Below are 144,179 nucleotides of genomic sequence, written 5' to 3'. Positions count from 1 at the left end.
AGAGTCAACACTCAATAGGAGAGGAGGGTAGTTCAACATCAATGCGAAGGAAAAATTATTGGTGTAGAATTTGTATCCGTACAGGTAATTTATAAGTAGAACTAGGAAACCGGATCTTCTACTTTTCTCAAAGAAATGCGAGTCTGTACCTGTCACGTCCCGACGACTGGATGGCAACCCGCCGCATTTATTAGCATAAGGCGATTTATGAATCAAATATACCATAAATATACATACATTACTAATGACAAAGATAACACAATAAATGAAGGAAGTTTCTTTTTAAGTTTGATAAATGTAATAAACCAATCGAAGAATAAACCTATTACGGTGTAATAATATACATACATTGGATTTTGCACTCAAAATTTGAATTCCTGTAGACGAAACGAATTTGGTTTATCCCGATTGTTTCGGATGATCTCAGAAATTTGAATAATATTATTATTGAGAACTATTTTTTAATTCAATTCAGGCATCGATCCTATATATATTTCATAATGTTAATGTTCAAGTACAAAACAAGTTTTCCTTTTTCCTTATTTTTTTTAATATTGAAGTTACTTTCTGTAATATTTGGTCACTGAATAATATTCTCATTTGTCAATTAATTAATTACTACACACATAAAATAAAATAAATAAGAAGTGAATAATAGGCTGGTTTTTAGTTTGATTTTTTTTTTTATATATTTATCTATATATGCTAATAATAGAAGTCATTTTAATAGTCATATTATACGTTAAATCCTCACCTCATTTTATATATTATGTAAGGTTGGAATCTTAAAAGTATTTTAAAATAGCGTCAAAAAAATATATATTTATAATGGAAAACAACTTTGTCATTTTGTCTATTGATTAATTGTGTACGTGTACCAAATTTAATACAATAGTAAAATTTGCAAAAATAAATAAATTATATTTTACAAGTACATGATACAAATATATGAAACTGCAAAACTATGAAATTATACATTAGCAATTCAAACGACCTATATGAAACTTTTATTTTTATTCATGGTCAATTACCGATTCTGCTTCAAATGAAAATTATTTAATAATATTTTAATAAATAGTTTAATAATTTATTTTGTTAATTTATCCCGGTGAAAAGTCGCCACTACCAACACTCAGCAAAAAAAGTGATAACATTTATATTGTGAAACTGTATTCCAATGCAAAGCAATATATAATTGATGAAAGAGACTTGGTATCAATGGACATACATGAGATTGTGAAAACTGAAAAGGCCATTGTTACTACTGTTCAGTAAAAATGATATGCCCCATGTGACTCATGTGAGTTGCACAGACACCATGCTTAAATTAACTGTTTAATTATCATGATGTTATGATGGGTCGACCCTTCATGCATGGGAAGCGGGCTATCAGAAACATTACTTGAATCTGGTTACGCGTCTGAGTAATTTTTTTCTTCAAAAATCGTTTGAGTTGAATTGGCCGATTCAACCAAACCTTTTTTTTATCCAAGTTTAGATCGATTCTTAATTTTGGACAGATTTCAAAAGAGTTGATCAATTCTATGTATTTCTTTATTTCTAAATTTGAAAGGTCATTATTGTGGTTTAAGTAGTAGAAAAAAATCATTAATACATTTTCGGACATCGATTTTTTTAATTTCTAAAAACAAAATGACAGTTTACAGTGATTTGTTTTGTTTGTTCTTGATTATTTGACTAAAATAAAGGATACATCATGTATGTGACTTTACCAGTACCTTTAAGAATTTTGAGTAGATTAATTTGCCGAGATTTTTATTTTTACCCAAAAAATAAATAATTTTATTATAAATAACCACGTTTTTTGAAAAAAATTATTTATACCCAAACCGCATATATTCTGTGCAGCTCGAATTAAAAATTCGGACAGTAGAAAATATATGCGGCCCAAATTTTTTTTTTTTTTGGATTTAAAATTTCGGACCGCTTAGAATATTTGCGGTCTGAATTTTTTTTTTTATTTTGCTTTTTTCAAATGGCCGAGGCAATTTTTGAGTGATGATATCTCACGATCTGTTTAGAGATTTTCGATGTAACTTCACAGTCTTGTTCTACGATATCAAGATTTCATGTCGGTCAATTTTCATAAATTTTGAAGATGTTTTCCTATGTTAACCAGAGATGCAAAGTTGGACTCAGAAGCACTCCTTTAGCAGTTCGGGCAATTTTTGAGAGATGATATCTCACGATATTTTTAAATAAAACTTCACAACTGCTAAAAGAGTGCTTCTAAATTGCTCGAACTGCTAAAGGAGTGCTTCTGAGTCTAACTTTGCATCTCTGGTTAACATAGAAAAATATCTTCAAAATTCATGAAAATTGACCGACATGTAGTCTTGACATCGTAGAACAAAACTGTGAAGTTTCATCAAAAATCTCTAAACAGATCGTGAGATATTATCACTCAAAAATTGCCAAAACTGTTAAAGGAGTGCTTTTGAGTCCAACTTTGCATCTCTGGTTAACATAGAAAAACATCTTCAAAATTCATGAAATTGACCGACATGAAGTCTTGACATCGTAGAACAAAACTGTGAAGTTTCATCCAAAATCTCTAAACAGATCATGAGATATCATCACTCAAAAATTGCCTCGGCCATTGAAAAAAAAAAAAAAAAATTCGGACCGCAAATATTCTATGCGGTCCGAAATTTTAAATCCAAAAAAAAAAAAAAAATCAGGCCGCATATATTCTATACGGTTCGAATTTTAAATTCGGGCCGCACAGAATATATGCAGTTTGGGTAGAAATAAAATTTTTCGAAAAACGTGGTTATTTATAATAAAATTATTTATTTTTTGGGTAAAAATAAAAATCTCGGGCTTTCAACTCAGCACTCAACAGAGTTGTGTAGCAAAGTTTACACTCTTGAAACTAGCTTAGATAAAGTTCATAGATTACTTTTTAGATTTAATTTACAGACTTGAAATTAACACTTTACAGAGTTAGAATTGAAATCACCACCTTACTTAGCATGGTTTACCGACTTAAAATTTTGAATTTAAATAATTAAATACAGCAGCTAGCGTCAAATCTAAAAAGATACATCCAGGGCTTTTTGCTGTTAGAGTTTACGTACAATCATAAATTTTGCATCGGTTTAATTTATTCTGAAGAGCAATAAAGACCAGTAAAGTCTCTATAAGTAGATTAGTACGGAAGTAGCTAGACATTAATTAGAGAGCAACCCAGATCTAGATCCAGATCCGAATACGTGTCGTACTTTATCCAAGTTGTTTACACCAAAGTGTTTCCCCGATTTGTAGTATGTATACCAAACCATTAACCACTATATATAGTGATTGTCGTGTTGACATCCACAAGCTTAATTAAACCATAATATTTTCCAACGACGATAAATTCACCGTTATAACACCAAAGACAAACGAATTCCACATTAAGAGCTCTTGATTGAAATGAACGCCTCTGAGAGTTCATTGCTAGATGAAATTCAGAAAAAACTCCGGGACTTACCCGGAACTCCAATGGAGAAAGAGATGTTCACCATGTTCCGGGTGCCTGAGAATATCCGACAGAAGCACAAGGAACTATACGAGCCAAAGATGGTTTCGATTGGCCCATACTACAACGGCCATGATGCTCTGCAATATATGGAGAAGCACAAATGTCGTTTTCTTCGAGACTACCTCTCTCGAAATCCTGGGAACACCCTTGAGCACTGCGTTAGTGAATTAAGGGGACTAGAATCCCAGGCACGCAGATGTTATTTTGAAGAAGTGAAGCTTCCTCCAAGCAATCAATTTCTCATGATGATGCTTTTTGATGGATGCTTCATAATCGAATTGATACTAAAGCTATGTTTTGGTGTTTCGGGTTGGATATGTGATGTGAGTTGGGCTTTTCCAATAATACGAATCGACCTTCTCCTGTTGGAAAATCAGATTCCTTTTTTTGTGCTTCAGAAATTGTTTGACCTCCTCACCAACTCTGATCCTGTTTCGACAGTACCTCTTGTTGGATTGCTTTCAATGTTCATATCAGGAGGGAAAGAGCAACAGCATCCAATCCCTGAATGTGTCAGTATTAAACACATTTTACACCTATATCACCTCTTTTACGTGCCCACACCGACATCTAACGAACCCTCTGCAAGGAGAACCATGCCGAAAAATAGAAGGTTTCCTCTAAAACTTCCATCTGCTACTGAGCTCAAAGAATCTGGCATAATCTTTATAGGCAAGAATACAAAACAATTTTTGGATATCAAGTTCCAAAATGGTATTCTCGAGATTCCCATTATCCCAGTAGATGATCATTGGAAAATCCTCCTTTTGAACCTTGTGACCTTTGAGCAGTGCAATGGAGAACTCAACAAAAATCTGACGAGCTATGCGTGCTTCATGAGCAGCATACTTAGAGCACCAAGAGATGTCACCCTGCTTCGAAAGGAGGGAATTGTAGAAAATCTACAGGCAACATATGAAGAACTGGTTTTGTTTTTCAATTGTTTAATCGAGTGCTCCGGTTTGAATTACGATACACACTACCTCAAGGAACTATTTACAGATGTAAACATATATTATTTCTCTGATTGGCATAGGTGGAGGGCAACACTCAAGATAAATTATTTCAGTAACCCATGGTCGATTATATCATTGATAGCTGCATTTGCTCTTTTGGTACTCACTATCTTACAGACTACCTATACTATCATTCCTTACTACCAAAACTAGTTCTTGCGTGTATTATGTTGGAGTTTACTATATTTTATTTGTAATCTTTGTTTTCTTTTGTTGCTTTTGTGAAGAAAAGAATTGTAGAACCATTCAGTGTGCTATGTATGTGTAAATTGTCTCAAACATAGTGGTTTCTTTTGTGTGTGTGTGTGTGTGTGTGAGTATTCTGCGGCTGTAAATGACAAAACCCAAAAGCCAGACTTGTGGGACGAGATGATACAGCGTGGCTGGTTTGATGGTAGATGTGGCCCGGCGTGTTGGTCTAGAGGATATAATTAATTCAACTCCTGGAATGTTGAAAGAATAGACCATTAATTGTTGGTGAGTGTTTTCATTCCTTTTTGTTGCTTTTTTTTTTAGATGTTGTGATTTTTATAATTTGTGGGACGAACTGTGATTGATTGTAATTTTAATGGGCAGTTTTAAGATTGATTTCCTGTAGTGTGCTTGATTTGTGTAGTATCGATAATTGATATGAAGTTTGTAGTTAGTTTTTATGTCTTGTGACTTTTTCGTATTTAATTTGCAATAAGAAAATTGATACAATTTAGCCAAATGAGATTGTAGCGAGAAAGTTTCACATTTGTAAATCAAGCAATGCCACTATTCGTACTGTATATAACTAAACTGGATACACTACTACAAAAACGCTAACAAAACACAGAAAATCATACATGGATGCGAGAAATTTTCAACAAAACAGTCTGCAAAGAGAGAGGTGCACATAGAAATGAGCTCAACCATACACACACGGTCGATAAGAACATCACCCGTGTACAATAGGTACCTGTATCTGTACATGGTTGTTTATTAATTAAGAAATCTTTATTATTCAAACCTTCATACAAGGTTAAACTTAACAACCGTGTACGATTCTGCCTACTCTCCAAACATGGTTTTATCTAATGAAACCGTGTACATTATACATAACAAATTTATGTATGTTTATGGCTAGCAAACATGGACAATATTAATTATGTATATATGTAATTTTTGTGTAAATTTGTTTAAACACTAGATAAATTAAATAAGCAACATAAGCAACATAAATTAATCAGAAAAATCAGTTTGTGGGCTAAACAGGCAATGTCATAAATTAAATAAACAACATAAATTATATAGCATGCAACATAAATAGTCACATTAACAAGAAACAAACAACATAAATTATTCTCTAGCAGTATCACTTTTCTTCTGGAGCCTAATGCTTCACCTAGAACCAATTACCGGTGGCTTGTTTCTCTTCTTACAACATCTGTTTTCTTTTGGTTGGCAGGATTTTTCAGTCAAGGGACTCCTGGAGGCTTGATTCTATCAGCTTCAGTAAATCCTAGAGGGATGTCGTTGTGGATGATGTCCTCTAGGTTACAACCCACCTCTGGTGTTTCAGATTTAATTGGTGTGTCACAGCTCGAACGACTTCATCACTTTGAGCAGCTAGAGCTTTACCTCAAATTGGAACAAAATATATGTGAATTAATGCCTCAATGACAAAAATGAATGTTTTTTCTAAACTTGCAACAAATACAAATGATTATCTTTACCATTAGTTACAGATAAAGATGCAGCCCCAGTTTTGCCTTCACCATCAGATGAACCAGGTAGCTCTTTGAAACGCCTAAACATCCTTGTTCTCAGGGGCGGATCTACTGTAGCATAGGGGGGGTCAGTCACCCCCTCCTGAATTTCGAGTTTTAGTGGTGATTTATTGGTACCGATCGACTCTGGTCCTCCCTGGAAATTTTTTTGCCCCCCGTTGGGTGTTTGAGTTGTAATCCGGGTTAAATTTAGTGTTAAAATCAAAATAAATTTATTGAATTATGATTGGTAATATTAATTATAAGTTATAGGATCAGAAATTATAAGTTACGGTGTTGAAAAAATAAGTCAAAACATTATTTTTTTTATCGAGTACTCAATTAGTTAGTGGGTTTAAATCCGATAAGTTATTTAAATCCAATTCGATATTTTTTTGCCCCTCCCTGGCGAAAATCCTGGGTCCGCCCCTGCTTGTTCTTGGCTCTAAGTACCAATATAATTCCCAGTGAAGTGTACACAAGTTGGTCGTCGGATGCCATTACCCTAAAACCTAAAACCAATAAAATGAGTAAAAGCCTAAAATGAATAAAAACCTAAAACGAATATAACAGTGAGAACTAATAGCAATACTCAAAATTAATTCTTGAAGGGACGCACCTTGGTATGCTTGTGCGTCTCTTGAAATCCTCGTAATTTCCTCCAATTTTTCATTTAAGTACAGCATGACCCATGTAAATTGTACAGGGTTGTTAATAAATAAACCATGTACTTTCAAAGGGTAACATATACAGTTTATAAAATAAAATAGTGTGTGATTAATGTGTATTTTACATGGTTTTTTATTGTTGGGACTGTGTATGAATAGTTCTTGGGATTGTTCAATTTTTTCGTGCCTCTTCCCGGCCTTGTCTTTAATTCTCACCTACCTCCCATCTAATCAAATAACATTATATCCTCTTTCTCACTTCAATATGAGTCATGTCTCTCCAAATTCCTTAGAACACTTCCTTGCGAGGTAAGAGGAGGCTACTTCTGGTTACCTGCCTGGTACCGTGCGGCCTTTGCCAAGCCGATGTTGGAAGCAAGTTCCGGTAATTTTTTAATTTCTATGTTATTTCTATAAAATGCCTTGTGAGGGCATAGGAGCTGAGCTCCTTGATGATTTGAAATGAGAACTACTAACTTTTAATATTTATAAACCCTAATTTAACTTACAATCATATCACAAGCGTATAATCATACAGTGTAGTATAGATTGGGGCGTCAATCTGCATGAATAGTTTTGTGTACAAAGGTATAACAATTTACTATTTTAGGTTGATTCGATGTTTTAGTTTAGTTGTGGTGTTCAAACAAACAATTCATGACAGGTAAACGGTAAGGTTGAGGCCCCTAAGGTTCATGTTTCCTATCATTTCTAATCAGTAAAATTGATACAAGTTAAAAAGCCTTGCTCTTCTCTCTTCACCTCTCTTCTCTTCCCCCTCCTCCTATAACTACCACTCATCCTCTCCCAGCCTGAAACACTAATCCCCTAGTTCGTCACACATTCCTGCTTCAATAATCTCCCTCCCTCTACTATCAACTGACAACCACCACCTCTCTTTTTATGTCGCCATTAAACCATATAACACAAAAATGCCTTCACCTTATATCCCTATAAATAAGATACATACCCAACATTGTTTCCTCTCCTCCGGCACAGAGCATGAGAAGCTAGTGGTAGACCTAAACAACAAATGGCTCCCAGTTACTGTATCAGCTTGTCCTCCAATATGGTGGCTCTACCAATAACTGGAAGATTCAAGTTATCAGACATGGGTTTATGGTATCACCTCAACCAATAAATAGTCCCAAAACTATCAATTATTATTTGTTTATAAGGATCAGAACCATAATTATTTAATACAGAAATGGTATTTCACAGGTATCCAAGTGCCAATCACAGACCTATATATAAAGACTAAACCATAGCTGCTCATACAAAGAAATTAAACTAGCAACTTATATTGGAATAAAAAATGGTGGGGAAAATGGTTGAGAGAGAAAAATCAAGGCAAAGAGAGATTTTAAAACTACAATGCATGAAGGTGAAAGAAGACAAATTCAAGACGAGCAGTTTTGCTGCTGAGGCCGATTCTACCACATCTGCCATTTTTATTTTGGCTTGTATTTTTTGTTCTCCTTCAAGTTAATTTTTAATTTCTATGTAGCTATAAATTTTAGTATGATTACACTATGTCTCTCTCTACATGTTCTAAAGAAATTAATTTTTTTTTGACGCAATTTTTGGGTCGCCATACTTGATATTATGAAAACAAATCTCTTGCGTATAACATCAGATTAATATGGACGAGTCAAAAATAAGATATTGGAGGAAATTGAATCCAAAATTTCCCCAATTTCACATAGATTAAGTTTCCTCCAATTCTCATATTTGAATTCCATAAACACTGATGGCAACACAACTACCTGAAATTTAAGAAGGCTTTTGAATGAGCAAGTGAAGGTAAGATATTGGAGAAAACCAAACCATCAGCAACTAAGAAAACAGAGAAATGTATTGGTTTGATTTTCTGCAATTCTCACTTCAATACCCCATGTGTAAAACAGAGAACCTCCACAGTGACGTGATTCCCGTCTCTCTACTGTGAGACGTGTAATTCGTTCTATTAAAAAAATTTAAAAGATATTGGAGTGTATAAGGGTTCTTTAACCAAAAAAAAAAGAAAAAAAAGAAAAAAAAATTAAAAAAAAGGAAGTTAGGAGGATCCAAATGTAGCAGGCTGACCTTGGAGGATTTATCTGTTCATGGAATCAAGAACAGTGAGGATGGTTTTGGATATCTCTATCAAAACCATAACACATGCATCATGAAAATAGATATCAATCCCAGAGAAGTTTCCTCAAAAAAAAAAAAATAAGTATCAGTCGGCCCAAGATTTTTACCATATCTAATTAAATTAAAGATCTCCAGAAGTAATATTTTTATTTTAAAAAAAGAGTAAGAACATTATTCATAAGAAACACTTTGGAGTCAACAAGATAAATTAATTGTATACAATTGATAACGCCAAAACAGATAGCGAAAATTACTACTTTTTAGTAGGAAAAATGACGGAAATGCGTATGCAAAGTATCAATTTTTCCGAATTATTCACCGCAAACGTGTTTTTAGGCTATTTTGGCAGATTTTGAAGAAAGTTGCGAATTTAGGCCGAAAACAGAGCAAATATGTCATATTTAGGCCACTTCTGAAGGGAGCGTCAAAATAAGGTAACACATGGAGTATGCAAACAACTCACACGAAGTGCACAACATGCAACATGGCAAAATTCACTAAAATTCAGCTAAATACAGTGCCCTGCGGCCTCAGCTATACCGCATGCGGCATAAATGCCTATGCCGCAGGGGCACACAGATTGAATTCGTGGACTGTTTAGTTTGGATTTAATCTCAGCCGTTGGAAAGCAACCTTCCAGAAGGACAAATTTCCAGATGTGGCAGTCCTTGCTACGCTTTGAAATCTATTTTTACAACTCTATTTTGGGAGGAATCCATGTTTAGATCCTCTAAATATGGCATGCGTGCTATATTTGGTGCCCATGTTCCCCCATGATCTTCGTGACTCAACACGCATTAGGAAGGCTATATAAACCCCCCTTGTAATAGGAATTAGTGTGCATGTTTTAGTTGTGTAAGTCAATAGTTTAGAGTAGAATACTATGTGTAATTTCTGGAGTCGGGAGAAGACGAGGCGCTCGAAGTCGAGTCGGGAGAAGGAGTCTTCTAAGGAAGATGTGTTCTACGTTATAGGTTATGTCTTTCTTTTATTACTTCTTTTATTTTGTCATGGCTTTGAGTAGTTAAGTTCCTCCTCTCTAGGGATGGATGTAATGAATTCTAATTGCTCTTTACTATAATATTTATTTTTCTTTTATGTCTATTTGAGATTTCATTATACTTAGAATGTTGTCGAAATATATCCTTACATACATAGTTCTGTCTACAAATGGTCCAGTGTCCTCCACATACCAATAGGTGTTAAGTCATTGTACCTCGGTGTGAGAGAGGATACAAGTAAGTACTACAAACACTTCGGCTAACAAGACCTGGCATTTACATCCCTAATACAACACTCCAATCGAAGGTGTTTGGAGCACTCTAGTAGTGTCTCCATATGACAACATAATAGAGCATTTACATCCCTAATACAACACTCCAATTCAATGTGTTTGGAGCACCCTAGTAGGGTCCCCAAATGGCAACATAATATAGCATTGAATGTGTTTGGAAAACCCTAGTAGGGTCCCCAAATGGCAACATAATATAGTATTTACAACCCTAATACAGCACTCCAATTGAAGGAGCATTGAATGTGTTTGGAGTACTCTTGTAGTACCTCTATCTAGCTGTATAATATGACATTTACAACTCTAATACAACACTCCAATTGAAGGTGTTTGTATCTCTCTAGTATTGAGTCTATATGGCAAGATAATAATGCATTTACAACCTTAATACAACACTCCAATTGATAGTGTTTGGAGCACTCTAGCAGTTTCTCCATATGACAAGATAATATGGCATTTACAACCCTAATACAGCACTCCAATTAAAGGTGTTTGGAGCACTCTAATAGTGTCTCCAGATAGCAAGATGATATAGCATTTACAACCCTAATACAACACTCCAATTGAATGTGTTTGGAGCACTCAATTAGAGTGTCTCCAGATGGCAAGATAATAAGGCATTTACAACGCTAGTACAAAAACTCCAATTGAAAGTGTTTGGTGCACTCTAGTTGTGTGTCCATATCACAAGAAAATTGGGCATTTACAACCCCAATACAACACTTCAATTGATCGTGTTTGGTGCAGTCCAGTAGTTTCTCCAGATTGCAAGATAATAGGACATTTACAATCCTTATACAATACCCCAATACAACACTTCAATTGAAGGTGTTTGGAGCACTCAATTAGAGTGTCTCCAGAAGGCAAGATAAGACGCCATTTACAATTCTAATACAACACCTCAATTGAAGGTGTTTGGAGCCCTCTAGTAGTGACTCTATATAGCAAAATAATATGGCATTTACAACTTTAGTACAACACTCCAATTGAAAGTGTTTGGAGCTCTCTAGTAGTGACTCTATATGGTAAGATAATAGAGCACATCCCTAATACAACACTCCAATTGAAGGTGTTTGAAACACTTTAGAGTAGTATCTACATATGGCATGATAATAGGGCATTTACAATGCTAATACAACACTCCACTTGAAGGTGTTCCGAGCGCTCTAGTAGTGACTCTATATAGCAAGATAATAGGGCACTTACAATCCTAATACAACACTCCAATTGAAATTGTTCGGAGCACTCTAGTAGCTATATAGGAAGATAATATTGCATTTAAAACCCTAACGCAACACTCAAATTGAAGACGTTTTGAGCTCTCTAGTAATGTCTCCAGATGGCAAGATAATACGGTATTTACAACCCAAATACAACACTCTAATTGAAGGTGTTTGGAGCACGCTGGTAGTAACTATATATGGCAAGATAATAGGGCAATTACAACCATTATACAACAATCTAATTAAAACTGTTTGGAGCACACTAGTAGTGACTCTATATTGCAAGATAAAATGGCACTTACAACCCTCATTCAACACTCCAATTGAAGGTGTTTGGAGCTCTATAGTAATGTCTACAGATGGCAAGATAATACGGCATTTACAACCCTGATATAACAGTCCTATTGAAGGTGTTTGGAGCAGTCTAGCAGTGACTCTATACCTCAAGATAATATGACATTTACAACCCTAATACAACACTCCAGTTAAAGGTGTCTGGAGCACTCTAGTAGTATCTTCATATGACAACATAATAGAGCATTTACATCCCTAATACAACATTCCAATTGAAGGTGTTTGGACCACCCTAGTAGTGTCCCCAGATGGCAACATAATATAGCATTTACAACCCTAATACAGCACTCCAATTGAAGGAGCTTGGACCACTCTAGTAGTGTCTCTATATGGCAAGATAATATGGCATTTACCACCTTTATACAACACTCCAATTGAATGTGCTTGGAGTACTCTCGTAGTACCTCTATCTAGCTGTATAATATGACATTTACAACCCTAATACAACACTTCAATTGAAGGTGTTTGGAGCTCTCTAGTAGTGACTCTATATGGCAAGATAATAGGGCATTTACAACCGTAATACAACACTCCAATTGATGGTGTTTGGAACACTCTAGTAGTTCCTCCATTTGACAAGATAATATGGCATTTACAACCCTAATACAACAATCCAATTGAAAGTGTTTGGTGCACTCTAGTAGTGTCTCCAAATGGCAACATATTATAGTATTTACGACCCTGATACAATAAGCCAACTGATGGTGTTTGGACAACTCTAGTAGTGTCTCTATTAGGTAAGATAATTGGACAAATAATAGCGCATTTACAACACTTCAATTGAATTTGTCTGGAGCGCTCTAGTAGTGTCCCTATATGGCCAAATAATAGCGCATTTACAACCCTAATACAACACTCCAATTCAAGGTGTTTGGAGCTCTCTAAGAGTGACTCTATATGGTAAGATAGTAGAGCATTTACATCCCTAATACAACACACTAATTGAAGGTGTTTGAAAAACTTTAGTAGTGTCTCCATATGGCAAGATAATACAGCCTTAGTCCTGTCTCTATATGGAGAGATAATAGGGCATTTATAACCCTAAACCAACACTCCAATTGAAGGTGTTTGGAGCACGCTAGTAGTGACTCTATATGGCAAGATAATAGTGCAATTACAACCTTTATACAACACTATAATTGAAGGTGTTTGGAGCACTCTAGTAGTGACTCTATATAGCATGATAATATGACATTTACAACCCTAATACAACATTCGAATTGAATCTGTTTGTATCTCTCTAGTATTGACCCTATATGGCAAGATAATAAGGCATTTACAACCCTAATACAACACTCCAATTGATTGTGTTTGGAGCGCTCTAGTAGTTTCTAAATATGACAAGATAATAGGGCATTTACAACCCTTATACAACACTCCAATTAAAGGTGTTTGGAGCACTCTAGTAGTGTCTCCAGATGGCAAGATGATATAGCCATTTCAACCCTAATACAACACTCCAATTGAAGGTCTTTGGAGCACTCAATTAGAATTCTCCAGATGGCAAGATAATATGGCATTTACAACGCTAATACAAACACTCCAATTGAAGGTGTTTGGCGCACTCTAGTTGTGTCTCCATATCACAATATAATTGGGTATTTACAACCCCAATACAACACTCCAATTGATTGTGTTTGGTACACTCCAGTAGTTTCTCCAGATTGCAAGATAATATGACATTTACAAACCTAACACAACACTCCAATTGATGATGTTGGAGCACTCTAGTAGTGTCTATATGGCAAGATAATAGGGCATTAGTTGTGTCTGTATATGGCAAGATAATAGGGCATTCACAACCCTAATACAATAGTTTAATAAAAGGTGTCTGGTGCACTCTAGTAGTGATTCTATATTGCAAGATAACATGACATTTACAACCCTAATACAATACTCCAATTGAAGGTGTTTGGAGCTCTCTAGTAATGTCTACAGATGGCTAGATAATACGGAATTTACAACACTAATACAACAGTCCAATTGAAGGTGTTTGGAGCACTCTAGTAGTGTCTCTTTATGACAAGATAATAGCGCATTTACAACCCTAATACAGCACTCCAATTGAAGGTATTTGGAGCAGTCTGGTAGTGTCTCTAGATGGCAAGATTATAGGGCATTTACAACCCTAGCACAATTGAAGGTGTTTGAAGCACTTTAGTAGTGTGTCTAGATGGCAAGATAATAGGGTATTTACAACCTTATTACCACACTCCAATTGAAGGTGTTTGGAGCGCTCTAGTATTGTCTCGAGATGGAAAGATAATAGGGCATTTACAACCCTAATACAACACTCCAATTGAAGGTGTTTGGAGAACTCTAGTAGTGTCTCTATATGACAAGATAATAGGGCATTTACAAACCTAATACAACACTCCACTTGAAGGTATTTCGAGCACTCTAGTTGTGACTCTATCGGGAGACACTACTAGAGTGCTCCCACACCTTCAATTGGAGTGTTGCACTTGTGTTCTAAATGATCTATTGTCTTGCCATCTAGAGACACTACTAGAGTGCTCCAAAATACCTTCGATTGGAGCGTTGTATTAGAGTTGTAAATGCCCTATTATACTGCTATATAGAGACACTACCACAGTGTTCCACACACCTTCCATTGGAGTGTTTTATTCGGGTTTTAAATGCCCTATTTTCTTGCCATATAGGGACACTGCTAGAGTGCTCGAAACACCTTTAATTAGAGTGTTCTAGTAGGGGAGTAAATGCCCTATTACCTTGCCATCGGGAAACACTACTAGAGTGCTTCAAACACCTTCAATTGGAGTGTTGTATTAGGGTTGTAAATTATTGTCTTGCCATATATAAACTCTACTAGAGCACTCCAAACACCTTCAATTGGAATGTTGTATTAGGGTTGTAAATACCCTATAATCTTGCCATTTAGGGACACTACTAGAGTGCTCCAAACACCTTTAATTTGAGTGTTGTATGATGGTTATAAATGCGCAATTATCTTGCCATATAGGGACACTGCTAGAGTACTCCAAAGCACCTTGAATTGGAGTGTTATCTTAGAGTTTAGGGTTTAGGGTTTAGGGTTTAGGGTTTAGGGTATAGGGAGACACCACTAGAGCGCTCCAAACACCTTCAATAGGAGTATTGTATTAGGCCTGTAAATACCCTATAATCTTGCCATTTAGGGACACTACTAGAGTGCTCCAAACACCTTTAATTTGAGTGTTGTATGATGGTTATAAATGCGCAATTATCTTGCCATATAGGGACACTGCTAGAGTACTCCAAAGCACCTTGAATTGGAGTGTTATCTTAGATTTGTAAATGCCCTATTATACTGCCATATAAAGACACTACTAGAGCGCTCGAGACTCCTACAATTGGAGTGTTGTATTAGGGTTATTAGTGCCCTATTATCTTGCCATATAGAGACACTACTAGAGCGCGCCAAACACCTTCTATTGGAGTGTTGTATTAGGGTTATTTATGCCCTATTATCTTGCCATATAGAGACACTGCTAGAGCGGTCCGAACACCTTCTATTGGAGTGTTGTATTAGGCCCTATTATCATGCCATCGGGAGACACTACTAGAGTGCTCCAAACACCTTCAATTGGAGTGTTGTATTCGGCTTGTAAATGGCTTATTATCTTGCTATATAGAATCAATACTAGAGAGATACAAACAGCTTCAATTGGAATGTTGTATTAGGGTTGTAAATGTCATATTATCTTGCTATATAGAGTCAGTACTAGAGTGCTCCAAACACCTTTAATCGGAGTGTTATCTTAGAGTTGTAAATGCCCTATTATACTGCCACATAAAGACACTACTAGAGCGCTTGAGACTCCTTCAATTGGAGTGCTGTATTAGGGTTATTAGTGACCTATTATCTTGCCATATAGAGACACTACTAGAGAGCTCCAAACACCTTCTATTGGAGTGTTGTATTAGGGTTATTTATGCCCTATTATCTTGCCATATAGAGACACTGCTAGAGCTGTCCAAACACCTTCTATTGGAGTGTTGTATTAGGCCCTATTATCATGCCATCGGGAGACACTACTAGAGTGCTCCAAACACCTTCAATTGGAGTGTTGTCTTAGGGTTGTAAATGCCCTATTATCTTGCCATCTCGAGTACTCCAAAGCACCTTCAACCGGAGTGTTGTCTTAGAATTGTAAATGCCCTATTATACTGCCATATAAAGACACTACTAGAGCGCTCGAGACTCCTTCAATTGGAGTGCTGTATTAGGGTTATTAGTGTCCTATTATCTTGCCATATAGAGACACTACTAGAGCGCTCCAAACACCTTCTATTGGTGTGTTGTATTAGGGTTATTTATGCCCTATTATCTTGCCATATAGAGACACTGCTAGAGCTCCAAAACACCATCAATTGGAGTGTTGTATTAGGGTTGTAAATGCCCTATTATCTTGCCATATAGGGACACTACTATAGTGCACCATAACACCTTCAATTGGAGCATTGCATTAGGCTTGTAAATGCCCTATTATCTTGCCATCGGAAGACACTACTAGAGTGCTCCAAACAGCTTCTTTTGGAGTGTTGTATTAGGGTGGTAAATGCCCTATTATCTTGCAATATAGAGACGCAACTAGAGCGCTCCTGATACCTTCAATTGGAGTATTGTATTAGGGTTGTAAATACCCTATTATCTTGCCATATAGTGACACTACTAGAGTGCACCAAAACACCTTCAATTGGAGCATTGTATTAGGCCTGTCAATACCCGATTATCTTGCCATCGGGAGACACTACTAAAGGGCTCCAAACATATTTAATTAGAGTGTTGTAATAGGGCTGTAAAAACCCTTTTACCTTGCCATATAGGGACACTACTAGGGTGCACCAAAACACTTTCAATTGGAGCATTGCATTAGGCCTGTAAATACCCGATTATCTTGCAATCGGGAGACACTACTAAAGGGCTCCAAACATCTTCAATTGGAGTATTGTATTAGGGTTGTAAATACCCTATTATCTTCCCATATAGGGACACTACTAGAGTGCACCAAAACACCTTCAATTGGAGCATTGTATTAGGCCTGTAAATGTCCTATTATCTTGTCGTCGACAGACACTACTAGAGTGCTCCACACACCTTCAATTGGAGTGTTGTTTTAGGGTTGTAAATGACCTATTATCTTGCCAAATAGAGACACTACTAGAGCGGTCCAAACACCTTCAATTGGAGTGTTGTATTAGGCCTGTAAATGCCATATTATCTTGTCATCTGGAGACACTACTAGAGTGCTCCAAACACCTTCAATTGGAGTGTTGTATAAGGTTGTAAATACCCTATTATCTTGCCATCTAGACACACTACTAAAGTGCTTCAAACACCTTCAGTTGTGCTAGGGTTGTAAATGCCCTATAATCTTGCCATCTAGAGACACTACCAGACTGCTCCAAATACCTTCAATTGGAGTGCTGTATTAGGGTTGTAAATGCCCTATTATCTTGTCATAAAGAGACACTACTAGAGTGCTCCAAACACCTTCAATTGAAGACACTACTAGAGTGCTCCAAACACCTTCAATTGGAGTGTTGTATTAGGGTTGTAAATGCCTTGTTATATTGCAATATAGAGACACTATTAGAGGGCTCCGAACATCTTTAATTAGAGTGTTGTATTAGGGTTGTAAATACCCTATTATCTTGCCATATAGGGACACTACTAGAGTGCGCCAGAACACCTTCAATTGGAGCATTGTATTAGGCATGTAAATACCCGATTATCTTACCATCGGGAGACATTGCTAAAGGGCTCCAAACACCTTTAATTCAAGTGTTGCATTAGAGTTATAAATGCCCTATTATATTGTCATATTGGGACACTACTAGAGTGCACCAAAACAGTTTCAATTGGAGCATTGTATTAGGCCTATAAATACCCGATTATCTTGCTATCCGGAGACACTACTAAAGGGCTCCAAACATCTTTAATTAGAGAGTTGTATTAGGGCTGTAAATATCATATTATCTTGCCATATAGGGACACTACTTGAGTGCACCAAAACACCTTCAATTGGAGCATTGTATTAGGCCTGTAAATACCCGATTATCTTGCCATCGGAAGACACTACTAAAGGGCTCCAAACATCTTGAATTAGAGTGTTATATTAGGATTGTAAATACCCTATTATCTTGTCATATAGGGACACTACTAGAGTGCACCATAACACCTTCAATTGGAGCATTGCATTAGGCCTGTAAATACCCTATAATCTTGCCATCGGAAGACACTACTAGAGTGCTCCAAACACCTTCAATTGGAGTGTTGTATTAGGGTTGTAAATGACCTATTATCTTGCAATATAGAGACACAACTAGAGCGCTCCTGACACCTTCAATTGGAGTCTTGTATTAGGGTTGTAAATGCCCTATTATCTTGATATATAGGGACACTACTATAGTTCACCAAGACACCATCAATTGGAGCATTGTATTAGGCCTGTAAATACCCGATTATCTTACCATCGGGAGACACTACTAAAGGGCTCCAAACACCTTTATTAGAGTGTTGTATTAGGGCTGTAAATACCCTATTATCTTGCCATATAGGGACATTACTAGAGTCCTCCAAAACGCCTTCAATTGGAGCATTGTATTAGGCCTGTAAATACCCGATTATCTTACCATTGGGAGACACTATTAGAGGGCTCCAAACAACTTTAATTAGAGTGTTGTATTTGGGTTGTAAATACCCTATTATCTTGCCATATAGGGACACTACTAGAGTGCGCCAGAACACCTTCAATTGCAGCATTGTATTAGGCATGTAAATACCCGATTATCTTACCATCGGGAGACACTACTAAAGGGCTCCAAACACGTTTAATTCAAGTGTTGCATTGGGGTTATAAATGCCCTATTATATTGTCATATTGGGATACTACTAGAGTGCACCAAAACACCTTCAATTGGAGCACTGTATTAGGCCTTTAAATAACCGTTTATCTTGCCATCTGGAGACACTACCAAAGGGCACCAAACACCTTCAATTAGAGTGTTGTATTAGGGTTGTAAATGCTCTATTATCTTGCTATATAAAGACACTACGAGAGCGCTCCTAACATCTTTAATTAGAGTGTTGTATTAGGATTGTAAATACCCTATTATCTTGCCATCGGGAGACACTGCTGGAGTGCTCCAAATATCTTCAATTGTAGTGTTGCATTTGGGTTGTAAATGTCATATTATCTTGCTATAGGGAGACACTACTACAGCGCTCCAAACGCCTTTAATTGGAGTGTTGTAATAGGGCTGTAAAAACCCTTTTACCTTGCCATATAGGGACACTACTAGAGCACTCCTGACACCTTCAATTAGAGTATTTTATTAGGGCTGAAAATACCCTATTATCTTGTCATCGGAAGACCCTACTAGAGTGCTCCAAACACCTTCAATTGGAGTGTTGTTTTAGGGTTGTAAATGCCCTATTATCTTGCCATATAGAGAGACAACTATGGCGCTCCTGACACCTTCAATTGGAGTATTGTATTAGGGTTGTAAAGACCCTATTATCTTGCCAGATTGGGACACTACTAGAGTGCTCCAAACACCTTCATTGGAGTGTTGTATTATGGTTCTAAATGCCCTTTTATCTTGTCATATAGGGACACTACTAAAGTGCTCCAAAACACCTATTGGAGTGTGGTCTTAGGGTTGTAAATGCTCTATTATATTGCCATATAAAGACACTACTAGAGTGTGCTCCAAACACCTTCCTTTGAAGTGTTGCATTAGGATTGTAAATGACCTATTTTCTTGCCATCTAGGGACACAACTGGAGAGCTCCAGAACACCATCAATTAGAGTGTTGCACTTGTGTTCCAAATGACCTATTGTCTTGCCATCCGAAAATACTTCAAATGTGCTCCAAAAATCTTCAATTAGATTGTTGTATAAGGGTTGTAAATTTCCTATTTTGTTACCATATAGAGACACTAACTAGAGTTGTACAAATACCTTCAATTGGAGTATTGTATTAGGGTTGTAAATGCCCTATTATCTTGCCATATAGGGACACTACTAGAGTACTCCAAACAACTTCGATTGGAGTGTTGTATTATGGTTATAAGTGCCCTATTATCTTTCCTTATTAGGGCACTACTATAGTGCTCCAAAACACCTTCGATTGGAGTGTTTTATTAGGGTTGTAAATACCCTATTATACTGCACTACTTGAGTACTACAAACACCTTCAATTGGAGTATTGTATTAGGGTTGTAAAAATCCTATTATCTTGCCATCTCGAGACACAACATGAGCACTCAAAAAACCTTCAATTGGATTGTTGTATTAGGGCTGTAAATGCCATATTATCTTGCCATCTCGAGACACTATTAGAGTGCCCCTGAGATCTTCAACTGGAGTGTTGTATTAGGGTTGTAAATGCCCTATTATCTGGCCATATAGGGACACTACTAAAGTGTTCCAAATTCCTTTGATTGTGTTGTATTAAGGTTGTAAATACCCTATTATACTGCCATATAGGAACACTAGTAAAGTGCTTCAAACACTATGAATTAGAGTGTTGTATTAGGCCTGTAAATGCCCTATTATCTTGCCATCTGGAGACACTACTGGAGTGCTCCAAACACCTTCAATTGTAGTGTTGCATTTGGGTTGTAAATGTCCCATTATCTTGCTATAGGGAGACACTACTACAGCGCTCCAAACGCCTTCAATTGGAGTGTTGTATTAGGGTTGTAAATATCCTATTATCTTGTCATATAGAGATACTACTAGAGTGCTCCAAGCACCTTCTGTTTGAGTGTTGCATTAGGGTTGTAAATGCTCTATTATCTTGCCATCTGGAGACCCTACTAGAGTGTTCCAAACACCTTCAATTGGAGTGTTATATTAGGGTTGTAAATACCCTCTTATCTTGTCATATAGAGACACTACTAGTATGTTCCTAACACCTTCAATTGGAGTTTTTCTTTAGGATTGTAAATGCCCTATTATCTTGTCATCTGGAGACACTACTAGGGTGTTCGAAACACCTTCAATTAGAGTGTTGTTTTAGGTTGAAAATGCCCTATTATATTGTCATATAGGGACACTACTAGGGTGCTCCAAAAACCTTCAATTGGAGTGTTGTATGAGGACTATAAATGCCCTATTATCTTGCCATGTGGAGACACTACTAGAGTGCTCGAAATGCCTTCAATTGGAGTGTTGTATTAGGGCTGCAAATGCCCTATTATCTTGCCATGTAGAGACACTACTAGAGTGCTCGAAACACCTTCAATTGGAGTGTTGTATTAGTGTTATAAATACCCTATTATCTTGCTACATAGAGATACTACTAGTGTGCTCCATATACCTTCAATTGGAGTGTTATATTAGGGTTGTAAATGCCCTATTATCTTGCCATCTGGAGACACTACTGGAGTGCTCCAAACACCTTCAATTGGACCTCCAAGGTTGTTATGGCTCTTCTCTACCGTACACGACTATCATTCTTACTCTATTATATCTCTATGCTTGTTATAGCACTTCTCCTCATTGCAGACCTCTCCTTCTTATGATATTGGACCTCTGGAGTTGTTCTAGCTGTCCTCCTTATTCCACGACTCTCAGTCTTACTATGTTCTATCTTCATTCTTGTTATGACTCTTCTCCACATTCGACACTCTCATTCTTACACCGTTTTATCTCTAGGCTTATTATGGCTCTTCTCCTTAGTCCAAAAGTTTCTTTATTACTTTGTTCAATCGACAGGGTTGTTCTGGATCTCCTCAGCTTTTCACGACTCTCCTTCTTACTCCATTGTATCTCCAGGCTTGTTATAGCTTTTCTCTGAATTCCAAAATTCTCCTTCTTACTTTATTGGACCTCCAGCATTGTTCTAGCTCTCATCTACCTTCCACGACTCTCATTCTTACTTTATTCTATCTCTAGGCTTGTTATAGCTCTTCTCCTCATTCCAAATCTTTCCTTCTTACTTCATAGGACCTCATGGCTTGTTTTGGCTCTCCTACTCGTTCCACAACTCTCATTCTTACTATATTCAATCTCTAGGATTGTTATGGCTATTTTTCTCAATCCAATACTCTCATTTTTACTCTGTTGAATCTTATGGCTGTTTATGGCTCTTCATCTCATTCCAAAATTCGATTTCTTACTTCGTTCGACCTCTAGGGTTATTTTGCCTCTCCTCCACCTTCCACCATTCTCCTTCTTACTCTGTTGTATGTCCAAGCTTGTTATTGTTCTCCCCATTCCAAAACTCTCCTTTTTATTTCATTAGACCTCCAGGGTTGTTCTGGCTGTCATTCTACCTTCCACGATTCTTATTCTTATTATGTTCTATCTGCGGCCTTGTTATGGCTCTTCTCCTCATTTTAAACCTCTACTTCTTACTTCATTGGACCTCTAAGGTTGTTCTAGGTCTCTTGCTTGTTCGATGATTCTCCTTCTTAATATGTTTTATCTCTAGGCTTGTTATGGCTCTTCTTCTCTTTTTAAAACTCTTATTCTTACTCTGTTGAATCTTCAGACTTTTTATGGCTCTCCTCATTCCAAAACTATCTTTCTTACTTCGTTCGACCTCTAGTGTTGTTTTGGCTCTCCTCCACCTTCTACTACTCTCCTTTTTTTTTTTTTCTTTTGCTCTGTCCTTTAGGTTCGGAATAGAGAAAGTGTCTTCTGTTTGTTCAAAGTTGTGGATTCTGATTTTAAAGGAATTATTATTTATTAATTAATGGATTTATGTTTACAACGAAGTATTGAACCTTGAATTCAATCTTTGAATTTTATGAAAAGAAAAATAATTTTATATAATTCATTTATGAAATTTTGTTCTCCTTTTGTTTCATTAAAACAATAAACATGCAATATTATATTTGTTTTGTGGTGAAGACTCGGTGATGGAATTATAAATGAGGAGGGATCAAGTTACAACATTTTTTGAGTTACAACAAGTTACAACAAGCATTATTTACATTTTTAAAGTCCAAATCGTCGATCCAAACCGTTAGATGTGATATTTACAATAAAATGTGCTTGGAGACCAAATTTTACATTTTTTGGATTTTTTTTACTATTTATTAAGATGGGTACAAAATTCAATGGTATGAATTTGACTAGTTTTTGTACCCACCTTAATAAATAGTAAAAAAATTTCAAAAAAATATAAAATTTGGTCTCCAAGCACATTTTATTGTAGAAATCACATCTAACGGTTTGGATCGACGATTTGGACTTTGAAAATGTAAATAATGCTTGTTGTAACTCAAAAAATGTTGTAACTTGATCCCTCCTCATTATAAATATAGGAACAAAGATCTGGGAAAAAAAAATGTTAGCCCGATAAAATGTACTACAAGAATTTTTGTCAAGGGATTGGTTGGCAGCCCCTTATGCTTTCACTAAATTATGAAATTGTGATCGGTATAAACGACCAAATTTTTTTAGTTAATATATTAAAATTCTGACCATACCATGGCTTTTGTGGAAATTCAAAAAGTACCATAAGCTCAATATATTTGTACTTTGTTAATAGAGATATTGATTTATAAGCACAGACTATTTTGCGCTTTGCAAAGTACCATAGCCTCACTTTTTATATTAATTTATGTCTTGTTTTATTACCAAATGAGCCCAAGATGTGCTCTCGAGTTTTGGTAAAGGAAGTGAATCTCTCTTTCTTTGTGCAAATGTATACATGCATACATAAAGTAGAACCAGGGTGTTCTTAAGTTCACCACGCCCATTTGTGAACCCAACTATAAAATCTATTGGATTGATTTTAACCAACAAATTCAAACCGTTGAAACTCATCTATCTTATGAGTGATGTATCTATATGCAAAATTTTAAATTTGGGAGAATTTCATAGGTCATAGCCTCACTCCATATATAAATTTGGGAGAATTTCATGTATACCCTGCAAAAACTTGAAGATTACGTATTTTCCCCTCTAAAATTCATAATATCATACATGAAATTGTCAGTCTTCTAATTGGTCGGTTTTTTAGAGCAAACATGTCTTTCTCTATTTCTAACACTTACATATGCATATATCCAAATGTCACTGTGTTGGAGTCCACATCAGCTGCCACAAAAGTGATAATAGTTTGCTACCACAGCTGCAAAGTGAACCATGTGCATGTTTATATGGGCCCCAGGAGACATGGAGAACATGAAGATCATGGGAGAACATGAAGATCATGGGAGATCATGGGTGCCAAATATAACATTTTATGCTATATTTGGAGTGTTAAATTTAGACTTCAATGCGAGGCAAGGCCTGCCATATCTAGAGATTCGTCCTTCTAGAAGGTTGTTGTTCAACGGTTGAGATTTAATCCAAACTAGACAATCTACGGATTCAATCCGTGTGCCCCTACGGCATAGGCACTTATACCGTACGCAACATAGCTGAGGTCGCAGGGCACTGTACTTAGTCGAATTTCAGTGAATTTCACCATGTTGCATGTTGTGCACTTCGTGAGAGGTGTTTGACGCCTTCTTCAAAATTGGCCTAAATATGACATTTTTGCTCCGTTTTTGGCCTAAATTTGCAACTTTCTCCAAAACCTGCCAAAATAGCCTAAAAACACGTTTGCAGTTAATAATTCAGAAAAATGGGTACTTTGCATACGCTTTTCCACCATTTTTCGTACTAAAAAGTAGTGATTTTCGCTATATGTTTTGGCGTTATCTCCTCTTCACAGCCTGTTGTATTTTGGGGTTACATATTTGTATTTTTGTCTGACGGTCCTAGCCGCATCATTGATGTTCATCGATGGGTCCTCCTTAATGTCTTGCTCAATTGCATCTGCAATTAGTGATGTCGTTAGCTGTGAATGGTCTTCCTTATGGACGCAGACTTGCAAGTATGAGGTGATTCACACTTCTTAATTATCCAAGCTTCTCCCACACCCGTAAGGGTTGCAAAAAGGCAGAACTCGCAACGCGGGTTAGTTTTACATAACACAACTAACCTTGTTCGGTCCATTTTGTGTATTTTACTTTCCCAGTTGCCATGAACATGAGTCTCATTGATTTTCTTTATAAGTTCATCTATGTTGGTATAAAGTTGCCCTGGGGCAAGTTCGTGATTGTATACAACACGAGGACCAAAAAAACTAATGTCTGCCTCTTTGAAAGCTGTGGTATCGTTGAATGTGGCGACCGGATGCTTATTTCTCTGACCTCTAATCGAGAATTTTTCTTTCCTGGATAAACCTGGTACATTTGCATCACCATTTGATAAGTCATCAGATTCCCAAATCCCTTGGTATTCATCCCCCGTTTCCATTTTCCTATCTGGTATAACATCAATAGCATCAACATCAATATCAATATCATTTCGATTAATGGGTACCGGTCCTGACTTTGGCATAGATGAAAATTTAGGGATTATGGGTGCCTGTCTGGGTGATGGTGGTGGTGGTAACTCTTCAGTAAACTCAGGGGAGTTGTGGTACCCCGGGTTGTCATAACCGGGGCTGTGGTACCTTCGGTTGTCATAAGGGGAGTGGTGGTACCCCTGGTTGTCATAACCTGAATTGTCATAACTTGAAGGTCCAACCAAAGGAACACTAGAAGGTCCAGTCCCAGTCTAGGAAACCCTCTTCGAATATAAGTCTATTACCGGGACCCTAGCCGACTCAAATTGTTGGTACACAGCTCTTAAGAAGTCCTCATCTGTTATAGGATACCTCACAAAGTAAGGTTTACCCCCCCAACCCTTTTGTGTGTCAATCCCTGTAGCTAATTCTATGTCATACTGGTTGGGGTTTATACCAGTCTTTTTGTATACTAATTGCTTAAGTTTCAAAAATGTGGTACTTTCATTAACTTGGAAGCTAAATGCGGCATCTTTCGAGTAAAACATGCCATCTACACCCTTAGTTAACTTACTGCCCACATATAGTGCAACTAACATTTTTTCCATGAAATTAAAAAAAATTAGAAAGTAATTAAAAAAATTAAATTAAAAAAAAAACCTGTAGCAGTCGCGTGAAATTCGCCTGAAATCGCCAAAAAAAATCGCTCTTTCTTCTCTCTACCTTTGAAGTGGGTAGTAAAAATGAGTTTGGAGTGGACAGGAGAGAAAAAACAGAATTTATAGGAATTCATACCGAACCGCCCAGGGGGGGGCGGTCTGCTTGGAGACTGGACCGCCCAGGGGGGGAGGTCTGCTAGAGGTCTGGCCTACCCATGTAGGGAGCGGTTTGCTGGAAGTTTTTGGCCGTCCGTGGGCCTGGCGATCGGGACATTTAAAAAAAAAAACAAACATGAAGGTAGTTTTAAAAATTCTTTGTTTTAGGGTATTAATAAAAATGGCCGCATTCTGTCTTTGCTGGTAAATTTTTCAATGGCTGTTTTTTTTCTTAAAATTTTTAGTTAATTTCCATTAATAGTGGTTTTTTTCAATTACTGATTTGAGAAGAGCTGCTGCGGCGGCGCTTCTGAAGCAGAGCGCCAATAAACTCATGGGATTAATGGCAGAGGCTGAGCGACCGATCGACACCATTGTCGGCGAGAAGCTCTGCTTGATGGCGTGTGCGCGTAGTAGACCCAAATTGAAAACCTCGCAGAACCCTTTTGGCAAATGGCAATGAAGAAAGTAAGTTTGGTTATTTGAATTGGGCCTAAATTTGGGCTGGGAAGCCATTAGGCCTTTTACATGTTTTGTGTTTGGTTAATAGCCTGTTGGGCTTTTCTTTTCTTTTTTAATTTTATCTTTTTGCTTTTGATCATGCAATAATCGGAAAGTAAACATGTGCACTGCTAGCTTTATGTATGCATACATGGATTTAGAGATTAGCAGAAAAGGTGAGCACTTGTTTTCGCACAGAATGAGAGGTAGAAAATCCCACACAAATCCTCTTGAATTGCATTGCATGGAGTTCGCATCATCTGCATTAACTCAAAAGAGCATCTTTCGAATTAACGCATCCCACCGTTTGATTTTAAATGAAGTCAATCCGGTCACAGTTTATAGTTCAAGGGTCTTTTAATATTAGTGTAGATCTAATCCATACGAATTTTAAAGCAGATCGGACGATCTAGATGTGTTAACTCAAAAGATTCTTTTTTGAGTTAATGCAGAGGATATAAATTCTCTGCATTGTGTGCATTAACTCAACAGAGCATCTTTTGAGTTTACACATCTTGACTGTCTGATTTTAAACGGAGTCAGTCAATCCGACCACAACTTTTAATTAATGGGCTCTTTAATATTAGTGTAAATCTAGTCTGCACGATTCTTAAAGCAGATCCGACCGAATACAAATTGGAAATAAAAACTTTAGAAAAAGAATGTTGTTACAGCACTACATCTCCAAAGATTGAAATTAATATATGCGTTTTTATATTAAGGAAAAATATGAACATTATTTTTTAGCCGATATTTCAACAAATGTTAAAAAGACAAAATATATACATACCATATCTACCCTGAATTAATCAAGAAATCATTTTATATATAATCATATATAATGAGGGCATCTAATAAGGACCAATTAAACAAAAATGTCAACTTAGATTTGTGGCAAACAAAACCTTTACCAAGAAAAACATAAAATAAAATCTGATACATTGAACTTGAAAAATGAATCTAGCATCCAACATAAAATAATAGACATAAAAAATGTCACATGCCTTGGCACATGTTAGGATCTTGCATAAAGGCACATAGGCTTTTGTCCATTTTATTCCAGACAATTTGCCCATACTTGAAATAAATAGCAATTCAAATTAAACATATATTAATCACATTTCATATACCTATACTTATTTCATTTTATTGCTATTTTTATATTATTTCTACCCAATAATCCTGTTTACCAACAATTAGTGAAATTTGATTCCACCCCCATCAAACTCGATCCATGAGTACAAGTTGATTTGAATTTGAACAACTATAAATTGAAATAAGAGTAAACAAAAACAAAAGGGGGGGGGGGGGGGGGGGGGGGGGTAGATTATATGGACGAAAAAATAAATAGCAATTCAAATTAAACATATATTAATTATTCACATTCTATATCCCTGTGCTTATTTCATTTTATAGCAATTCAATAATCCGATTTACCACCGATTGGTGAAATTTAATTCCACCCCATCAAACTTAATTCATGAATTCTAGTTGATTTGATTGAACAAATGTAAATTGACATAAGAACAAACAAAGAGCAGATCATATGGAGAGAAAAAAGAAAAAGAAATATCCTTACCTTTGCATGTGCATGCATGTGATATGTTCTGTGCATCACCACAACCGACAAATTGTGCCAAAACTATAAATTTTTTTTTTTTTATAAGGATCAAAACCACAAGTATTTAATACAAAAATGCAGTTTTAGAGGTATCCAAGTGTCAATCATAGACCTATATATAAAGACCAAAGTATAGCTGCCCATACAAAGAAATTGACCTAGCAACTTAATTATATGTGAAAACAATGGTGTGGAAAATGGTTGAGAGAGAAAAATCAAAGCCAAGAGAGATTTTAAAGCTACAATGCATGAAGGAGAAAATAAACAAATTCAAGAGGAGCATTTTTGCTGCTGAGGCTGATTCTACCTTCTCTGCAATTTTTATTTTGGCTTGTATTTTTTGTTTCCCTTCAAATTAATTCTTATTTCATATGTAGCTATAATTTTTAGTATAATTACACTCTCTCTTTTTCTACAAGTACTAAAGAAATTAATTACTTTTTGAGGCAATTTTTGGGTCACAATACCTGAAATTATGAAAAAAATCTCTTGTGTAAAACATCAGGTAGATATCAAATGGACGAGTCAAAAGTAAGATATTGGAGGAAATTGAATCCAATTTTTCTCAATTTTACATGGATTAAATTTCCTCCAATTCTCATATTTGAATCCCATAAACACACCGATGGCAACACAGCAACCCTAAATTTAAGAAGGCTTTTGAATGAGCAAGTGAAGGTAAGATATTGGAGAAAACCAAACCAGCAGCAAGTCAAGAGAAATGTATTGGTTTGATTTCCTGCAATTCTCACATTCAATGTCTCATAAACCCATAATATAATTTCATATTTCTTTCTTGCAAGATTAAAACTGAATATGAAAACCTATATGTTTCTACTGAAACAGGTGGTAATCCACTTTTTTCAAAAAAAAAAAAACTGAATATGAAATGTTCTAGAAAACTGAACTGATAATTTACCGATTTTTTTAAAAATACCCAAAAAAATAATTATTTTATTAAAAATAACCAAGTTTTGGATGAAATTTTAAAAATACCCAGGCCGCAGATTTTTTCTGCGCTCCGGAATTTTTATTCCGGGCCGCAGAAAAAATTTGCGCCCCGAAAATTTTTTTTTTTTTTTTTTTTTGAATTTTTTATTCCGAGCGCAGATTTTTTCTGCACTCCGGATTTTTTTTTTTTTAAGAGTTTGGAGAAAAAAAAAATCCATTATGTATGTATATGTATATGTATATGTATCTATATGTATATGTATATGTATATCTATATGTATATGTATATATATGTATATGTATATATGTGTATATAATATATGTACAACTCATTTTTTTTTATAATATATGTATAATATATGTATATGTATATAATATTTATGTTTATGTATATGTATATGTAGATGTATATGTATATTTTTTTTAATTTTTTTTTTAGAGTTTGGAGAAAGAAAATATCCATGGTCTGATTTTTTTTAATAATATATGTTTATGTATACATAATATAATATGTGTATAATATATGTATATGTATATATGTGTATATAATATATGTATATGTATATATGTGTATATATGTGTATACATATACATAAACATAAATATTATATACATATACATATATTATACATATATTATAAAAAAAAATGAGTTATACATATATTATATACACATATATACATATACACATATATACATATACATATATATATATACATATACATATATATACATATACATATATATATACATATACATATATATACATATACATATATATACATATACATATATATACATATACATATATATATACATATACATATATATACATATACATATACATATACATACATATACATACATATACATACACATACACATACATACACATATACATAATGGATTTTTTTTTTCTCCAAACTCTAAAAAAAAAAAAAAAAAAAAAAAAAAAAAAAAAAAAAAAAAAAAAAAAAAATTTCGGGGCGCAAATTTTTTCTGCGGCCCGGAATAAAAATTCCGGAGCGCAGAAAAAATCTGCGGCCTGGGTATTTTTAAAATTCCATCCAAAACTTGGTTATTTTTAATAAAATAATTATTTTTTTGGGTATTTTAAAAAAAATCGGGATAATTTAATTCACCAATTATTTGAGAGTAAAATCAAAGTTCGGAGGTATCAAAATTGATTCATGCTGAAACTAGAATTGTGGATTAATTTATAGAAAGCAAAAGTGAGAAAGAAAAAAAGGCAAAGGCATGTATGGTGTGATTTCTCTTTTTCTGGTTCCATGTCATGGATATGGCATGAGGTTTTACCAAGTGAACCAGTGATAATTTTTCTTTTTTCTTTTTTCTTTTCACTTTTCAAAGACAGCCTTCTATGCCTTCCTGTTACTTGTGTTGTAACGTCCCTTTTTTATTGCAAAATCACAACAGAATATTGTGTATGTTTGTGTATATGAGAGAGAGAGAGAGAGAAACTTTGGGAAATTCTTCTATGGTCCTGATCACTAAGTGTGTGTGTTTATTGACGAGTTTGGATCCTCTGAAGTAATACACAATTTGAATTTGGATCCAAATCATCTGAATAATTTTGGCATGAATACTAATAGGGCACCGTAAATTTCAACTTAGACCGAATTGAAACACTGTTACTTACAGGAGATCCACACCCTCTGTTGACATGATAAGAAATAATAACTTGGCACACTGGTAGTTTTAAAAGCTAGCTCATGAGATAATATCTGTGTAAATTGTATATTTTCTCAAAACATATGGAGGAGAAATCCAAGCTTTGGAGTCATAGAATAAGCGTCCAATTAATGAAATCAAGATTAGTGGGGATGGTTTTGTAATAAACTGTAAATGGACTCCTCCATTACAGTCTTTAAATTGACATAATATTATTTAGGAAGATATTTAGGAAGATTATAATCTCAGAGAGATTACCGTTTTATTCTTTCTGTTTTTAACTTTTATCACAGCTCATACATTTCTGTAATCGCCTATATAGGCTGTAATCTTCTCTGTTGGAATTTAATACAAAAACTTAGAGCAAATACCAAAATTATTTCTATTCCATTTATTTTCATGGTATCAGAGCTGTACCACTTAGATTGGTACCATGGCTGACGCCGATAACACACCTCAAACACCTCTAGTAATTTCCCCTATACCAGATCCGATTATTCCTTTAAATTTTCCAATAGCCACGAAATTGACAGAGAGCAATTTTCTCACATGGAAATCGCAAATACAGCCTATAGTTCATGGTTTCAATCTCAACAAATACCTGGAGGAACCTCCACCCGAGAAGAAGATACCAGATGCTAACGGTCAACTTCATGACAACCCTATCTTTTCACACTGGGAACGCCAGGATCAACTCCTCTTGGGTTGGATCCGGTCATCTCTGACAGAGATCATGCAATCTCAAGTTTCTTCCTGTGCCACCTCCTACGACCTCTGGAACAACCTCAAGCAATCATATTCTGCTACTTCTCGTGCACGTATCACCGACCTCCGCCGGCAAATCCAAACCACCACCAAGGGTTCAGCTTCGTGCATAGATTACCTTCGAAGGATGCGACGTGTCGCCGATGAGCTCGCATTCATAGGTTCCCCTGTGACTGACGATGACCTAGTCATGTATGTGCTCAATGGATTGGGACCGGAATTCAACTCTTTTGTTGTCTCCGTCACCACCTCCAGCCGGCATCAACCTTACAAGTATCCTGAACTCCATGCATCTCTAATGAGTTATGAGAATCTCTTACAAGGTCAGAACCTCTCTAATGGTTTGCTTCCTTCTCAAAATAATCCAACAACTTTAATTGCTCAAAACCGACCCGGTCAAAACAAATCCAATTATATTGTTCAAAACAAACCCAATTACAACAATCACAACAGGTCTAACCAAAACCACAACCAAAACCGACCCAATTACAATGCTCAAAACCGACCTAATAACCCACCTCAACTTAAACCCCCATACCCTGGCTTCAACTCCAATTCACGCTATGGACCACCCACTCCCCAATCCAACAGCCCCAAACCACCACCTTCTAACTCAAACAAACCACAGTGCCAAATATGTTCCAAATTTGGTCATGTCGCTAAAGCTTGCTATTGGCGGTATGAGACCGATCCCTCCTACCCGTGTGTCCCCTCCACCTTCCAAGCATATGTTGCAAACCCCTCTAGCTCGACCAATCCACCAACCGAATGGGTATTGGACTCAGGTGCTACCAATCATGTCACCAATGACATAAATAATCTCTCCTCCTTCAATTATGGTGGTCAAGACACCCTCCAAATTGGCAATGGTGCGGGACTACCGATTCTTCATATCGGTTCTTCTAACCTCTTTCTCTCTTCTCATTCAATTTCTCTCAAAAATGTCTTACATGTCCCTAATTTCACCAAAAATCTGCTTAGTGTCTCTCAACTTTTACAAGACAACCCTCATCTAACCCTTGAATTTTCTTCTTTCTCTTGCTCTTTCAAGGACCACCTCACCAAGAATACGATCCTTCAAGTTCCATGCACTAATGGCCTCTTCTTCTTCACTCCACCTTGTCATTCACCACCACTAGCTCTCCTAGGTGTTCGTGCTTCGGCCGACTTGTGGCATGCTCGCCTAGGCCACCCTTCTTCTTCTACCACTTTAAATTTACTAAAAACATCCAATTTACCTTGTAATTCAAATAAATTGAGCACTTGTCATGATTGTTTATTGGCTAAGTCTCACAAGTTACCTTTTCCCCCCTCTCATTCTACTTCTACTTTACCTCTAGAACTTGTGCATTCGAATGTTTGGGGCCCTTGCCCTGTTGCCTCGTTTAATGATTTTTGATTTTATGTTATTTTTGTTGATGATTTTTCACGATTCACTTGGATTTATTTTCTAAAAAATAAAAGTGAAGTGCCTCACATTTTCTCTTGCTTCAAAGCTCAAGCCGAAAACTTACTTTCTCACAACATCAAAACATTACGAACCGATGGAGGCACCGAATATCTTCCCATCACAAAACAATTCCCTCATATCATCCACCAAACCACTTGCCCATATACTCCCGAACAAAATGGTCTTGCCGAGCGAAAACATAGACACATTGTAGAACTAGCCTTAGCCATTATGTCACATGCCTCGCTTCCATCAATTTATTGGGATGAAATCTTTTCAAGTGTTGTCTATCTCATAAATCGTTTACCTTCACCTTCAAATTCGGGAAAAATCCCCTACACCGAACTCTTCCATAAACAACCCGACTACTCGTTACTTCGTGTACTAGGTTGTCAATGCTTCCCATATACCCGCCCATATAACTCAAATAAACTTGAAAACCATGCCTTACCTTGCCTTTTTCTCGGTTATTCTACAACACAAAAAGGATACCGTTGCCTTTATTTACCAACCAACAAAATATACATCTCCAGACACGTGCAATTTGATGAACATTTTTTCCCTTTTAAAAACACTACTACCTCTGTCGAACCTGATGCCTCTCAGCCGAATCCCCATTTATTCCAAAATACAAATCAGCTTCTACCTAACCAACATACTATTTCAGCCCAGCTATCTCCTAGCCCACATTTAAATCAAATAACACAAAATACAAATCAGCTATCTCCTAGCCCAAATTTAAATCAAATAACACAAAATACAAATCACCTATCTCTCGGCCCAAGTAATCTCACCTTATCAAGTCCAAATTTAAATACCATACAACCTCTCTCTTCAAATTTCTCCCAACCCGTGGCACCCCTATTTTTACCTACACGGCCTACTACACAACCTTCTACTTCCCAGCCTACTACCCTCCCACCCGTTACCACCTCCTCTCCCCCATCCGATCCAATACCATCTATTCCAACAGATCAAACCGAACAGCACCCTCCTCCTACAGCGCCATCCCCCCTTCCGCCTGCCACTCTATCCACTCACTCAATGGTTACTCGAACTCGTGATCACACTCGTCGGGTTCGTACCTTTCCCGATCATGTTGCATTCACCGCCACCATTGAAACTGAACCTACATCTTTTCTTCAAGCAAATTCTAAACCTGAATGGCGATATGCTATGGCCAGTGAGATGAATGCTCTTGCCCAAAATAATACATGGACATTGGTGCCTCCTCAACCGAATCAACAAATTATCGGCTGCAAATGGGTCTATAAAATCAAGCGACGAGCCGATGGTACAATTGATCGTTACAAGGCACGCTTAGTAGCCAAAGGATTCAATCAAATTGAAGGTATTGACTATTTTGATACCTTTAGTCCTGTTGTTAGGCCTACAACTATCCGACTTGTTCTCTCAATTGCGGTTTCTTCCAATTGGCCAATTCGACAATTGGATGTTCATAATGCATTCCTTAATGGTGACCTCACCGAACACGTACTTATGTCCCAACCACCCGGTTTCATTGATCCCGACCATCCTAACCATGTATGCCTTCTTTCTAAGGCTCTTTATAGACTTAAACAATCTTCACGGGCTTGGTTCAACAAACTTAGCTCGGTTCTACTTGCACATGGTTTTAATGCTTCTTGCTATGACCCTTCACTGTTCATTTCACACTCACATGATCACACCACCATGCTCTTGGTTTATGTCGATGACATTTTGATCACCGGCAGCAACACCAATCATATCAATCAATGCATATCTCACCTACAACAAGCCTTCTCTCTCAAAGACCTTGGCCCCCTTAGCTATTTTTTGGGTATTGAAGTACATTCATCGCCTATTGGATTACTTCTTTCCCAAACAAAATACCTCACTGAGATTCTCAACCGAACCCACATGCAAGATGCTAAACCGAGCCCCACCCCTATGGCATCTGATTCCACCCTTTTTAACAAGGATAGTGCTCCTTTTGAAGATCCACATCTCTACCGAAGCATTGTTGGCGCTCTCCAATACGCCACTATCACTCGACCGGATCTTTCCTTCGCTGTCAATAAGGTCTCACAATTCATGCAAGCTCCTACTATCAACCATTGGAGTGCCGTCAAGCGCATTTTGCGTTACATTCGCGGTTCACTTACTCATGGAATCACCATCTACAAGGATTCAACCAAATCAATTCATGCCTATAGTGATGCCGATTGGGCCGGCTCTATTGATGATCGTCGCTCGACTTCTGGTTTTTGCATCTTCTTAGGCCGCAATCTCATTTCATGGAGTGCCAAAAAGCAACCCACTGTATCCCGCTCTAGCACCGAAGCCGAATACCGTAGCCTTGCCATAACTTGTGCCGAAATCCTATGGCTCCAATACCTTCTTCAAGAACTTCATATTCGACTTGATTCGCCACCAACCCTTTGGTGTGATAATCTTGGTGCTACCTTCCTTGCTGCCAATCCAATGTTTCATGCTCGTACAAAGCATGTTGAAATCGACTACCACTTTGTCCGTGAGCGTGTTGTATCCAAAGACCTTTTTGTGCGTTTTTTGTGTTCTAAAGATCAATTGGCAGATGTCCTGACAAAACCACTCCCTACTTCAAGATTTCAATTTCTTCGGTCCAAGCTAGCCGTGACAGACGTCACTTCTGCTTGAGAGGGGCATAATAAACTGTAAATGGACTCCTCCATTACAGTCTTTAAATTGACATAATATTATTTAGGAAGATATTTAGGAAGATTATAATCTCAGAGAGATTACCGTTTTATTCTTTCTGTTTTTAACTTTTATCACAGCTCATACATTTCTGTAATCGCCTATATAGGCTGTAATCTTCTCTGTTGGAATTTAATACAAAAACTTAGAGCAAATACCAAAATTATTTCTATTCCATTTATTTTCATTTTGGATATCTCTATCAAAACCATAACCCATGCATCATGAAAGTAGCTAGATATTGATCGATCCCAGAGAAATTTCCTAAAAAAAAAAAATTAAATATCGGTCGGCACAAGATTTTTCCATTGTCTAACTAAATTAAAGATCTCCGGAAGTAATTTATTTTTAGAAAGAAAAAGAGTAAGAATATTATTCATCAGACACACTTTTGTGCCAACAAGATAAATTAATGGTATATAATAAACCATTAATTTTATACTTACACAAATATAGACATTATATGTCTTTAACAATCACATAATATTAATATTAATACTGAAGATGAATTCCATAGCTCATGAACTTCAATTTGTTTCTTTTAATCTTTCTCATCTCAGCAGCTTCACTCGAGCCCTATTCAACTCCTTGACAACTTCTTCGATCCTAATGCGCTCCTTTGGAGACAACTTGGAGCACAAGAGGCCACATCGAATCACTGTAACCAAGCAATCATGAACATCCTCTGTTACATTTGCATTGTCTCCTCCGACATTGACTAAGAACAGTTTATGGTCGATAATCTCAGCAACACGATCGGAAAAAGCCATCTCAACATACATGTGGAGGTTCAACCCGTCTCTGAATCTTTCGTCAGTGGGGCTTACACCAGTAAACATCTCAAGCACTAGAATGCCATAGCTGTATGCATCTCCTTCAACTGATGCTTGACCTCCCATGCCATATTCTAAAACAAATTAGAAATTACATTCATATCCTTCTACAAATTATTCACCAAGATCAGTAACATAGTGTTGTTTTTTCTTCTCAATTCAAACATACGAGCCCTTTTTTCATTATGTATGTTGCCAATGTTAATTAGATGCACTGATTTTAATTTGGCCTTCTGAAAGCTTGTGCTAATATATTCACATACAAATTTGACAGCTATGAGCTAACTAGGTTGGTACCATCTATTAAGATAATTAAAAGAACATATGAGACAATACAGATTATGTGAAAGCTATTATTTTTGTACTGTGATAGGGTAAAACAAAGCTAAAATAAATAGTAAACACACCCACTATAATATAAGCTGGTCCGTAATTGCCTATGCCTATATAAATAATAAAACTCAAAATTAATTTCTCATAAGAATAAGCTTGTACCTGGGGGAATATAACCGATGGAACCTCTAAGTCCAGCCGTACTTCCTGACAATAGAGAAGACATAGAATCAGGTTGAACTAGAAATCTGGCAAGCCCGAAATCACCCACATGTGCAGTCATGTCTTCATCCAAAAGCACATTACTAGGTTTAAGATCACAATGTACGATTGGAGCGGGGCCATGGTTATGAAGATAGTCCAATGCTGTTGCAACATCGATTGTGATATTCAGCCTCTGGATGAGGCTGAGACTCCTAAATGGCCTATTTGTACAAGCACTGGGATGCAACCATGTTTCTAAGCTGCCATTTGGCATGAACTCAAAAATCAAAGCTTTAAAATCATTACCATGGTGGTCAATGCTAGAGCACGAACTTAAAACTTTGATAAGGTTTCTGTGTCGAACTTTTCTTAATACCTCACATTCAGAGAAGAAACTTTTAGAAGCACCACGTTGATTCAGATTCAGTACCTTCACAGCAACAGTTGTCACGTTCTCAATATTCATCGGAGCTTTGTAAACAGCCCCAAAGGTACCTTTTCCAATTAGATTCTCCGATGAAAAATGATCTGTAGCCCTGAGAATGTCATTGTATGACACTTTTTGATACTCTGAATTTTTAGCCACAAATGGTAGGGAATAATTCTGAGATCCCTTTTTCCAACAAAAACGGGCTATCAAAAACATGGTTATACAGAAGCATATAATACCGCCTATGCAACAAATAATTACAATGATAATTCGGGAAAAGTGCTTCTTCTTTTGATTATCTAAAACACATTTGGGTAGATGCATTTCAGGTACTCCGCCACAAAGTTTTGAATTTCCTCTTATGTCTACTGCACTAGAATTCCTGAAAACCCCATATTTCGGCAATTCCCCATCAAAATTGTTGAAAGAAATATTCAAATGCTTAAGTTTCATCTGACCAACAAATTTAGGTACTGGACCAGATAAATCATTGTTGGAGATATCAAACACTAGCAACCCTATCATGTTGCTCAAGGAGAAGGGAATAGACCCATTCAACTGGTTTCCATCAAGATAAAATACTTGAAGTAGTTGGCACCCATCGATTGTGCTAGGAATTGGACCAGATAATTTGTTATTTGATAGGTAAACTTCTACTACATTTTTTAATTGACCAATTTCTGGGGGCAATGATCCATTCAAATAGTTATTTGACAAGTTGAGGATAACAGAAAGTGAATTAAGACTGAAGAGTTCCTTTGGGATTGAGCCAATAAATTTATTATTTGAAAGATATAAGGTATTTAGCAATTGCATATTGCTTAATTCATGTGGGATACTCCCAGTGAATGCATTGTTCTCGAGATGTAGTGCATTCATCTTGGTGAGATTGCCAAAAGTTGATGGGATTTCACCTGATAACATGTTTCCGTTTAGGTATAACCCTCCCAAATTCTCAAGATTTCCGATTTCTTTTGGGATAGTGCCTTCAATAAATGTTTGACTTAGTCCTAAGGTAGTAAGGCCAGTTAGTTTTCCTACCTCGGTAGGAATCTTTCCTGAAATTGGATTCTTGCTAAGTCCAAAATAATAAAGATTAGTTGAGAGATTTGCTATAGAACGAGGTAGGATGCCTTGGAGTAGGTTGTATTCAATACTCAATACTTCTAGAAATGTGCAGTTGATTAAAGAATCAAAGAATCTCCAATCGTCACTGGTGGCCTTAATTTGGTTGTTAGATAGAATAAAAAAAGAAAGGTATTGTAAGGTTCCTATACTATTTGGTATTGTGCCTATGAAATTGTTTGAGCTTATATCAAACCTCCTCATGGCTGTACAATTGGATATGGATATTGGAATCTGCCCATTAAGTTGATTTTCATACAAAATTAGATACTGTAGGTTTTGAAATATATCACAAAAGTTTGAAGGAAGATTTCCATCAAGCTGATTTCGACATAAAGTCAAGTCAATCATTGCTGAGAGGTTGTAAATGGAATGTGGTATCTTGCCTGACAAATAGTTTTGACGGAGGGAAAGGTACTTGAGAGCCTTTAATTGGCCGAGTGAAGGAGGGATGGAACCAACTAAATTATTTTCAAAAACATAAAGAACTGATAGATGCGTAAGGTTACCTAAGGTGCTTGGGATAGATTCTGTAAGATTATTACTACCTAGGTGCAATATTTCCAGTTGTTCTAAGAAACCAAATTGTGGAGGTATACCTCCAACGAGAAAGTTACTTCTCAAATAGATGGTTCTCAAGTTTTTACATTGCATTAGATTGGAAGGGATGGTCCCTTGGAGATTATTGTGCGCCAGAAAAAGAAATTTTAAATTGGAACAATTACCAAGAGTTGATGGAATATTTCCATCAAGGTTATTCACACTCAAACTGAGAATTTGCAATCTACTCAAATGACCAAGCTCTGCTGGAATGTTTCCCTCAAGGTGATTCACACTCAAATTGAGACTTTGCAATCTACTCAAATGACCAAGCTCTGCTGGGATGTTACCAGTAAGCTGGTTATCTGAAAGATTCAATCTTTTGAGAAATGTGAGATTTGCCAAAGAGGGGGGTATATGGCCTGACAAACTTAATGAACCCAGAGAGAGATCAGTTACTCTGTCAGGATGGCGGTTTCCGCACCTTACGCCTTGCCATAGACAATAGTGGAGTGAATCATTCCATGATGATAATGCCTCGAACGAGTCATTAGACATGAGAGACTTGAAGGAGAGAAGTGCAAACTTGTCAGATTCATTTGTGGCAAAGTTGTTTGATGGAAGATGAAAGGAGAATAAGCATATCAGAAGTAAGAGGTGTAAATCTCGCATTTTTTTTTTGGGTTGTCAAGTGTTCTAAGAGGATATCTCTAATTAATGGCTATCTTCTATGAACCTATTTATTATTAAAAAAAGTTGGTGGAAGAAGACTACCAGAGTTGACCACAGTTGGCATTTCCTATTGCGAGTCCTTGTCTTGTTACATAGACAAAAATATATATTCTGAGTATATACATTTCCATGATGATCCATATCTACTGTTGTTCATGTATGAGTTAAAGCGGAAAATTACGGGTATGGATATTTTTCAATATGCAATTCTCAAATTAAAACTGGAAACGAGACTTGAGAAAATCCATTGGCATGGTGTCGCCTTGTTTTTTATGAGCTAGAGGGTGCCATCACCAGAGAAATAAATATTTTACATAACTAAAATGTAATAATGTGTATTTCGTATAGGCAATTAGTATGTATACTGTTGTAACAAGTTAATGCATAGTTAACGCATCATTACCAGTTAATGATATAATTGACCTTTAAAGTTATCCACCTACCAATGGTGACGTGATCCCTATTTTTCTTCAAAATAAAAAAAAAAAGTTATCCACCTACCTTAATTAAAGGTTGTCCACCTGCCTTTCTTTATTAAAAGAGTCAATTAAAGGTTGTCCATTAGTTTATCTTTATTAAAGGTTGTCCAGACCTACATATATAACATTTATGTTCCCGTGCATTGAATTATCGAACAAGAAAATACATTGAAGGAAAGAGCCTTGCTCATGAAATTAAGGGTATGGATTTCATCAATGATTTATCTCCTCTCACATTGTATGAATTTCATTGAAATGTTCTTGCAAAATATGAGCTATTTATTTTAGATGGAAAGATAAGACTGGGATGAATTTGTCGTGTACCGAATGACAGAGGAATTTGATGTATGTTTATTTATATGGATCACCTACCTTATCTCTAATTAAGAATTCAAATATTTTTATAATTAAGGTCAATTGTTTCTTTGTTCAAATTGTTGGCTGCCTGCGAGATTGGGAAGACGAATCAGCCCCACAACAAGTATCCGCATTTCTTAGGATCGGTTGAGCATAGGCACATCACATGGAAACTAGCAAGATAGAAGCTCTCAAACAAGACCAATGAATGCTTTTATCCCGAGACATACGTACCGGTCATCAACAAAATTGTGAGGATTTAGATTTTCATTCATTGAAATTAAACTTTAATTTATTATGTTATAACATGTTGTCATTTCAGGAAGAACAAGAAGTGGCTTTGAAACAGGGCTTGTTGGCCGTTGAACGATACAACGATGTTATGAGAAAATCTCTGCCAAATTCGGAACATCCTGGGAGGGTGAGAGGAGTGGGAGGTCTAATTCCAATCAAAAAAATATACGGGAAGAGCTCAATAAAGAAGAGACACTTTCTCGAGGTCCGAAGCAGAATTTGAAGCGAGAGTGGATAGAAAAGTGGAGGAGAAAGTAAAAGGAATAGAGGAGACATTACAGAGAGAAATGGAGGACAAATTTGCAATGTTGCTTCAGCAGATAATGGGCCAACAAGAAAGGACGTATAGCCCAATAGTCATTCAGAGCAGCTGCCAGTCAGTCAAACTATATGCAAATCTTTCCGATTTTATTGAGGTAATGCAAAACTAAGATGCAAACTCCAGATTTTAATTTATTCGAGTAAATACATATATTTGTACAGGAGGCAGAACTAAGATGCAAACTCCAGATGGTTCTCAATGGGAAAACTGTTGTAGTGGCCTTTGTGACAATTCATGTTCCAGTTGTACAAGGTGGAACAATTCACACTAGGCATATGCCGCCCGACCATGCAAGAGTAATGGTGGATGGCATTTGCGATGTGGACTATCTAGACACCCCATTACCTGTACCAATTGGCGAGCTGAAAACCCTAAAGGATGTCCTCTGCAGTTTCACTGCATGGCTGATGTCTATGATATTGATAGGTTCAGATGAGGTATATTATTATTAAGTTCTTATCCTTCTTAATTTGTATCTATATGATAGAGTTATAGTTGATTTTGGATTTTATTTCAATTTATTATGAAATTTTGCAGGAACCAGGCAAAGAGTTACAAGTTCCTAGTGGTGGGAACGCAACGAGTCACTCCAAGGTGTTTGATGGTATCAATTTTGACAAGCTGGGACGAACATTCAAGCAGCTGCGTGATTGGTTTTCGAAGCTAGATGGCAGTGCATTCAAAATCGATCTGCCACTTGATATTTTATGTTCAACGGACTCCATATACATTTATGCAGATAATTATGCGGCCTTGCTTATACCACGGAAGTAGCTCACTATACCAGTTATTCAGATCTGGATGTTGTGACTTAATATTCGTAATAATTGCAGAATTTAGTACTTTTAATTCAAATTTCACAAAATTGAGATCACCTGTATGCCTTTTTTTGCAAGTATTGGCACAAATTCATCAAGGAGGAATTTCCCGATGAGCAAGTTGGTTTCATGGACCCCATCGAACGAATGCCACCCTGTCGAATGATGAACGAGGTGCTACACTTCAATACATAGGGAAAGCACTCAAAGAAAATCGGGACAAGAGATTGATATTCATACCTTACCATCAGATGTTAGTGTTATATATATATATTCTAATTTTTTTATATTTCTTTCAATTCATATAAATTATAGAATATGACATGCTAGAAACCTAACATGCAGAAATCATTGGATATTGGCCTTGCTTATGCCAAGAGAAAGCGCATTGTACGTGTATGATTCTGATAAGAAGAGTAAAAAAAATGCTAATGATCACTGTTTCGGTTGAGGAGTAAGTGTCTTCCTAAATTTTATGTTTGTTTAGAATGCTAATGATTTTTTTTATTGTTTTATCATTTTAAATATCTCTCGTAAGTACTGATTGTTCAATGCGTTCATATTTCAACAGTGTCATCATGAGGGAAATAGGTACTTCTTTAATGGTTCATAACGATTGCAAGGTAATACTTTATATTAAGATATGATTATAGGGACCTAGATGCAAAAATTTGTGAATATGTAGACATATAAGCCATTTGTATGCTCATTAACATACATTTCAATATTTTCAAACTTGTTATATAGTGCCCACAACAACCAGCTGGCTGGCAATGTTCATATTATGTCATGTTGCTCATGCAAGACATAATAAAGGAATTCCTCGAGGATTTTATGAAGTTAAAGGTATATATGCATTTATATATTTTCCAAAAGTAAGTATTATTGCCTCAAATATAATAAAATACACAATTAATTGTGCATGCTCTTCTATCTTTTAAAAAATACAGGATATTCCTGCTAAACATACTGTACAACGCTTGGGCGACCTTCGCCTAATGTGGGTTCAAATTTTACTAAATGAGATAAAGCTGAAAAGAAGTATAACAATTTAGGATGTGTAAACTTAATTTGCATGAATATGAATTTTTTGTAATAATTTAGGATTTGTGTATGATATTTAATTTAGGATGTGTTTGATATTTAATTACTGCTTCTTACTGTCCAAAATATATACTAACCAGCAAAATATAAATGGGAAACTGGCCAAATAAATGAAAATATTTTTTTAGATTCAATAAAAAACCAGGATCGGTTATTTGTAAAAACCGATCTAGATACACATAGATAGGATCGGTTTATGGTTTAATCAATTAACCGATCCAGATTCTGATTTTTATAAAAAAAAATGTTCAAATAACCATTAGGATCGGTTGTTTAAAAAAAACCAATCCTAGTAAGTATTCATCTGGATCAGTTATTTAAACAACTGATCCTAATGGATATATAAAAAAAATGAAAAATAACTATTTGGATCGGTTCGTCTAAACAACCGATCCTAATAGTGGTTGATCTGAATCGGTTGTATAAAAGAACCGATCCAAATAGTTTTCTTTAGGATCGGTTCTTTTATACAACCAATCCAAATAAACTCATATTAGGATCGGTTTTTTAAAAGAACCGATCCTAATAGTTCTAATCTGGATCGGTTGTAGAGAAGAACCAATCCTAATGCAAACTATTTGGATCGGTTATTTAATCGATCCAAATTATTGTAGTATCAGTATCGTCTTGATCAGGATCGGTTTTATTCCGATACTAATATGCGTATATAACCGATTCTGATTCCATATTTTCCACTAGTGTATAATCTTCCAAATAAAAAAAAAACAGCAGGTTAACACGGTACTAATTATAGACAACTAAATCAATATTATTTTTTGTTTGAAAATGTATTGCCTCCCTCTGCACCACAAACTGAACACTCATGTGATTCTCTCTCAAACCTCTGGTCAAGCAGTTAAACTCCCTCGATCCAAAGAAGATAAACAGGCCACCGATGACTGAGACACGCTACTACATTAGGCTTCAGATGAAAAGAGATGGGCAGGACGAACACCTTTGATATAATATTAATTATAAAGTTAGGAGCGGGAACATTTTAATAATTGAATGATTTTAAATGGATTGAGAATTCAATTAAAATGACTGGTGTTCTCAATAGAAAAAAGATAGATAATTTATGTTATGATGTTTTGATTTTTTTTTAATTGAAAAATAATATATAGTTTATGCCATGCTGGTTACCTTATTTTGAATAAAAAAATGTAGATAGTTTATGATATTATTAGAGATTTTTTAAATAGCAAGTTCGACTTTGTACGGGTTCAATATGAATATTTTAATTTCTTAATAAATTTTGTGTTACTTATTGCTCTATGAGATTTTAGATAATGTTAATTGTTAGTAGAAATATAAAATATAATTTTTTAAACAAAAAATGCTATGTAGGATAGCTTTCGTTTATAGCTACGCTATTCGTGGAATCGTGGTAGCTTTTTTTTTAGCCTTTCCGTGATGACGCGATAATCGCTATCTAGAACCTTGAAAATGACTAATTAATATGTATTAAATTTGTTATAAAAAGCATTGATAAATCATTTGTTTGCATAATCACTAATGATTTTTTCGGAAATTGTTCTAATAATTATTATTCAATTATTAGATAATATCTGAGTTATAACAGTTAAATTTGATAATGTTGAAACTTTCATGAAAAATGATAGTTTTCGATTTATGATACTCATAATGCTCACAAAGATCTACTATCATACGTATATATTAATTGGGAAAATATACATGCGACATGATGTTCCACCTTATGTCTCAGGGTGTTACACATGGTCAAATTGTTTGAATTTTATTATTATACTCTCTATATATCCAATAACACACTTAGAAATTTGTCTTTTATTTTTAATTTTATTTGAATTAACTTGATAAAATATATTCCATGTAATCATTGTTCAGTAATCCAATCATTTTTTTTAAATGTGAGAATATCATTTTTAATACAAAATTAATCAATCTAAAATTTGATCCAATCACTACTACAAATTGGGCTCTACTAACGGACAAAAAAGACTTCTAATAACGGTTTTCTCACTGTTAGTGGTCAACACGATAGAATTTGGGGGGGTGGGGGGTGTGGGGAGGGGGGGCGGGGTACTAAAACCGCTAGAAAAGAGTAGTTTTTCTACCACTTGAAACTAATAGAATGGTTGCTCTATGCATAAAAAAAGAGTAGTTTTTCTAGCGGTTTTAGTTAAAACCGCTAGAAAAGAGTAGTTTTTGTACGGGTTATGTACTTGAAATCGATAGAAGGGTTGCTCTTTGCATTAAAGAAATCCCTTCAGAAAGAGGGTAATAGCTTTGACCAAAAGTTGATCGGTTCTCGTAGGAAACTCCGTTTTCAGCGTTCGACTACTTTTCAGAAAGCTCGTGATGATGAGATATTGATTTTGATGTAATTAATGATTTACATTCAAGGGATGGTCGGCGCAGTTGGAATTGTAGAAAAAAATGTTTAGAGCCTCAAAACTGCAATTGAAATTATTGATTGATAACAGTAAGTAATAAAACTGATTTCAAATGCAAAAAGTACCTTCATTATGCCAACGAGCAACAATGCCACACTATTTCAAAAGACAAAGGTGATGAGACAGATAATCCTTGTACGTTATAAAATCAGCACTCAAATCGGCCAACAAATTATAGAACATATATAGAATTACCTTCATTATTCTAACGAGCAACAATCCCCCACTTTTCAAAAGAACAAACTAATTAGACAAATAATCCTTCTATGTTATGAACCCACCGCTCAAATCAACCTACTTTTACCAAGCGGCTAGGGTTTGAGAGAATCAGATATGGGAGAAGAGAGGATCCGAGATAGGGTTGGACATTGAGATGGAGAAGAGAGGATGTGAGAAATGGAAGAAGAGACGACCCAGACGATGAAGAAGGAGAGTGTTTGTGAGGAGCGGGAACTTAGTAAAAATGGTAGAAATTTCAGTTTTAAGTTAGAATTCAAGATGGTCTTCTTCTATCAATTCCATGTGTAGAACTAATAATAGAAGTTGACAAAAAATATTCTACCGGTTTTACAGTAAAAAAAGATAGAAAAAAAGATATTTTTCTTTCGGTTCAAGTGTAGAACCGATAGAAGAAATGTGATACTTATTATATTGGTTCTACAGTAATAAACCAATAGAATAAGGTAATCTTCTTCTATCGGTTCTAAGTCTAGGACTAATAGAATTAATGTGACACTTCTTCCATCGGTTCTAAAGAACAAACTGATAGAAATAGTTTAACTTCTAACGGTTCACTGTTTCTAAAGAACAAACCGATATTTTCTATCGGGTTTTATTGTAAAACAGATAAAAAAAAAAAGATTGAATTAATTTCCAAACTTACCACAATACCTATGTACTTTCGGTTTTGACCGAAAATGCTTCGAACCATTAGAAATCAGGCATGAGAATCCCATTTTTGTAGTAGTAGAGAATCCTATTATTCATTATTGCCCATATATGTTCCATTATGTCAATCTCATATTACAACTGTAAACAAGACTTGAGAAAATCCATTGACATGCTGTCGCCTTGTTTTATTATATGAGCTAGAGGGTGTATGTCTTTACCAGAAATAAACAATATTCATTTACCTGCTTGACAGCCTAGAATGATTGCATTTTTGATACTCTTTCTGAATTTATTTTCAAGCCTAATATCTGTTCAGAACCTGCTAAAGCTCATAGTTAGCTAGAATCAGCATAGTATCGATCATCTGCATAGTTAAGTTTCATTGGAATAATAGATGCAAGAAATTAAATTTTCCTAGGTAGGCCTTGCTAAATTTAATTGGAATTTGCGTGGAAATTTGATAACAGCTATATCGGATGATATATAGGAACAGAAGTACGTAGGATCTGAATTTCGTGGAAAAATTATTGCGGGCCCCACAGGTAGAAAATTGGGGTATGACTTGAAAATTGTTACATAGTTTGATCCTGTGGACGTTTGATGGAATGGCTATCATCTAGTCTCCAACTTTTGGTAACCTCTTATTGAAAAGGCCGGAAGGTGTCAAAACTGACTAGATTATCAATACGTGACGACAAGCCAACTAACTTTCAAAAAAGAAAAAATAATAAAAGAACGTATGGCAGGTTAACACGGTACTAATAGACCACTGAATCAATATTCTTTCTTTGTTTGGCAATGACCACTGCATTCCTCTGTATCCAAGGGTGGATTTAGAATTTCAGTCAGGGGTAGACACAAAATGCACACACTTTTTGAAATTTGTACATGAAAAAAAATAGTACTATACGAAACTTGCATAGAAAAATTACCCGTAATCATTTCTATTTAGGTTCAAAAACATGAGTAGAACTAGGGTGTTCTTAAGCTCACCAAAGTGTTTGGTGAGCTTAACTCCAAAACCCATCAAATCGGTTTCAAATAACGAATTTGAACCGTTGAAATCCGCCTACCTTACGAGTGATGTGTCTACATATGAAAATTTTAAACATTCGAATTAATTTAGTATAAAGTCAAGCAGTCAAAAAACGTTCAAAAAATGAATGCACTAAAATTAATTTATTAACCTTCTAATTTTGACCGATTGACTTTATACTAAATTAATTCAAATATTTAAAATTTTCACATGTAGACGCATCACTCGTAAGGTAAGCGGGTTCCAACGGTTCGGATTCGTCATTTGAAACCGATTTGATGGGTTTTGAAGTTAAGCTTACCAAACACTTTGGTGAGCTTAAGAACACCCTAGTTCTACTCCAAAAACATAACCTAGTATGATTGTTTATGCTGAAATTTTATTTGTAAAATCTAGAGTTCAATTTTATATTTTTTTTTTCTTTTAACACACTAGATATTATACAGACTTTGTATATTAAACAATGAAAATAATCTAACAGAAATTATTTGGAACCTCTGCTTTCATTTAATTTGATTAGGATACAAATTTGAGATAAAACTTTCATTTAATTTTAGGAATTATGAAGTTATTTTTAAAGTTTTTTAAAATCATCAACTAATCTGGTGTCAATAGATCTTCATCCTTTAGTAGAATATATATTGAAATAACTCACAAATTAAAATTGGTGAATTCTCGAGACAAAAATAGGTTAAAGTTGTTTAAGAAATAATTGCCAAGTTGTTTTTATAGAAGTAGAGAGTATGTTTTGAAATTGTGTAAGAGTACGTTTGAATTCCAAATTGATATAGTAAATGTAAACAATGTTTCATTCAAAAAAATATAAAGTTAATTTATAAAATATATTTCAATTATAAGGATGTAAAATCGAAAAAAATATAAATAGAAAATATTGCTATTTATATTGAATATCAGTATTGAAATTAATTATATGATAGTTTTTAAAATTATTAATGTGCGAACAAATCATTTTCTACAACTATAATTAATTGTCAAAATAAAAAAGTTACTAAAGATGAGCTACAAATTAAACCTATATATAGCACCCTAAATATATGATCCAGACCATTCACAAATTTTGTTCGTAAATCATAGATGAAGAGCAGAAGCTCGGAAACTCTCCAGTCCCTTGCGCATTTAATCATCTTATAATTCAAATTCTTTGTATTTTGTTTCTCTGACAGTTTCGTACAGCGAGTCATTATAGTAATTCCAAATATAGTACATAAAATCACTATAGGCTTCACCCCCCATAATCCACCCACAGAATACATCAGTCTCTCTCTAATAAATCAACTATGTGGGCCGTGCTTTTCAAAGAATTATGGGCCAGGGGTGGGCATTTCAACTATGTGGGCCGTGCTTTCATTGAATTCTGGGCTTTTATGGATTCGCCTTTGTCTGCACCACAACCGAACACTCATGTCATTCTCTCACAAACCAGTGGTCACGCAGTCAAACTCCCTCCCAAGAAGATGAACAGGCCACCGGTGACTAAGCCATGCCACTGCATTAGGCTCCAGATGAAAAGAGATGATGGCATGACGAACAACTTTTGTATAACATTAGTTATGAAGTTTCTTTTTGGTACATTTAAGTTTAACTGGTTAATAGAATTAGTTACGTTTGATTGTTAGTTAGTATTCTATTAATTGTACTTAGTGAAGTTTTTAAGAGAATGTTAGAAATATTATTAGAGTTGTTAAGAGACTGTTAGTGGTAGAATTGTAATTAGACAAGACTCTATATAGAGTACCTATTGTAATTAATCAACACAATTAACGAAATACAATTTCATTTCTATTTATCTCTAAAATCCTTTATGGTATCAGAGCTTCGATAAAGTGAAATTAGGGTTAATTACGTCTATTCCAGGATTTATATCTATTCCAGTTTATAATGAAAATCCATTATTCCAAAATTAAGCATAAATATTCTAGTACAGTCTAAACCTCTCTATTCTTCCCTATACCCAGAATAACTCCATATTCTTCAGATTTTCCCTTTATTATCCTTTCCAAATCTCTCTCAACAGATCTACCTCCCTATTCCCTCTATTCTCCACTAATTTCTAATCCCTTCCTATTCTATGACTAACAGCCTCTTCACAACTATAACAAGATTTCTAACATCCTCTTGACAAACGTAACAGGACACCAGTTGTAATCGACCCATTTATTGAAATAACCACTACAGCAGAAAAGACTATCAGCGACCGGAAAACCAGTCGCTGATAGTCATGACGCCGGTCTCTGATAGTAATCCCGGTCACAGATATCCGATTCCGGTCGCTGATAGTCCGGTCGCTGAAAGCATTGTCGCAGATACTCTTCTGATGACGTCACCGGTCGCTGATTGATGTCATCCGGTCTCTGATAAGTTTTCTGCGACTAATTTTTTTTGTCGCTGTTGTTTTTTGCTGACGTCAAAAAAAAGTATCAGAGACCGGTTTTCCGGTCGCTGATGATTCTACCAACATTTTTTTTTGTTTGTTTTATTATTTACATTTCTCCATAATATTTGATAACAAACATACAACATTACATCAATACACATAAATAAGACAACAAATATCAAACATACAAGTGCCAAAAAAACATAACAAATTAAACATACCAAAAATCAAACATAAATGCCAATCATATCTCAAATAATATCTAAACAAAACATTTAAACTACATAAGTCATTGTACCATACCAAATAACATCTAAACTACACAAACCTATATCTAACTTGTCAATACCAGTACCGTTCTAATTTGGTACCACCCGGATACAATTATTTAAATACATGATAATTAAGTACCGTTCTCTGGCTGCGATCAAGGTAGCTTCTGAACTCAAACTCTGCTGGCCCTCTTCCTAATTGCTTCTTCAATTCTTTTAGCAGTCTCCTCTTCCAATAGCTAGATTAATATCAAATTAACGAAAAAAAAAATTAATCCAGAATCTCACTAAGAAAAATCGAACAAGGGAAAAGAGAGAAGATACCAGTGTCGCCTCTGCTGGTTCACCGAGCCTCTGCTGGTCCACTCAAGCTCCTTCTAACCACGAATTGAAAAAAATACGAATTGAATAGAAAATCGAATTGAGCAGAAATTTGAGAAGAGATTCGAGGTTCTAACCTGTTGAGCAGAGATTTGAGCACAAAATCGCAGCAAATCACCAAAAATCACTGAAATTTGATTTGGGCGCGGGGGAAAATTGAAAAAACTAGGGTTCTGTCTGGCGTGGGGGAGAAGGCTGACGCCTTTTTTTTTTACCCAATACTTTCAGCGACCGGTAATGGCGCCGGTCGCTGATATGGTCGCAGATGCCAGTGGTCGCCTGATGAATGGAATTTATTTTATTTTTTTTCGAGAAATTGAATTTCTGCGACCGGCGTCATCCCCGGTCGCTAATGCCGGTCGCAGAAATTCCATTTTGCTGTAGTGAACTAACTCCATTTCGAAAACTAGCATTTGCTCTTGTAGCATAGGCAATACTCTATAAAAGTACAAAGAAGCTGCCAAAGATAAAACTAATTATATATATTTTTTCTAAAACTAGGCAGAAGCTGCCAAGTGTAAAAGTAATTATATTTAACCAAAGCAATTTCAATATATTGGGCCGAGGAATGAGGCTTTTGTTAGTTAAAAGGTAATTAGTCTTAACTAATTCAAGAGACCCCTCCTCTTCTTTTACATGCTTTTGTCTTGGGCTCATAGCCTGTTGGGCCTTTTTTATTTTTGTTTTTTAGCTTTAGATTATTCAATAATCGGAAAGTAAACATGTGGCCATTGCAGCACTAGAGATTGATGGCACAAAAGAAGGTGGAGCACAGGTTTCCGCACAGAAAGAGATGTAGACAATCCGGCAGATATCCCTCTTGTATTGCTTTCCACGTGGCATTGTAGCACTCGACTAGGCAGCTTGTGCCGCCCCCTCACATGTCTCTCACGTGTAGCGACTGCTGCTGCAGTGCATCAGTAACTGGATGCGTCCAGTGCCTATAAATTTAATATTTTTTCGATTTAAATAAATTGTTTTTTTCAAAATTATATGAGCCAACTGAAATTGCCGAATCAGATGGATAATATATAGAATTTATCTCACCTAAGTAACAGAATATTTATGTTTATATTTGAACCGTCGGATCAAAATCCTCACAAATATTAAAGAGACTCGTACAATTCACCTAAGAATTTGCATTGAAATCGGGGTTACTTTGGCCTTTTTTATTAATTATTTTTTTATTTTATTTATTTCTTTAAATAAGGAGTTAAAATATATGATAAGAATATATGAGAAATATTGGATGTAGTAAGATTTGAAATATGTAAATTATTTAGTATTATTTAAAAAAGATGAAAGAATCAGGAATAAAAAACTTTAAAAAAAGATATCTGTTGTTATAAATTAAACTACATTCCAAATATAGAAATCTAATATATGTGTTGTTATTTAGCCGATATTTCAACTATATATATATATGAAAAAAGGCAAAATATATACATACCATATACTTACCCTGAATCAATCAATAAATAATTCTAATCACATAATTGCAATATAATCTAATATATGGGATATCTGACTGGTTTTGCAATTTTCTATAAATAATCATTTTAATTGAGGACTTGTAATAATAAGGAGATGTTCAGCAAGTTGTGAAAATTAATTTCAACCAGAATCCAAGACAAACCACTATTTTCTTACAATACTAAATTATTTAAACATTGTAATTACATCTAAAGACATTGAAAAAAAAAAGTTGAACTAAATATACTTTGGTTGAAAGCAAAAAAATTAGAGGAATATATGAGAAAATTTTGGATGTAGTAAGATCTGAAATATGTAAATTACTTAGTATTATTTACAAAAATGTTAGAATAGGGAATAAAAATCTTTTGAAAAAAAGATATTTGTTGTTATATATAAAACTACATCTCCAAATATAGAAATTTAATACGTGTTTGTATATTAAAATATTGTCTAAACATTATTCTTTAGCCGATAATTCAACTATATATATAATATGAAAAAGGCAAAATATATACATACCATATCTACCCTGAATCAATCAATAAATAATTCTAATCACATAATTGTAATATATCCTATATATGGGCATGTAATAAGGAGAGATGTTTAGCTAAGTTATCAAAATTGATTTCAACAATAATCCAAAGAAATTAAAAAAAATATATTGAACTCAATATACTTTGGTTGAAAGCAGAATTTGATCTTGAGAAATGAAGCCGGACAGTACTTTTGTTAGACCATTAGCATCACAAATTAAACAAAAAATAACTTAGCTTTGTGGCAAACAAAACCTTTACCAAGGAAAAAAAAGAATAACATAGAATCAGATGCATTGAACTTGAAAACTGAGTGTAGCATATATATGACAAAAAATAATAGAGAAAAACAATGTCACATGCCTTGGCACATGTTAGGATCATGCATCAAGGCACATGGTTTTGTCCATTTTATTCCAGACAATTTGTCCATACTTAGATAAATATCACTTCAAATTTAACATTTGTTAATCACATTTCATATACCTATGCTTATTTCATTTTATTGCTATTTTATATTGTATGTACCCAATAATCTGATTTACCAACAATTAGTGCAATTTCATTCTCCCCTATCAAATTTGATCACTGGGTACACATTCATTTAAATTGAAAAAAAAAACAAATAAAAACAACAATCAATAAAAAAAGAAGCATATCATATGGAGAAAAAGAAAAAGAAATATTCTTACCTTTGCATGTGCATGTGATATGTTATGTGCATCACAAAAACCAACAAATTCTCCCAAAACTATAAATTATTATTTTTTATAAGGATCAGAAACACAAATTTTTAATGCAAAAATGCAGTTTACAGTTATCCAAGTGCCAATCATAGACCTATATATAAAGACCAAAGCATAGCTGCTGATACAGAGAAATTAACCTAGCAACTTAATTATATTGGAAAAAAAAAATGGTGGGGAAAATAATTGAGAGAGAAAAATCAAAGCAAAGAGAGATTTTAAAGCTACAATGCATGAAGGAGAAAGAAAGCAAATTCAAGAGGAGCATTTTTGCTGCTGAGGCTGGTTCTACCACCTCTGCAATTTTTATTTTGGCTTGTATTTTTTTGTTCCCCTTCAAATTAATTCTTAGTTTGTATGTAGCTATAATTTTTAGTATGATCACACAATCTCTTTCTCTACATGTTCTAGCTACAGGAATTAATTTATTTTTGATGTAATTTTTGGGTCACAATACCTTATATTATGAAAAAAAAAAAAATCTTGTCTGAAACATCTGGTTGATATCCAACGGACAAATAAAAAATAAGATATTGGAGGAAATTGAATCCAAAATTTCCTCAATGGCACATGGATTAAATTTCCTCCAATTCTCATATTTGAATCCCATAAACACCAATAAGAGTCGTGAGAGTGTGAGAGTGTGAGTGTGTGTGTGTGTGTGTGTATCGACATGGCAACACAGCTACCTTACATTTAAGAAGGCTTTTGAATGAGCAAGTGAAGGTAATTATATTGGAGAAAACCAAACCAACATCAACTCAAGGAAACAGAGAAATGTATTGGTTTGATTTCCTGCAATCTCACATTCAATTACCCATATATGATTTCATATTTTCTTTCTTGTAAGATTAAAGTTGAATACGAGATGTTGGAGAAAACTGAACTCATTTAATTCGCCAATTATTTGAAGTAAAAAGTTCAATTCCTCCCAACTCTCATTTTCAGAACAACCATTAATTCATTCTCAAACTAGAATAATTGTGGGGTAATTTATAGAAACATAATCTGAGAAAAAGAAAGGCAAAGGCATGTATGGTTTGATTTTACCTTTTCTTCCATGTCATGGATATGGAATTGCGTGTGTATGAGAGAGAAACTTTGAAATATTCATCTATGCTTGTTCTCATTAAGTGTGTGTGTTTGTTGACGAGTTCGAATCCTCTAAAGTAATCTAAAATTTGAGATTGGTTCCAAATCATCCGATTAGTTTTGGCATGAATATTAAAAGGACTCCTTAAATTTCAACTTAGACTGAATTAGACCGGGTTCTGATTAAACTGTATAAATTCAAATTCACAATTTGGGTTACTTCAGGAGATACAAGCCCTCTGTTGACATGCACATTGTATATTTGTGCAAATTGTATATTTTCTCATGTTAGTTTTAAAAGCGCTCATGAGACAATATTTGTGCAAATGGTATATTTTCTCAAAAGATACGGAGGAGAATCCAAGCTTTGGAGAATAGCGGACTTAGCGCAATGGCGCGAGCCCTGTCTCTCAACGGAGAAAAAAGAGTAAGAACATTATTCATAAGAAACACTTTGGTGCCAACAAGATAAATTAATGGATATAATATATCATTAATTTTATACATACACAAATATCGACATTGTATGTACTTAACAACCACATGATATTAATATTAATACTCAAGGTTAATTACATAGCTCATGAACTTCAATTTGTTTCTTTTGATCTTTCTCATCTCAGCAGCTTCACTTGAGCCCTATTCAACTCCTTGACAACTTCTTCGATCCTAATGCGCTCCTTTGGAGACAACTTGGAGCACAAGAGGCCACATCGAATCACTGAAACCAAGCAATCATGAACATCCTCTGTTACATTTGCACTATTTTCTCCAACATTGACTGGGAACAGTTTACGGTCGATAATCTCAGTAACACAATTGAAAAAAGCCATCTCAACATACATGTGGAGGTTCAATCCGTCTCTGAATCTTTCATCGGTGGGGCTTATGCCGGTAAACATCTCAAGCACTAGAATGCCATAGCTGTATGCATCTCCTTCAACCGATGCCTGCCCTCCCATACCATATTCTAGAAAAAATGACAAATTACAATCATACCCTTCTACAGATTATTCACCAAGATCAGTAACATAGTGTTGTTTTTTCTTCTCAATTCAAACATATGAGCACTTTTTTCATTATGTATGTTGGCAATGTTAATTAGATGCACTGATTTTAATTTGGCCTTCTGAAAGCTTGTGCTAACTGCTAACTTCCTATTCACATATCAATTTGACAGCTAGGAGCTAACTAGGTTGGTACCATCAATTAAGATAATTAAAAGAGAAAATGAGACAATGCAGATTATGTGGAAGCTATTCTTTCTGTACCGTGATAGAGTAAAACAAAGTCAAAATAAATAATAAACACACCCACTATAATGTAAGCTGGTCCGTAACTACTTATACCTATATAAATACTAAAACAGAAAATTAATTTCTCATAAGAATAAGCTTGTACCTGGGGGAATATAACCGATGGAACCTCTAAGTCCAGCTGTGCTTCCTGTCAACAGAGAAGACATAGAATCAGGTTGAACCAGAAATCTGGCAAGCCCGAAATCACCCACATGTGCAGTCATGTCAACATCCAAAAGAACATTGCTAGGTTTAAGGTCACAATGTACGATTGGAGCAGGCCCATGGTTATGAAGATATTCCAACGCTGTCGCAACATCAATTGCTATATTCAACCTCTGGATAAGGCTGAGACTCCTAAATGGCCTATTTGTACACATGTCGGGATGCAACCATGTTTCTAAGCTGCCATTAGGCATGAACTCAAAAATCAAAGCTTTAAAATCATTACCATGGTGGTCTGTTCTAGAGCATGAACTTAAAACTTTGATAAGGTTTCTGTGTCGAACTTTTCTTAACACCTCACATTCAGACAAGAAACTTTTAGAAGCACCATGTAGATTAAGATTTAGTACCTTCACAGCAACATTCGTCACGTTCTCAAAATTCATTTGAGCTTTGTAAACATCTCCAAAGGTACCTCTTCCAATTAGATTCTTCAATGAAAAGTGATCTGTATCCCTGAGAATGTCATTGTATGACACTTTTTGATACTCAAAATTTTTGGCCACAAATGGTAAGGGATTATTCTGAGATCCCTTTTTCCAATAAAATCGGGCTATCAAAAACATGATTATACACATGCATATAATACCACCTATGCAACAAATTATTACAATGATAATTTGGGAAAAGTGCTTCTTCTTTTGATTTTTGAAAATGCATTTCAGGTACCCCGCCACAAAGTTTGGGATTTCCTCTTATGTCTACTGCACTAGAATTCCGGAAAGCCCCATCTTTTGGTAATTCCCCCTCAAAATTGTTCAAAGAAATATTCAAATGCTGAAGTTTCATATGACCAACAAACTCAGGTATTGGACCAGATAAAGTATTATTGGAGATATCAAGATCTTGCAACCCTATCATGTTGCTCAAAGAGAAGGGAATAGAACCATTCAACTGGTTTCCTTCAAGATGAAGTACTTGAAGTACCTGGCACCCTTCGATTGTGCTAGGAATTTGACAAGATAATTTATTGTTTGATAGGTAAACTCCTGCTACATTGTTTAAATGACCAATTTCTGGTGGCAGTGATCCATTCAAATAGTTATTTGACAAGTCGAGGCTGATAGAAAGTGAATGAAGATTGAAGAGTTCCTTTGGGATTGAGCCTATCAATTTATTATTTGAAAGATTCAAGGTATTTAGTAATTGCATATTGCTTAATTCTTCTGGTATACTCCCAGTGAATGCATTGTTGCCGAGATAGAGTGCAACCATTTTTGTGAGATTACCTAAAGTTGATGGTATTTCACCTGATAACATGTTTCCCACTAGGTCTATCCCTTCAAGATTCCAAAGATTGCCGATTTCTTTTGGGATAGTGCCTTCAATAAATGTTTGACTGAGTTCTAAGGTAACAAGTTTCGTTAGTTTTCCTATTTCTGAAGGAATATTTCCCGAAATTGGATTATTGTTGAGTCCTAAATAGTAAAGACTAGTTGAGAGATTTGCTATGGAACGAGGGAGCATGCCGTGGAGTTGATTGTCTCCGAGAGCCAATAATTTTAGAAATGTGCAGTTGATTAACGAATCAAAGAATCTCCAATCGTCACCAGTGGCCTTAATTTGATTTGCATAGAGGTTAAGCCAATAAAGGTTTTGTAAGGTTCCTATACTATACGGTATTGTGCCTGTGAAATTGTTGTAGCTTAAATCAATCATAATCAAGGCTGAACAATTGGATATGGATATTGGAATCTGACCATTCAGTTGATTTTCGTACAACTGTAGATGTTGTAGGCTTTGAAATGCATCACAAAAGTTTGACGGAAGATTTCCATCAAGCTGATTTCTACTCAATCTCAAGTCAACCATTGCTGAGAGGTTGTAAATGAAATGTGGTATCTTGCCTGACAAATTGTTTGCATGGAGGGAAAGGTTCTTGAGAGCCTTTAGTTGACCGAGTGTAGGTGGGATGAAACCATCTAAATTATTTTCATAAAGATAAAGAGGTGATAGATGTGTAAGGTTGCCTAATGTGCTTGGGATAGATTCTGTAAGCTTATTTGTCTGTAGAGATAATTCTTTGAGTTGTTCTAGGAAACAAAACTGTGGAGGGATGCTTCCTTGGAGATTATTGGAATTCATGTAAATATATTCTAAATTGGAACAATTACCAAGAGTTGATGGAATGTTTCCATCAAGGTTATTCACACCCAAACTGAGAATTTGCAATCTACTCAAATGACCAAGCTCTGCTGGAATGTTTCCATCAAGGTTATTCCTATCCAATCTGAGAATTTGCAATCTACTCAAATGACCAATCTCTACTGGGATATTGCAATCTAAATTATTTCCAAAAAGATAAAGCTCTGATAGATGCGTAAGGTTGCCTAAGGTGCTTGGGATAGATTCTGTAAGATTATTTGCACCAAGATTCAATATTTCGAGTAGTTCTAGGAAACCAAACTGTGGAGGGATGGTTCCTTGGAGATTATTGTTTCTCAGCCCAAGAAATTTTAAATTGGAACAATTACCAATAGTTGATGGAATGTTTCCGACAAGGTTATTCAAACCCAAATGGAGATCTTGCAATCTAGTCAAATGACCAAGCTCTGTTGGAATGTTTCCATCAAGTTTATTCACACTCAAATTGAGATTTTGCAATCTACTCAAATGGCCAAGTTCTGCTGGGATGTTACCAGTAAGCTGGTTATCTGAAAGATTCAATCTTTGGAGAAATGTGAGATTTGCCAAAGAGGGGGATATATGGCCTGACAAACTTAATGAACCCAGAGAGAGAGCAGTTACTCTGTCGGGATGGCGGTTGCCGCACCTTACGCCTTGCCATAGACAATAGTGGAGAGAATCATTCCATGATGCTAATGCCTCGAACGAGTCATTAGACATAAGAGACTTGAAGGAGAGAAGTGCAAACTTGTCAGTTTCATTTGTGGCAAAGTTGTTTGATGGAAGATGAAAGGAGAATAAGCATATCAGAAGTAAGAGGTGTAAACCTCGCATTTTTTTTGGTGGAAGAAGACTATCAGAGTTGTAAGAGGATATTGTTGGAAGAAGACTATCAGAGGTGTAAAGCTCGCATTTTTTTTTGGTGTTGTAAGAGGATATTTATAATTAATGACTCTTCTATGATCTTATTTATCATTCGAATATTGGTGGAAGAAGACTATCAGAGTTGACCACAGTTGGAATTTGTTGGCTATTCTTGCATACGGCCAGTGACACAATCACAGAGAGAAAAACAAAAGACAGATATTTGCGATGCTTGAAAAAACTGCCTGCATCATTTTCTGGTTTTTCTTATATATACAAATCATAACTGCTATAAGAAAGGTTACATCCACTAAATAAAAACTGGAATCTAAATAACTGCTCACTAAGAATAACCTCTACTCTATTCTTAGCCATCCGTTAGGATTACTCTTGACAGTACACTTTATCTAAAAACAGAAAACTTAAACTTCTGCTAGAATTAAAACAAAACGTAAACAAAACAAACTGAAACATAACAACAAGATTAATTCTATCATTCTCCTCCTTAAGCTTGTTGTTCTTTATTGATGTCCAGTACACCAATCTTTCCTCTCATCTCCTGAAACTTTATCCTTCCCAGTGACTTCGTTAGGATATCGGCACGCTGGTCTTCGGTACGAACATGCTGAACTTCAATCAATCCCGATTCCACACAATCTCTTATGTAATGAAACCGAGTGTCAATATGTTTACTCCTCTCATGATGAACTGAATTCTTGCTTAAGGCAATTGCGGACTGATTATCGATCTTTAGAACCACTTTCTTAACCTCGGCCTTAAGCAAATCAGCTAACAATCGTCCCAACCATACTCCTTGACACGCTGCTGCACATGCAGCGATGTACTCTGCTTCACATGAAGACAGTGCAACCACTTTCTGTTTCTGTGAACACCAACTGATAGGATTTGACCCAAAGAAAAACATCGAACCTGAGGTGCTTTTTCTGTCATTAACATCACCTGCTAAATCGCTATCAGAATATCCAATCAGTTCCGGATTTTCTTCTTTCTTCTCATACACACAACCGAAATTCAATGTTCCCTTCACATACCTTAGTATGTGCTTTACTGCTGCCATGTGTTCCAGCGTGGGTTTCTCCATAAATCGGCTTACCATTCCAACGGCAAATGCCAAGTCTGGACGTGTGTGCAGTAAGTATCTCATACTGCCAACAATACTTCGATACAAGGTTACATCTACAGGAGGTTCAATGCTGTCCTTGTTCAATTTCAGACGGGGCTCCATAGGAATCTGTGTTGGGTTACAGTCCTTCATCCCACATTTCTCCAGTACCTTCTTTGCAAAACCCGATTGCTTTAAGGTGATTCTTGTTGGAGTCTGACACACTTCAATCCCCAAGTAATAGCTAAGTAATCCAAGATCACTCATGCTAAATACACCTTTCATCTGAGATTTGAATTTGTCAACACCTCGAATACTCTCTCCGGTGATGATCAAATCATCTACGTATACTCCAACAATTAAATTACCTTCCTTTCTCGTGTACACAGCATGTTCTAATAGACATCTCTCAAAACCCAGTGCCTTCAAAGACTTATCCAACTTGGAGTTCCATGCTCTAGGTGCTTGTCGCAAACCGTACAAAGCTTTATACAGTTTCAGCACCTTATGCTCTTCTCCTTTTATCTCAAAACCCGGTGGCTGCAGAACATACACATCCTCCTCCAATTCACCGTTAAGGAAAGCGGATTTTACATCCATGTGATGCACTTGCCACCCCTTTTGTGCAGCGATTGAAATCAATAACCGTACAGTTTCCAATCGAGCAACAGGAGCAAAAACTTCGTCAAAATCTATCCCGTGCTTTTGAACATACCCCTTTGCTACTAACCTTGCCTTGTGTTTGATTATTCTCCCTTGAGTATCTTTCTTCAATTTAAACACCCACTTCAAACCAATTGGCTTATGTTTTTCTGGTAAATCAACTAACCTCCATGTTGCATTCTCCCATATGCTGGAAATTTCTTCTTCCATAGCCTTTCTCCATGCTAAATCTGTTCTTGCTTCTTCATAATTCGCAGGCTCCTCCTCTCCTAGCAAACATAGCCCCGTATAGTAAAGGCTTTTGATATCTCGTGTTCCTCTTGGCCCTATTTCCAAATCCTCTGGATGGTTCAATTCGGATGCCCTCTGCTCAACAGGAAACGACACTGGAGTTTGTGCATTTCCAGAGTCGAATCCATCTGCTCTGTTGCTACCAGTAGGTGTATCCTCAGGCTGGTCAGATTGATTGAACTCTTGCTGTGGAGACGCCATATTAGGATGCAGCATTTCTTCCTCAATTCGTTGATGGGCAGCAGCACTTGAATCTGCAACAGGAAAATTCAGAACAGTAAAGATATCCTTTGCTGGTCTAGATTCTGTAACCGATGAATCAGTCCAGTCCCACTTCTTTTCTTCATCAAACACGGCATCACGAGTCACTACCACCCTCTTTGTCTTTGGATCAAACATCCGATAACCCTTGGTATTCAAATCATACCCAATAAACACCATAGGTTTGCTTCGATCTTCTAGTTTCGGAAGGTGAGGTGTGACATTCTTCACGTGAGCAATACATCCGAAAACCCGCAGATGTCCTACTCTTGGTTTTCGATTGTAATAAGCTTCATAGGGAGTTTTATCTACTAGACTCTTGGTTGGTGCTCTGTTCAGCAAGTAAATTGCCGTTGACACCGCTTCTCCCCAAAATTCGCCGGGAACACTTTTACTTTTCAGCAAACTTCTTGCCATGCCAACCACTGTCTGATTTCTCCGTTCCACAACACCATTTTGCTGCGGAGAATAAGGTGTAGTAAGGTAGTGTTTAATACCATTTAATTCACAAAAGCTCTTGAACTCATTTGATGTGAATTCACCACCACGATCACTTCGAAAGCCTTTCAACTTACACCCCTTCTCCATTTCGGCTGCAGCTTTGATCCTTTTAAAACTTTCGAACGCCTCGGCTTTGCTTGAGATCAGAACCTGCCACATAAACCTTGTGCAATCATCGACAATTAGCATAAAATAACGCTTTCCTCCATTCGTAGTCGGTGTGATTGGCCCGCACAAATCTACATGCCATAACTGAAGAGGGTACTCGGCTCTGAAATTTGATTCAGCAGGGAATGGTTTTCGTTGTTGTTTTCCAATCAAACATCCATCACAAATGCGATCTTCATGATCTATCAAGGGCATGCCATGCACCATCCCATTCTTACCCATGATTTTTAGAGCATGAAAATTCACATGACCATACCTTGCGTGCCAGAGCCAAGCTCCTTCTTTGCTTCTCGCCAGGAGGCATTCTGGATGGGTTGGAGAAGTACGCAAAAGGTATAACCGATTCCCAGATCTGGTCACTTTGACTAGCACCTTCTGTGTTCTGTCCAGGATAGACAGTACTCCTCTTTCAATCACTATCTTACATCCATTCTCATCTAACTGCCCAAGACTAATTATGTTACTTTTTAACCTTGGAATATAGTAAACGTTAGTGAGTAATCTGTGTTCACCAGTGAAGCATTCAAAGAGTATCGAACCCCTTCCTTGTATCTCTACTGTTGAACCATCTCCAAACTTCACAGAGCCTCTGACTGTAGTATCAATCTCTGCAAATCTTTCAATGCAGCCGGTCATATGATTGCTTGCGCCACTGTCCAAATACCAGGTTGTGTCCAGGTTGCTGACAGCCTTTAGCGCTATTTCATCTTCTTTTAGCACCTTTCCTTCCTTCGGTATTGTGTGGATAAGTTCACAGGTTTCAGTCAACAACAGTGCTGGTTCGTCATCATTATTCTTTACAATCAAATTAGCCTTTTCTCTTCTATTTGGTTTGGGACATTCTTTAGCGAAATGACCATAATCATTGCAATTGTAACATTTCACCTTAGCAATATCAAACTTTCGTGGTTTTCGATCATCTCCCGTGTGATCAAAGCCTCCTCGGCCTGCACCTTGACCACGTCCACGACCCCGACCCCTTCCATGTCGGCCTCCTCTTTTGGTACTGCCCGAACCTTCTTCTCTTCTACCTTTTGAGAACTTAGCCTCCCATTCGGCTTGACTAAGAAGCAACTGCTCCCCTGTGCCCTTTGTATGATGCCGCCCCTTTAGCCCTTCTTCATATGTTCTCAATCTACCAATTGCTTCAGAGACTGACATCGTGTCTAAATCTCCAAATTGCTCAATTGTTCCGATGATCTGAAGGAACCGATCTGGAACCGAACTGAATAACTTCTCTACCACTTCGGTATCTTGTAGTTTTGTGCCAAGGGATCGGATCTCACCAACTAATCCAATCAACTTCATCGAATACTCATTCACAGTTTCCGATTCTTGCATATGCAATTTGTTTAGTTGCCGTTTCAAGACTTGTACACGTGCCTTCTTGACACGATCCTCGCCTATACGCATCTCCTTGAGAGCGTCCCAGGCCTCCTTGGCCGACTGTTTCTCTGCGATTGTCATCATCACGTCGTCCGGCACTGCCTGAGATATTGCAACCATCGCTCCTTGATCCTTGTCCTCATCTTTGACCCCTCCTTCTATCACAGACCAAACTCCCAGCGAACGTAGGACTATCTTCATCTTGATAGCCCATATGCCGTAATTAATCTCGCTTAACATGGGATATTGGATCGGTATAGAGACACTTTTGGCCATGGGAACTGCAAGTGTCTTTGATTGATCTCCTTCATCACCGGCCATTGCTTTGACAACCTTGGCTCTGATACCAAATGTTGGCTATTCTTGCATACGGCCAGTGACACAATCACAGAGAGAAAAACAAAAGACAGATATTTGCGATGCTTGAAAAAACTGCCTGCATCATTTTCTGGTTTTTCTTATATATACAAATCATAACTGCTATAAGAAAGGTTACATCCACTAAATAAAAACTGGAATCTAAATAACTGCTCACTAAGAATAACCTCTACTCTATTCTTAGCCATCCGTTAGGATTACTCTTGACAGTACACTTTATCTAAAAACAGAAAACTTAAACTTCTGCTAGAATTAAAACAAAACGTAAACAAAACAAACTGAAACATAACAACAAGATTAATTCTATCAGAATTTTCCTATTGCGAGTCATTGTCTTGTGGACACAAATATTTGTGGCAAAATTTTTTAATGGAAGATCGAAGGAAAAGAAGCATATGAGAAGTAAGAGATGTAACGCTCTCATTTTTATTGGTTGTCAAGTGTTGTAAGATGATATCTCTTATTAATGACCATCATCTTTTATCCTACTTGTGAGGGGAGAATTTCGTGTATACCCCTAAAGAATTACGTAATACAGTATTTTTTTTTTCCAAAAATTCATAATGTCACATTTATCCTTCTAAATTAAAAAATTCAAACATTTATTCAATTTATTGATAAAACTATTAAAATTCTTTTGAAATTTATAAAGTGCCCATTTTAATCTCTATTAAGAAAAATAATGATATGTAGTTTGCTTAAGTGAAATATTTTGTCTTCCAATTGACTAATTTTAACAGCAAATAATTTATTTGAATAATAATTACCTAAATTCAGACAAACTGAACCCCATTTTAGGGCCATAAAAAAAAATCAGAATTAGCAGCTGAAAACAACAAAGTATCATCTTCATAGTTTAAATTTGATTGGAATTTGCTTGGAAATTTGATAACTGATTCAGCTCTATCGATCGGATGATAGGAACGGAAGTAGAATCTCAATTTTTGTGTAAAAATTATTTATGGCGGGTCCCACATGTGGAAAATTGGGGTAGGAATTGAAGAATTGCTCTGCAACAGTCAAATCAATATTGGTTTATTAAAAACATACGTAGTCTGCCTCCAATACATTCAATCGTAAAATAAAAGTTCTGGTATATATATATGTGGAGGGATCTCATTACCACAATTTTGAGTTACCACAACTATTTTTTATATTTTCAAATTCCAATTCGTCGATCCAAACCGTTCAACATGATATCACAATAAAATGTGCTTCCAGATCAAATTTTACATTTTTTTGAATTTTTTTACTATTTATTAAGATGAGTACAAAATTCAATGGTCTGAATTTGACTAGTTTTTGTAAAATACCTAATAAATAGTAAAAAAATTTAGAAAAATATAAAATTTGATCTCCAACCACATTTTTTTGTGGAGATAATGTTGAACGGTTTGGATCGACGATTTGGACTTTGAAAATGTAAAAAATAGTTGTGGTAACTCAATTGTGGTAATCGGATCTACATTTTCAAATTGCAATTCGTCGATCCAATCCATTCAACATGATCTCCACAATAAAATGTGCTTTCATATCAAATTTTACATTTTTTTGAATTATTTTACTATTTATTAAGATGGGTACAAAATTCAATGGTCTGAATGTTCTCTTATAATAATCTCTTGGTACCAACCATCAGTGTTGTAAGATGTGGCCGCATAACCCGCATATGCAGCTACATATCCTTATGTAGTGGTCTTCCGCATATAAAATCTCATGCAGTCAAGTTCATGCAATTTTGAATATATAGGCACATATATGGTTCATGCGGACTTGAAAAAAGTCTAAAAATTATTTTGCATTAGAGGAGATTAGAATCTATAACCTTTATAATATGAAAAAGAGCACAAACTACTAGGAGTCTTTAGATATAAATTAGTTTTATTTTATCTATATTTCTTTAACAAAGCATAATAAAACCGCATACAAATCCGCATATACGGTATGCAATAGCCTTCTGCATGCATGAATAAAACCGCATTTTACAACACTCCCAACCAGTGACCTCCAAGCCATTATGTCAAAAAATATTTATGTTAATCCTGACTTATTTTCATTGAGTAATATTTACTTTTTTGTTTATCCCGGATTTTATAAGAAAAATAACAAAAAAAGGCCTAAGTTTCTAAACCATCAGAAGGGCCGACAGTGGCCATTTTTTTTAAATTATGCTTTTGTTTTTATAAAATTTACTCAAGCTTCGAAAAATTATAAATATTTGCCTACTCCTAAATTTTTTTCTGAAAATATATAAGCTTCTATTTTTATGTTTTTCTCAGAAAAATTTATAAAAATATACTTAATATTCAAAATAATTATAAAATTATGCTTCTTCCGAAATTTTTGTCCCACACTACTAATTATTCTACATCCGTCCCTGAAAACAATAATAAAACTATTGCACCAATACTGAGAAACATGAATTTGTACGTAGAATTCAGGCTACATATATGCTGACATAAATCTCTTTGTTTTTTTTGAAAATATATACTGACGTAAATCTCTCTGTTTGTTTAAAAATGTATACTGACATAAATCTCAATATTATAAATGCATATGTTCGAACATATTTAGTTTTGCTCTTATATCTAGCTAACACATGAAATCTTTCTAAATTTGAGAGAGATTGCAAGAAATTGGGTATGCTAAATATTTTCATACGCAATTTGGTATCAAAAAGGATAGATTAATTATATATGGTGAACCAAGTAATCATATCATATGTACCCTTAGTTATAACAATATAATTAGTTGCATAATTTAAAACATTAAATAACATGCTGACTTGTTAACAGGCCATATGATTGTAAAATTTTAATTTGGCTCAAGTTAAAAGGTTTTTTTGCATTGGTACTTTTGTGTGCTGTTGGTTCAAAAGAACTATATCGGATGATAGGAACGGAAGCAGAATCTGAGTTTTGTGGAAAAATCATTTGAGTGGTGGGTCCCACATGTGAATAATTGGAGTATGATTTGAAGAACTGCTCTGAAACAGTCTAAGTCAAATTTTGTTTGTGATGGATATATTTTATCATATGGGTCTACCTCTCCTTGCCTGTCCATACATCCAATTGTTTACTTAGATGTTAACTATCATTTTTCAATGTCAGGTAAAATTATATAATTATTATATTTATGTTTATTTTCGTAAAATAAAAGTTCAGGTCAATATTTATGTCTTTTTTGTAATATTTTAATTGTTACTAACTATATATTTTCTATTAACAAATAAATAAGTGATAGGTATTTATGTGAACTTTTATTGTCTTTGATAATTATCTATTGGTGCCAACCAGTGATCTCCAAGCTTATGTTTATCCCGAGTTAGTAATATTGACGTTTTTGTTTATTCCGGATTTTATAAGAAAAATGACAATCAGGGGCGGACACTAAAAATATCTAAAAAATATGTTTTTATTTTTGTATTTTTTAAAAAAAAATTATAAAAATATACTTAAACTTAAAAAAATTATAAATTTGTGCCTACTACTGAAATTTTATCTCAAAATATGCTTTTGCTTTATGTTTTTCCTCAGAAATAATTATAAAAATATACTTAATATTCAAATTAATTATAATCATCCTAAATTTTTTGGATCGTCAAGTGTTACGATAGGATATCTATCTAAATAATGGTTATTTTCTATGATCCTATTTATCATTCAAATAAATTGGTGGAAGAAGACTATCAAGAGTTGGCTACGCTTGGAATTTTCCTATTGTGAGTCATTGTCTTGTTAAATAGACAAATAATTGTGGCAAAGCTGTTTGATGATAGATGGAATGATAAGAACCATATGAGAAGTAAGAGATGTAAACCTGTCATTTTTCTCGGTCGTCAAGTGTTGTAAGAGGATAATTTTATTTATACCCCTAAAAAAAATTACACAATTATGAACTTTTTTCATCTAAAATTCATAATGTCACATTTATCCTTCTATATTTCAAAAATTCACAAATTTTATTCAATTTATTGACAAAACTATTACAACTGATTTTAAATTTATATAGTACTTATTTTCATCTTTAATAAAAAAATATTTAGTGTTTTAATTGACTGGTTTTGAGAACAAATGATTTATTTTCCATAATAATTGCCTAAAACACAGTATCATCTTCATAGTTTAAATTTGATTGAAATTTGCTTGGAAATTTGATAACTGATTCAGCTATATCGATCGGACCGAATTTTTTATTAATATCCAAATTTAATATTAAATTTCAAAAAATAACCGGATCAGTAACGTTTTTCGAAATTATTTGTAGCAGTCTTTATATTATATTAATTTTTCTTACGGTCATAAAAAATCCGGCATGAAAAATGTTGATCCGGATTATTTGTAGCAGTCTTTCGAATAAATCAAATTATATAGTATTACATCTATTTTTTTAAAAACTATATTAAATATTTGTAATACTTAAATACAAAAAATAAATAAATTATAAATAAAAACTGAAAAATAAAAAAAAAATTCCTATAAAAAAAATTTTCGGAAAAAAAAAAATCCTATTTCCGAAAAAAAAATTTCCGGAAAAAAAAAATCATATTTCCACAAAAAAATTTTCCGGATTTAGCCTATTTCCGGAAGTAGCTACCATTTCCGGAAAAAAAATTTCTGGAAAGGGTAGATTTCGAAAAACTTTACTGATCCGGTTATTTTTTGAAATTTAATATTAAATTTGGATATTAATAAAAAATTCGGTCGATCGGATGATAGGAACGGAAGTAGAATCTGAATTTTGTCGTAAATTATTTGAGTGGCGGGTCACACATGTGGAAAATTGGGGTATGACTTGAAGAATTGCTCTGCAACAGTCAAATCAAAATTAATTTGTGATGGATACATTCTATTGTTGACTTATATAATTATTAATATTTATATTTTATCATAAAATAAAAGTTCTGGTATATATATTTTTGTAATATTTTATTTGTTACTAAGTACTAACTATATATTTTCAGTTAACAAATAAATAATTTGTGTTTATAAATAAGTAGATATCTAGATATTTATGTGAACTTTTAGACGCGCTCTTTGATGATTATGATAATTATATCTCTTGATGCCAACCAGTGACCTCCAAGCATATATATGTCAAAAAAAAAAATATCAGCATGTAAACTTTCAAAAATTATAAATTTTTGCCTACTCCAAAAATTTTTATTTCAAAATATATATGCTTCTTTTTTTTATTTTTTTTCTCAGAAAAATTATAATAGTATATATACCTTTTATTCAAAATAATGCAACACCCGAAATTTTTGTCCCATCCTACTAATTATTCTACCTCCGTCCCTGAAAACAATAATAAAACTATTGCACCAAAACTGATAAAGCATGCATTTGTTCGTAGTGATTGAGCCTACATGCTGACATAGATTGCAAAATATTTCATGTTTGAATTTCATGTTTAATTTTGCTCTTATATCTAACACATTAAATTTTGCTCTTATACCAATTTATTAATGCATGTGTTTGAATTTCATGTTTAATTTTGCTCTTATATCTAACACATTAAATTTTTCGTTTGAGAGAGATTGCAAGAAAATGGGTATGCTAAATATTTGCATACCCAATTTGGTGTCAAGAAAAGATAAATTGGTATATAATGGTAAACCAATTAAGTAATCATATCATATATTGGTTATAACAATATTAGTTGCATAATTTAAAAACTTAAATACCCTGTTGACTTAGTAACAGGTCATACTGTAATATTTATTTATTTTTGGCTCAAGTTAAAAACTGTCTTTTCGCATTGGTTACATTTGTGTGCTGTTGGTTCAAAAGAACAGATAATCTGAGCAGGTACAGTACTATTGAACATTTTTTATGTGACAGAACCTGACTGAATATTGAGTACTTGACAAAATATAGAGAGAGAGATTGACTAATATGTTTTTGGAAGCTCTTCGGCGGAAATGCTACGTACCGAGTCAAATTTCAAAATTTTATATTCAAACGTCGACCTAAGTAGCTCAGTAAATTGGTTATATGTTGAACTTATAGAATACCAATTTTTATAATTTTTATAATTATTTTACTATTTTTTATGATTATACAAAGAATGCAAAAAATAACTTAAAAATAAAAGAAAATTAGCAACAACGAACCTGAAACAGACATGGTAATTATTGGTACAAATCCCATTTTTTTTCTTTTATTTTTTAGGAGGATATTTCTAATTAATGGCTATCTTCTATGATTCTATTTATCATTCAAATAAGTTGGTGGAACAAGACTATCATAATGGACCACACTTGGAATTTTCCTATTGCGAGTCATTATCATTTTAAATAGACACAAATATTTCTCTCTCTCTCTCTCTATATATATATATATATATATATATATATGAGTACGGCTAACGTGCTTCCTCTAGCATATGGGCCGAAATGCTTCCGGTGGAAATTTGAAATTTCAAAATCCAAAAAGTCGATCTAAACCGTTCATCTTCTTCTCCATATTAATATCTGCTTGGAGACCAAATTTTACATTTTTCTGAAATTTTTTACTATTTATTAAGCCACTTTGAAAATTGCTGATCCAACGGTGGCTTGCCAAACAGTAAAAATCAGAAGCTACCGTTGGATCAGCGATTTTCAAAGTGGCTTAATAAATAGTAAACAAATTCAGAAAAATGTAAAATTTGGTCTCCAAGCAGATATTAATATGGAGAAGGAGATGAACGGTTCAGATCGACTTTTTGGATTTTGAAATTTCAAATTTCCACCGGAAGCATTTCGGCCCATATGCTAGAGGAAGCGCGTTAGCCGTACTCTATATATATATATATATATATATATATATATATATATATATATTCTGAGTATATATATTTGAGTAGAACTAGGGTGCTCTTAAGCTCACCAAAGTTTTGGTGAGCTTAACTCTAAAATTCATAAAATTAATTTCAAATGACGAATCTGAACCGTTGAAACCCGCCTACCTTACGTGCGATGCATCTACATGTGAAATTTTTAAACATTCGAATTAATTTAGTATAAAGTCAAGTGGTCAAAATTAGAAGGTTAATAAATTAATTTTAGTGCATTCATTTTTGAACTTTTTTTGACCGCTTGACTTTATACTAAATTAATTCGAATGTTTAAAAATTTCACATGTAGATGCATTGCACGTAAGGTAGGCGGGTTTCAACGGTTCGGATTCGTCATTTGAAATCGATTTGATAAGTTTTAGAGTTAAGCTCACCAAAACTTTGGTGAGCTTAAGAGCACCCTTGTTCTACTCTATATATTTCGATGGTGATCCATATCTACTGTTGTTCATGTATGAATTACAGGAAAAAAATTCTCCATAAATTTTCCCTTGTGTCATTCTGAAATAAAAACTGTAAACAAGACTTGAGAATAAAATCCATTAACATGCTTTCGCCTTGTTTTATATATGAGCCGGAGGGTGTCCTTTACCTTCCACGACTCTCATTTTTACTATGTTCTATCTCTAGGCTTGTTATGGTTCTTCTCCTCATTTCAAACTTCTTATTCTTACTTCATTGGACCTTTTGGGTAGTTCTCCCTCTCCTCCTCGTTTCAAAATTCTCCTTCTTACTCTGTTCTATCTCTAGGCATGTTATGGATCTTCTACTTATTCAAAAACTATCTTTCTCACTTCTTCTCATCCTCTCCTTCTTACTTCGTTCTATCTCCAGGCTTATTATAAATCTTCTCCTCCTTTCAAAACTCTCTTTCTTTATTCGTTCAACCTCCAGAATTGTTCTGGCTTTCTTCTACCTTCAACAACTCTCCTTCTTACTCTGTTGTATTTCTAGTCTTGTTATAGCTCTTCTCCTCATTCCAAAACCCTCATTCTTACTCTATTGAATCTTCAGGCTTTTTTTTCACTCTTCTCATCATTCCAAAACTCTCTTTCTAACTTCATTCGACCTCAAGGGTTTTTTTGGCTCTCCTTCACCTTCCACTAGGGGTGTCAATGAGATGGCTAGATTCGAGCTAGGTCCTAGATCAGCTTGTTAATTTTGGACCGAGCTAAAATCAGAGCTGGCTTGGTCCAAGCTAGGTCCTTCCAATAGGGCATCTGAGCTAAAATCTCAACTTGAACTCATGATAAACCAGCCCGAGCTAGCTCGCTAGGTTTGACTGGATCTTATTTTAAAAATAAAATAAATTTTATAACTTTTTGGATCGAGTTGAACCGAGCTAGACAGTATAAAATGTACACAAATTCATACAAATTCACAAATTGATGCCTAGCCAAGCTAGCTTGCGAGCTGGCGAGCAAACTAGGCCCTTCCTTGAACTAGCAAGCTCGAGTGAATCAGGTGCAAGTCATGATATAGCCACGAGCTACGAGCTTTTTTGCCACCCCTACCTTCCACCACTCTCCTTCTTACTCCGTTGTATGTCTAGACTTGTTATTTCTCCTCCTCATTCCAAAAATCTCATTCTTACTTCATTGGACCTTCAGGCTTTTGTTATGGCTTTTCTCCTCAATCCAAATATTTCATGCTTACTCTGTTGAATCTTTAGATTGTTGATGACTCCTCTCCTCATTTCAAAACTCTCTTTCTTACTTTGTTCGACCTTCAGGGTTGTTTTGGCTCTCCCCCACCTTCCACCACTCTCCTTCTTACTTAGTTGTATCTCCAAGCTTGTTATAGCTCCTCTCCCTATTCCAAAACTCTCATTCTTACTTCATTGGACCTTCAGGGTTGTTCTAGCTCACCTCCTTGTTCCATGACTCTCATTCCTATGCCATTTTATCTCCAAGATTGTTATGGCTTTTCTCCTCATTCCAAAACTCTCCTTCTTGCTTCATTCGACCTCTCAGGTTGTTCTAGCTCACCTCCATGTTCGATGACTCTCATTCTCACTCTGTTATATCTCTAGGCATGTTATGGATGTTTTCCTCATTTCAAAACTCTCCTTCTTACTTTATTTGACATCTAGTGTAGTTCTGGCTTACCTCCTCGTTCCACAACTCTCATTGTCACTCCCTTGATTCTCCGGGCTTGTTATGTCTCTTCTCCTCGATCCAACACTCTCATCTTTCTCTGTTCTATCTCCAGACATGTTATGGCTCTTCTTCTCATTAGAGAACTCTTTTTCTTACTTCGTTCGACTGACAAGGTTGTTCTGGGTCTCCTCACCATTCTACGACTCTCTGTCTTACATCTCCAGGCTTATTATAGCTCTTCTCCTTTTTTGAAATTTTTTCATTATTCAACCTCCAGGGTTGTCTGACTCTCCTTCTTACTCTATTGTATCTGTAGGGTTGTTATGACTCATCTCCTTATCCCATAACTTGCTATCTTACTTCATTCGACCTTCAGGATTGTTTTGGCTCTCCTCTACCTTCCATAACTCTCATTATCCCTTTGTTGTATCTCTAGGCTTGTTATAGCTCTTCTCCTTATTTCAAACTCCCATTTTTACTTTCTTGGACCTTCAGGGTTTTTATGGCTCTTATCCTTATTCCAACACTATGATTCTTACTCCGTTCTATCTCCAGGCTTGTCTCCTCATTAAATGCCCAATTATCTTGCCATATAGGGACACTACTAGAGTGCTCCAACCACCTTCAATTAGAGTATTGTATTAGGATTGTAAATGCCCATCTTGCCATCTCGAGACACTACTAGAGTGCTCCAAAAACCTTTAATTGGAGAGTTGTATTATGGTTGTAAATGCCCCTATATTGCCATTTGGAGACACTACTAGCGTGCTCCAAACACCTTCAATTGGAGTGTTGTATTAGGGTTGTAAATACCCTATTATCTTCCCATCTAGAGACAGTACTAGAGTACTCCAAACACCTTCAATTGGAGTGCTGTATTACGGTTGTAAAAATCATATTATATTGCTATATAGGGACACTACAAGAGTGCTCCAAAACACCTTCAATTGGAGTGTTGTATTAGGGTTGTAAAAACCATATTATATTGCCATATAGGGACACTACAAAAGTGCTCCAAAACATCTTCAATTGGAGTGTTGTATTAGGGTTGTAAATGCACTATTACACTACCATATAGAGACACTAATATAGTGCTCCAAAACACCTTTAATTGGAGTGTTGTATTAGGGTTATAAATGCCCTATTATCTTTGCATATAGGGACACTACTAGAGTGCTCCAAGCACATTCAATTGGAATAATGTTTTAGGGTTGAAAATGCTTGATTAACTTGCCATATAGGGACACTAGTAGAGTGCTCCAAACACCTTCAATTGGAGTGTTGTATTAGGCTAGTAAATGCCCTATTATCTTGTCACCGGGAAACACTAATAGAGTGCTCACAAAATCTTTAATTGAAGTGTTGTATTAGGATTGTAGATATCCTATTATCTTGCAATCGGGAAATACTACTAGAGTGCTTCAAAACACCTTCAATTAAAGTGTTGTATTAGGATTGTAAATGCCCTATTACACTGTTATATAGAGACCATACTAGAATGCACCAAACACCTTCAATCGGAGTGTTGTATTAGGGTTATAAAAACCATATTATATTGCCATATAGGGACATTACAAGAGTGCTGCAAAACACCTTGAATTGTAGTGATGTATTAGAGTTGTAAATGCCCTATTATACAACCATATAGAGACACTACTAGAGTGCCCCAAAACATCTTCAATTGGAGTGTTGTATTAGGGTTATAAATGCCGTATTATCTTGCCATATTGGAACACTACTAGAGTGCCTCAAACACCTTCAATTGGAGTATTGTATTATGGTTGAAAATGCTCAATTATCTTGCCATATAGGGACACTACTGGAGTGCTCCAAACACCTTCAATTGAAGTGTTGTATTGGACCTGTAAATGCCCTATTATCTTGCCACCGGGAGACACTAATAGAGTGCTCCCAAAACCTTTAATTGGAGTGTTATATTAGGATTGTAAATACCATATTATCTTGCCATCAGGAGACACTATTAGAGCACTCCAAAAATCTTCAATTGGAGTGTTGTATTAGGGCTGTAAATGCCCTATTTTCTTGCCCTCTGGAAAGACTACTAGAGTGCTCCAAACACCTTCAATTGGAGTGTTGTACCTGGGTTGTAAATGCCCCATTATCTTGTCATATAGAGACACAACTAGTGTGCTCCAAACACCTTTTATTTTAGTGTTGCGTTAGGTCTGTAAATGTCGTATTATCTTGCCATCAAGAGACACTACTAGAGTGCTCCAAACATCTTCAATTGGAGTGTTGTATTAGGGATGTAAATGCCCTATTATTTTGTCATATAGAGACACTACTAGAGTGGTCCACACACATTCAATCAGAGTGTTGTATTAGGACTGTAAATGCCCTATTTTCATGCCATCCGGAGACAGTACTAGAATGCTCCAAACACCTTCAATTAGATTGTTGTATTAGGGTTGTAAATGCCCTATTATCTTGCCATCTGGACACACTACTAGAGTACTCCAAACACCTTCAATTGGAGTGTTGTATTAGGGTTCTAAATGCCCTATTATCATGCCATCTGGAGACACAACTAGAGTGCTCCAAACATGCTCAATTGGAATATTGTATTAGGGTTATAAATACCCTATTATCTTGCCATCTTGAGACACCACTAGAACGCTCCAAAAACCTTCAATTGGACTCTAGTATTTGGGCTATAAATGCCATATTATCTTGCCATCTTGTGACACTACTAGAGCGCTACAAAAACCTTCAATTGGGCTATAAATGCCCTATTTTCTTAGCATCTGGAGAAACTACTAGAGCGGTCCAAACACCTTCAATTGGAGTGTTGTATTAGGGTTGTAAATGCCCCATTATCTTGCTATTTGGAGACACTACTAGAGTACTCCAAAGACATCCAATAGGAGTGTTATATTAGGGTTGTAAATGACCTATTATCTTGCCATATAGAGACACTAGAAGAGTGTCCCAAACAACTTCAATTGGAGTGTTGTATTAGGGTTGTAAATGCCCTATTATCTTGCCATTGGGAAACACTACTAGAGTGTTCCAAAACACCTTCAATTGGAGTGTTGTATTAGGGTTGTAAATGCCCAATTATACTATCATATAGAGATCATACTATAATGCTCCAAACACGCAATTGGAGTGTTGTATTAGGGTTGTAAATACCCTATTATCTAGTCATCGGGAACCACTACTAGAGTGGCCCAAACACCTTCAATTGGAGTGTTGTATTAGTGTTGTAAATGTTCTATTATATTGCCATATAAAGATACTACTAGAGTGCTCCAAAATACCTTCAATTGGAGTGTTGTATTAGGGTTGTAAATGCCCTATTATACTGTTATATAGAGACCATACTAGAATGCTCCAAACACCTTTAATATGAGTATTGTATTAGGGTTTTAAAATGCTCTATTATACTACCATATAGAGACACTACTAGAGTGCTCCAAACACCTTCGATTGGTGTGTTGTATTAGCGTTATAAATGCCCTATTATTTTTGCCATATATGGTCACTACTAGAGTGCTCCAAACACCTTCATTTGGAATGTTGTATTTGGGTATTAAATGCCCTATTATCTAGCCATATAGAGACACTACTAGAGTGATCCAAACACCTTCGATTGGAGAGATGTATTAGGGTTGCAAATGCCTTATTATACTGCCATATAGAGACACTACTAGAGCGCTCCAAAAACCTTCGATTAGTGTGTTGTATTAGGGCTATAGATGGCTTATTTTCTTACCATCTGGAGAAACTACTAGAGTGTTCCAAACGCCGTCAATTGGAGTGTCTTTTTAGGGTTGTAAATGCCCAATTATCTTACCATATAGGGACACAACTAGAGCGCTCCAAACACTTTTCAATTGGAGTGTTGTATTAGGGTTGTAAATGCTCTATTATCTTGCCATCGGGAGACACTACTATAGAGTGCTCCAAAACATCTTCAATTGTTGTGTTGTATTAGTGTTGTAAGTGTCCTACAATATTGCCAAATAGAGACACTACTATATAGTGCTCCAAACACCTTCAATTGGATTGTTGTATTAGAGTTGTAAATGCCCTATTATATTGCCATACAAAGACACTACTGGAGCGCTCCAACCACCTTCAATTGGTGTGTTATATTAGGCCTATAAATGCCCTACTATCTTGCTATGGGGTGACACTACTAGAGTGATCCAAAAACATTTAATTGGAGTGTTGTATTAGGGTTGTAAATGCCCTATGATCTTGCCAAATAGAGACATTAATAGAGTGCTCCAAACACCTTTGATTGGAGAGATATATTACGGTTGCAAAGGCCTTATTATACTGTCATATAGAGACACTACTAGAGCGCTCCAAACACCTTCGATTAGTGTGTTGTATTAGGGCTATAAATGCCCTATTTTCTAACCATCTGGAGAAACTACTAGAGTGTTCCAAACGCCTTCAATTGGAGTGTATTTTTAGGGTTGTAAATGTCCTATTATCTTACCATATAGAGACACTACTAGAGCGCTCCAAACACTTTTCAATTGGAGTGTTGTATTAGGGTTGTAAATGCTCTATTATCTTGCCATAGAGGGACACTACTAGAGTGCTCCATGCATCTTCAATTTGTGTGTTGTATTAGGGCTGTAAATGCCCTATTTTCTTGCCATCGAGAGACACTACTAGAATGCTCCAAACACCTTCAATTGGAGTATTGTATTAGGGTTGTAAAGGCCCTATTATATTGTCATACCAAGACACTACTGGAGAGCTCCAAACACCTTCAATTGGTGTGTTGTATCAGGCCTATAAATGCCCTATTATCTTGCCATCGGGAGACAAACTAGAGTGTTCCAAACTCCTTCAATTTGAGTATTTTTTAGGGTTGTAAATGCCCTATTTATCTTGCCATATAGAGATACTACTAGAGCGCTCCAAAAACCGTCAATTGTAGTGTTGTATTTGGGCTGTAAATGCCTTTTTTTTTGTCATCTGGAGACACTACTAGAGTGATCCAAAAAACTTCGATTGGAGTGTTGTATTAGGGTTGTAAATGCCATATGATCTTGCTATCGGGAGACACTACTAGAGTGCTCCAAAACATCTTCAATTGTTGTGTTGTATTAGTGTTGTAAATGTCCTACTATATTGCCAAATAGAGACACTGCTATAGAGTGCTCCAAATACTTTCGATTGGAGAGATGTATTAGGGTAGCAAATGCCTTATTATACTGCCATATTGAGACACTACTAGAGTGCTCAAAAATGTCTTCCATTGGAGTGTTGAAAATGCCCAATTATCTTGCGATATATGGTCACTATTAATGTGCTCAAAACACCTTCATTTTGAGTGTTGTACTAGGGTTGTAAATGCCCTATTATCTTGCCATATAGAGACACTACTAGAGTGCTCCAAACACCTTAGATTGGTGTGTTGTATTAGGGCTGTAAAAGCCCAATTTTCTTGCCATCGGGAGACACTACTAGAGTACTCCAAACAACTTCAACTGGAGTGTTGTATTGGACCTGTAGATGCCCAATTATCTTGCCAATGCCCCAAAAATCATTAATTGGAGTGTTGTATTACGATTGCAAATACCCTATTATCTTGCCATCGGGAGACACTACTAGAGTGCTCCAAAAAACTTTTAATTTGAATGTTGTATTAGGGTTGTAAATGCCCTATTATACTATCATATAGAGACCATACTAGAGTGCTCCAAACACCTTCGATTGGTCTGTTGTATTAGGCCTATAAATGCCCTATTATCTTGCCATCCGGAGACACAACTAGTGTTTTCCAAACTCCTTCAATTTGAGTGTTTTTTAGGGTTGTAATTGCCATATTATCTTTCTATATAGAGACACTACTAGAGCGCTCCAAACACCTTCGATTGGTGTGTTGTATTATGGCTGTAAATGCCCAATTTTCTTGCCATCGGGAGACACTACAAGATTGCTCCAAACAACTTCAATTGGAGTGTTGTATTATAATTGTAAATGCCCTATACTAAGACACTACTGGACCGCTCCAAACACCTTCAATTGGTGTGTTGTATTAGGCCTATAAATGCCCTATTATCTTGCTATCGGGAGACACAACTAGTATGTTCCAAACTCCTTCAATTTGAGTGTTTTTTAGAGTTGTAAATGCCCTATTATCTTGTCATATAGAGATACTACTAGAGCGCTCCAAACACCTTGAATTAGAGTGTTGTCTTAGGGCTATAAATGCCCAATTTTCTTGCCATCTGGAGACACTACTAGAGTGCTCAAAAACACCTTCAATTGGAGTGATGTATTACGGTTGTAAATGTCTTATTATACTTTCCTGGAGTGACACTACTAGAGTGCTCCAAACATCTTCCATTGGAGTGTTGTAAATGCCCTATTATATTATCATATAGAGACACTACAAGAGTGCTCCAATCACCATCAATTGGAGTGTTGTATTGGGACTGTAAATGCCCAATTTTCATGTCATCTGGAGACACTACTAGAGTGCTCCAAACATCTTCAACTGGAGTGTTGTATTAGGGTTGTAAATGTCTTATTATCTTGCCATATAGAGACACTTCTAGAGCGCACCAAACACATTCAATTGGAGTGTTGTATTTGGGCTATAAATACCCTATTATCTTGCCGTATAGAGACACTACTACAGCGCTTCAAACACCTTCAATTGGATTGTTGTATTAGGGCTGTAAATGCCCTATTATCTTGCCATTGGGAGAGACTAGTAGAGTGCTCCAAATACCTTCAATTGGAGTGTTGTATTAGGGTTGTCAATGTCCTATTATCTTGCGATATGGAGACACTACTAGAGTGCTCCAAACAGCTTCAATTGGAGCATTACATTCGGGTTGTAAATGTCCTATTATATTACCATCTCGAGACACTACTAGAGAGCTCCATTAACCTTCAATTGGAGTGTTGTATTAGGGTTGTAAATGCCATATTATATTGCCAAATAGCGACACTACTAGAGTGCTCCAAACAATTTCAATTGGAGTGTTGTATTAGGGTTGTAAATGCACTATTATCATGCCATATAGGGACACTAAAAGAGCGGTCCAAGTACCTTCAATTGGATTGTTGTGTTATGGTTATAAATGCTCTATTATCTTTTCCATATAGGCACACTACTAGAGTGCTCCAAACACCTTCAAATGGAGTGTTGTATTAGGGTTTCAAATACCCTATTATCTTGTCATATAGAGACACTACTAGAGTGCTCCAAAGAGCTTCAATTGGAGTATTGTATTAAAGCTATAAATGCCCTATTTTCTTGGCATATGGAGACACTACTGAGTGCTCCAAACAGCTTCAATTGGAGCGTTGTATTAAGGTTGCAAATGTTCTATTATATTACTATCTCGAGACACTACTAGAGCGCTCCAAAAACCTTTAATAGGAGTGTTGTATTAGGGTTGTAAATGCCCTATTATATTGCCATATAGAGACACTACTATAGTGCTCCAAACACTTTCAATTAGAGTGTTGTATTAGGGTTGTAAATGCTATATTATCTTGCCATATAAGGACATTACTAGAGTGCTCCATACAACTTCAATTGGAGTGTTGTATTAGGGTTGTAAATGACCTATTATCTTGCCATTTGGAGACACTACTAGAGTGCTCGAAACGCCTTCAATTGGAGTGTTGTATTAGGGTTACAAATTCCCTATTATTTGCCATATAGGAACACTGTTACAGTGCTTGAAACACTTTCAACTGGAGTGTTGTATTAGGGTTATAGATGCCCCTATTATCTTGCCACATAGGGACACTACTAGAGTGCTCCAAACATATTCAATTGGAGTGTTGTATTAGGTCTCTAAATGCCCAATTATCTTAAACAACCAAATGTGTTTAGTTAATATAGTAAAATTCTGACCATACTATGGCTTTTGTGGAAATTCAAAAAGTACCATAAGATCACTCAATGTATTTGTACTTTGTTAATAGAGATATTGATTTATAAGCACAGACTGTTTTGCGCTTTGCAAAATACCATAGTCTCACGTTTTATATTAATTTATGTCATATTTTATTACCAAATGACTCCAAGATGTGCTCTCGAGTTTTGGCACTAGTGGAAAAATTGGAATCAGGATCGGCCTATCTAGATCAGCTGTAGTAAACCGATACTAATACCTATCTGGATCAGTTTTATTAATAAAACCGATACTAAAATATAATAAAATCATAGCACATGAACTAATAGGATCGGTTCTAAGCTAAGAACCGATCCAGATACTATCAGGATCGGTTCTAAGCTAAGGACCAATCCTAATTATCAAGTATTAGGATTGGTTCTTAGCCGAAACCGATCCTGATAATATCTGGATCGGTTCTAAGTTAGGAACCGATCCTAATTATTAATTATCAGGATCGGTTCTTAGCTTAGAACTGATCCAGATACTATCAAGATCGGTTCTAAGCTAAGAACTGATCCTGATAGTGCATTTAAAGGCTTTCCTAAGTTCGATTCTTCACAAAATTGCCTACATTACTTAGCGCAGCAGTTATCTTACTGGGCATTAATCAGCTATCTCATCCTTCTTTTCTCAGGTTCATTAGTGATCATTAGCATTTTTTTGCTCTTCTTATCGGAATCGTACACGTACAATGCACGTTCTCTTGGCATAAGCACGATCAATATCCAATGATTTCTGCATGTTAGGTTTGTAGCATGTCATATTCTATAATTTATATGAATTGAAAGAAATATAATAAAATTAGAATATATGTATAACACTAACATCTGATGGTAAGGTATGAATATCAATCTCTTGTCCCGATTTTCTTGGAGTGCTTTCCCTATGTATCGAAGAACACGTCCTCGGCCATCATTCAATAGGGTGGCATTCATTTGACTTGGGTCCATAAAACCAACTTGCTCATCGGGAAATTCCTCATTGATGAATTTGTGCCAATATCTACAAAATAAAGACATACCGGTGACCTCAATTTTATGAAATTTGAATTAAAAGTACTAAATTCTGCAATTATTACGAATATTAAACATAAGTTTTATGTTTTATTTACAACTTTTTTAGATGCCGTACCAAGTGAGATGAAGATCGCTGCACCAAATTTCTCAATAATAGCCAAACTACAAAATTAAACCATCGGAACCTAATTAAGGGATGTATATATGTATAACATATATATGATGCATATGCTAGGGTATATCAAAAGCTCATAATAGCATGCACGTGCAAATATAATTATATCCAAAATTTCTCACAAATTGTCAGAAATATTGGTTAGATTGAACGGAGAAAAAAAACCACCTCTAAAAACGTGTAAAAGATGGATGAGTGATGTGTCCAGTTTTTATATTTGCACTTGCACGACGAGGATGAATACTTTCTCGATAAGGATGAATACTTGTACAACGGACAACTCAAAAGTATATCATCATGGATCTCATTTTAAAGATAAAATTATATCAAAAACATTCGTGGTTTTAGATTTGTAAAATTCCTCACCGATCGTCAGAAATATTGATTAGATTAAACGAAAAAAAAAAATCCCACCTCTAAAAATGTGTCTAGTTTTTTTTTTTTTAAATACTTGATATATTAGATATGAATACTTGATGTGTTATAGATGAATACTTGATGCATTATAGATGAACATGTGCGAGCGCTAGTTGTAAAATCTTTGAAATATTATGTGGTCCCCAAATAGTAAGTGGTCCCCTAAATAGTTAGTAGTTATTGAAGTAGTTAATGACTGAGGGATGAAATGAGAGATTGTTACGAGAGGATAGCTAGGTGCTCCCTAAAAAAATATGAACATTATTTTTTAGACAATATTTCAACAAATATGAAAAAAAAACAAAATATATACATACCAATTCTACCCTGAATTAATCAAGAAATCATTTTATATATAATCGTATATAATGAGGGCATGTAATAAGGACCAATTAAACAAAAATGACTTAGATTTGTGGCAAGCAAAACCTTTACCAAGAAAAACATAAAATAAAATCTGATACATTGAACTTGAAAAATGAATGTAGCATCCAACATAAAATAATATAGATAAAAAATGTCACATGCCTTGGCACATGTTAGGATCTTGCATAAAGGCACATAGGTTTTTGTCCATTTTATTCCAGACAATTTGTCCATACTTGAAATAAACAGCAATTCAAATTAAACATATATTAATCACATTTCATATCCCTATGCTTATTTCATTGTATTGCTATTTTTATATTATTTGTACCCAATAATCCTGTTTACCAACAATTAGTGAAATTGGATTCCACCTCCGTCAAACTCGATCCGTGAGTACAAGTTGATTTGAATTTGAACGACTATAAATTGAAATAAGAGTAAACAAAAACAGGGGGGGGGGGGGGGGGATTATATGGACGAAAATAAATAGCAATTCAAATTAAACATATATTAATTATTCACATTCTATATCCCTGTGCTTATTTCATTTTATTGCTATTTATTTTGTCTGTACTTGATAATCCGATTTACCACCGATTAGTGAAATTTAATTCCACCCCATCAAACTTAATTCATGAATTCTAGTTGATTTGATTGAACAAATGTAAATTGACATAAGAACAAACAAAACTGAGCAGATCATATGGAGAGAAAAAAGAAAAAGAAATATCCTTACCTTTGCATGTGATATGTTATGTGCATCACCACAACCGACAAATTGTGCCAAAACTATAAATTATTATTTTTTATAAGGATCAGAACCACAAGTTTTTAATACAAAAATGCAGTTTTAGAGGTATCCAAGTGTCAATCATAGACCTATATATAAAGACGAAAGTATAGCTGCCCATACAAAGAAATTGACCTACTAACTTATATGTGAAAAAAATGGTGGGGAAAATGGTTGAGAGAGAAAAATGAAAGCCAAGAGAGATTTTAAAGCCACAATGCATGAAGGAGAAATAAACAAATTCAAGAGGATCATTTTTGTTGCTAATTAAGGCTGATTCTACCACCTCTGCAGTTTTTATTTTGGCTTGTATTTTTTGTTCTCCAAATTAATTCTTATTTCATATATAGCTATATTTTAGTATGATTACACTATCTCTTTCTCTACAATGCCAAAGAAATTAATTAATTTTTGAGGCAATTTTTGGGTCACAATACCTGATATTATGAAAAAAAATCTCTTGCGTAAAACATCATGTAGATATCAAATGGACGAGTCAAAAGTAAGATATTGGAGAAAATTGAATCCAATTTTTCTCAATTTTACATGGATTAAATTTCCTCCAATTCTCAAATTTGAATCCCATAAACACCGATGGCAACACAACTACCTTAAAATTAAGAAGGCTTTTGAATGAGCAAGTGAAGGTAAGATATTGGAGAAAACCAAACCAGCAGCAAGTCAAGAGAAATGTATTGGTTTGATTTCCTGCAATTCTCACATTCATTGTCTCATAAACTCATAATAATTTCATATTTCTTTCTTGCAAGATTAAAACTGAATATGAGATGTTCTAGAAAACTGAACTGATCATTTAATTCACCAATTATTTGAGAGTAAAATTAAAGTTCGGAGGTATCAAAATTGATTCGTGCTGAAACTAGAATTGTGGGGTAATTTATAGAAAGCAAAACTGAGAAAAATAAAAAGAAAAAGGCAAAGGCATGTATGGTGTGATTTCTCTTTTTCTGGTTCCATGTCATGGATATGGCATGAGGTTTTACCAAGTGAACCAGTAATAATTTTTCTTTTTTCTTTTTTCTTTTTTCTTTTCACTTTTCAAAGACAGTCTTCTATGCCTTCCTGTTACTTGTGTTGTAACGTCCCTTTTTTATTGCAAAATCACAACAGAATATTGTGTATGTGTGTATATGAGAGAGAGAGAGAAACTTTGGGAAATTCTTCTATGGTCCTGATCACTAAGTGTGTGTTTATTGACGAGTTTGGATCCTCTGAAGTAATACACAATTTGAATTTGGATCCAAATCATCTGAATAATTTTGGCATGAATACTAATAGGGCACCGTAAATTTCAACTTAGACCGAATTGGCACACTGTTACTTACAGGAGATCCAACGGTCTGAATTCAACTTCAAATTCAAAATTTGAGTTACTTACATGAGATCCACACCCTCTGTTGACATGATGAGAAATAATAACTTGGCACACTGGTAGTTTTAAAAGCTAGCTCATGAGATAATATCTGTGTAAATTGTATATTTTCTCAAAACATATGGAGGAGAAATCCAAGCTTTGGAGTCATATAATAAGCGTCCAATTAATGAAATCAAGATTAGTGGGGATGGTTTTGGATATCTCTATCAAAACCATAACGCATGCATCATGAAAGTAGCTAGATATTGATCGATCCCAGAGAAATTTCCTAAACAAAAAAAATGTAAATATCGGTCGGCACAAGATTTTTCCATTGTCTAACTAAATTAAAGATCTCCGGAAGTAATTTATTTTTAGAAAGAAAAAGAGTAAGAATATTATTCATCAGAAACACTTTTGTGTCAACAAGATAAATTAATGGTATATAATAAACCATTAATTTTATACTTACACAAATATAGACATTATATGTCTTTAACAATCACATAATATTAATATTAATACTCAAGATGAATTCCATAACTCATGAACTTCAATTTGTTTCTTTTAATCTTTCTCATCTCAGCAGTTTCACTCGAGCCCTATTCAACTCCTTGACAACTTCTTCGATCCTAATGCGCTCCTTTGGAGACAACTTGGAGCACAAGAGGCCACATCGAATCACTGAAACCAAGCAATCATGAACATCCTGTGTTACATTTGCACTATCTCCTCCAACATTGACTGGGAACAGTTTATGGTCAATAATCTCAGTAACACGATCGGAAAAAGCCATCTCAACATACATGTGGAGGTTCAATCCGTCTCTGAATCTTTCGTCGTTGGGGCTTATGCCGGTAAACATCTCAAGCACTAGAATGCCATAGCTGTATGCATCTCCTTCAACCGATGCCTGACCTCCCATACCATATTCTAGAAAAAATGACAAATTAAAATCATTCCCTTCTACAGATTATTCACCAAGATCAGTAACATAGTGTTGTTTTTTCTTCTCAATTCAAACATATGAGCACTTTTTTCATTATGTATGTTGCCAATGTTAATTAGATGCACTGATTTTAACTTGGCCTTCTGAAAGCTTGTGCTAACTTCCTATTCACATATCAATTTGACAGCTAGGAGCTAACTAGGTTGGAACAATCTATTAAGATAATTAAAAGAGCAAATGAGACAATACAGATTATGTGGAAGCTATTCTTTCTGTACCGTGAAAGAGTAAAACAAACTCAAAATAAATAATAAACACACCCACTATAATGTAAGCTGGTCCGTAACTACTTATACCTATATAAATACTAAAACAGAAAATTAATTTCTCATAAGAATAAGCTTGTACCTGGGGCAATATAACCGATGGAACCTCTAAGTCCAGCTGTGCTTCCTGTCAACAGAGAAGACAATAGAATCAGGTTGAACCAGAAATCTGGCTAGCCCGAAATCACCCACATGTGCAGTCATGTCATCATCCAAAAGAACATTGCTAGGTTTAAGGTCACAGTGTATGATTGGAGCGGGCCCATGGTTATGAAGATAATCCAAGGCTGTTGCAACATCGATTGCTATATTCATCCTCTGGATAAGGCTGAGACTCCTAATTAAATGGCCTATTTGTACACATGTCAGGATGCAACCATGTTTCCAAGGTTCTGAAACTCGGAATCGGAATCGGATTTTTGACCGCCGAGTCAGAATCGGATGAATCGGCCGGAATCGGAAGAATCGGATCGGTAACTCGGGTTTTTTTGGCAGAACCCTTGTTTTGTAGCCAAAAAATAGGAAAAATTTAATAAAAATAATTTGCAAAAAAACTATGTTAATTAAGTGTTATATTCCAAAATTTTAAAACATGATTTAATTATTAAGTTGATTATTTCGTCTAATTAATTTTTTTATTAGATTAATGAACAATTAGATTTATTTGAGTAACATAAAATGAATCTAAAATTTAGAAATATAAACGAATCAAATTCGTACATTAAAAATTGGAGGTTAAAAACATAAGATAAAATATAGCACCATAAATAAAGTGTAAATATTCGGTAAATCTAAAATTCGTTACAATCGTGAAACTAAGAAAGGAAATAAATCAAATCATGTAAATAAATAAATAATTGAATTCTAACTAAGAGTAATTAAATTAGGAATTATAAATTGATTTGGTAATTATATGTGTATATATATATATATACTACTTTATATTTAATTAGTCGGATTTAAAATTAAATTATAAACACGTAAAATACTCGTACGACATTATAAATTGTTACGAATCTTCGATTCGAAATTTGGACGAAAACAGATTTTTAATAAATTAAATGAATACATATTAAGTTTTGGATTGCTTGGACCATTGGATTTAATCCCAACACGAATCTTGAACTCATCCTACACTTTGATTTTTGAATTGATGAAAGGAAGGGATTTAAACCCATTTGAATAAAAATTTCGGGTCCGGCACCGAATTCTCATCCTCTGAGATATCTCATATTTTGCGTGACTTGTTGAAAAACCAAAACCGTTCAAATAAGTTCTGCACAAATCTCAAAGCTCAAATAATACTGGCCCCCTGCGCTATCCTTCTCTTTTTCCCTTCTCTCCCGTTCGCCCCGTTCGCGCAAGAAACAGGAAGCGACTCCATGAAACTTCTCTCCAGCGATCTCAGCGATCTCCTCAGCGATCTCCATGAAACTTCTCCTCAGCCGGTCTTCAGCCTTCTCCTCCAGGTACTCATCTCCTCCTACGGCAGAGCACAATCCAGGTTAGTTGGAAATCGGAATTTTTTGAAATGAAATCGGCTCAAATCGGCTCAACTCGGCTTGAATCGGTGTAACTCGGCCGGAAAATCGGAAAATCGGCCGATTCCGGCACTGTTCATCCGAGTTTTGCCGAAAAACTCGCATGGGCGCGAGAATCGGGTAAAACTCGGCTCGGACGCCGCCGATTCCGAGTCGACTCGGCCGAGTCAACTCGGAATCGGCCAATTTTCGGAACCATGCATGTTTCTTGTTAGAAATTTATTTTAAAACTCAAAATTTAAATAATATTTATTTTAATATTAACGGTTTTTTAACTTTATGAATTATAGAGCTATCTGTGAATTAATTTCATTGATACAATTTGTACATAAAAGCTCACTATTTGGCAACAGAAGATCGAATCAAATAAAATAAGTAAACAGGAGCTGTCCATGGTCTCAATGATACAATTGTTTAAATCTTGCCAGTTACTCATTTTAATCAATTGAATTAATTGAGAATAGCATGCGCAAGCATTAAAATCAATTTCTATTTTAGTTGATCTGCATATGCTAACCATTCATTCATATTTGACCGTTTATTTTCTTTTAATACAAAACGGTAATAGAATGAATATCATTTTAATTCTCATAAATGTATAAAATTATTGGTATCAATGTCTATAAATAATACATGATACTTGAAGAGCTAACGATCCAACAATTCATATTCTCTTGCTCTTCCTATTAGCTCTATAATTCATAAATTTAATTTAGATTCTCCCACAAACAAATATTTTATTTATAGAAAACATATTATTCTGCTATCATTGTTGAAAGAAGCTACATCAACCTCTACCACGGTTGCGCCCGAAGGTAGAGGAATACCGGCGTAACTTGGGGCAAGCTTAACCGATTATTCCTGCGCTTAGGACGGGAAGTTGCCTTAGGTCCGCATTTTGCAGCTCCGGGTAATAAAGTTTTAATTATATTCTTGATTATATTTTTAATATAATTTTTATTTATTTTATTGATCAAAATTCAGATTTAAAATTAGTTGGTTAGTTCATATTTTTCCAACAATCTAAGGCAAAAACCCGTAATCTGAATTTGATCAAATTAAATTCTGATTTTAATTATTTTATAAATTGTAGAATTAATTAGTTTACCAAAATGAAAGATAAAAAATCAAAATCAAAATATTGATCATAACAAAAACTATTTCCCTGATTCGGATGGTATTTTGTATGAACTGTCACTGTAATTTGTGATATAAATTTAGCCGTTATGATTACTATGAAATTGTATTTAATTAATATTATTTGATTTAAATTACAATCGGAGAAGTTAGAAATATAAATTTGAGTTTGAATATATGCTGTGATTTATGAAATTAAATTAAGTTCCTTATATATCAATTAATGTTTTCTGTATTGAATACATTAAGAAATTATATTTGTTAATTAACTTCTAATTATGAGAATGATTTCCGCTATAAAAAATAAAATACAAGTTTGTCTTAATTTGTTTATATTATTTAGATCCCAATCATAATCAAAAATCAAAATCTTATTTCTTACTTAGACATTATAGATTTCTTACTAAAATATAAATTTAATTTTAGTAAATGGAAATTTTAATAATAAACTAAAATGATTTTAAGTTGATGTAGTTGTTGATCAATGGAATATTATATAATTGAAATCGAAATAGAAAGTTACGAAAAAGTGAATTAAATATTAAATTGATTAATTTGATATTTAATTACAAAAGTGTTTCTTGTTATCCAATTGTTAGCATATATTTGATATGATAATTATACAAAGTCCGTTAGTAAATATTTGTTAAGTATATAATTGAATGTTATCAATAAAATTCGGAAATCTGATTATTACTCTTAACTCAAGTAATTAAGTTTACAAATTATTTTTCTGAAAAAGAAGAATAAATTATTTAGTAGTGGACATCTTTGTCATAAAAATAAATAGAAAAAAAAAACATTAATTTTTTGACTTATGCTTCATCATTGTTGTTGAATTTTATAACGGATTAATATTATTAATTATTATAAATAAGAAAACTTAAAAGTCCTAATTAATGCTCATATAATTGCCACCTCTGTAATTTAATTGCATGAACCACCTTGATGATCTCTTTAATGAGTAGAGAAAACCAAAATAAACTATGAACGTCTGTTTCTTAAATTAACACATGAAATAAGTGTTAGTTTCATATAATTAAAAAAAATATATATATATATATAGAGGAATCAACAAGTGATATACAACCCATCTAATCAATATTAATATTGATAATTTCCCTCATCTAATGTCGTCCATATAATTAGATGAAATATTATATTTAATATTGAGAAAGTTGTGACTTGCAAGAGTATAGTATAATTTGAATTTATATGGATGTTTTCTAATTAAATTGTTAATCATGGTAATTATATCTTTAATGTTTATAATTATGTATTTAATGATTGGGAATATTGAACAGAGAATATTAAGCAGTTATATTCTTGAAAGACATTAATTCTCACTTGTCCAATCAGAAAATGCTATGTCATTTTTTGTGTGTGTCTAATCAATATTAAATTGATTGTAGATATCGTTAATTTTATTTTGTGGGACATTAAAATCTGATTTCCAAATGGATATTCTACATTATTAAATTAAACTTGACATTCTATCCAGTCAATTTATAATTTTAAAACAGAATCTACATTTGCAATTGGAGGCCTTATTTTAATACTTTCTTATGGTCATAGTAACCAAAATATATAATTATGTTGAGATATTTTGTTCTCGAATAACTATACAAAACAATCTAGATAATATTTTATTTTTTATTTAAAAAAAAAAAAAAATTTCATGATCAAAATTATATTTTACTTATTACCAACTTCTAAGGAAAATTATCATAATGTAAAACAAATATGATTAGTAATAGTTTACAAACAGAGATAAAACTATTACAATTTAATAATGTTCCATAGTAATATATATTATCTAATATTATACTATTAGTTTCATTGATGCCAAAAGTAAGAATTGTGATATCAAAGGGTTTATTTTGCCAAATAAATGAATATGTCAGTCTTATTTTCAGATTAAATAAAAATGATCCATGACATCTATGTAAAATAAATATGATAAATATTGTAGGATTCCAATTTTATAAATATAATAATAAATCAAAATATTTAATATATTGTTGTCAGGTGAGATTTTAATTATATATTATTATAGTCTGAAAGACTACTCAAATAAAATTGATAATATTCAATACTTCTGAAAATAAAGAAGAAAGAGAAATGTTTGGGTATAATTTAAAAATAATATTAATTAAAATAATTGTGATTAATTTTATTCATTGAGGTTCATTTTAATCAATTAATCATGATGACTAGTTAGCATACATGATTCATAATGTTATGTTAGAAAATAATTAAATAAGATGTCAATCTTACTATTTGATATATAACAGAATAATATGAGAGTTCAAATGTTTATTAAAATATATATAAACCTACCCTAAGTTATATATGGCATGAAATTACAAATGCATAAATTAAATCTTAATTGCACAATACTGATTATGCATTTATAGAATGCTTTAACATTATGTTATATATAGTTAATTGTGGAGATTATATGATATGTATGGCATGAATATTGAATATATGTCCTTGATTTTAATTTTATGAGGAATTGTGATAAAGCTTAATAAGAAAACGAAATGTGGGGGTGCGAAATAAAATGTACTCATTTAATTATTGATCATGATAACTAATATATATATTGATTGTGATTATAGCTAATATGTATTAAATGAGACTACTTGATAATTTTCTCGTATGTTGCAAACAAATGTGAGAATTTAAATTATCATATATCATGACATGAGGTGATAAAAATTTATTGAGATATACATGCTTAATCTATCTTGATGTCTTAAATTACTTTGATTGTATTAGAATGCATGATTTTGACATTCTATTAAAAATACTATTATTGTTAGCTCATATATTTTATTCTAAGTGCGTGTGATTAATTTTATGTCACATGTTGCTACAAAATTAATGATATGCTTTTGAAAGCATTATTTCTAATTATAATAATTTGGTGAATATTATTTTGCAAGTGATTTATAAATAAAAAATAAATTACTTGCATGCTTGAGCAATAAATGATAATTCATTGACATGAAAATGTTAATAATGGACTAAAGTTAAAGTCCATGTGTATATAGGACGAAAGTCCTAGAGTCATTGAGGGGATGGGATTTAGCCTAATGGGCCAATCTGGTGTGGGAACCCAACCTCTGTGATGGGCGATCCCCTGAAGGGGGTTCAATGGGTAAGAACAAGCAGATAGGTTGGCCAAGGAGCACAAGAATATTTTAGATATGGAACTTCCGTTCCAAACCCATCCCTATGGTGATCAGTGCTCCTGTGTAGTGTAATAAGCTGAGTATCCCAAGTCGGTAATTCGCGAGATGTGACTCTACACACATCCCAGAGGGAACTCTTCTATATGAGAATGACCGTATATACAAGGCCGCGGCTACTGAGTTTAGGCAACCCGTAGAATATTCTCATGAAAAAATCAAGTTAATGTGCATGGCCTCAAACGCACAACCCGCGATGTAGTTTTCTGTACTGTGTGTGTAATAATGTAAGTTCCGATCAAAGGAATCGTTGTTCAAGACCTGGTTCACTCCGATCTCCTCGGACTGAAATTATTGACACTAAGCGAAATCAAAACATTTTGCCCAATGCACAGTATAAACAATGGTAGCAGAAATATTTATATATATGTTTTAGTTTATTTTTATTTTTTAAATTAAATTTTGAATTTTGTGGGGGATTGTTAGAAATTTATTTTAAAACTCAAAATTTAAATAATATTTATTTTAATATTAACGGTTTTTTAACTTTATGAATTATAGAGCTATCTGTGAATTAATTTCATTGATACAATTTGTACATAAAAGCTCACTATTTGGCAACAGAAGATCGAATCAAATAAAATAAGTAAACAGGAGCTGTCCATGGTCTCAATGATACAATTGTTTAAATCTTGCCAGTTACTCATTTTAATCAATTGAATTAATTGAGAATAGCATGCGCAAGCATTAAAATCAATTTCTATTTTAGTTGATCTGCATATGCTAACCATTCATTCATATTTGACCGTTTATTTTCTTTTAATACAAAACGGTAATAGAATGAATATCATTTTAATTCTCATAAATGTATAAAATTATTGGTATCAATGTCTATAAATAATACATGATACTTGAAGAGCTAACGATCCAACAATTCATATTCTCTTGCTCTTCCTATTAGCTCTATAATTCATAAATTTAATTTCTATTCTCCCACAAACAAATATTTTATTTATAGAAAACATATTATTCTGCTATCATTGTTGAAAGAAGCTACATCAACCTCTACCACGGTTGCGCCCGAAGGTAGAGGAATACCGGCGTAACTTGGGGCAAGCTTAACCGATTATTCCTGCGCTTAGGACGGGAAGTTGCCTTAGGTCCGCATTTTGCAGCTCCGGGTAATAAAGTTTTAATTATATTCTTGATTATATTTTTAATATAATTTTTATTTATTTTATTGATCAAAATTCAGATTTAAAATTAGTTGGTTAGTTCATATTTTTCCAACATTTCTAAGCTGCCATTAGGAATGAACTGAAAAATCAAAGCTTTAAAATCATTACCATGGTGGTTTGTGCTAGAGCATGAACTTAAAACTTTGATAAGGTTTCTGTGTCGAACTTTTCTTAATACCTCACATTCAGACAAGAAACTTTTAGAAGCACCACGTTGATTCAGATTTAGTATCTTCACAGAAACAGTTGTCACGTTCTCAAAATTCATCAGAGCTTTGTAAACAGCTCCAAAGGTACCTCTTCCAATTAGATTCTCCGATGAAAAGTGATCTGTATCCCTGAGAATGTCATTGTATGACACTTTTTGATACTCAGAATTTTTGGCCACAAATGGTAAGGGATTATTCTGAGATCCATTTTTCCAATAAAAACGGGCTATCAAAAACATGATTATACACATGCATATAATACCATCTATGCAACAAATTATTACAACTTGTATTTGTACCATAGGATTTTTTTAAATTACAGTTTGCTACATTTACCATATTAGAAAGAATTTTGATGATTGCTTTATGTTGTCACTATTATAATTTTGATTTTGCTGTCACATCTCTATACTGTAATTCTTAAATTTTTAATTTGGCTTTTACTGATCGCTTTTACCTTTCATTTTTGCATTGTTGTTGGGTTAACGGTTTTCTGTTTTCTATATTTCATATGCTCATTTTTATTTCTAAATCACTGTCTTTGCTGGTAAATTTTTCAATGACTGTTTTTTTTCTTAAACAAATTTAGTTAATTTCCATCAATGGTGGTTTTTTTTAATTAGTGCTTTGGGAAGAGCGGTGGCGGCGGCGCTTTTGAAGCAGAGCGCCACTGAATTCATGGCGTTAATGACAGAGGCTGAGCGACCGATCGACACAATTGTCAGTGCGAGAAGCTCTGCTCGATGGCGTGTGCGCGTAGTAGACCCAAATTGAAAACCTCGCAAAACCCTTTTGGCAAATGGCAATGAAGAAAGTAAATCTGGGTATTTGAATTGGGCCTAAATTTGGGCTGGGAAGCCATTAGGCCTTTTACATGTTTTGTGTTTGGTTAATAACCTCTTTTTTTTTTTTTTTTTTTTTTTTTTTTTTTTTGCTCATGCTATAATCGGAAAGTAAACATGTGCACTGCTGGCTTTACGTATGCATAGAGTATTAACAATATCCTTAACGGGTATACTCTACCCTACCCGCCCGTGCCCGCCGCCCGGGGTATCCGTGCCCGAGCCCGGGTATGGGTCGGGTACGCGGGTAGGGGCAAAAACCGGACCGGACTCACATTTTTGGACCCATACCCGACCTTACCCTACCCGATCTTACCCGTACCCGACTATACCCGATTACCCCTACCCGATACCCGAGTACTGTTCACCTTAATTCAAAATTCAAAAAATCGGTTCCCGCCCACCCGGTGCCATCCCATCCGGACTCGACCGGCCGGACCCACCCGGACCGGACCGGACCGACCGGATGGGATTTTTTTTTTCTGTTATTCTTTAAAAATTTAAATTTTATCCCTCCAATCAAAATTTCTTTAAATACCTCTCTTCCTCCCTTCATTTTCACATCTCCATCTCAATTCTCATTCTCTTAATCTAAATTTCTATTATTCTCAAATTTTAAATTTATTGTTAAAAAAATATATAGTTGTACATTTAATTCCTTCTACAAATACGCAAACAGAATTACGAAGGTATCGAAATTACGAAGTTCGGGACATTCCGCAAGATTTTTCCGCGAGATTTAAAGGTTATATTTAGTTCATGTTAGATTAATTTATTTTTGTAGAGTAAATTTATTTTATGTAGATTTATTGGATGTTAAGTAATTAGATATTTAGATTTGTTAGATTTATTTTATGTTAGATTTGTTAAATTTGTTAGATTTATTGAATATGTTAGATTTATTTAGTTTATGTTAGATTTGTTTTTGTAAATGTTAGATTTATTTTGAATAGGTTAGATTTATTTTGAATAGGTTAGATTTAATTTCTGTTTTAAAATTTCTGTTTTTTAATTTCTGTTTTTTAGGTTTATTTTTGTAAATTTTAGATTTATTTTGAATAGGTTAGATTTATTTTTGTAAATGGTAGATTTATTTTGAATAGGTTAGATTTAATTTCTGATTTTTAATTTCTGATTTTTAATTTCTGTTTTTTAATTTCTGTTTTTAAATTTCTGTTTTTTAATTTCTGTTTTTTAGATTTATTTTTCTAAATGTTAGATTTATTTTGAATAGGTTAGATTTATTTTTGTAAATGTTAGATTTATTTTGAATAGGTTAGATTTAATTTCTGTTTTTTAATTTCTTAGATTTAATTTCTGTTTTTTTGAATAGGTTTAAAATATGACAACTCCTCCTCGCGACGGGATGAAGATTTTGCCTCGAGATTGTCGGCCTCACTTTTTGGCCCCAATATGCCACGATCTCATTATCCACAAAATTATCCGCCTAATTATCTTGATAGTTCTTCCTCCCAAATGCCACCACCTAATTATCCACTAAATTATCCACAAAATTATCCACAAAATTATCAAAGAAGGGACCAAATGCTAGATTTAAATTATCAACAACCCCCACAAATGAGTGCACCGCCACCGTATTATACTTCAAACGATCCAAACGTATTCATTCCACAAGAATAACTTCAACCGACACCATCGTATACATATGGAGGCATGGGCTCTTCTGTAGCATCGAGTCAATTCACTTACACTACCCCTTCGATAGCTGAACCTGAAATTCAAGAAGAAGTAGTCGCTCCTTCGACAAGTAGACCCCCAGAAGCACCAACAGTGAAGAAGACTAAAAGAGAAAGAGCTCCTCCCGATTACAATCAACCGTGGGCGAGATTTTATGACATTACCAAAAATAATAGAGGTATTATGCAATTTCTAGATTGTAAGGTAAAAAATTGCAATAGACATTTTGAGTATAAACTAGGTAGTGGTATGAGCAGCTTTAAAAGACATGCCGAAATGCATGAAAAAAAGCATGAGGAACCAAGTGAAGATGCTGAACCGAAAATAATCCAAACCCTTATTAACGTGGATGGTACCAGAACCAACCCAAAATTCGATGAATAAAAAATGCTTAGTGAATTGGCTCGGTACATTACCCACAAAAAACAACTAATAAGTATGGGTAGTGGCATGAGTTTTTCCCGGTTATGCATTCGGGGGTTAGGCCAACCAATGTACAAGATGATGCATCATAAAAAGATGGTTAGTGAAATAAAAAAACAGTTTCTCTCTAAAAAAGATGACCTTAAAGCTCTATTTGCATACCAAAATAATAAGGTCTCGATTACATCCGATATATGGACTGCCGGTAAACATGGACTTGGGTACTCTTGTGTTACCGGGCATTGGATCGATGATCATTGGTTATTACAAAAAATGATATTAAGTTTTGGAGTGCTAGATTCCCCGCACACTGCAAATGTAATTTTCAAATACATTATTTTCGTTTTAGAAGAATATAACCTTAAGAGGGATATAGCTAACAAGGTTTTTTCTATCTCATTCGATAATGCGAGCAACAACATAGCTTCCATTGAGATTTTTAAACGGTCACTAAACCCGATCATGAATGGTGAAATGTTTCACCAAAAGTGTGCGTGCCACATACTTAATCTCGTCGTGAAGGCGGGTCTTAAAACAGAAGCCGTAAAACTATTGATAATTAAATTTAAAAATGCTCTCAACCACGTTGTTTCAAACCAAGAAAGAAAACAAAAGTTTGGGTCTTTGTGTGTCCAATATGGATTTGACAAGTTGAAAGTACCTTGGGATATAGATACCCGTTGGAACTTTACCTGTAGGTTGTTGAACCGATGCATTCCTTACAAAGCTGTCATAGAGGAGTTTTTGAGAAGCTCCACCCCCGAGGCAATACAATTGGAACTCACCGACAGAGAATGGGAGCAACTACAAAGGCTATGCAATTTCCTTCAAACCTTTTTATTAAACATATATTAATTATTCACATTTTATATCCCTGTGCTTATTTCATTTTATTGCTATTTATTTTCTGTACTCAATAATCCGATTTACCACCGATTAGTGAAATTTAATTCCACCCCACCAAACTTAATTCATGAATTCTAGTTGATTTGATTGAACAAATGTAAATTGATATAAGAACAAACAAAACTGAGCAGATCATATGGAGAGAAAAAAGAAAAAGAAATATCCTTACCTTTGCATGTGCATGCATGTGATATGTTCTGTGCATCACCACAACCGACAAATTGTGCCAAAACTATAAATTATTATTTTTTATAAGGATCAGAAACACAAGTATTTAATACAAAAATGCAGTTTTAGAGGTATCCAAGTGTCAATCATAGACCTATATATAAAGACCAAAGTATAGCTGCCCATACAAAGAAATTGACCTACTAACTTATATGTGAAAAAAATGGTGGGGAAAATGGTTGAGAGAGAAAAATGAAAGCCAAGAGAGATTTTAAAGCCACAATGCATGAAGGAGAAATAAACAAATTCAAGAGGATCATTTTTGCTGCTAATTAAGGCTGATTCTACCACCTCTGCAATTTTTATTTTGGCTTGTATTTTTTGTTCTCCAAATTAATTCTTATTTCATATATAGCTCTATTTTAGTATGATTACACTATCTCTTTCTCTACAATGCTAAAGAAATTAATTAATTTTTGAGGCAATTTTTGGGTCACAATACCTGATATTATGAAAAAAAATCTCTTGCGTAAAACATCATGTAGATATCAAATGGACGAGTCAAAAGTAAGATATTGGAGAAAATTGAATCCAATTTTTCTCAATTTTACATGGATTAAATTTCCTCCAATTCTCAAATTTGAATCCCATAAACACTGATGGCAACACAACTACTTTAAAATTAAGAAGGCTTTTGAATGAGCAAGTGAAGATATTGGAGAAAACCAAACCAGCAGCAACTCAAGAGAAATGTATTGGTTTGATTTTCTGCAATTCTCACATTCAATGTCTCATAAACCCGTAATATAATTTCATATTTCTTTCTTGCAAGATTAAAACTGAATATGAGAAGTTCTAGAAAACTGAACTGATAATTTAATTCACCAATTATTTGAGAGTTAAATCAAAGTTCGGAGGTATCAAAATTGCTTCATGCTGAAACTATAATTGTGGGTTAATTTATAGAAAGCAAAACTGAGAAAGAAAAAAAGGCAAAGGCATGTATGGTGTGATTTCTCTTTTTCTGGTTCCATGTCATGGATAGGGCACGAGGTTTTACCAAGTGAACCAGTGATAATCTTTCTTTTTTCTTTTTTCTTTTCACTATTCAAAGACAACCTGAATTTGCCTTCCTGTTACTTGTGTTGTAACGTCCCTTTTTTATTGCAAAATCACAACAGAATATTGTGTATGTGTGTGTATATGAGAGAGAGAGAGAGAAACTTTGGGAAATTCTTCTATGGTCCTGATCACTAAGTGTGTGTGTTTATTGACGAGTTTGGATCCTCTGAAGTAATACACAATTTGAATTTGGATCCAAATCATCTGAATAATTTTGGCATGAATACTAATAGGGCACCGTAAATTTCAACTTAGACCGAATTGGAACACTGTTACTTACAGGAGATCCACACCCTCTGTTGACATGATAAGAAATAATAACTTGGCACACTGGTAGTTTTAAAAGCTAGCTCATGAGATAATATCTGTGTAAATTGTATATTTTCTCAAAACATATGGAGGAGAAATCCAAGCTTTGGAGTCATAGAATAAGCGTCCAATTAATGAAATCAAGATTAGTGGGGATGGTTTTGTAATAAACTGTAAATGGACTCCTCCATTACAGTCTTTAAATTGACATAATATTATTTAGGAAGATATTTAGGAAGATTATAATCTCAGAGAGATTACCGTTTTATTCTTTCTGTTTTTAACTTTTATCACAGCTCATACATTTCTGTAATCGCCTATATAGGCTGTAATCTTCTCTGTTGGAATTTAATACAAAAACTTAGAGCAAATACCAAAATTATTTCTATTCCATTTATTTTCATGGTATCAGAGCTGTACCACTTAGATTGGTACCATGGCTGACGCCGATAACACACCTCAAACACCTCTAGTAATTTCCCCTATACCAGATCCGATTATTCCTTTAAATTTTCCAATAGCCACGAAATTGACAGAGAGCAATTTTCTCACATGGAAATCGCAAATACAGCCTATAGTTCATGGTTTCAATCTCAACAAATACCTGGAGGAACCTCCACCCGAGAAGAAGATACCAGATGCTAACGGTCAACTTCATGACAACCCTATCTTTTCACACTGGGAACGCCAGGATCAACTCCTCTTGGGTTGGATCCGGTCATCTCTGACAGAGATCATGCAATCTCAAGTTTCTTCCTGTGCCACCTCCTACGACCTCTGGAACAACCTCAAGCAATCATATTCTGCTACTTCTCGTGCACGTATCACCGACCTCCGCCGGCAAATCCAAACCACCACCAAGGGTTCAGCTTCGTGCATAGATTACCTTCGAAGGATGCGACGTGTCGCCGATGAGCTCGCATTCATAGGTTCCCCTGTGACTGACGATGACCTAGTCATGTATGTGCTCAATGGATTGGGACCGGAATTCAACTCTTTTGTTGTCTCCGTCACCACCTCCAGCCGGCATCAACCTTACAAGTATCCTGAACTCCATGCATCTCTAATGAGTTATGAGAATCTCTTACAAGGTCAGAACCTCTCTAATGGTTTGCTTCCTTCTCAAAATAATCCAACAACTTTAATTGCTCAAAACCGACCCGGTCAAAACAAATCCAATTATATTGTTCAAAACAAACCCAATTACAACAATCACAACAGGTCTAACCAAAACCACAACCAAAACCGACCCAATTACAATGCTCAAAACCGACCTAATAACCCACCTAAACTTAAACCCCCATACCCTGGCTTCAACTCCAATTCACGCTATGGACCACCCACTCCCCAATCCAACAGCCCCAAACCACCACCTTCTAACTCAAACAAACCACAGTGCCAAATATGTTCCAAATTTGGTCATGTCGCTAAAGCTTGCTATTGGCGGTATGAGACCGATCCCTCCTACCCGTGTGTCCCCTCCACCTTCCAAGCATATGTTGCAAACCCCTCTAGCTCGACCAATCCACCAACCGAATGGGTATTGGACTCAGGTGCTACCAATCATGTCACCAATGACATAAATAATCTCTCCTCCTTCAATTATGGTGGTCAAGACACCCTCCAAATTGGCAATGGTGCGGGACTACCGATTCTTCATATCGGTTCTTCTAACCTCTTTCTCTCTTCTCATTCAATTTCTCTCAAAAATGTCTTACATGTCCCTAATTTCACCAAAAATCTGCTTAGTGTCTCTCAACTTTTACAAGACAACCCTCATCTAACCCTTGAATTTTCTTCTTTCTCTTGCTCTTTCAAGGACCACCTCACCAAGAATACGATCCTTCAAGTTCCATGCACTAATGGCCTCTTCTTCTTCACTCCACCTTGTCATTCACCACCACTAGCTCTCCTAGGTGTTCGTGCTTCGGCCGACTTGTGGCATGCTCGCCTAGGCCACCCTTCTTCTTCTACCACTTTAAATTTACTAAAAACATCCAATTTACCTTGTAATTCAAATAAATTGAGCACTTGTCATGATTGTTTATTGGCTAAGTCTCACAAGTTACCTTTTCCCCCCTCTCATTCTACTTCTACTTTACCTCTAGAACTTGTGCATTCGAATGTTTGGGGCCCTTGCCCTGTTGCCTCGTTTAATGATTTTTGATTTTATGTTATTTTTGTTGATGATTTTTCACGATTCACTTGGATTTATTTTCTAAAAAATAAAAGTGAAGTGCCTCACATTTTCTCTTGCTTCAAAGCTCAAGCCGAAAACTTACTTTCTCACAACATCAAAACATTACGAACCGATGGAGGCACCGAATATCTTCCCATCACAAAACAATTCCCTCATATCATCCACCAAACCACTTGCCCATATACTCCCGAACAAAATGGTCTTGCCGAGCGAAAACATAGACACATTGTAGAACTAGCCTTAGCCATTATGTCACATGCCTCGCTTCCATCAATTTATTGGGATGAAATCTTTTCAAGTGTTGTCTATCTCATAAATCGTTTACCTTCACCTTCAAATTCGGGAAAAATCCCCTACACCGAACTCTTCCATAAACAACCCGACTACTCGTTACTTCGTGTACTAGGTTGTCAATGCTTCCCATATACCCGCCCATATAACTCAAATAAACTTGAAAACCATGCCTTACCTTGCCTTTTTCTCGGTTATTCTACAACACAAAAAGGATACCGTTGCCTTTATTTACCAACCAACAAAATATACATCTCCAGACACGTGCAATTTGATGAACATTTTTTCCCTTTTAAAAACACTACTACCTCTGTCGAACCTGATGCCTCTCAGCCGAATCCCCATTTATTCCAAAATACAAATCAGCTTCTACCTAACCAACATACTATTTCAGCCCAGCTATCTCCTAGCCCACATTTAAATCAAATAACACAAAATACAAATCAGCTATCTCCTAGCCCAAATTTAAATCAAATAACACAAAATACAAATCACCTATCTCTCGGCCCAAGTAATCTCACCTTATCAAGTCCAAATTTAAATACCATACAACCTCTCTCTTCAAATTTCTCCCAACCCGTGGCACCCCTATTTTTACCTACACGGCCTACTACACAACCTTCTACTTCCCAGCCTACTACCCTCCCACCCGTTACCACCTCCTCTCCCCCATCCGATCCAATACCATCTATTCCAACAGATCAAACCGAACAGCACCCTCCTCCTACAGCGCCATCCCCCCTTCCGCCTGCCACTCTATCCACTCACTCAATGGTTACTCGAACTCGTGATCACACTCGTCGGGTTCGTACCTTTCCCGATCATGTTGCATTCACCGCCACCATTGAAACTGAACCTACATCTTTTCTTCAAGCAAATTCTAAACCTGAATGGCGATATGCTATGGCCAGTGAGATGAATGCTCTTGCCCAAAATAATACATGGACATTGGTGCCTCCTCAACCGAATCAACAAATTATCGGCTGCAAATGGGTCTATAAAATCAAGCGACGAGCTGATGGTACAATTGATCGTTACAAGGCACGCTTAGTAGCCAAAGGATTCAATCAAATTGAAGGTATTGACTATTTTGATACCTTTAGTCCTGTTGTTAGGCCTACAACTATCCGACTTGTTCTCTCAATTGCGGTTTCTTCCAATTGGCCAATTCGACAATTGGATGTTCATAATGCATTCCTTAATGGTGACCTCACCGAACACGTACTTATGTCCCAACCACCCGGTTTCATTGATCCCGACCATCCTAACCATGTATGCCTTCTTTCTAAGGCTCTTTATAGACTTAAACAATCTTCACGGGCTTGGTTCAACAAACTTAGCTCGGTTCTACTTGCACATGGTTTTAATGCTTCTTGCTATGACCCTTCACTGTTCATTTCACACTCACATGATCACACCACCATGCTCTTGGTTTATGTCGATGACATTTTGATCACCGGCAGCAACACCAATCATATCAATCAATGCATATCTCACCTACAACAAGCCTTCTCTCTCAAAGACCTTGGCCCCCTTAGCTATTTTTTGGGTATTGAAGTACATTCATCGCCTATTGGATTACTTCTTTCCCAAACAAAATACCTCACTGAGATTCTCAACCGAACCCACATGCAAGATGCTAAACCGAGCCCCACCCCTATGGCATCTGATTCCACCCTTTTTAACAAGGATAGTGCTCCTTTTGAAGATCCACATCTCTACCGAAGCATTGTTGGCGCTCTCCAATACGCCACTATCACTCGACCGGATCTTTCCTTCGCTGTCAATAAGGTCTCACAATTCATGCAAGCTCCTACTATCAACCATTGGAGTGCCGTCAAGCGCATTTTGCGTTACATTCGCGGTTCACTTACTCATGGAATCACCATCTACAAGGATTCAACCAAATCAATTCATGCCTATAGTGATGCCGATTGGGCCGGCTCTATTGATGATCGTCGCTCGACTTCTGGTTTTTGCATCTTCTTAGGCCGCAATCTCATTTCATGGAGTGCCAAAAAGCAACCCACTGTATCCCGCTCTAGCACCGAAGCCGAATACCGTAGCCTTGCCATAACTTGTGCCGAAATCCTATGGCTCCAATACCTTCTTCAAGAACTTCATATTCGACTTGATTCGCCACCAACCCTTTGGTGTGATAATCTTGGTGCTACCTTCCTTGCTGCCAATCCAATGTTTCATGCTCGTACAAAGCATGTTGAAATCGACTACCACTTTGTCCGTGAGCGTGTTGTATCCAAAGACCTTTTTGTGCGTTTTTTGTGTTCTAAAGATCAATTGGCAGATGTCCTGACAAAACCACTCCCTACTTCAAGATTTCAATTTCTTCGGTCCAAGCTAGCCGTGACAGACGTCACTTCTGCTTGAGAGGGGCATAATAAACTGTAAATGGACTCCTCCATTACAGTCTTTAAATTGACATAATATTATTTAGGAAGATATTTAGGAAGATTATAATCTCAGAGAGATTACCGTTTTATTCTTTCTGTTTTTAACTTTTATCACAGCTCATACATTTCTGTAATCGCCTATATAGGCTGTAATCTTCTCTGTTGGAATTTAATACAAAAACTTAGAGCAAATACCAAAATTATTTCTATTCCATTTATTTTCATTTTGGATATCTCTATCAAAACCATAACCCATGCATCATGAAAGTAGCTAGATATTGATCGATCCCAGAGAAATTTCCTAAAAAAAAAAAATTAAATATCGGTCGGCACAAGATTTTTCCATTGTCTAACTAAATTAAAGATCTCCGGAAGTAATTTATTTTTAGAAAGAAAAAGAGTAAGAATATTATTCATCAGACACACTTTTGTGCCAACAAGATAAATTAATGGTATATAATAAACCATTAATTTTATACTTACACAAATATAGACATTATATGTCTTTAACAATCACATAATATTAATATTAATACTGAAGATGAATTCCATAGCTCATGAACTTCAATTTGTTTCTTTTAATCTTTCTCATCTCAGCAGCTTCACTCGAGCCCTATTCAACTCCTTGACAACTTCTTCGATCCTAATGCGCTCCTTTGGAGACAACTTGGAGCACAAGAGGCCACATCGAATCACTGTAACCAAGCAATCATGAACATCCTCTGTTACATTTGCATTGTCTCCTCCGACATTGACTAAGAACAGTTTATGGTCGATAATCTCAGCAACACGATCGGAAAAAGCCATCTCAACATACATGTGGAGGTTCAACCCGTCTCTGAATCTTTCGTCAGTGGGGCTTACACCAGTAAACATCTCAAGCACTAGAATGCCATAGCTGTATGCATCTCCTTCAACTGATGCTTGACCTCCCATGCCATATTCTAAAACAAATTAGAAATTACATTCATATCCTTCTACAAATTATTCACCAAGATCAGTAACATAGTGTTGTTTTTTCTTCTCAATTCAAACATACGAGCCCTTTTTTCATTATGTATGTTGCCAATGTTAATTAGATGCACTGATTTTAATTTGGCCTTCTGAAAGCTTGTGCTAATATATTCACATACAAATTTGACAGCTATGAGCTAACTAGGTTGGTACCATCTATTAAGATAATTAAAAGAACATATGAGACAATACAGATTATGTGAAAGCTATTATTTTTGTACTGTGATAGGGTAAAACAAAGCTAAAATAAATAGTAAACACACCCACTATAATATAAGCTGGTCCGTAATTGCCTATGCCTATATAAATAATAAAACTCAAAATTAATTTCTCATAAGAATAAGCTTGTACCTGGGGGAATATAACCGATGGAACCTCTAAGTCCAGCCGTACTTCCTGACAATAGAGAAGACATAGAATCAGGTTGAACTAGAAATCTGGCAAGCCCGAAATCACCCACATGTGCAGTCATGTCTTCATCCAAAAGCACATTACTAGGTTTAAGATCACAATGTACGATTGGAGCGGGGCCATGGTTATGAAGATAGTCCAATGCTGTTGCAACATCGATTGTGATATTCAGCCTCTGGATGAGGCTGAGACTCCTAAATGGCCTATTTGTACAAGCACTGGGATGCAACCATGTTTCTAAGCTGCCATTTGGCATGAACTCAAAAATCAAAGCTTTAAAATCATTACCATGGTGGTCAATGCTAGAGCACGAACTTAAAACTTTGATAAGGTTTCTGTGTCGAACTTTTCTTAATACCTCACATTCAGAGAAGAAACTTTTAGAAGCACCACGTTGATTCAGATTCAGTACCTTCACAGCAACAGTTGTCACGTTCTCAATATTCATCGGAGCTTTGTAAACAGCCCCAAAGGTACCTTTTCCAATTAGATTCTCCGATGAAAAATGATCTGTAGCCCTGAGAATGTCATTGTATGACACTTTTTGATACTCTGAATTTTTAGCCACAAATGGTAGGGAATAATTCTGAGATCCCTTTTTCCAACAAAAACGGGCTATCAAAAACATGGTTATACAGAAGCATATAATACCGCCTATGCAACAAATAATTACAATGATAATTCGGGAAAAGTGCTTCTTCTTTTGATTATCTAAAACACATTTGGGTAGATGCATTTCAGGTACTCCGCCACAAAGTTTTGAATTTCCTCTTATGTCTACTGCACTAGAATTCCTGAAAACCCCATATTTCGGCAATTCCCCATCAAAATTGTTGAAAGAAATATTCAAATGCTTAAGTTTCATCTGACCAACAAATTTAGGTACTGGACCAGATAAATCATTGTTGGAGATATCAAACACTAGCAACCCTATCATGTTGCTCAAGGAGAAGGGAATAGACCCATTCAACTGGTTTCCATCAAGATAAAATACTTGAAGTAGTTGGCACCCATCGATTGTGCTAGGAATTGGACCAGATAATTTGTTATTTGATAGGTAAACTTCTACTACATTTTTTAATTGACCAATTTCTGGGGGCAATGATCCATTCAAATAGTTATTTGACAAGTTGAGGATAACAGAAAGTGAATTAAGACTGAAGAGTTCCTTTGGGATTGAGCCAATAAATTTATTATTTGAAAGATATAAGGTATTTAGCAATTGCATATTGCTTAATTCATGTGGGATACTCCCAGTGAATGCATTGTTCTCGAGATGTAGTGCATTCATCTTGGTGAGATTGCCAAAAGTTGATGGGATTTCACCTGATAACATGTTTCCGTTTAGGTATAACCCTCCCAAATTCTCAAGATTTCCGATTTCTTTTGGGATAGTGCCTTCAATAAATGTTTGACTTAGTCCTAAGGTAGTAAGGCCAGTTAGTTTTCCTACCTCGGTAGGAATCTTTCCTGAAATTGGATTCTTGCTAAGTCCAAAATAATAAAGATTAGTTGAGAGATTTGCTATAGAACGAGGTAGGATGCCTTGGAGTAGGTTGTATTCAATACTCAATACTTCTAGAAATGTGCAGTTGATTAAAGAATCAAAGAATCTCCAATCGTCACTGGTGGCCTTAATTTGGTTGTTAGATAGAATAAAAAAAGAAAGGTATTGTAAGGTTCCTATACTATTTGGTATTGTGCCTATGAAATTGTTTGAGCTTATATCAAACCTCCTCATGGCTGTACAATTGGATATGGATATTGGAATCTGCCCATTAAGTTGATTTTCATACAAAATTAGATACTGTAGGTTTTGAAATATATCACAAAAGTTTGAAGGAAGATTTCCATCAAGCTGATTTCGACATAAAGTCAAGTCAATCATTGCTGAGAGGTTGTAAATGGAATGTGGTATCTTGCCTGACAAATAGTTTTGACGGAGGGAAAGGTACTTGAGAGCCTTTAATTGGCCGAGTGAAGGAGGGATGGAACCAACTAAATTATTTTCAAAAACATAAAGAACTGATAGATGCGTAAGGTTACCTAAGGTGCTTGGGATAGATTCTGTAAGATTATTACTACCTAGGTGCAATATTTCCAGTTGTTCTAAGAAACCAAATTGTGGAGGTATACCTCCAACGAGAAAGTTACTTCTCAAATAGATGGTTCTCAAGTTTTTACATTGCATTAGATTGGAAGGGATGGTCCCTTGGAGATTATTGTGCGCCAGAAAAAGAAATTTTAAATTGGAACAATTACCAAGAGTTGATGGAATATTTCCATCAAGGTTATTCACACTCAAACTGAGAATTTGCAATCTACTCAAATGACCAAGCTCTGCTGGAATGTTTCCCTCAAGGTGATTCACACTCAAATTGAGACTTTGCAATCTACTCAAATGACCAAGCTCTGCTGGGATGTTACCAGTAAGCTGGTTATCTGAAAGATTCAATCTTTTGAGAAATGTGAGATTTGCCAAAGAGGGGGGTATATGGCCTGACAAACTTAATGAACCCAGAGAGAGATCAGTTACTCTGTCAGGATGGCGGTTTCCGCACCTTACGCCTTGCCATAGACAATAGTGGAGTGAATCATTCCATGATGATAATGCCTCGAACGAGTCATTAGACATGAGAGACTTGAAGGAGAGAAGTGCAAACTTGTCAGATTCATTTGTGGCAAAGTTGTTTGATGGAAGATGAAAGGAGAATAAGCATATCAGAAGTAAGAGGTGTAAATCTCGCATTTTTTTTTTGGGTTGTCAAGTGTTCTAAGAGGATATCTCTAATTAATGGCTATCTTCTATGAACCTATTTATTATTAAAAAAAGTTGGTGGAAGAAGACTACCAGAGTTGACCACAGTTGGCATTTCCTATTGCGAGTCCTTGTCTTGTTACATAGACAAAAATATATATTCTGAGTATATACATTTCCATGATGATCCATATCTACTGTTGTTCATGTATGAGTTAAAGCGGAAAATTACGGGTATGGATATTTTTCAATATGCAATTCTCAAATTAAAACTGGAAACGAGACTTGAGAAAATCCATTGGCATGGTGTCGCCTTGTTTTTTATGAGCTAGAGGGTGCCATCACCAGAGAAATAAATATTTTACATAACTAAAATGTAATAATGTGTATTTCGTATAGGCAATTAGTATGTATACTGTTGTAACAAGTTAATGCATAGTTAACGCATCATTACCAGTTAATGATATAATTGACCTTTAAAGTTATCCACCTACCAATGGTGACGTGATCCCTATTTTTCTTCAAAATAAAAAAAAAAAGTTATCCACCTACCTTAATTAAAGGTTGTCCACCTGCCTTTCTTTATTAAAAGAGTCAATTAAAGGTTGTCCATTAGTTTATCTTTATTAAAGGTTGTCCAGACCTACATATATAACATTTATGTTCCCGTGCATTGAATTATCGAACAAGAAAATACATTGAAGGAAAGAGCCTTGCTCATGAAATTAAGGGTATGGATTTCATCAATGATTTATCTCCTCTCACATTGTATGAATTTCATTGAAATGTTCTTGCAAAATATGAGCTATTTATTTTAGATGGAAAGATAAGACTGGGATGAATTTGTCGTGTACCGAATGACAGAGGAATTTGATGTATGTTTATTTATATGGATCACCTACCTTATCTCTAATTAAGAATTCAAATATTTTTATAATTAAGGTCAATTGTTTCTTTGTTCAAATTGTTGGCTGCCTGCGAGATTGGGAAGACGAATCAGCCCCACAACAAGTATCCGCATTTCTTAGGATCGGTTGAGCATAGGCACATCACATGGAAACTAGCAAGATAGAAGCTCTCAAACAAGACCAATGAATGCTTTTATCCCGAGACATACGTACCGGTCATCAACAAAATTGTGAGGATTTAGATTTTCATTCATTGAAATTAAACTTTAATTTATTATGTTATAACATGTTGTCATTTCAGGAAGAACAAGAAGTGGCTTTGAAACAGGGCTTGTTGGCCGTTGAACGATACAACGATGTTATGAGAAAATCTCTGCCAAATTCGGAACATCCTGGGAGGGTGAGAGGAGTGGGAGGTCTAATTCCAATCAAAAAAATATACGGGAAGAGCTCAATAAAGAAGAGACACTTTCTCGAGGTCCGAAGCAGAATTTGAAGCGAGAGTGGATAGAAAAGTGGAGGAGAAAGTAAAAGGAATAGAGGAGACATTACAGAGAGAAATGGAGGACAAATTTGCAATGTTGCTTCAGCAGATAATGGGCCAACAAGAAAGGACGTATAGCCCAATAGTCATTCAGAGCAGCTGCCAGTCAGTCAAACTATATGCAAATCTTTCCGATTTTATTGAGGTAATGCAAAACTAAGATGCAAACTCCAGATTTTAATTTATTCGAGTAAATACATATATTTGTACAGGAGGCAGAACTAAGATGCAAACTCCAGATGGTTCTCAATGGGAAAACTGTTGTAGTGGCCTTTGTGACAATTCATGTTCCAGTTGTACAAGGTGGAACAATTCACACTAGGCATATGCCGCCCGACCATGCAAGAGTAATGGTGGATGGCATTTGCGATGTGGACTATCTAGACACCCCATTACCTGTACCAATTGGCGAGCTGAAAACCCTAAAGGATGTCCTCTGCAGTTTCACTGCATGGCTGATGTCTATGATATTGATAGGTTCAGATGAGGTATATTATTATTAAGTTCTTATCCTTCTTAATTTGTATCTATATGATAGAGTTATAGTTGATTTTGGATTTTATTTCAATTTATTATGAAATTTTGCAGGAACCAGGCAAAGAGTTACAAGTTCCTAGTGGTGGGAACGCAACGAGTCACTCCAAGGTGTTTGATGGTATCAATTTTGACAAGCTGGGACGAACATTCAAGCAGCTGCGTGATTGGTTTTCGAAGCTAGATGGCAGTGCATTCAAAATCGATCTGCCACTTGATATTTTATGTTCAACGGACTCCATATACATTTATGCAGATAATTATGCGGCCTTGCTTATACCACGGAAGTAGCTCACTATACCAGTTATTCAGATCTGGATGTTGTGACTTAATATTCGTAATAATTGCAGAATTTAGTACTTTTAATTCAAATTTCACAAAATTGAGATCACCTGTATGCCTTTTTTTGCAAGTATTGGCACAAATTCATCAAGGAGGAATTTCCCGATGAGCAAGTTGGTTTCATGGACCCCATCGAACGAATGCCACCCTGTCGAATGATGAACGAGGTGCTACACTTCAATACATAGGGAAAGCACTCAAAGAAAATCGGGACAAGAGATTGATATTCATACCTTACCATCAGATGTTAGTGTTATATATATATATTCTAATTTTTTTATATTTCTTTCAATTCATATAAATTATAGAATATGACATGCTAGAAACCTAACATGCAGAAATCATTGGATATTGGCCTTGCTTATGCCAAGAGAAAGCGCATTGTACGTGTATGATTCTGATAAGAAGAGTAAAAAAAATGCTAATGATCACTGTTTCGGTTGAGGAGTAAGTGTCTTCCTAAATTTTATGTTTGTTTAGAATGCTAATGATTTTTTTTATTGTTTTATCATTTTAAATATCTCTCGTAAGTACTGATTGTTCAATGCGTTCATATTTCAACAGTGTCATCATGAGGGAAATAGGTACTTCTTTAATGGTTCATAACGATTGCAAGGTAATACTTTATATTAAGATATGATTATAGGGACCTAGATGCAAAAATTTGTGAATATGTAGACATATAAGCCATTTGTATGCTCATTAACATACATTTCAATATTTTCAAACTTGTTATATAGTGCCCACAACAACCAGCTGGCTGGCAATGTTCATATTATGTCATGTTGCTCATGCAAGACATAATAAAGGAATTCCTCGAGGATTTTATGAAGTTAAAGGTATATATGCATTTATATATTTTCCAAAAGTAAGTATTATTGCCTCAAATATAATAAAATACACAATTAATTGTGCATGCTCTTCTATCTTTTAAAAAATACAGGATATTCCTGCTAAACATACTGTACAACGCTTGGGCGACCTTCGCCTAATGTGGGTTCAAATTTTACTAAATGAGATAAAGCTGAAAAGAAGTATAACAATTTAGGATGTGTAAACTTAATTTGCATGAATATGAATTTTTTGTAATAATTTAGGATTTGTGTATGATATTTAATTTAGGATGTGTTTGATATTTAATTACTGCTTCTTACTGTCCAAAATATATACTAACCAGCAAAATATAAATGGGAAACTGGCCAAATAAATGAAAATATTTTTTTAGATTCAATAAAAAACCAGGATCGGTTATTTGTAAAAACCGATCTAGATACACATAGATAGGATCGGTTTATGGTTTAATCAATTAACCGATCCAGATTCTGATTTTTATAAAAAAAAATGTTCAAATAACCATTAGGATCGGTTGTTTAAAAAAAACCGATCCTAGTAAGTATTCATCTGGATCAGTTATTTAAACAACTGATCCTAATGGATATATAAAAAAAATGAAAAATAACTATTTGGATCGGTTCGTCTAAACAACCGATCCTAATAGTGGTTGATCTGAATCGGTTGTATAAAAGAACCGATCCAAATAGTTTTCTTTAGGATCGGTTCTTTTATACAACCAATCCAAATAAACTCATATTAGGATCGGTTTTTTAAAAGAACCGATCCTAATAGTTCTAATCTGGATCGGTTGTAGAGAAGAACCAATCCTAATGCAAACTATTTGGATCGGTTATTTAATCGATCCAAATTATTGTAGTATCAGTATCGTCTTGATCAGGATCGGTTTTATTCCGATACTAATATGCGTATATAACCGATTCTGATTCCATATTTTCCACTAGTGTATAATCTTCCAAATAAAAAAAAAACAGCAGGTTAACACGGTACTAATTATAGACAACTAAATCAATATTATTTTTTGTTTGAAAATGTATTGCCTCCCTCTGCACCACAAACTGAACACTCATGTGATTCTCTCTCAAACCTCTGGTCAAGCAGTTAAACTCCCTCGATCCAAAGAAGATAAACAGGCCACCGATGACTGAGACACGCTACTACATTAGGCTTCAGATGAAAAGAGATGGGCAGGACGAACACCTTTGATATAATATTAATTATAAAGTTAGGAGCGGGAACATTTTAATAATTGAATGATTTTAAATGGATTGAGAATTCAATTAAAATGACTGGTGTTCTCAATAGAAAAAAGATAGATAATTTATGTTATGATGTTTTGATTTTTTTTTAATTGAAAAATAATATATAGTTTATGCCATGCTGGTTACCTTATTTTGAATAAAAAAATGTAGATAGTTTATGATATTATTAGAGATTTTTTAAATAGCAAGTTCGACTTTGTACGGGTTCAATATGAATATTTTAATTTCTTAATAAATTTTGTGTTACTTATTGCTCTATGAGATTTTAGATAATGTTAATTGTTAGTAGAAATATAAAATATAATTTTTTAAACAAAAAATGCTATGTAGGATAGCTTTCGTTTATAGCTACGCTATTCGTGGAATCGTGGTAGCTTTTTTTTTAGCCTTTCCGTGATGACGCGATAATCGCTATCTAGAACCTTGAAAATGACTAATTAATATGTATTAAATTTGTTATAAAAAGCATTGATAAATCATTTGTTTGCATAATCACTAATGATTTTTTCGGAAATTGTTCTAATAATTATTATTCAATTATTAGATAATATCTGAGTTATAACAGTTAAATTTGATAATGTTGAAACTTTCATGAAAAATGATAGTTTTCGATTTATGATACTCATAATGCTCACAAAGATCTACTATCATACGTATATATTAATTGGGAAAATATACATGCGACATGATGTTCCACCTTATGTCTCAGGGTGTTACACATGGTCAAATTGTTTGAATTTTATTATTATACTCTCTATATATCCAATAACACACTTAGAAATTTGTCTTTTATTTTTAATTTTATTTGAATTAACTTGATAAAATATATTCCATGTAATCATTGTTCAGTAATCCAATCATTTTTTTTAAATGTGAGAATATCATTTTTAATACAAAATTAATCAATCTAAAATTTGATCCAATCACTACTACAAATTGGGCTCTACTAACGGACAAAAAAGACTTCTAATAACGGTTTTCTCACTGTTAGTGGTCAACACGATAGAATTTGGGGGGGTGGGGGGTGTGGGGAGGGGGGGCGGGGTACTAAAACCGCTAGAAAAGAGTAGTTTTTCTACCACTTGAAACTAATAGAATGGTTGCTCTATGCATAAAAAAAGAGTAGTTTTTCTAGCGGTTTTAGTTAAAACCGCTAGAAAAGAGTAGTTTTTGTACGGGTTATGTACTTGAAATCGATAGAAGGGTTGCTCTTTGCATTAAAGAAATCCCTTCAGAAAGAGGGTAATAGCTTTGACCAAAAGTTGATCGGTTCTCGTAGGAAACTCCGTTTTCAGCGTTCGACTACTTTTCAGAAAGCTCGTGATGATGAGATATTGATTTTGATGTAATTAATGATTTACATTCAAGGGATGGTCGGCGCAGTTGGAATTGTAGAAAAAAATGTTTAGAGCCTCAAAACTGCAATTGAAATTATTGATTGATAACAGTAAGTAATAAAACTGATTTCAAATGCAAAAAGTACCTTCATTATGCCAACGAGCAACAATGCCACACTATTTCAAAAGACAAAGGTGATGAGACAGATAATCCTTGTACGTTATAAAATCAGCACTCAAATCGGCCAACAAATTATAGAACATATATAGAATTACCTTCATTATTCTAACGAGCAACAATCCCCCACTTTTCAAAAGAACAAACTAATTAGACAAATAATCCTTCTATGTTATGAACCCACCGCTCAAATCAACCTACTTTTACCAAGCGGCTAGGGTTTGAGAGAATCAGATATGGGAGAAGAGAGGATCCGAGATAGGGTTGGACATTGAGATGGAGAAGAGAGGATGTGAGAAATGGAAGAAGAGACGACCCAGACGATGAAGAAGGAGAGTGTTTGTGAGGAGCGGGAACTTAGTAAAAATGGTAGAAATTTCAGTTTTAAGTTAGAATTCAAGATGGTCTTCTTCTATCAATTCCATGTGTAGAACTAATAATAGAAGTTGACAAAAAATATTCTACCGGTTTTACAGTAAAAAAAGATAGAAAAAAAGATATTTTTCTTTCGGTTCAAGTGTAGAACCGATAGAAGAAATGTGATACTTATTATATTGGTTCTACAGTAATAAACCAATAGAATAAGGTAATCTTCTTCTATCGGTTCTAAGTCTAGGACTAATAGAATTAATGTGACACTTCTTCCATCGGTTCTAAAGAACAAACTGATAGAAATAGTTTAACTTCTAACGGTTCACTGTTTCTAAAGAACAAACCGATATTTTCTATCGGGTTTTATTGTAAAACAGATAAAAAAAAAAAGATTGAATTAATTTCCAAACTTACCACAATACCTATGTACTTTCGGTTTTGACCGAAAATGCTTCGAACCATTAGAAATCAGGCATGAGAATCCCATTTTTGTAGTAGTAGAGAATCCTATTATTCATTATTGCCCATATATGTTCCATTATGTCAATCTCATATTACAACTGTAAACAAGACTTGAGAAAATCCATTGACATGCTGTCGCCTTGTTTTATTATATGAGCTAGAGGGTGTATGTCTTTACCAGAAATAAACAATATTCATTTACCTGCTTGACAGCCTAGAATGATTGCATTTTTGATACTCTTTCTGAATTTATTTTCAAGCCTAATATCTGTTCAGAACCTGCTAAAGCTCATAGTTAGCTAGAATCAGCATAGTATCGATCATCTGCATAGTTAAGTTTCATTGGAATAATAGATGCAAGAAATTAAATTTTCCTAGGTAGGCCTTGCTAAATTTAATTGGAATTTGCGTGGAAATTTGATAACAGCTATATCGGATGATATATAGGAACAGAAGTACGTAGGATCTGAATTTCGTGGAAAAATTATTGCGGGCCCCACAGGTAGAAAATTGGGGTATGACTTGAAAATTGTTACATAGTTTGATCCTGTGGACGTTTGATGGAATGGCTATCATCTAGTCTCCAACTTTTGGTAACCTCTTATTGAAAAGGCCGGAAGGTGTCAAAACTGACTAGATTATCAATACGTGACGACAAGCCAACTAACTTTCAAAAAAGAAAAAATAATAAAAGAACGTATGGCAGGTTAACACGGTACTAATAGACCACTGAATCAATATTCTTTCTTTGTTTGGCAATGACCACTGCATTCCTCTGTATCCAAGGGTGGATTTAGAATTTCAGTCAGGGGTAGACACAAAATGCACACACTTTTTGAAATTTGTACATGAAAAAAAATAGTACTATACGAAACTTGCATAGAAAAATTACCCGTAATCATTTCTATTTAGGTTCAAAAACATGAGTAGAACTAGGGTGTTCTTAAGCTCACCAAAGTGTTTGGTGAGCTTAACTCCAAAACCCATCAAATCGGTTTCAAATAACGAATTTGAACCGTTGAAATCCGCCTACCTTACGAGTGATGTGTCTACATATGAAAATTTTAAACATTCGAATTAATTTAGTATAAAGTCAAGCAGTCAAAAAACGTTCAAAAAATGAATGCACTAAAATTAATTTATTAACCTTCTAATTTTGACCGATTGACTTTATACTAAATTAATTCAAATATTTAAAATTTTCACATGTAGACGCATCACTCGTAAGGTAAGCGGGTTCCAACGGTTCGGATTCGTCATTTGAAACCGATTTGATGGATTTTGAAGTTAAGCTTACCAAACACTTTGGTGAGCTTAAGAACACCCTAGTTCTACTCCAAAAACATAACCTAGTATGATTGTTTATGCTGAAATTTTATTTGTAAAATCTAGAGTTCAATTTTATATTTTTTTTTTCTTTTAACACACTAGATATTATACAGACTTTGTATATTAAACAATGAAAATAATCTAACAGAAATTATTTGGAACCTCTGCTTTCATTTAATTTGATTAGGATACAAATTTGAGATAAAACTTTCATTTAATTTTAGGAATTATGAAGTTATTTTTAAAGTTTTTTAAAATCATCAACTAATCTGGTGTCAATAGATCTTCATCCTTTAGTAGAATATATATTGAAATAACTCACAAATTAAAATTGGTGAATTCTCGAGACAAAAATAGGTTAAAGTTGTTTAAGAAATAATTGCCAAGTTGTTTTTATAGAAGTAGAGAGTATGTTTTGAAATTGTGTAAGAGTACGTTTGAATTCCAAATTGATATAGTAAATGTAAACAATGTTTCATTCAAAAAAATATAAAGTTAATTTATAAAATATATTTCAATTATAAGGATGTAAAATCGAAAAAAATATAAATAGAAAATATTGCTATTTATATTGAATATCAGTATTGAAATTAATTATATGATAGTTTTTAAAATTATTAATGTGCGAACAAATCATTTTCTACAACTATAATTAATTGTCAAAATAAAAAAGTTACTAAAGATGAGCTACAAATTAAACCTATATATAGCACCCTAAATATATGATCCAGACCATTCACAAATTTTGTTCGTAAATCATAGATGAAGAGCAGAAGCTCGGAAACTCTCCAGTCCCTTGCGCATTTAATCATCTTATAATTCAAATTCTTTGTATTTTGTTTCTCTGACAGTTTCGTACAGCGAGTCATTATAGTAATTCCAAATATAGTACATAAAATCACTATAGGCTTCACCCCCCATAATCCACCCACAGAATACATCAGTCTCTCTCTAATAAATCAACTATGTGGGCCGTGCTTTTCAAAGAATTATGGGCCAGGGGTGGGCATTTCAACTATGTGGGCCGTGCTTTCATTGAATTCTGGGCTTTTATGGATTCGCCTTTGTCTGCACCACAACCGAACACTCATGTCATTCTCTCACAAACCAGTGGTCACGCAGTCAAACTCCCTCCCAAGAAGATGAACAGGCCACCGGTGACTAAGCCATGCCACTGCATTAGGCTCCAGATGAAAAGAGATGATGGCATGACGAACAACTTTTGTATAACATTAGTTATGAAGTTTCTTTTTGGTACATTTAAGTTTAACTGGTTAATAGAATTAGTTACGTTTGATTGTTAGTTAGTATTCTATTAATTGTACTTAGTGAAGTTTTTAAGAGAATGTTAGAAATATTATTAGAGTTGTTAAGAGACTGTTAGTGGTAGAATTGTAATTAGACAAGACTCTATATAGAGTACCTATTGTAATTAATCAACACAATTAACGAAATACAATTTCATTTCTATTTATCTCTAAAATCCTTTATGGTATCAGAGCTTCGATAAAGTGAAATTAGGGTTAATTACGTCTATTCCAGGATTTATATCTATTCCAGTTTATAATGAAAATCCATTATTCCAAAATTAAGCATAATTCTAGTACAGTCTAAACCTCTCTATTCTTCCCTATACCCAGAATAACTCCATATTCTTCAGATTTTCCCTTTATTATCCTTTCCAAATCTCTCTCAACAGATCTACCTCCCTATTCCCTCTATTCTCCACTAATTTCTAATCCCTTCCTATTCTATGACTAACAGCCTCTTCACAACTATAACAAGATTTCTAACATCCTCTTGACAAACGTAACAGGACACCAGTTGTAATCGACCCATTTATTGAAATAACTAACTCCATTTCGAAAACTAGCATTTGCTCTTGTAGCATAGGCAATACTCTATAAAAGTACAAAGAAGCTGCCAAAGATAAAACTAATTATATATATTTTTTCTAAAACTAGGCAGAAGCTGCCAAGTGTAAAAGTAATTATATTTAACCAAAGCAATTTCAATATATTGGGCCGAGGAATGAGGCTTTTGTTAGTTAAAAGGTAATTAGTCTTAACTAATTCAAGAGACCCCTCCTCTTCTTTTACATGCTTTTGTCTTGGGCTCATAGCCTGTTGGGCCTTTTTTATTTTTGTTTTTTAGCTTTAGATTATTCAATAATCGGAAAGTAAACATGTGGCCATTGCAGCACTAGAGATTGATGGCACAAAAGAAGGTGGAGCACAGGTTTCCGCACAGAAAGAGATGTAGACAATCCGGCAGATATCCCTCTTGTATTGCTTTCCACGTGGCATTGTAGCACTCGACTAGGCAGCTTGTGCCGCCCCCTCACATGTCTCTCACGTGTAGCGACTGCTGCTGCAGTGCATCAGTAACTGGATGCGTCCAGTGCCTATAAATTTAATATTTTTTCGATTTAAATAAATTTTTTTTTTCAAAATTATATGAGCCAACTGAAATTTCCGAATCAGATGGATAATATATAGAATTTATCTCACCTAAGTAACAGAATATTTATGTTTATATTTGAACCGTCGGATCAAAATCCTCACAAATATTAAAGAGACTCGTACAATTCACCTAAGAATTTGCATTGAAATCGGGGTTACTTTGGCCTTTTTTATTAATTATTTTTTTATTTTATTTATTTCTTTAAATAAGGAGTTAAAATATATGATAAGAATATATGAGAAATATTGGATGTAGTAAGATTTGAAATATGTAAATTATTTAGTATTATTTAAAAAAGATGAAAGAATCAGGAATAAAAAACTTTAAAAAAAGATATCTGTTGTTATAAATTAAACTACATTCCAAATATAGAAATCTAATATATGTGTTGTTATTTAGCCGATATTTCAACTATATATATATATGAAAAAAGGCAAAATATATACATACCATATACTTACCCTGAATCAATCAATAAATAATTCTAATCACATAATTGCAATATAATCTAATATATGGGATATCTGACTGGTTTTGCAATTTTCTATAAATAATCATTTTAATTGAGGACTTGTAATAATAAGGAGATGTTCAGCAAGTTGTGAAAATTAATTTCAACCAGAATCCAAGACAAACCACTATTTTCTTACAATACTAAATTATTTAAACATTGTAATTACATCTAAAGACATTGAAAAAAAAAAGTTGAACTAAATATACTTTGGTTGAAAGCAAAAAAATTAGAGGAATATATGAGAAAATTTTGGATGTAGTAAGATCTGAAATATGTAAATTACTTAGTATTATTTACAAAAATGTTAGAATAGGGAATAAAAATCTTTTGAAAAAAAGATATTTGTTGTTATATATAAAACTACATCTCCAAATATAGAAATTTAATACGTGTTTGTATATTAAAATATTGTCTAAACATTATTCTTTAGCCGATAATTCAACTATATATATAATATGAAAAAGGCAAAATATATACATACCATATCTACCCTGAATCAATCAATAAATAATTCTAATCACATAATTGTAATATATCCTATATATGGGCATGTAATAAGGAGAGATGTTTAGCTAAGTTATCAAAATTGATTTCAACAATAATCCAAAGAAATTAAAAAAAATATATTGAACTCAATATACTTTGGTTGAAAGCAGAATTTGATCTTGAGAAATGAAGCCGGACAGTACTTTTGTTAGACCATTAGCATCACAAATTAAACAAAAAATAACTTAGCTTTGTGGCAAACAAAACCTTTACCAAGGAAAAAAAAGAATAACATAGAATCAGATGCATTGAACTTGAAAACTGAGTGTAGCATATATATGACAAAAAATAATAGAGAAAAACAATGTCACATGCCTTGGCACATGTTAGGATCATGCATCAAGGCACATGGTTTTGTCCATTTTATTCCAGACAATTTGCCCATACTTAGATAAATATCACTTCAAATTTAACATTTGTTAATCACATTTCATATACCTATGCTTATTTCATTTTATTGCTATTTTATATTGTATGTACCCAATAATCTGATTTACCAACAATTAGTGCAATTTCATTCACCCCTATCAAATTTGATCACTGGGTACACATTCATTTAAATTGAAAAAAAACAAATAAAAACAACAATAAATAAAAAAAGAAGCATATCATATGGAGAAAAAGAAAAAGAAATATTCTTACCTTTGCATGTGCATGTGATATGTTATGTGCATCACAAAAACCAACAAATTCTCCCAAAACTATAAATTATTATTTTTTATAAGGATCAGAAACACAAATTTTTAATGCAAAAATGCAGTTTACAGTTATCCAAGTGCCAATCATAGACCTATATATAAAGACCAAAGCATAGCTGCTGATACAGAGAAATTAACCTAGCAACTTAATTATATTGGAAAAAAAAAATGGTGGGGAAAATAATTGAGAGAGAAAAATCAAAGCAAAGAGAGATTTTAAAGCTACAATGCATGAAGGAGAAAGAAAGCAAATTCAAGAGGAGCATTTTTGCTGCTGAGGCTGGTTCTACCACCTCTGCAATTTTTATTTTGGCTTGTATTTTTTTGTTCCCCTTCAAATTAATTCTTAGTTTGTATGTAGCTATAATTTTTAGTATGATCACACAATCTCTTTCTCTACATGTTCTAGCTACAGGAATTAATTTATTTTTGATGTAATTTTTGGGTCACAATACCTTATATTATGAAAAAAAAAAAATCTTGTCTGAAACATCTGGTTGATATCCAACAGACAAATAAAAAATAAGATATTGGAGGAAATTGAATCCAAAATTTCCTCAATGGCACATGGATTAAATTTCCTCCAATTCTCATATTTGAATCCCATAAACACCAATAAGAGTCGTGAGTGTGTGAGAGTGTGAGTGTGTGTGTGTGTGTGTGTATCGACATGGCAACACAGCTACCTTACATTTAAGAAGGCTTTTGAATGAGCAAGTGAAGGTAATTATATTGGAGAAAACCAAACCAACATCAACTCAAGGAAACAGAGAAATGTATTGGTTTGATTTCCTGCAATCTCACATTCAATTACCCATATATGATTTCATATTTTCTTTCTTGTAAGATTAAAGTTGAATACGAGATGTTGGAGAAAACTGAACTCATTTAATTCGCCAATTATTTGAAGTAAAAAGTTCAATTCCTCCCAACTCTCATTTTCAGAACAACCATTAATTCATTCTCAAACTAGAATAATTGTGGGGTAATTTATAGAAACATAATCTGAGAAAAAGAAAGGCAAAGGCATGTATGGTTTGATTTTACCTTTTCTTCCATGTCATGGATATGGAATTGCGTGTGTATGAGAGAGAAACTTTGAAATATTCATCTATGCTTGTTCTCATTAAGTGTGTGTGTTTGTTGACGAGTTCGAATCCTCTAAAGTAATCTAAAATTTGAGATTGGTTCCAAATCATCCGATTAGTTTTGGCATGAATATTAAAAGGACTCCTTAAATTTCAACTTAGACTGAATTAGACCGGGTTCTGATTAAACTGTATAAATTCAAATTCACAATTTGGGTTACTTCAGGAGATACAAGCCCTCTGTTGACATGCACATTGTATATTTGTGCAAATTGTATATTTTCTCATGTTAGTTTTAAAAGCGCTCATGAGACAATATTTGTGCAAATGGTATATTTTCTCAAAAGATACGGAGGAGAATCCAAGCTTTGGAGAATAGCGGACTTAGCGCAATGGCGCGAGCCCTGTCTCTCAACGGAGAAAAAAGAGTAAGAACATTATTCATAAGAAACACTTTGGTGCCAACAAGATAAATTAATGGATATAATATATCATTAATTTTATACATACACAAATATCGACATTGTATGTACTTAACAACCACATGATATTAATATTAATACTCAAGGTTAATTACATAGCTCATGAACTTCAATTTGTTTCTTTTGATCTTTCTCATCTCAGCAGCTTCACTTGAGCCCTATTCAACTCCTTGACAACTTCTTCGATCCTAATGCGCTCCTTTGGAGACAACTTGGAGCACAAGAGGCCACATCGAATCACTGAAACCAAGCAATCATGAACATCCTCTGTTACATTTGCACTATTTTCTCCAACATTGACTGGGAACAGTTTACGGTCGATAATCTCAGTAACACAATTGAAAAAAGCCATCTCAACATACATGTGGAGGTTCAATCCGTCTCTGAATCTTTCATCGGTGGGGCTTATGCCGGTAAACATCTCAAGCACTAGAATGCCATAGCTGTATGCATCTCCTTCAACCGATGCCTGCCCTCCCATACCATATTCTAGAAAAAATGACAAATTACAATCATACCCTTCTACAGATTATTCACCAAGATCAGTAACATAGTGTTGTTTTTTCTTCTCAATTCAAACATATGAGCACTTTTTTCATTATGTATGTTGGCAATGTTAATTAGATGCACTGATTTTAATTTGGCCTTCTGAAAGCTTGTGCTAACTGCTAACTTCCTATTCACATATCAATTTGACAGCTAGGAGCTAACTAGGTTGGTACCATCAATTAAGATAATTAAAAGAGAAAATGAGACAATGCAGATTATGTGGAAGCTATTCTTTCTGTACCGTGATAGAGTAAAACAAAGTCAAAATAAATAATAAACACACCCACTATAATGTAAGCTGGTCCGTAACTACTTATACCTATATAAATACTAAAACAGAAAATTAATTTCTCATAAGAATAAGCTTGTACCTGGGGGAATATAACCGATGGAACCTCTAAGTCCAGCTGTGCTTCCTGTCAACAGAGAAGACATAGAATCAGGTTGAACCAGAAATCTGGCAAGCCCGAAATCACCCACATGTGCAGTCATGTCAACATCCAAAAGAACATTGCTAGGTTTAAGGTCACAATGTACGATTGGAGCAGGCCCATGGTTATGAAGATATTCCAACGCTGTCGCAACATCAATTGCTATATTCAACCTCTGGATAAGGCTGAGACTCCTAAATGGCCTATTTGTACACATGTCGGGATGCAACCATGTTTCTAAGCTGCCATTAGGCATGAACTCAAAAATCAAAGCTTTAAAATCATTACCATGGTGGTCTGTTCTAGAGCATGAACTTAAAACTTTGATAAGGTTTCTGTGTCGAACTTTTCTTAACACCTCACATTCAGACAAGAAACTTTTAGAAGCACCATGTAGATTAAGATTTAGTACCTTCACAGCAACATTCGTCACGTTCTCAAAATTCATTTGAGCTTTGTAAACATCTCCAAAGGTACCTCTTCCAATTAGATTCTTCAATGAAAAGTGATCTGTATCCCTAAGAATGTCATTGTATGACACTTTTTGATACTCAAAATTTTTGGCCACAAATGGTAAGGGATTATTCTGAGATCCCTTTTTCCAATAAAATCGGGCTATCAAAAACATGATTATACACATGCATATAATACCACCTATGCAACAAATTATTACAATGATAATTTGGGAAAAGTGCTTCTTCTTTTGATTTTTGAAAATGCATTTCAGGTACCCCGCCACAAAGTTTGGGATTTCCTCTTATGTCTACTGCACTAGAATTCCGGAAAGCCCCATCTTTTGGTAATTCCCCCTCAAAATTGTTCAAAGAAATATTCAAATGCTGAAGTTTCATATGACCAACAAACTCAGGTATTGGACCAGATAAAGTATTATTGGAGATATCAAGATCTTGCAACCCTATCATGTTGCTCAAAGAGAAGGGAATAGAACCATTCAACTGGTTTCCTTCAAGATGAAGTACTTGAAGTACCTGGCACCCTTCGATTGTGCTAGGAATTTGACAAGATAATTTATTGTTTGATAGGTAAACTCCTGCTACATTGTTTAAATGACCAATTTCTGGTGGCAGTGATCCATTCAAATAGTTATTTGACAAGTCGAGGCTGATAGAAAGTGAATGAAGATTGAAGAGTTCCTTTGGGATTGAGCCTATCAATTTATTATTTGAAAGATTCAAGGTATTTAGTAATTGCATATTGCTTAATTCTTCTGGTATACTCCCAGTGAATGCATTGTTGCCGAGATAGAGTGCAACCATTTTTGTGAGATTACCTAAAGTTGATGGTATTTCACCTGATAACATGTTTCCCACTAGGTCTATCCCTTCAAGATTCCAAAGATTGCCGATTTCTTTTGGGATAGTGCCTTCAATAAATGTTTGACTGAGTTCTAAGGTAACAAGTTTCGTTAGTTTTCCTATTTCTGAAGGAATATTTCCCGAAATTGGATTATTGTTGAGTCCTAAATAGTAAAGACTAGTTGAGAGATTTGCTATGGAACGAGGGAGCATGCCGTGGAGTTGATTGTCTCCGAGAGCCAATAATTTTAGAAATGTGCAGTTGATTAACGAATCAAAGAATCTCCAATCGTCACCAGTGGCCTTAATTTGATTTGCATAGAGGTTAAGCCAATAAAGGTTTTGTAAGGTTCCTATACTATACGGTATTGTGCCTGTGAAATTGTTGTAGCTTAAATCAATCATAATCAAGGCTGAACAATTGGATATGGATATTGGAATCTGACCATTCAGTTGATTTTCGTACAACTGTAGATGTTGTAGGCTTTGAAATGCATCACAAAAGTTTGACGGAAGATTTCACTACAGCAAAATTGCTCATCTGAGACCGGATTTTGAGACAGATTCAATCGCCGGTCACAGAAAATCTCCAAAAAAATAAAAAAAAGAGGCAGCGGGGACAGATTTAATCCAAAGCTTTCTAGGACCGGCGCCACACTCTTCTGGGACCGATATTGCCCAGTCCCAGAAGGTCACGGTCCTCCTCTCTCGCGTTGTGTTAGGTTAGCAAAAAAGAAAAGAAATCGAGACTGGATGCCTCCGCTGAAGAACGCCTCAGTACTCCTCTCTCGGAAGAACGACTCCGCTGAAAAATCGGAAGATGAAGAACGCCTCAGTACTCCTCCTCTATCGGAAGAACGACTCCGCTGAAAAATCGGAAGAACGCCTCCGTTTTCTCTTCTCCTTCGGTAGCCGTCGTTTTCTCCTCTCCTCTCCGACCACCACCCACCACCGACCGTTCACTGCTGGGAACGCTCTTTCCTCTTCTCCTCTCTGTTGTTCAATTTTGTCAAGGTTTGCCTCCTTTGTAATCGATTTTGTTTTCTCTTCTCCTCCTAATTTTCTTTTCGATTTTAATCGATTTTGTCCCTGGTTTTTGCGATCTAATCAAATCTCTCATATCTTGTTTGGCTTTCAATCCTTCTACCAGGATGCAAAGGGGAATAATGTTGATCTAAGCACGTACAGCAGTTCATCCTTGGTTCTGGCTTCGCAGTGGTACAGCAGTTCATCTCTGGTACAGTTAAGTGCTGGTACAATAAGGTGTTTCAGATTTTTGTTAATTATAAATTTTTATTAACTTGATTATTGATTTCCCTTAGAAGTAATTAGGGCGCAGATATAGGTTCTGGTTTGATCTGGCCTTTGTAGTTCTCCTGTTAAGAAAAAAAAATGTAAATTTGGGTTATTCAAAGGATAAAATGATGTAAAGTTTTTGTTAATAATGAAATTAAGTACTACTTATGTAAATTTGGGCTATTGATTTGATTTTCTATTATATGATGAAAAATACACCCTTTCCTCCCTCCAAAAACTCCAAATAATTACTTTGAAAAATTTGATTGGACCAGATCAAATTGCTTTTGTATGTCAGTTAGGTTTACCAGTACTTTAGACTAACATGGCACTGTCATCAAATTGGTACTAAATTGAATGATAATTTGTATCTAACTTTGAGCTGGCATTATTTTTCATTCGTGCAGCTTTTGTTGACATCAAAAGGGAAAAAAAATATACTACAATAGCCTGATGGACAATTAAAAGGATCTAGCTAGTTGGATTCAATGGGCTACTAATTGGTGTAGTGCACTAGTGCTTTCTATAGAAGTTCCTGTACATAGGTAACATTCTTTTTTTCTTCTCTGATTCTGTGATTATGTGAATTGAGGGACTGTATTTTCTGTGGATTGAGGGAATTGAGGTACTGTGACATTTAGGTTATGTGAATTGAAGACTGGGACTACAACAAAATAATTATATGCATCCGGTAATTTGTTTCTTCTCTTTTGATCTATCTCAAGAATGCAATGAGATAAATGGTGATTTACTGAGAATGGTAATTTGTCCATTTCAGATGTCAAATAGCTGTGCATCAAGAGTGTTTTGGTGTGAGAGGCACGCAAGACTTCACATCTTGGGTTTGCCAGGCTTGTGAAACACCTGACATAAAAAGAGAATGTTGTCTCTGTCCTGTGAAAGGTACTTATTATTATTTTTTTTCTTGGATAATATATGCATGATGCAATGTTTGCAAATAATAAGAAATGTCACATATAGGATATATGAAATATCCTTTGAGTTTGTTGCTTTCCGAAGTTCCAATGTCTTTTACATAAATGAGGGAGACATGAGGAGGTAGTTTGTATACTTTATAATGGTATTAAATAGGAGTAGTATAGGCTTGTTCTCTGAGTTACAGTCTGAGTATATGGAGTTCTATAGTAATTTTACAGAGTTGGGAACTAATTTTCTAGGAATTGGTTGGACATATAATTACTAACTTTGCTCGAAGCATGGATAACTGATGAGTATTATGCTTGTAATTTACAGGGGGTGCGTTGAAGCCTGTGTGATGCAGCAAAATATTTGGTGAATTGTGTACTATACTGTTTAACCATTGAATGAAATTGTGTACTATATTGTTATGATATTATGATTTCTTATTTCTGCCTACTTATGTATGTATTGTAAAACAACTTTAACCTATGTATGAAACATTCTTGGGGCCGGAGAAAAAAATATATAACAGGATGTGTTTAATGTTGTATTTATTTGGTATATTTTGAACCAATTGGGGAAAAGAAAAATAATAAAAAATATAAAAAAAAAAAAAATTTAACCTTCTGCGACCGATTTGAGACCCTTCTGTGACCGCTCAATCGGTCTCTGATAGTCCTTTAAGCCACGTAAGCGTATAGCACCAGTGACGGATCTCGTCGGTCGCTGAAGGGGTCATCTGCGACCGGCGCCTTAACCTTCTGCGACCGATGACGTCAGCGGACGGATCATCTGTGACGGAGCAACTGCGACCGGGTCATCTGCAACCCATTTTGGTCATCTGGGACCGGTGCCCACCTTCTGCGACCGGCGCTGCACCCATCTGCGACCCATTTCATGGGTCGCAGAAGGGTATTTCTGCTGTAGTGTTTCCATCAAGCTGATTTCTACTCAATCTCAAGTCAACCATTGCTGAGAGGTTGTAAATGAAATGTGGTATCTTGCCTGACAAATTGTTTGCATGGAGGGAAAGGTTCTTGAGAGCCTTTAGTTGGCCGAGTGTAGGTGGGATGAAACCATCTAAATTATTTTCATAAAGATAAAGAGCTGATAGATGTGTAAGGTTGCCTAATGTGCTTGGGATAGATTCTGTAAGATTATTTGTCTGTAGAGATAATTCTTTGAGTTGTTCTAGGAAACAAAACTGTGGAGGGATGCTTCCTTGGAGATTATTGGAATTCATGTAAATATATTCTAAATTGGAACAATTACCAAGAGTTGATGGAATGTTTCCATCAAGGTTATTCACACCCAAACTGAGAATTTGCAATCTACTCAAATGACCAAGCTCTGCTGGAATGTTTCCATCAAGGTTATTCCTATCCAATCTGAGAATTTGCAATCTACTCAAATGACCAATCTCTACTGGGATATTGCAATCTAAATTATTTCCAAAAAGATAAAGCTCTGATAGATGCGTAAGGTTGCCTAAGGTGCTTGGGATAGATTCTGTAAGATTATTTGCACCAAGATTCAATATTTCGAGTAGTTCTAGGAAACCAAACTGTGGAGGGATGGTTCCTTGGAGATTATTGTTTCTCAGCCCAAGAAATTTTAAATTGGAACAATTACCAATAGTTGATGGAATGTTTCCGACAAGGTTATTCAAACCCAAATGGAGATCTTGCAATCTAGTCAAATGACCAAGCTCTGTTGGAATGTTTCCATCAAGTTTATTCACACTCAAATTGAGATTTTGCAATCTACTCAAATGGCCAAGTTCTGCTGGGATGTTACCAGTAAGCTGGTTATCTGAAAGATTCAATCTTTGGAGAAATGTGAGATTTGCCAAAGAGGGGGATATATGGCCTGACAAACTTAATGAACCCAGAGAGAGAGCAGTTACTCTGTCGGGATGGCGGTTGCCGCACCTTACGCCTTGCCATAGACAATAGTGGAGAGAATCATTCCATGATGCTAATGCCTCGAACGAGTCATTAGACATAAGAGACTTGAAGGAGAGAAGTGCAAACTTGTCAGTTTCATTTGTGGCAAAGTTGTTTGATGGAAGATGAAAGGAGAATAAGCATATCAGAAGTAAGAGGTGTAAACCTCGCATTTTTTTTGGTGGAAGAAGACTATCAGAGTTGTAAGAGGATATTGTTGGAAGAAGACTATCAGAGGTGTAAAGCTCGCATTTTTTTTTGGTGTTGTAAGAGGATATTTATAATTAATGACTCTTCTATGATCTTATTTATCATTCGAATATTGGTGGAAGAAGACTATCAGAGTTGACCACAGTTGGAATTTGTTGGCTATTCTTGCATACGGCCAGTGACACAATCACAGAGAGAAAAACAAAAGACAGATATTTGCGATGCTTGAAAAAACTGCCTGCATCATTTTCTGGTTTTTCTTATATATACAAATCATAACTGCTATAAGAAAGGTTACATCCACTAAATAAAAACTGGAATCTAAATAACTGCTCACTAAGAATAACCTCTACTCTATTCTTAGCCATCCGTTAGGATTACTCTTGACAGTACACTTTATCTAAAAACAGAAAACTTAAACTTCTGCTAGAATTAAAACAAAACGTAAACAAAACAAACTGAAACATAACAACAAGATTAATTCTATCATTCTCCTCCTTAAGCTTGTTGTTCTTTATTGATGTCCAGTACACCAATCTTTCCTCTCATCTCCTGAAACTTTATCCTTCCCAGTGACTTCGTTAGGATATCGGCACGCTGGTCTTCGGTACGAACATGCTGAACTTCAATCAATCCCGATTCCACACAATCTCTTATGTAATGAAACCGAGTGTCAATATGTTTACTCCTCTCATGATGAACTGAATTCTTGCTTAAGGCAATTGCGGACTGATTATCGATCTTTAGAACCACTTTCTTAACCTCGGTCTTAAGCAAATCAGCTAACAATCGTCCCAACCATACTCCTTGACACGCTGCTGCACATGCAGCGATGTACTCTGCTTCACATGAAGACAGTGCAACCACTTTCTGTTTCTGTGAACACCAACTGATAGGATTTGACCCAAAGAAAAACATCGAACCTGAGGTGCTTTTTCTGTCATTAACATCACCTGCTAAATCGCTATCAGAATATCCAATCAGTTCCGGATTTTCTTCTTTCTTCTCATACACACAACCGAAATTCAATGTTCCCTTCACATACCTTAGTATGTGCTTTACTGCTGCCATGTGTTCCAGCGTGGGTTTCTCCATAAATCGGCTTACCATTCCAACGGCAAATGCCAAGTCTGGACGTGTGTGCAGTAAGTATCTCATACTGCCAACAATACTTCGATACAAGGTTACATCTACAGGAGGTTCAATGCTGTCCTTGTTCAATTTCAGACGGGGCTCCATAGGAATCTGTGTTGGGTTACAGTCCTTCATCCCACATTTCTCCAGTACCTTCTTTGCAAAACCCGATTGCTTTAAGGTGATTCTTGTTGGAGTCTGACACACTTCAATCCCCAAGTAATAGCTAAGTAATCCAAGATCACTCATGCTAAATACACCTTTCATCTGAGATTTGAATTTGTCAACACCTCGAATACTCTCTCCGGTGATGATCAAATCATCTACGTATACTCCAACAATTAAATTACCTTCCTTTCTCGTGTACACAGCATGTTCTAATAGACATCTCTCAAAACCCAGTGCCTTCAAAGACTTATCCAACTTGGAGTTCCATGCTCTAGGTGCTTGTCGCAAACCGTACAAAGCTTTATACAGTTTCAGCACCTTATGCTCTTCTCCTTTTATCTCAAAACCCGGTGGCTGCAGAACATACACATCCTCCTCCAATTCACCGTTAAGGAAAGCGGATTTTACATCCATGTGATGCACTTGCCACCCCTTTTGTGCAGCGATTGAAATCAATAACCGTACAGTTTCCAATCGAGCAACAGGAGCAAAAACTTCGTCAAAATCTATCCCGTGCTTTTGAACATACCCCTTTGCTACTAACCTTGCCTTGTGTTTGATTATTCTCCCTTGAGTATCTTTCTTCAATTTAAACACCCACTTCAAACCAATTGGCTTATGTTTTTCTGGTAAATCAACTAACCTCCATGTTGCATTCTCCCATATGCTGGAAATTTCTTCTTCCATAGCCTTTCTCCATGCTAAATCTGTTCTTGCTTCTTCATAATTCGCAGGCTCCTCCTCTCCTAGCAAACATAGCCCCGTATAGTAAAGGCTTTTGATATCTCGTGTTCCTCTTGGCCCTATTTCCAAATCCTCTGGATGGTTCAATTCGGATGCCCTCTGCTCAACAGGAAACGACACTGGAGTTTGTGCATTTCCAGAGTCGAATCCATCTGCTCTGTTGCTACCAGTAGGTGTATCCTCAGGCTGGTCAGATTGATTGAACTCTTGCTGTGGAGACGCCATATTAGGATGCAGCATTTCTTCCTCAATTCGTTGATGGGCAGCAGCACTTGAATCTGCAACAGGAAAATTCAGAACAGTAAAGATATCCTTTGCTGGTCTAGATTCTGTAACCGATGAATCAGTCCAGTCCCACTTCTTTTCTTCATCAAACACGGCATCACGAGTCACTACCACCCTCTTTGTCTTTGGATCAAACATCCGATAACCCTTGGTATTCAAATCATACCCAATAAACACCATAGGTTTGCTTCGATCTTCTAGTTTCGGAAGGTGAGGTGTGACATTCTTCACGTGAGCAATACATCCGAAAACCCGCAGATGTCCTACTCTTGGTTTTCGATTGTAATAAGCTTCATAGGGAGTTTTATCTACTAGACTCTTGGTTGGTGCTCTGTTCAGCAAGTAAATTGCCGTTGACACCGCTTCTCCCCAAAATTCACCGGGAACACTTTTACTTTTCAGCAAACTTCTTGCCATGCCAACCACTGTCTGATTTCTCCGTTCCACAACACCATTTTGCTGCGGAGAATAAGGTGTAGTAAGGTAGTGTTTAATACCATTTAATTCACAAAAGCTCTTGAACTCATTTGATGTGAATTCACCACCACGATCACTTCGAAAGCCTTTCAACTTACACCCCTTCTCCATTTCGGCTGCAGCTTTGATCCTTTTAAAACTTTCGAACGCCTCGGCTTTGCTTGAGATCAGAACCTGCCACATAAACCTTGTGCAATCATCGACAATTAGCATAAAATAACGCTTTCCTCCATTCGTAGTCGGTGTGATTGGCCCGCACAAATCTACATGCCATAACTGAAGAGGGTACTCGGCTCTGAAATTTGATTCAGCAGGGAATGGTTTTCGTTGTTGTTTTCCAATCAAACATCCATCACAAATGCGATCTTCATGATCTATCAAGGGCATGCCATGCACCATCCCATTCTTACCCATGATTTTTAGAGCATGAAAATTCACATGACCATACCTTGCGTGCCAGAGCCAAGCTCCTTCTTTGCTTCTCGCCAGGAGGCATTCTGGATGGGTTGGAGAAGTACGCAAAAGGTATAACCGATTCCCAGATCTGGTCACTTTGACTAGCACCTTCTGTGTTCTGTCCAGGATAGACAGTACTCCTCTTTCAATCACTATCTTACATCCATTCTCATCTAACTGCCCAAGACTAATTATGTTACTTTTTAACCTTGGAATATAGTAAACGTTAGTGAGTAATCTGTGTTCACCAGTGAAGCATTCAAAGAGTATCGAACCCCTTCCTTGTATCTCTACTGTTGAACCATCTCCAAACTTCACAGAGCCTCTGACTGTAGTATCAATCTCTGCAAATCTTTCAATGCAGCCGGTCATATGATTGCTTGCGCCACTGTCCAAATACCAGGTTGTGTCCAGGTTGCTGACAGCCTTTAGCGCTATTTCATCTTCTTTTAGCACCTTTCCTTCCTTCGGTATTGTGTGGATAAGTTCACAGGTTTCAGTCAACAACAGTGCTGGTTCGTCATCATTATTCTTTACAATCAAATTAGCCTTTTCTCTTCTATTTGGTTTGGGACATTCTTTAGCGAAATGACCATAATCATTGCAATTGTAACATTTCACCTTAGCAATATCAAACTTTCGTGGTTTTCGATCATCTCCCGTGTGATCAAAGCCTCCTCGGCCTGCACCTTGACCACGTCCACGACCCCGACCCCTTCCATGTCGGCCTCCTCTTTTGGTACTGCCCGAACCTTCTTCTCTTCTACCTTTTGAGAACTTAGCCTCCCATTCGGCTTGACTAAGAAGCAACTGCTCCCCTGTGCCCTTTGTATGATGCCGCCCCTTTAGCCCTTCTTCATATGTTCTCAATCTACCAATTGCTTCAGAGACTGACATCGTGTCTAAATCTCCAAATTGCTCAATTGTTCCGATGATCTGAAGGAACCGATCTGGAACCGAACTGAATAACTTCTCTACCACTTCGGTATCTTGTAGTTTTGTGCCAAGGGATCGGATCTCACCAACTAATCCAATCAACTTCATCGAATACTCATTCACAGTTTCCGATTCTTGCATATGCAATTTGTTTAGTTGCCGTTTCAAGACTTGTACACGTGCCTTCTTGACACGATCCTCGCCTATACGCATCTCCTTGAGAGCGTCCCAGGCCTCCTTGGCCGACTGTTTCTCTGCGATTGTCATCATCACGTCGTCCGGCACTGCCTGAGATATTGCAACCATCGCTCCTTGATCCTTGTCCTCATCTTTGACCCCTCCTTCTATCACAGACCAAACTCCCAGCGAACGTAGGACTATCTTCATCTTGATAGCCCATATGCCGTAATTAATCTCGCTTAACATGGGATATTGGATCGGTATAGAGACACTTTTGGCCATGGGAACTGCAAGTGTCTTTGATTGATCTCCTTCATCACCGGCCATTGCTTTGACAACCTTGGCTCTGATACCAAATGTTGGCTATTCTTGCATACGGCCAGTGACACAATCACAGAGAGAAAAACAAAAGACAGATATTTGCGATGCTTGAAAAAACTGCCTGCATCATTTTCTGGTTTTTCTTATATATACAAATCATAACTGCTATAAGAAAGGTTACATCCACTAAATAAAAACTGGAATCTAAATAACTGCTCACTAAGAATAACCTCTACTCTATTCTTAGCCATCCGTTAGGATTACTCTTGACAGTACACTTTATCTAAAAACAGAAAACTTAAACTTCTGCTAGAATTAAAACAAAACGTAAACAAAACAAACTGAAACATAACAACAAGATTAATTCTATCAGAATTTTCCTATTGCGAGTCATTGTCTTGTGGACACAAATATTTGTGGCAAAATTTTTTAATGGAAGATCGAAGGAAAAGAAGCATATGAGAAGTAAGAGATGTAACGCTCTCATTTTTATTGGTTGTCAAGTGTTGTAAGATGATATCTCTTATTAATGACCATCATCTTTTATCCTACTTGTGAGGGGAGAATTTCGTGTATACCCCTAAAGAATTACGTAATACAGTATTTTTTTTTTCCAAAAATTCATAATGTCACATTTATCCTTCTAAATTAAAAAATTCAAACATTTATTCAATTTATTGATAAAACTATTAAAATTCTTTTGAAATTTATAAAGTGCCCATTTTAATCTCTATTAAGAAAAATAATGATATGTAGTTTGCTTAAGTGAAATATTTTGTCTTCCAATTGACTAATTTTAACAGCAAATAATTTATTTGAATAATAATTACCTAAATTCAGACAAACTGAACCCCATTTTAGGGCCATAAAAAAAAATCAGAATTAGCAGCTGAAAACAACAAAGTATCATCTTCATAGTTTAAATTTGATTGGAATTTGCTTGGAAATTTGATAACTGATTCAGCTCTATCGATCGGATGATAGGAACGGAAGTAGAATCTCAATTTTTGTGTAAAAATTATTTATGGCGGGTCCCACATGTGGAAAATTGGGGTAGGAATTGAAGAATTGCTCTGCAACAGTCAAATCAATATTGGTTTATTAAAAACATACGTAGTCTGCCTCCAATACATTCAATCGTAAAATAAAAGTTCTGGTATATATATATGTGGAGGGATCTCATTACCACAATTTTGAGTTACCACAACTATTTTTTATATTTTCAAATTCCAATTCGTCGATCCAAACCGTTCAACATGATATCACAATAAAATGTGCTTCCAGATCAAATTTTACATTTTTTTGAATTTTTTTACTATTTATTAAGATGAGTACAAAATTCAATGGTCTGAATTTGACTAGTTTTTGTAAAATACCTAATAAATAGTAAAAAAATTTAGAAAAATATAAAATTTGATCTCCAACCACATTTTTTTGTGGAGATAATGTTGAACGGTTTGGATCGACGATTTGGACTTTGAAAATGTAAAAAATAGTTGTGGTAACTCAATTGTGGTAATCGGATCTACATTTTCAAATTGCAATTCGTCGATCCAATCCATTCAACATGATCTCCACAATAAAATGTGCTTTCATATCAAATTTTACATTTTTTTGAATTATTTTACTATTTATTAAGATGGGTACAAAATTCAATGGTCTGAATGTTCTCTTATAATAATCTCTTGGTACCAACCATCAGTGTTGTAAGATGTGGCCGCATAACCCGCATATGCAGCTACATATCCTTATGTAGTGGTCTTCCGCATATAAAATCTCATGCAGTCAAGTTCATGCAATTTTGAATATATAGGCACATATATGGTTCATGCGGACTTGAAAAAAGTCTAAAAATTATTTTGCATTAGAGGAGATTAGAATCTATAACCTTTATAATATGAAAAAGAGCACAAACTACTAGGAGTCTTTAGATATAAATTAGTTTTATTTTATCTATATTTCTTTAACAAAGCATAATAAAACCGCATACAAATCCGCATATACGGTATGCAATAGCCTTCTGCATGCATGAATAAAACCGCATTTTACAACACTCCCAACCAGTGACCTCCAAGCCATTATGTCAAAAAATATTTATGTTAATCCTGACTTATTTTCATTGAGTAATATTTACTTTTTTGTTTATCCCGGATTTTATAAGAAAAATAACAAAAAAAGGCCTAAGTTTCTAAACCATCAGAAGGGCCGACAGTGGCCATTTTTTTTAAATTATGCTTTTGTTTTTATAAAATTTACTCAAGCTTCGAAAAATTATAAATATTTGCCTACTCCTAAATTTTTTTCTGAAAATATATAAGCTTCTATTTTTATGTTTTTCTCAGAAAAATTTATAAAAATATACTTAATATTCAAAATAATTATAAAATTATGCTTCTTCCGAAATTTTTGTCCCACACTACTAATTATTCTACATCCGTCCCTGAAAACAATAATAAAACTATTGCACCAATACTGAGAAACATGAATTTGTACGTAGAATTCAGGCTACATATATGCTGACATAAATCTCTTTGTTTTTTTTGAAAATATATACTGACGTAAATCTCTCTGTTTGTTTAAAAATGTATACTGACATAAATCTCAATATTATAAATGCATATGTTCGAACATATTTAGTTTTGCTCTTATATCTAGCTAACACATGAAATCTTTCTAAATTTGAGAGAGATTGCAAGAAATTGGGTATGCTAAATATTTTCATACGCAATTTGGTATCAAAAAGGATAGATTAATTATATATGGTGAACCAAGTAATCATATCATATGTACCCTTAGTTATAACAATATAATTAGTTGCATAATTTAAAACATTAAATAACATGCTGACTTGTTAACAGGCCATATGATTGTAAAATTTTAATTTGGCTCAAGTTAAAAGGTTTTTTTGCATTGGTACTTTTGTGTGCTGTTGGTTCAAAAGAACTATATCGGATGATAGGAACGGAAGCAGAATCTGAGTTTTGTGGAAAAATCATTTGAGTGGTGGGTCCCACATGTGAATAATTGGAGTATGATTTGAAGAACTGCTCTGAAACAGTCTAAGTCAAATTTTGTTTGTGATGGATATATTTTATCATATGGGTCTACCTCTCCTTGCCTGTCCATACATCCAATTGTTTACTTAGATGTTAACTATCATTTTTCAATGTCAGGTAAAATTATATAATTATTATATTTATGTTTATTTTCGTAAAATAAAAGTTCAGGTCAATATTTATGTCTTTTTTGTAATATTTTAATTGTTACTAACTATATATTTTCTATTAACAAATAAATAAGTGATAGGTATTTATGTGAACTTTTATTGTCTTTGATAATTATCTATTGGTGCCAACCAGTGATCTCCAAGCTTATGTTTATCCCGAGTTAGTAATATTGACGTTTTTGTTTATTCCGGATTTTATAAGAAAAATGACAATCAGGGGCGGACACTAAAAATATCTAAAAAATATGTTTTTATTTTTGTATTTTTTAAAAAAAAATTATAAAAATATACTTAAACTTAAAAAAATTATAAATTTGTGCCTACTACTGAAATTTTATCTCAAAATATGCTTTTGCTTTATGTTTTTCCTCAGAAATAATTATAAAAATATACTTAATATTCAAATTAATTATAATCATCCTAAATTTTTTGGATCGTCAAGTGTTACGATAGGATATCTATCTAAATAATGGTTATTTTCTATGATCCTATTTATCATTCAAATAAATTGGTGGAAGAAGACTATCAAGAGTTGGCTACGCTTGGAATTTTCCTATTGTGAGTCATTGTCTTGTTAAATAGACAAATAATTGTGGCAAAGCTGTTTGATGATAGATGGAATGATAAGAACCATATGAGAAGTAAGAGATGTAAACCTGTCATTTTTCTCGGTCGTCAAGTGTTGTAAGAGGATAATTTTATTTATACCCCTAAAAAAAATTACACAATTATGAACTTTTTTCATCTAAAATTCATAATGTCACATTTATCCTTCTATATTTCAAAAATTCACAAATTTTATTCAATTTATTGACAAAACTATTACAACTGATTTTAAATTTATATAGTACTTATTTTCATCTTTAATAAAAAAATATTTAGTGTTTTAATTGACTGGTTTTGAGAACAAATGATTTATTTTCCATAATAATTGCCTAAAACACAGTATCATCTTCATAGTTTAAATTTGATTGAAATTTGCTTGGAAATTTGATAACTGATTCAGCTATATCGATCGGACCGAATTTTTTATTAATATCCAAATTTAATATTAAATTTCAAAAAATAACCGGATCAGTAACGTTTTTCGAAATTATTTGTAGCAGTCTTTATATTATATTAATTTTTCTTACGGTCATAAAAAATCCGGCATGAAAAATGTTGATCCGGATTATTTGTAGCAGTCTTTCGAATAAATCAAATTATATAGTATTACATCTATTTTTTTAAAAACTATATTAAATATTTGTAATACTTAAATACAAAAAATAAATAAATTATAAATAAAAACTGAAAAATAAAAAAAAAATTCCTATAAAAAAAATTTTTGGAAAAAAAAAAATCCTATTTCCGAAAAAAAAATTTCCGGAAAAAAAAAATCATATTTCCACAAAAAAATTTTCCGGATTTAGCCTATTTCCGGAAGTAGCTACCATTTCCGGAAAAAAAATTTCTGGAAAGGGTAGATTTCGAAAAACTTTACTGATCCGGTTATTTTTTGAAATTTAATATTAAATTTGGATATTAATAAAAAATTCGGTCGATCGGATGATAGGAACGGAAGTAGAATCTGAATTTTGTCGTAAATTATTTGAGTGGCGGGTCACACATGTGGAAAATTGGGGTATGACTTGAAGAATTGCTCTGCAACAGTCAAATCAAAATTAATTTGTGATGGATACATTCTATTGTTGACTTATATAATTATTAATATTTATATTTTATCATAAAATAAAAGTTCTGGTATATATATTTTTGTAATATTTTATTTGTTACTAAGTACTAACTATATATTTTCAGTTAACAAATAAATAATTTGTGTTTATAAATAAGTAGATATCTAGATATTTATGTGAACTTTTAGACGCGCTCTTTGATGATTATGATAATTATATCTCTTGATGCCAACCAGTGACCTCCAAGCATATATATGTCAAAAAAAAAAATATCAGCATGTAAACTTTCAAAAATTATAAATTTTTGCCTACTCCAAAAATTTTTATTTCAAAATATATATGCTTCTTTTTTTTATTTTTTTTCTCAGAAAAATTATAATAGTATATATACCTTTTATTCAAAATAATGCAACACCCGAAATTTTTGTCCCATCCTACTAATTATTCTACCTCCGTCCCTGAAAACAATAATAAAACTATTGCACCAAAACTGATAAAGCATGCATTTGTTCGTAGTGATTGAGCCTACATGCTGACATAGATTGCAAAATATTTCATGTTTGAATTTCATGTTTAATTTTGCTCTTATATCTAACACATTAAATTTTGCTCTTATACCAATTTATTAATGCATGTGTTTGAATTTCATGTTTAATTTTGCTCTTATATCTAACACATTAAATTTTTCGTTTGAGAGAGATTGCAAGAAAATGGGTATGCTAAATATTTGCATACCCAATTTGGTGTCAAGAAAAGATAAATTGGTATATAATGGTAAACCAATTAAGTAATCATATCATATATTGGTTATAACAATATTAGTTGCATAATTTAAAAACTTAAATACCCTGTTGACTTAGTAACAGGTCATACTGTAATATTTATTTATTTTTGGCTCAAGTTAAAAACTGTCTTTTCGCATTGGTTACATTTGTGTGCTGTTGGTTCAAAAGAACAGATAATCTGAGCAGGTACAGTACTATTGAACATTTTTTATGTGACAGAACCTGACTGAATATTGAGTACTTGACAAAATATAGAGAGAGAGATTGACTAATATGTTTTTGGAAGCTCTTCGGCGGAAATGCTACGTACCGAGTCAAATTTCAAAATTTTATATTCAAACGTCGACCTAAGTAGCTCAGTAAATTGGTTATATGTTGAACTTATAGAATACCAATTTTTATAATTTTTATAATTATTTTACTATTTTTTATGATTATACAAAGAATGCAAAAAATAACTTAAAAATAAAAGAAAATTAGCAACAACGAACCTGAAACAGACATGGTAATTATTGGTACAAATCCCATTTTTTTTCTTTTATTTTTTAGGAGGATATTTCTAATTAATGGCTATCTTCTATGATTCTATTTATCATTCAAATAAGTTGGTGGAACAAGACTATCATAATGGACCACACTTGGAATTTTCCTATTGCGAGTCATTATCATTTTAAATAGACACAAATATTTCTCTCTCTCTCTCTATATATATATATATATATATATATATATATGAGTACGGCTAACGTGCTTCCTCTAGCATATGGGCCGAAATGCTTCCGGTGGAAATTTGAAATTTCAAAATCCAAAAAGTCGATCTAAACCGTTCATCTTCTTCTCCATATTAATATCTGCTTGGAGACCAAATTTTACATTTTTCTGAAATTTTTTACTATTTATTAAGCCACTTTGAAAATTGCTGATCCAACGGTGGCTTGCCAAACAGTAAAAATCAGAAGCTACCGTTGGATCAGCGATTTTCAAAGTGGCTTAATAAATAGTAAACAAATTCAGAAAAATGTAAAATTTGGTCTCCAAGCAGATATTAATATGGAGAAGGAGATGAACGGTTCAGATCGACTTTTTGGATTTTGAAATTTCAAATTTCCACCGGAAGCATTTCGGCCCATATGCTAGAGGAAGCGCGTTAGCCGTACTCTATATATATATATATATATATATATATATATATATATATATATTCTGAGTATATATATTTGAGTAGAACTAGGGTGCTCTTAAGCTCACCAAAGTTTTGGTGAGCTTAACTCTAAAATTCATAAAATTAATTTCAAATGACGAATCTGAACCGTTGAAACCCGCCTACCTTACGTGCGATGCATCTACATGTGAAATTTTTAAACATTCGAATTAATTTAGTATAAAGTCAAGTGGTCAAAATTAGAAGGTTAATAAATTAATTTTAGTGCATTCATTTTTGAACTTTTTTTGACCGCTTGACTTTATACTAAATTAATTCGAATGTTTAAAAATTTCACATGTAGATGCATTGCACGTAAGGTAGGCGGGTTTCAACGGTTCGGATTCGTCATTTGAAATCGATTTGATAAGTTTTAGAGTTAAGCTCACCAAAACTTTGGTGAGCTTAAGAGCACCCTTGTTCTACTCTATATATTTCGATGGTGATCCATATCTACTGTTGTTCATGTATGAATTACAGGAAAAAAATTCTCCATAAATTTTCCCTTGTGTCATTCTGAAATAAAAACTGTAAACAAGACTTGAGAATAAAATCCATTAACATGCTTTCGCCTTGTTTTATATATGAGCCGGAGGGTGTCCTTTACCTTCCACGACTCTCATTTTTACTATGTTCTATCTCTAGGCTTGTTATGGTTCTTCTCCTCATTTCAAACTTCTTATTCTTACTTCATTGGACCTTTTGGGTAGTTCTCCCTCTCCTCCTCGTTTCAAAATTCTCCTTCTTACTCTGTTCTATCTCTAGGCATGTTATGGATCTTCTACTTATTCAAAAACTATCTTTCTCACTTCTTCTCATCCTCTCCTTCTTACTTCGTTCTATCTCCAGGCTTATTATAAATCTTCTCCTCCTTTCAAAACTCTCTTTCTTTATTCGTTCAACCTCCAGAATTGTTCTGGCTTTCTTCTACCTTCAACAACTCTCCTTCTTACTCTGTTGTATTTCTAGTCTTGTTATAGCTCTTCTCCTCATTCCAAAACCCTCATTCTTACTCTATTGAATCTTCAGGCTTTTTTTTCACTCTTCTCATCATTCCAAAACTCTCTTTCTAACTTCATTCGACCTCAAGGGTTTTTTTGGCTCTCCTTCACCTTCCACTAGGGGTGTCAATGAGATGGCTAGATTCGAGCTAGGTCCTAGATCAGCTTGTTAATTTTGGACCGAGCTAAAATCAGAGCTGGCTTGGTCCAAGCTAGGTCCTTCCAATAGGGCATCTGAGCTAAAATCTCAACTTGAACTCATGATAAACCAGCCCGAGCTAGCTCGCTAGGTTTGACTGGATCTTATTTTAAAAATAAAATAAATTTTATAACTTTTTGGATCGAGTTGAACCGAGCTAGACAGTATAAAATGTACACAAATTCATACAAATTCACAAATTGATGCCTAGCCAAGCTAGCTTGCGAGCTGGCGAGCAAACTAGGCCCTTCCTTGAACTAGCAAGCTCGAGTGAATCAGGTGCAAGTCATGATATAGCCACGAGCTACGAGCTTTTTTGCCACCCCTACCTTCCACCACTCTCCTTCTTACTCCGTTGTATGTCTAGACTTGTTATTTCTCCTCCTCATTCCAAAAATCTCATTCTTACTTCATTGGACCTTCAGGCTTTTGTTATGGCTTTTCTCCTCAATCCAAATATTTCATGCTTACTCTGTTGAATCTTTAGATTGTTGATGACTCCTCTCCTCATTTCAAAACTCTCTTTCTTACTTTGTTCGACCTTCAGGGTTGTTTTGGCTCTCCCCCACCTTCCACCACTCTCCTTCTTACTTAGTTGTATCTCCAAGCTTGTTATAGCTCCTCTCCCTATTCCAAAACTCTCATTCTTACTTCATTGGACCTTCAGGGTTGTTCTAGCTCACCTCCTTGTTCCATGACTCTCATTCCTATGCCATTTTATCTCCAAGATTGTTATGGCTTTTCTCCTCATTCCAAAACTCTCCTTCTTGCTTCATTCGACCTCTCAGGTTGTTCTAGCTCACCTCCATGTTCGATGACTCTCATTCTCACTCTGTTATATCTCTAGGCATGTTATGGATGTTTTCCTCATTTCAAAACTCTCCTTCTTACTTTATTTGACATCTAGTGTAGTTCTGGCTTACCTCCTCGTTCCACAACTCTCATTGTCACTCCCTTGATTCTCCGGGCTTGTTATGTCTCTTCTCCTCGATCCAACACTCTCATCTTTCTCTGTTCTATCTCCAGACATGTTATGGCTCTTCTTCTCATTAGAGAACTCTTTTTCTTACTTCGTTCGACTGACAAGGTTGTTCTGGGTCTCCTCACCATTCTACGACTCTCTGTCTTACATCTCCAGGCTTATTATAGCTCTTCTCCTTTTTTGAAATTTTTTCATTATTCAACCTCCAGGGTTGTCTGACTCTCCTTCTTACTCTATTGTATCTGTAGGGTTGTTATGACTCATCTCCTTATCCCATAACTTGCTATCTTACTTCATTCGACCTTCAGGATTGTTTTGGCTCTCCTCTACCTTCCATAACTCTCATTATCCCTTTGTTGTATCTCTAGGCTTGTTATAGCTCTTCTCCTTATTTCAAACTCCCATTTTTACTTTCTTGGACCTTCAGGGTTTTTATGGCTCTTATCCTTATTCCAACACTATGATTCTTACTCCGTTCTATCTCCAGGCTTGTCTCCTCATTAAATGCCCAATTATCTTGCCATATAGGGACACTACTAGAGTGCTCCAACCACCTTCAATTAGAGTATTGTATTAGGATTGTAAATGCCCATCTTGCCATCTCGAGACACTACTAGAGTGCTCCAAAAACCTTTAATTGGAGAGTTGTATTATGGTTGTAAATGCCCCTATATTGCCATTTGGAGACACTACTAGCGTGCTCCAAACACCTTCAATTGGAGTGTTGTATTAGGGTTGTAAATACCCTATTATCTTCCCATCTAGAGACAGTACTAGAGTACTCCAAACACCTTCAATTGGAGTGCTGTATTACGGTTGTAAAAATCATATTATATTGCTATATAGGGACACTACAAGAGTGCTCCAAAACACCTTCAATTGGAGTGTTGTATTAGGGTTGTAAAAACCATATTATATTGCCATATAGGGACACTACAAAAGTGCTCCAAAACATCTTCAATTGGAGTGTTGTATTAGGGTTGTAAATGCACTATTACACTACCATATAGAGACACTAATATAGTGCTCCAAAACACCTTTAATTGGAGTGTTGTATTAGGGTTATAAATGCCCTATTATCTTTGCATATAGGGACACTACTAGAGTGCTCCAAGCACATTCAATTGGAATAATGTTTTAGGGTTGAAAATGCTTGATTAACTTGCCATATAGGGACACTAGTAGAGTGCTCCAAACACCTTCAATTGGAGTGTTGTATTAGGCTAGTAAATGCCCTATTATCTTGTCACCGGGAAACACTAATAGAGTGCTCACAAAATCTTTAATTGAAGTGTTGTATTAGGATTGTAGATATCCTATTATCTTGCAATCGGGAAATACTACTAGAGTGCTTCAAAACACCTTCAATTAAAGTGTTGTATTAGGATTGTAAATGCCCTATTACACTGTTATATAGAGACCATACTAGAATGCACCAAACACCTTCAATCGGAGTGTTGTATTAGGGTTATAAAAACCATATTATATTGCCATATAGGGACATTACAAGAGTGCTGCAAAACACCTTGAATTGTAGTGATGTATTAGAGTTGTAAATGCCCTATTATACAACCATATAGAGACACTACTAGAGTGCCCCAAAACATCTTCAATTGGAGTGTTGTATTAGGGTTATAAATGCCGTATTATCTTGCCATATTGGAACACTACTAGAGTGCCTCAAACACCTTCAATTGGAGTATTGTATTATGGTTGAAAATGCTCAATTATCTTGCCATATAGGGACACTACTGGAGTGCTCCAAACACCTTCAATTGAAGTGT

At 35.0% G+C, this 144,179-nt stretch overlaps 5 protein-coding genes, 1 long non-coding RNA gene and 1 pseudogene across 10 annotated transcripts; 2 read left to right on the top strand and 5 right to left on the bottom strand.

Annotated features, from left to right (window-relative positions):
* Positions 1-3,206: 3,206 nt before the first annotated feature.
* On the top strand, positions 3,207-4,720 carry LOC144550716 (UPF0481 protein At3g47200-like). The gene has a single exon (XM_078298676.1). The coding sequence runs from the start codon at positions 3,439-3,441 to the stop codon at positions 4,714-4,716; it is 1,278 nt and encodes a 425-aa protein (XP_078154802.1). The 5' UTR covers positions 3,207-3,438; the 3' UTR covers positions 4,717-4,720.
* A 31,515-nt stretch (positions 4,721-36,235) lies between these two features.
* On the bottom strand, positions 36,236-67,760 carry LOC144560971 (uncharacterized). 2 transcript variants are annotated; one of them, XM_078310200.1, is made up of 3 exons: positions 67,518-67,760; positions 37,119-39,951; positions 36,236-36,697 (listed from the first exon to the last, which is right to left on the bottom strand). In XM_078310200.1, the coding sequence occupies exons 2-3, from the start codon at positions 39,925-39,927 to the stop codon at positions 36,342-36,344; spliced, it is 3,165 nt and encodes a 1,054-aa protein (XP_078166326.1). In that variant the 5' UTR covers positions 39,928-39,951; positions 67,518-67,760; the 3' UTR covers positions 36,236-36,341. The 2 variants fall into 2 exon arrangements, with proteins under 2 accessions (XP_078166326.1, XP_078166321.1); XM_078310195.1 differs by lacking the exon at positions 67,518-67,760 and having other exon boundaries at positions 37,119-40,021.
* On the bottom strand, positions 55,084-59,206 carry LOC144561058 (receptor kinase-like protein Xa21; annotated as a pseudogene).
* Positions 67,761-85,417: 17,657 nt separating the features above from the next.
* LOC144560950 (uncharacterized) lies at positions 85,418-137,248 on the bottom strand. Of its 3 annotated transcripts, none has more exons than XM_078310180.1 (3): positions 105,227-108,124; positions 104,791-104,805; positions 85,418-85,812 (listed from the first exon to the last, which is right to left on the bottom strand). In XM_078310180.1, exons 1-3 carry the CDS (start codon positions 108,033-108,035, stop codon positions 85,472-85,474), a joined length of 3,165 nt encoding a protein of 1,054 aa, XP_078166306.1. In that variant the 5' UTR covers positions 108,036-108,124; the 3' UTR covers positions 85,418-85,471. The 3 variants fall into 3 exon arrangements, with proteins under 3 accessions (XP_078166306.1, XP_078166312.1, XP_078166299.1); XM_078310173.1 differs by lacking the exon at positions 85,418-85,812 and adding an exon at positions 137,000-137,248 and having other exon boundaries at positions 104,344-104,805; positions 105,227-108,059; XM_078310186.1 differs by lacking the exon at positions 104,791-104,805 and having other exon boundaries at positions 85,418-85,827.
* LOC144561034 (putative LRR receptor-like serine/threonine-protein kinase At3g47570) lies at positions 121,937-123,575 on the bottom strand. The gene is made up of 2 exons (XM_078310256.1): positions 122,876-123,575; positions 121,937-122,444 (listed from the first exon to the last, which is right to left on the bottom strand). Exons 1-2 carry the CDS (start codon positions 123,573-123,575, stop codon positions 122,089-122,091), a joined length of 1,056 nt encoding a protein of 351 aa, XP_078166382.1. The 3' UTR covers positions 121,937-122,088.
* On the bottom strand, positions 124,680-128,645 carry LOC144561024 (uncharacterized). The gene is made up of 2 exons (XM_078310245.1): positions 127,092-128,645; positions 124,680-125,627 (listed from the first exon to the last, which is right to left on the bottom strand). Exon 1 carries the CDS (start codon positions 128,585-128,587, stop codon positions 127,364-127,366), a length of 1,224 nt encoding a protein of 407 aa, XP_078166371.1. The 5' UTR covers positions 128,588-128,645; the 3' UTR covers positions 124,680-125,627; positions 127,092-127,363.
* LOC144561068 (uncharacterized) lies at positions 125,120-126,924 on the top strand. Of its 2 annotated transcripts, none has more exons than XR_013513575.1 (6): positions 125,120-125,265; positions 125,402-125,493; positions 125,955-126,092; positions 126,189-126,238; positions 126,326-126,450; positions 126,802-126,924. It is a non-coding gene; the product is annotated as an uncharacterized LOC144561068 (long non-coding RNA). The 2 variants fall into 2 exon arrangements; XR_013513574.1 differs by having other exon boundaries at positions 126,164-126,238.
* Positions 137,249-144,179: the final 6,931 nt, after the last annotated feature.

The sequence above is a fragment of the Carex rostrata genome, chromosome 1 (assembly GCF_964058835.1).
Source record: "Carex rostrata chromosome 1, lpCarRost1.2, whole genome shotgun sequence".
Taxonomy (NCBI): domain Eukaryota; kingdom Viridiplantae; phylum Streptophyta; class Magnoliopsida; order Poales; family Cyperaceae; genus Carex; species Carex rostrata.
This window is presented reverse-complemented; position numbering and strand designations above follow the sequence as displayed.

Excerpts from the sequence above, each read along its gene's own strand:
- LOC144560971 (XM_078310200.1), bottom strand. The coding sequence starts at position 39,927 with ATGCGAGATTTACACCTCTTACTTCTGATATGCTTATTCTCCTTTCAT. Across the intron at positions 36,698-37,118 it reads CATCGGTTATATTCCCCCAG|AATATGGCATGGGAGGTCAA; the intron begins GTACAAGCTTAT and ends AATTTGTTTTAG.
- LOC144560950 (XM_078310173.1), bottom strand. The coding sequence starts at position 108,035 with ATGCGAGATTTACACCTCTTACTTCTGATATGCTTATTCTCCTTTCAT. Across the intron at positions 104,806-105,226 it reads CATCGGTTATATTCCCCCAG|AATATGGCATGGGAGGTCAA; the intron begins GTACAAGCTTAT and ends AATTTGTTTTAG.
- LOC144561034 (XM_078310256.1), bottom strand. The coding sequence starts at position 123,575 with ATGTGTATAATCATGTTTTTGATAGCCCGATTTTATTGGAAAAAGGGA. Across the intron at positions 122,445-122,875 it reads CATCGGTTATATTCCCCCAG|AATATGGTATGGGAGGGCAG; the intron begins GTACAAGCTTAT and ends CATTTTTTCTAG.
- LOC144561024 (XM_078310245.1), bottom strand. The coding sequence starts at position 128,587 with ATGCGAGGTTTACACCTCTTACTTCTGATATGCTTATTCTCCTTTCAT.
- LOC144550716 (XM_078298676.1), top strand. The coding sequence starts at position 3,439 with ATGAACGCCTCTGAGAGTTCATTGCTAGATGAAATTCAGAAAAAACTC.